General features: G+C 41.0%; 2 protein-coding genes across 2 annotated transcripts; one reads left to right on the forward strand and one right to left on the reverse strand.

Moving 5' to 3' along the window:
- Window positions 1–12,522: 12,522 nt before the first annotated feature.
- CCDC59 (coiled-coil domain containing 59) lies at window positions 12,523–15,597 on the reverse strand. Its single transcript, XM_056847172.1, has 4 exons — window positions 15,462–15,597; window positions 14,288–14,513; window positions 13,221–13,320; window positions 12,523–12,684 (listed from the first exon to the last, which is right to left on the reverse strand). The coding sequence occupies exons 1-4, from the start codon at window positions 15,595–15,597 to the stop codon at window positions 12,523–12,525; spliced, it is 624 nt and encodes a 207-aa protein (XP_056703150.1).
- A 265-nt stretch (window positions 15,598–15,862) lies between these two features.
- On the forward strand, window positions 15,863–73,540 carry METTL25 (methyltransferase like 25). The gene is made up of 12 exons (XM_056846746.1): window positions 15,863–16,154; window positions 20,756–20,920; window positions 23,371–23,477; window positions 29,830–30,468; window positions 32,121–32,265; window positions 48,566–48,660; window positions 51,646–51,675; window positions 56,062–56,135; window positions 61,271–61,364; window positions 67,037–67,111; window positions 71,447–71,518; window positions 73,393–73,540. The coding sequence occupies exons 1-12, from the start codon at window positions 15,863–15,865 to the stop codon at window positions 73,504–73,506; spliced, it is 1,902 nt and encodes a 633-aa protein (XP_056702724.1). The 3' UTR covers window positions 73,507–73,540.
- The last annotated feature ends 70,639 nt before the right edge of the window (window positions 73,541–144,179 follow it).

Genomic DNA, 144,179 nt, shown 5'->3' on the forward strand with positions numbered 1-144,179 from the left:
AACATAAAACGTGAGATACACCAGGGACAAACAAATTCGATTATGGCCATGCATTAATGGCCAGTGTTTGTATACAAAGTATCCCCCTTCCTCACACGTCTTCTAATGTGATACAGCTTGTCATCTGGTGCCAATGTCCTTCAGCCGTTTACATAGGCCAAAGAGATCAGTAACTGCACAAGAGAATCTATGGATACAAACCAAACATTGACATCAGATCCTAGTGGTGGAGTTCAAACTCCCAGAACATTGTGAATTCATGGGGGGAAAGGAGTATTCAACATTTAAATCACAGAAATGAATTCCTCAGCAAACTGAACACCTGAGAAAAGCCCTAGGTTTGCAGAAACTGCAATTCAGACTCAATAAATTCTGGGAGTGACTAGTCCATTATAAATAATGATTAATTGTCCTTCTTTGGGTGTTGATCCCCAGTGGCTGCTAGTCAATTGAATTTTGCATTCATTTGATTGGATTCTATATTCCTTTGTATTTTGCTTATTTCAGTTACATAATTATCTCTAAAATTATTTCTTGTGATGCTTGGCCTTTTGCCTCCACTTTTGTCCCATCTTATCTTGAGCTTGTTTGGAGGTTCTAGCAGGGGAGTGCAGCTGTCATATACCCTTGACCGAAGAACAGTACACTCCTATCTAGGATGGTCATCCTCTTCCACTGAGGGACGCACATGGAGCGGTGAGGGAGGTAAGGGACACCCGTCTAGCCAGCCAGATCAGCCGAATCAACCCTGGCGATCAATGGAGTGACAGATGTCGCAGCCAGATTGCCCTCACATCCTCCATCTTCTTATCTTTATATTAAGTGTATGGCTGCTTAAACTGCATGCTAATCTATAGTCTATCCTAGTTTGATCAAGCCCCAGTCAGTTTTGACATCCAAATGAGAACAGTGCAACAAGGCACAGTATGTTGGTCAGTGTAAAACCACAATGTGTACTAACTGTAGTTTGTTGTGCAAGATGAATCCACTCTTTCACATTGCTGCTTGGCTACAGCAATTGCAGTGTAAGATGGATGTCCTGGGAGGGTGTGTACACATAAATATTGACTTAAGTTTGAGTCCACAATTTTTGCAATGAAGAATGTCACAGGTTCAATCTGTGGCATCTCCAGATGGGGTAGTAGGTGATATGAAAGACCTCTGTATGGGACCCTGGAGAGCCATTGCCATTCAGAGTAGACAATACTGATCTTTATAGAACAAGTTTGATTCAGTATAAGGCAGTTTCATGTGTAGTTTATGCATACACCGAGTGTTGATACCAAGATTATAAAAAGTGGGGGGGGGAGTCTATACCTGGGAACGGTGCGTGGACCTGTTATCAGTGAGATATAAATTGCCCTTTTAGGTGTTACTACTTGATAAACAAATGATGCCCCTGGCAAAAGGACCTTTTTATTAATATATCAAATACAACAGATCCACTGTCACCTAATTATTTGTATCTTCTTTGATTGACTACCATAATGAGTTTTACATGGGGCTGTCTTGAAAATAGTTGAGCAACTAAAGCTGGTACAGAATGCCAAAGTGCAGAAAGGAGAACACAAGAACTGTATTGCACTGGCTATTGATTTATTAAATGATTATCCTGCATTCAGGGTTGTGTACATGGTTCTTCCCTCTTTCATGTTGTCCTCACAACAATCCTGAGAACCTCGCTAGACTGGGGGGAGGAGAGAGAGAATAACTGGTCCAAGGTTACTCAGTGAGCATCATGACAATAAAATAATTTGAACCCAGGTCTCCCCATTTCAATACCAACATGCTAGTAATTTCACCATATTGGATCTTTGTTAGTTTGCAATTCACTGTGGTGGCTTTTAGCTTCCTATATGAGTGCTTTTGCCTATTCAGACCTTCCAGACCTGCTTAAAATCCCAAGAGAGGGTAGAACAGTGTATAGGAACAGGAAGACCTTTTCAGTAGTGGCCTATGGAGGAGGAATGACCTCCTAAAGGAAATGTAGTAATGTCCTTTATCAGGCTTTCAAAGAAAGTACAAAACCTATTTTTGGTAATTGATATGGATAATTATAACTCCTAGATTGTTATGCCTTTTGGTAACTCTTTCTGGAGCTACGATTGTTGATATTTTAGATGCATAGCTTATTTTTGGTACTGGTTATCATGTCAATTGTTCTTTTATGCTTGAAACAGCAGAGCAGTTGGGATAAAATAGAGACAAATAGAGAATGTGAAAGTTTGTAAATATTTGGTTAATAAAGACATATAGAAGCCATTTGTAAATATATGACTGAAGAAATTTGACAAAAACAGATAATCTAGCATAGATCTATCTGGAGTATGAGCCATGGTGCTGAATCAGTATGAATCCTCCATAGATGTTGGAAGTTGGGTAGAAGTGAATTCATATTACATTCAATGTAATTGCCAGCTTCCTTTGGTTTTAATAGAACTAAATTGTACCAAAGCCCCATGTAACTGAGATCCCCACATGTGCACAAGATTACATGCCTGATGGCAACAATATGGAAGCACTGCATGAATTCCATCTCCTGGACCTTTGCCATTAAGTTGCTTTTGTCATTCTCTCTGCAATTTTCTTAGAAGTCTTTCTAAAGTCTCTTACTCAAAATGCATCACTAGCAGCAGAACTTTCAAAAGTTTACAAATTATCTTCCTCCATGGCAACAGAGAACACAACTGCTAGGACTCAATGGCTCCATTAGTTTGCTGTTGTCTCTTGAAAATACATGTGTGTGTGGTTTACTTTCATCTCTGTCACAGGGAATTAATTGCTAGTGATCACAGATTTTTCAGTCATAATTCTCCACTTGTTTCTCAAAGTGTTGTAGATATGTTCCACATATTTTTGTTCTTAGTTGTAGTAGTAGTACATCCCCCCTCCCAGCCATTAATTAAAGTCTTGGAATATGTCTTCCCCAGTATCCTGCGCCACATCTCTCTTCATTTACACTTCTTCTCTTTGCGCTTGTGTTTCCTGCAGTGAAAAACATGAGCCTAGCCTTTTAATGTTTTAATAACCAAGAATCTGTGCAAATATCTTTGCGCATCCCACAGCTGTAAACATCAATAACTTTCAGGTCGTGTGTAAAGAAAAAGACGAGGGCAGACATCTTGAGAGTCTTTAATTATGAAACATCCAGAAAGGTCAGCAACATCTACAGTCATTTCTGAAAGATGTTTTAGTGAACAGTTAGAAATTGATATGTAGCTTGCATTAATCATTATGTATGAGACTGAGTCTCTCATATTTATATTTGTTTTATTCTATACAGTGGAGAGTTGGAAGCTGGCATGATTATTAAGCTTAAAGGTCCAAACCACAAGTTACTTTTATTTCTAAGCTTGAAGCATGATGTGCTCTGGGATATACATTTTGTGTTCAGTGGAATGATTTTCGCATACCCCATAAAAGCACATCATTTAGCAGATGCAATTTTTCATTCAGAAACGTGGCTCCGGGTTTACTTGGAATAGAAGTGATGCCCTTTTCCTCACTCTTCAGAACCAGAGGGAAGGTGACTGCTGAGTGTTCTGATGCTTTTTGTCCACCACTAATTTAAGTCAGCTGTGACTCGATGGCACACACACACACACACACACAATTTATGACATTACTAACAGTGGAAACATGTTTTGCCTGCAGTCATTTGAAGATGGAAAAGTTACAAATCAAATGGCTAAAAGTGAATTTACTGAACTTTACTTGTGTTCTGTTGGACAGAACCCCAAAGAATCTCTATTTTATTCTTTCTAAAGGCTTAAGCTTTGATGACTGACATGAAAGCTGCAGTTATAATCAATATATCTAATTCTCCATGTGGCCAAAACTGTGGATACTTAAATCTGGAGTCTGAAGCTGTGAACAGACAAGACAGATCTTTCTAAAAAAAAACTGAGAAAAGCCCTAGGTTTGCAGAAAAATCTAAATCTTAAAAATAAAAACCCCAACAATGGGGGGGGGGTTAAAACTCCTACAAAATAATAGGAGAAGCGCCTGTACCTTTAAGAAATTAATTCCCTCAATGGCCATTGTTAGATAACCACAGCAGAATTGCTAATCTTCCAGCCTTGGTTATTGTCAGTAAAAGGCAGGTGGAGGGGCAAGGGCCCTTTTCAGGGCTGTTTTGGTCTTTGAGGGAGGACTCATGAGGCAAGGCCCTCCACCTGGTGACTTGATAGAACTTCTAGAACTATTATTCAACAGCATCCACTCCACAAAATACCATGTTCTACAGCGGTTGGTTTTGAACTAGGATCTGGAAGACCAAAGTTCGAATCCCCTCTCTGCCATGGAAACTCATTGGGTGACTGTGAACTAATTACACATTCTCAGTCTAACCTACCTCACAAGGTTATTGTGAGAATAAAAGAGAGCAGAAGAAAATGATGTAAGCTGATTTTGATCCCTATTGTGCAGAAAGGTGGTATATAAATATAGGAAATAAATAATAAAGATACCTGCAAATTAAGACACACATAAAAAGCTGGTGGGTGGATAGGTGAGAAGAAATAGGAAAAGGGAATACATTATGGGGGCTTTCAGGGAAGAGAAGGAAAAAATGAGATTCCCCCTGGGAGTCCTTGTGGGCCCCTGCTTGTTCCTTTCAACGTTTACCCTTTTTTTTGCCATCAGGTCACATCTAACTTATGACGACCCCTGGTGAGCTTTTCAAGGCAAAAGACATTCAGAAGTGGTTTGCCATTGCCTGCCTCTGTGTCACGACCCTGGCATTCCAGGGTCTCCCATCCAAATACTAACCAGGGCTGACCTTGCATAGCTTCCAAGATCTGACGAGATCAGGCTAACCTGGGCTATCCAGGTCTACTTTCTTACATCTAAGTATAACAGTTCTGTAGAATTGCTTAACGTCTCATCCTGCTTGACCAAACAATAAATATAACTAAGAAATGCAGTATTTATGCTGGGTGGTGGATCATTCCAGACTTTAGGAATAGGTTCAAAACCCTTCTGATTTTAATTTAAAAGAAATTAAAATAACATCTTTTCGCTGTTGGCAAGTTGATTCAAGGGGATGGAAGTTTTTTGGGGTTTAAAGACCATCCTTCTAGTGTAACATTAGTTACTGCCAAAATGCTGGCACTATAATTAAATGGACAGAAGCACTTACATAAAGAATGCAACAGAAATTTCCTGAAAGAAAAGGTCATATTGCTTGGTCCTGGCATTCAGACTTTGTTTCTTATTATGCCGATTTCTGACCCTTGGCTTTCCTTGTGATCTCAGCTCCTGACTAATATTTTGGCATAGTCCTGGCTTCCACTTTTCCAAATTAACCTTGGAACTTCCTTGTGGCTCTAGCTTTTGCTTGGTGATTGTGGTCTGTGTCATAAACATACCCTGTGTCTAAGTGTTCTAACATGCGTTTTGCATACTTGTGTGCACGTATAGTGTGTTACCTATTTGTTGTAACAACACTCCAAGTTAAAATCCAGCCTCCCACAATTCCAGGGCTTGGGGAACCCCAGTAAAGGCTGCCCCTGAACAAGGACAAAGGGCAGAGCTTTCCAATTACTTCAGCCCTTCTCATTTGCAAATGTGTGTGCATGTCTCAGCATAAGTGGTCTAAAGGTTACATGAGAAGGAGTTTGAGTCGTGGTCTGCTTTCCTAAACAGGAAAAAGGTTTATTGCCACCAATTAAGCTAGAGCACAGAGAAAATAGCTATTAAGCCTAGTGGTGCAGATCTAATGAAAAGCCCCCAAATGGGTCAAACTGTGGATGTCTTCTCTTCCAGCAGAAGCAGGGGTCAGGAAGAGTAATCCATACTGATTCCAGCAAGCAGCAGCAGGTCAGCTCAGCTCAGGATCTCTCACGATCAGCACAGGAGCAGCAGCAATGGAAGGAATACATACTCACACACAGAGACTCTCTGGCCATTTATGCAAGGGAGGTTTTGCCTTGGATTTGCAGCTCTCTAGATGCACATTTCCCCTGTCCAGATTCTCAAAACTCTGAATGGGGGCTTATTGTTGACTTTTGAGAATTTGGATGGGGGAAATGTGCATCTAGAGAGGGCAAATCCAAAGCAAAACCTCCCATGCATAAATGGCCTCTCTCTCCCCCCCCCCCGGGTCGTGCAGCAAAACCGGGACCATACACATGCACCCCCCCCCACATACACGGGGATCTCTCTCTCACACACATACACTCTCTCTCCCCCCCCCCCAGCCACACAACAACCCGGGACCATACACATGCCCCCCCCGCACGGGGATCTCTCTCTCTCTCACACACAGACATTCTCTCTTTCTCTCCCCGGGCCACGCAGCAGGCCGGGCTCACGCACTCATCCGCGACTGATTGGTCAGAAGACCCAGCTTGGCCACCTATTGGCCGCGGGAGAATGCTGATTTGGTGGCACCGAATTTGTAAGAATTTATCCTGCTTCCGCCCAAACTCAGCGAGTTCGACTTGTCATTTCCCCCCCTTTTTTGACTTAGGTTCTATCCGAACTAGAAACTGCCGAATTGGGGAAATTCGGCCGTTTTTCATGTCGGATGGAAAACTTCTGATATATGCGTTCCCATTGTCACACCATTGTCAAAACTGTATGTGAAGTGGCCTAAATAGTTATTGTGCTCTGAAGGAGACAACCAGAGATGAAATAACTGTTTTATCTACATTGATAGCCAGCGTGGTGCAGTGGAGTCTGATCTGGAGAACCAAGTTTAATTCCCCACTCCTCCAGATAGGCAATGGAGGCTAATTTGGTGAACTGGATTTGTTTCCCCATGTCTACACACAAAGCCAGCTGGGTGACCTTGGGCTAGTCACACCCTCTCAGCCCCACCTACCTCACAGGGTGTCCGTTGTGGGGAAGGGAAGGTGATTGTAAGCAGGTTTGATTCTTCCTTAAGTGGTAGAGGAAGTCGGCATATACAACCAACTATTCTTCTTGATTCAAGTTCTTGCCACAGATGAGGAATAAGTTACTGCCTGATTCAGGCTGCTGTTCTTTTAACTGGAATGGTCCAATCTTCTATGATGACCACTTCAGCCCTGCTGGTGTTTAAAAAGCCCTATAAACCACTTGCTATTACTGCTGGGCCAGCAAGGATGAGGCCGTAGAATAAACGACCTTATTTTATGGTACAGTTGTACCATGTGGGGGCTTAGACTGCGGCAGAATACTACTGGCACCAGGGTGAGACTCTGACCCAGTGCCAAAGCAAACTGCCTTCCTGAGTCAACACTGTGATTCTAGCCCAAGAGCCTATAATCTGCTGTTGCTGTTATACTGCAGACCATACAATTAAGCTATTATTTAATAAACAGGCAAAGAGCAGACAAGAACAAAAGTTAAAATTCTTGATTCATACATATGCAGTGCTTGAAAATGAATGTTTTTGCTAAATTGGCAAGCTCTTTGAACTCTGACATGCTTTAAAATAGCATTGGGTCTCTTGAATTGCTGTTGCATCTGTTCTGTTGCACAACCATGTACACATTTCCCGCTGAAATTTAGCTCCATACCACCACCCAGTGGGGTTCCTTGATAAGAGATAACAAGAAAAACTTAGAAAAGCATGAAATATTTTCCCCTATAAATTAGAAGAGAGTTTTAAAGTTCTATTACAGGCTACCTTCCTTGCAAAGCACTGAGTGAGTGGAAAAAGTGATTGAGCAAATTAGTTAACAGGTTTAAAATTTTTGTTGAGTATGCTTGCTGGCCCCAAGCAAGTACAGATTTATCCAGTAGAAATCCAGTCTGCATTTTCTGATATGTAGAATATGCTTGGAACATGTAGATAATTACATTAATAAGAAATGGCCATTAGTTGAAGAGTCATTAAGACTAAGTGTATCAGCAATTATTTTTGGCCCAGATTAGCATACTTCATTGTTACACATACATGCACCCAGAACAGCATACAACATAAGAACATAAGAAAAGCCATGCTGGATCAGACCAAGTCCCATCAAGTCCAGCATTCTGTTCACACAGTGGCCAACCAGGTGCCTCTAGGAAGCCCACAAACAAGACAACTGCAGCAGCACCATCCTGCCTGTGTTTCACAGCACCTAATATATTCGGCATACTTCTCTGATCCTGGAGAGAATAGGTATGCATCATGACTAGTATCCATTTTAACTAGTAGCCATGAATACCCCTCTCCTCCATGAATATAGTCCACTCCCCTATTAAAGCCATCCAAGTTGGCACCATCATCACCACATCCTGGGGCAGGGAGTTCCACAACTATGCATTGTGTGAACCTTTTATCAGCTTTGAATCTCTCACCCTCCAGCTTCAGCAGATGACCCCGCATTCTAGTGTTATGAGAGGGGGAGAAAAGCTTCTCCATGTCCACTCTCTCCAAACCATGATTAATTTTATAGACCTGACCTCTATTATGTCTCCCCTTAACCGCCTTCTTTCCAAGCTAAACAGCCCTAAGCGTTTTAACCGCTCATCATAGGGCAGTTGCTCTAGACCCCCCGGCCATTTTGGTTGCTCTTTTCTGCACCTTCTCAAAGCTCTGCAATACACTTTTTAAGGTGTGTTGACCAGAAGTGTACACAGTATTCCAAGGGTAGTATGATATCAGCAGTTTTATTCTCTATTCCTTGTCTAATTATGGCCAGAATGGAATTTGTCTTTTTAAAAGCAGCTGCACACTGAGTTGACATCAAGTGATCCACTACCACCCCAAGATCCCTTTCTAGGTCTGTTACTGCCAGCACAAATCCCATCAGTGTATATGTGAATTTGGGATTTTTTGCCCCAATATGCATCACTTTATACTTGCTCTCATTTGCCATTTTACAAGCCACTTTCCCACACGGTTATAGTCCCCCATGGCCATACAGTTCATTGTGTGCAAAATAGGAAATAGCACTTCCAGGAGGTGGCAAAAGTATTGCTTAATGTAGGGATTAGCAAAAACTGAAACATGTATTATCAGTGGCCCTCGACAACAGTGAAATTAGCTAAAATTTCAGGCAAATTGAAGTTATGCTGGAAGCGCAGTAAACAGAAGGGGATCTTTCCACTTATGGTGGTCTTGCATAGTTACATAATTTTTACAATGAGTTCATAGAAAAATAGAAGTTATTCTGATTCGTATCTTTGATTTAATGCTGAGGATTTAACTTTTAGGTGAAATCCCATCTAGAATGGGGGAAAAAAATAGGGAATCCTACTACAGGAATTGGTTATTGCAGCAAGTGCCTCTAGTTCAGAAATGGAAACAGCAGTCTATTCCACTATTGTGTGTGTGTGTGTGTGTGTGTGTGTTAAGTGCTATCAAGTCGCTTCTGACTCATGGCAACCCGATGAATCAATGTCCTCTAAAACACCCTATCATTAACAGCCTTGCTCAGGTCTTACAAACTGAGGGTTGTGGCTTCCTTTATAGTCAATCCATCTCATGTTGGGTCTTCCTCCTTTCCTGCTTCCTTCAGCTTTTCCCAGCAGTATTGTCTTTTCTATCAACTCCTGTCTTCTCATAATATGATCAAAGTACGATAGCCTCAGTTTAGTCATTTTAGCTTCTAGGGACAGTTCAGGCTTGATTTGATCTAAGACCCACTGATCTGTCTTTTTATTTGTCATTTATTTGGAAACAGCGACATAGTTGGCAATAAGTGTAGATGCTCCAGTTCAGCTAATACAACCACAAAGTACTGGCATTAATCTATAAAGTCCAGGATCAGGGCACTTCAAGGATTGTCTTCCATGTAGAGCCACCTGTACAGAGATCATTATTGGAAGTTCTTTTTTGTACACCTCTGCTGTATAATGGTAGCAGCCAAGAGACAGCTTTTGCCTGAGCAGCACCATGATTGTAGAATGCTACCCTACAGGACGTTTGCACAGGAACCTCTCAAATTTGACAGCTTAAAGATGACCTTTAAAGTACAAGAAATGAAATGATTTTTCTGTTTAAGATTGGCCAGTTTTTGCTAGTTCATGTATTTTTATTTGACTAGTAATTTTATTTTGACGGTGTTCAGATTGATTTTATACCAGCACTTCAGTACAGGTTATTGGTTTGTTTTTACTGATGCTGTTACAGTAACATTGTTTTAGCATTTTACATAGATTTTTGTAAGTTAGCCTGGGGCTCCTATACAGGACAGAACAACATATAATAAAAGATCCCTCTTTCACAGCCTTTAGTTTTGAAAATGTTACCTCAGCTTTTCTAATCCTTCCATCCTCTCTGCAATCCCTTAATTCAATCAAATCTTGTTGCACTTTTTATTTACCATAATAAAATGCATTGTGAAGCTTGTTCAACAGTATGCATGCAATGATAGATGAACTATTTACACTTTTGAAGCAGGAATTCCAAAGTTGTTTTGATTACCTCAGCATTATTGAGGACAATGTACTCATGGCTATTAAATAGAACAAACTCGCTTACTGGGTGTGTTTAAAAATACAATAGGACAGCTCTATGCTGCTACCCCAGGTATTTAATTATTCAGAGAACTTAAAGCAGTATTTACTGATATGCACATCATGAAATGAAGGAGTGATTAAATCCAAAGCCTAAGTTACATAATTCTTTTTCACCAAGGAAAAATTACTGGTTTCCTGATGTCCATGACTAAGTGAAGTGATCCAAACTTTCATTCTTATTCCTCACCCACATTCCTGTAAATAGTTTGGTCTCAAATATCTGGTTTATAGACAGAAACGGGGGGGGGGGGGTGTGTGTCTACGAAACCCACCACAGACTGAAGCAGGACCTTGCAGTTTCTAAGCTACACATTTAGGGCAAGCAAACAAGATAAATTACACCTGCAAAATAAGTTCACTATGCAGTTGTTACCTGAACTGGTCTCTGAGGAGGGGAATTAGCTATAGAAGGGGTTCCAGAAAGGGATAACACAAAATCTTATAGTCTGTGTATACCACGGTATATCTCAGTAATGATACCCCAAAATAAAATGTAAGAAAAGAGAAGTAAACAGACACAAATAATTTTATTGTATAGAAAAAAAGTAAAAATGCAGAGAACCTGCACCTGAGAACTGATTCCCCAAGCACCCACACACACAAGAGGGAGAACAGAGGAAATTTGGAAGATTCAGGAAGGGGCATACAACCTTAAATCAGATCCGGGGGTCATCGCAGCAGAAGCCTGAGGAGCAGAGCAAGGAGCCAACAAAGCAAGGAGAAATCTCTGTGGGATGCAGCAGGGGTTCTCATAAGGAAGCCAGAGTTCTGACCAGCAGAAATCTGGACCAGAGATATGAGGAACAGTTTGCTGGGGCTTTGATGGACACAAGGTCCCAGTGGGGGGTTGACTGTCATGACTTTGGATTGGGTCAAGACAAGAAGTCTGAATCATACTGGCAGGATTAAAGTTAACCGCTGTCATACTTTGGTGGAAAAAAGTGGGAAAATTACTTTGATTGGGCTATTATGAGCCCATTTTTGTGCACGGCACAAAAACCCGGGAGAAGAAAAGATGACTCCTCGATTAGGGTTGAGGGAAAATTAGTGATAAGTGTCTTCCTTGATTGAGTCACCAACCTTGGGCTAAGCAGACACTTCGGGGTGTGTGAGGACATAGGGTGATGTCCTCAACCTTGAAAAGTCTTTTGTTCTTGAGAATTATATGCCACAGAGCTGTGGGAAATTGCACTTAATCTGTTTTAATCCCAAACCCTGCCTTGTCCCTAGGACTGTCTGGTTCACAGGTGAACTCTAGTGCCCTTCTGAGACTCCCCAAATTTTAGATCCCCTGGCACTGAGGCTCTAAAAAGGGGTGCCTATATAAAAAAAACTAAGTCCAAAGAAAAGGGGGACCTTCTTTCTGAGAGGTCTTAGCTGGAGGAAGAGGCAAGGTCCTTACACAGCATGTAGATTTTGGCCTGTGTGTTCAATAAACATCCAGGTCTCTATCATTTCAATCCTACACATAAGACTTTGACAGCCACTATGACATTTTTTTTGTAACTTGTAAGAAAATAGATGCTTTGCAAGGCTCTGACCATATAAACATACCCTTCATCCTGAGTTGCCAGAATAATTATATGCATGCCAGTGAAGCAGGCAAACTGCAAATGCAAATTTAGTGGAAAAAACGACAATGCCAGCCAGTACCAGGACATTTCAATGATATTGGTTCTTGTGGGTTATCCAGGCTGTGTAACCATGGTCTTTGTATTTTCTTTCCTGAGGTTTCGCCAGCAGCTGTGGCAGGCATCTTCAGAGGAGTAACACTGAAAGACAGTGTCCTTTGAAGATGCCTGCCACAGCTGCTGGCGAAACGTCAGGAAAGAAAATACCAAGACCATGGTTACACAGCCCGGATAACCCACAAGAACCAATGAACTCTGACCGTGAAAGCCTTCGATTACAATGATAATTTGTCTATTTAGACCACTACAAACACTTTCAGAGCAGGCCACTCATTTCTCCTGAAAACAATCCGTATTAAAAAACAGAGGATTGATTTATCTAAAAAGCAGCGATAGAATAGTTTCAATTACATGGTGTATTTTTATTAGCACCCATCTTAAAAATAAATGTTCATGGTTTTTGCATGATCTTCTTAAGGAGGTACTCTACTTGCACGTTTAGATTTGGCTGTCCTTTTTTAGTCCTTTTACTTAATATTTTATATGCTTCCATTTTCTTTTGTTTGTAAAGCTTCTGAGCTTTCTCTCTCTCTTCCTTCCTTTTTTTGGCAGCCTGAAATAAAAGTGAGCAAATTAAAATCAGTACAAAAACATGACCCTAATCCTTGAGCCAGTAGGTATGCCTGCATTCACTTTCATCTTGCTCCTTCACATTTAGAAGTGAGAAGTACAGCTTTGTGAAGCTTTGTGGAAAGAGCAGCACTTTTTTTTGCCATCAAATCACATCTGATTTATGATGACCCCAGGTGGGACTTTCAAGGTAAGAGACATTCAGAGGTCGTTTGCCATTGGATGCCTCCTCATCACAATCCTGGTATTCCTTGGAGGTCTCCCATCCAAATACTTGCCAGGATCAACCCTGCTTAGCCTTCAACTATATGTGGGAGGAATAACCATGCTTCAGAGAGCTGAGAAGTCATAGTGCACTTCCAGAATTCACCCCAGGAGACCAAAAGGCATCTGTTGGTTGAACAAACAACTGCCACTGATGATTCTCTCCTGTTTCTGAAGCATCATAGAGAGCAAAACAATTAACACATCATTCAGATATAGCCGCTAGGTTAAGGATTCAACATAAGACTTACACACCTCTTTTTTCATATCCCTCTTAGCCTTTATTTGTTCATATTCTTCTTTTGCTTTCTGGTTTGAAGTTTTTGCTTTAAGCTTTCTCTTCATGATGTGGAACCTGGGATAGGCAAGAATTTGCCAAATGAAAGTTAATGACTTGGAAATAATCTTCTATGTTTCTTCACAGATACAGAATAGACTTCGGTCATGCAGGTATTAAGCAAGATGCAAAATGGCATTCTCTCAATCTGGAAAACACATGATAGATTTTGATTAGCAGGACAAATTTAGGATGGAGTCCTGAGCACATTACTTGAAAGTAAATACTACTGAAGTCTATGTAATTCTTTAGGCAAGCATAATTGAATCAGACTTAACCACAATCATTACTATTTTTGAATACTTGCTTCATCCTAAAAATGATGGACTGTTGTTTGACAGATTGCTTGAGATAATATTGGTTCTTCAAAATTCTTTATTTAAACAATTTTTTGCAGCAATAGGGCTTGTGTTATATGGTATAGGTGCTCATCTAGCTCTATTAATTTAAATGTACAGCCATGAAATAAATCAGTAAAGAAATGAAGTAACTGTTGTAAGACAACATTTGAAGAAAAATGAATAAGATCTTTGTGAACTAGCAAGGGCTTTTGATTCTTTATTTGCCACAAAAGATGTAAGCCTACTGCCTCCAAATATGAAACTTTTACTTAGCTAAAAGACTTGATTAACTGTTCCCCATAAATAATCTAACTTTCAGAAGAGCTGCACTCATAACGTATCTGCCTTTGAGAAGAGCTGAGCTCACCTTTCTCCTATTCAAGGGCAGCCTTCAATCAGGATGTGAAAGCAGAGCAACTAACTCCTGAGTGACAGAACAATTTACATTTTCTCTATGTAACTGTACTTTGATCTAAACACCCAATGAAAAATATAAAGCTCAAAAGAATACTTCATTTGCTATATGTTACCTTATCCACTGAACTAAACTTAAAATTCTAAGAACATCACTCTGTGTAGAAAAATTATAACCAAGCAACACCTGCTTTACACACTTACAAAGGAATTACAGTGAAATAACTTACTTGGTTGTACTGATACTGGTTTCTTCCAATAGAACTGGATCATTATCTTTAGGCTTACGTTGTTCTTTAAGCATTTTCTCTTCAGCTAAATAAAGATGCTTCAAGTGTTCTGGATAATTCTCTGTATACCCAACGCTCTTCTGGGAGTTAGTGTATTTTTCCTTTTTCAATAACTTCTTGTAATCTCGTTGAATCTTTTGCTTTCTCCAGAAGGCAAATCCTTGTCCTGAAATCATGAAAAAATAAATTCATGCACCATGGAATAATATCTTTCAGCTTATAAAAAAAAACATGAGGAAAAATGGGGTTAAAATATTAATAAATAAAATAATGAACTATCGTATTAGAGTAGACAACACAACAACGCTGAAATACATTTCCCCGCTAGTGATATGTGTACCTAGTACCTTTTAAATATTGATGGCATTTTTCAATTTTTTATTCTCAAGAGAAAACTTATAATGAAAGCTGACTTTAAGACAATGATGACTGAAAATACAAAAACATTAACTGAATACATCCCAGAAGCACTAGCAGTATCATTGCTACTTTTAATTTCCAGACCAAAACCATTCCCTTAGACATCTAAACTGGGCCTGTTTTTAGAGATAACTAACCCAAAGGCAGAACTATACCAGTGTAGAAGTTGGGGACGTAACCACCCATGGCTACAAATTAAGCTAAACAGGACACTTTAACAGCATCACCACATCCAGCCTTTCACAAACTAACGTTCATCTACACATATAATACAGAACCTATAATTAACCTAGTCTTTTTATATAAAGTTCCCATTATTACATTATACACCAGAATTTCTACACAGTGACCCATGTCACTAGATTATAAAAGTGAAGCACAGCAAATATGCAGACGCAAATCAACGGGGCAGGCTCTAGCAAACACAATCTCAAATCTCAGTACTGTATTTGTAAAATGAGGGCAAAAATTAGCAACGGCAAGTCTCAGCAAGTTTGCTAACGAGCAAGCCCCACTTTCAAATCAGTTGGGACTTGACTTCGACCACGTTTAGGTGCTGGCTGAAAACTTGTAGAGGACGCCGATGGGTGCACAGTAAAGGGGAGGGGCAGAAACAGGTCAAGAAGCCATATTAGCCAGTCCCAGCGGGAACTCAAAGCGATAAGCAAACCTCCCTCGGGGGGCTATTACTTACCCTCCTGGACACTCCCCCTCACCGCACGTGGATCTCGTCTCCATGGCTGTTTCCGATTACGCGGAACGTGCGAACTCTGCGCTCCCGCGTTCCTCTTTTGCCCCGGAGCCTCCCGGCTCCTCGCTACCGGCGCCATCGCGCAGTCACCCTTTGCCTCAGTCGCAGCCCGACTACGTCATCAAGCACGCGCCAGCTTAGCCTTTTTCTGGTGGGAGAGGCGGGAAAGGCTTCAATCGGCGTTTGATTCCTTTTGTCTGCCTAGAAGCGGCTCTTGTAAAAATACTTGGAAGGGTGGGGAGGGGGGAGATGCTCCGTGCGTAGAGACGGACTCACCCTGTAACGATAAGGCCACCTAAATCAAACGCCGAACTAGGGCACGAAGACGAGCCTTCCCACTCGCTATGTCGCGGAGCGCCCACGACGCGTTGACGCCGGCCGTCCCTAAGGCCGACGCGCCGCTTCCTCCGGAGCCGTCCGCGGAGGCGGTCAGGACCCGCGTGCGGGCCGTGGCACGGTTTCTACGGCGCGTGCTGCCGCTATGCCAGGCCCACACAGTGGAGTTTTTCACGCGGGGTCTGTGGGAGGAGGTGGCGGCGCTTCCTCCGGAGGCCGTGTTGCGCGAGCTGAGCGGCGAGAGGCTTCGGCGACTCCTGGGAGAGCCGCCTCCACAGCGCCCTCTGGAGGAGGCCGCCGGTAAGAACCTTTCAAGGGTCTGAAGCCGCTTGGCCCCGGTGCGAGTTTGGGAAAGGGAGGGGGGCGCCCCAGGGATTTCGCTGCAGAACTGAATGGCCATTCAAACTGAATGGCTAGGACACTGGTTCCCAACCAGGGGTCCGCGAGAACTAAATTAAGGTCCACGAAACAAAGTTATAAACCCATAATACATTACTATTTTCAATGAAAAGTTCTCTATTATAAAAATATATATTCAAATTTTATTCTAAGTTTAATGTTTAACTAACAGTTATGATTAAAGTTTATTTTCAAATTCTCTGAATTTTTATTTTGAACCTTGGGGTCCCTGCACCAAACAAAAAAGTCCTAGTGGTCCCTGGTCAAAAAAAGGTTGGGAACCACTGGGCTAGGAAGAGAGGGGACGATTTTAACAATTTAAACATTTGCATCGTCGATGGCGCTCAAGGAGGTTCAAGGCATATTAAAAAAAAAATAAACTGCCCCCACAAAATAACATTGGTTTGAAAGTAGGAAGCAGAATAGTAATGCTAGTCTCATTTTCTATATAGGGATAATTCACAGTGGGTAGCCGTGTTAGTCTGTCTGCAGTAGCAGAAAAGGACAAGAGTCCAGGAGCACCTTAAAGGCTAACAACAATATTTGCTGGCAGGGTGTATGAGCTTTCGTGAGCCACAGCTCCCTTCTTCAGATACAGCTAGAATGTGAATCCATCTGTCTATATAGGGAGTCTCGAACAATGGCTGATGAGTCCCTTCGAATTTAAGTCCGACTTCGTGCTTTTTGAGCTGTACAGAGTTGTGCAGTTACTGTTATGAATGGCATGGTTTTCAACAGTAAATCAAATCGTGAATTTCTGAAACAAGGGAATCGATGCAGGCGTTTTAGAAGGTTCGTTTAGGACTTCATGGTGCTCAAGCAAACAAAGGTCGATTGTTCCGGGTGCTGACAAACCTCTGTTCAGTTCATTGGTTGTGGTGTTTGAAGTAAAAAATAAATAAACAATGAACATTATTTAAAAGGAACTTCACTTGACTTCCTACAGAAACATTCTCAGGAAATTAATACAAAGAGCCCATACAGATAAACCAAAAGCATTTTGGAATAAAGGATTGTTTTCAGAAAACTGAAAGATATGGTGATCTCCTTGGGCAGACCATTGCACAAGGTTGGAGTAGCAACGGAGAGAGCCCAGGTTCAGGCTGAAAAACAGCAAACACTCCTAGTGAGCAGAACCTGGGAAGAATGCAAAGAGGATATGAGTTAACGTGAAGAGAGATGCCACTCAGATAAGGGCCCTTTTTCCTGGTGTAAGCCTTTATTTTTCCTTAGGAATGTACTGTTTGTTATTTAAACTTAGAGCTGGATATCGTTAGCACATGGATGACATTCATTCCCAAAGCTCTGGACAAATGCATTTAATGACCTGAAAAAAATTAAGTCACATGGGGGACAATACGAAACAGCTGGGGAAAAATTCTCTCCACCAAAAATGCGTTTATAATTTTGGAAATAGGAAGTGTCACTTTCTTCTGCCATGATTTCCCTAACTGGGAAGGTGGATCTAATTGGTCCAAATCCCTTGGAGGAGAAGGAGGAAAGGGCAAAAACAACCACAACAACGTGGTTCCCACCAGGATAAGAGCCTTGACTTCAACCCCTCTTTCAGATTAGCAAAGTAAGTGCAATTAGTAGAGTTTATGTTCATAGTGGTGGCCATCCTATATGCTGCAACACGATACAAGTACTTGTTCCAATGACTCCAAGTGGTACATCTGATTATGTCTTCTTCACACATTTAAATCTTGAATTCTCAATTTTTTTTAAACATAGAATAGGTTGACCAGTATGTTTTGTTTTTGTAAGAAATCTTTGTCTCAAATGTATCCCTACTCACTGACACCCCTTTTCATTTTCAATAGCCTTTTTCTTCATGATGGCCTCAGATTTGTGATTCAAAGCTAAAGTGCTTACAAGGCTTACAGACATGGAACTTTGAATCACAAAACTGTGATCGGATGAAATAATATATATCTGAGGAAGCGAGCACCAGTGAAACAAGATATACCGTATATACTCACGTATAAGCCGGGTTTTTCAGCCCAAAAAAAGGGCTGAAAAAGCCAAACTCGGCTTATACCCGGGTCAATACGGGAGGGGGGAACTTACTGACATCATCGCCGCCATCGCCCGCGAACCTTTACCCGGCCGGCAGGGGCCTTCCTGGGCCGGCAGGAGGCCCCTGCCGGTCGCGCCGCGGCTGCCCACGCGCCAGGGCGCCTTCCTTCTGCCGGCAGGGGCCTGGAGGGGCCTCCTGCCGGCCCAGGAAGGCCGCGCCGCCGCAGCCGCTTCGCTGCCGCTTCGCCGCCTCTCCGGGTAAGTAGGGGGTTCAGGGGCTCTTCCCCCTCCCCCCCTTGGATGGCACTGGGGTCGGGGTGGGTTGGGGTGGGTCGGGAGGGCCCGGGAGGCCGGCGGGAGGGCGACCTGGGGCAGGGGCGAGATAATCCCTGCGCTCTAAAATGTCACTGTTGATATTGCATTGAGCTGTTTATATCCACCATGGTGACTTTTGGAAACGAACTGCGGGACGGTTTTTTAAAGAGGAATCCTATAGGTCAGCCAAGAGCAGCTGAATTTCAGAAGATACATTGCAATACGACATGGAGGATCATAGCGTTGGTATGATTCCTGCTTGTGGAACGGACATGTGAGATATTTGTGGACAGTATATCAACTCTGTCTTTATTATTGTAACAGACTTATATTGAGTTATAAGCCTTGTTTAGGATTGGTAGACCGTGTTCATAACAGCACTTGTTGACTGGTACTATTCACAAATGAAGGCATGAGAAAAATATAAAAATAACAAAAGATTTATAAGTGGCTGCGTGTTGAGATATTTATTCCTGAACAGGAGATTAGCCAGCATCTACCTGGCAGTTGGCAACCCTAGCCTTACAGAGTTTGCCATTGATGGGTCTACTTAAGGGTTGGGTTTTTGCTTTTCTGGAACATGTCTTGGAGCTGAAACATTCTCTTTGGTATTATCTTATTCTTGTGAGACATTTTTACTTTTGTTTTAGTGTATGGGCTAAAATAATTTTACAATGATGATTTCTAGTATTTTTAAGGTCTTCTTCTTGTTCCTTTTGCTCAGATCTTAATTGAAATTCAATCCAGATAAATGTTCATTTTATATAAAAGAAACGAGAACAAACATGTGCGCTGCTTAAAAGTCACATAAGCTATTGTACACAAGCAAGTTTATTCTTCCCATAAATGTAAAGTTTTGTGGTAGCCAGTTGCATACTTGCCTTACACGGGTATATAAGTTCTAGCAGTCTCCAGCTGTGACTCTGTCTCCACTTATCAGAACTCACAGCGGGGTATGCCAAAGGTGATGAAGTCTGTTTGTGTGTATCCAGTTTCTTTTAGTTTACCCACAGCTTTGAAGTGAAGGGATCTTTCCTCCCTATCTACACAAATTAACTACTCCCTAGTTAGTCTGCATTTGTTGTTGTTTGAGTACAAAGGAGGCAGCAAAAAAGCTGTTTCTCATTTTTGGATTCACAATGTAGAATTGTGCTGTTGTGCATCTGATTAACAAATATATTATAATTTTGTTCTAAAGCTCTTCCCATGCCTTATTTCAGTATTTAACCTTCCTCTGTGTCTTAAGTTTGCTGCCTTGCATTTTTGTTAAATGAAAGTAAGAAGCGTTTAAGCTATAGGGTAGTAACATATAGGAAAGCAATAATGATGATCATTGCTATTAGCTGATACAGTGTTAAAAGTCTAACCATTAAGGTTGTGGTATGCAAAGTTTGGCAAATAAGGGATAAGCAATTGGCAATTTATATTCCTTCCTCCATACCATAATGGTGCAAGATTTGCTGGGCTGCAAGGATATTCCTGTTCAACTAGTGCTGAACCCCAGCAGTATGCACCATACAAAAATTACCTTGAGGTGCTTACTGCAGAACTTTGGAAACTAACCATCTAGTTCAAACCCTGGGTAGTGCAGTATATGATGCAGAATATTTTTACCTTGCCCTCCCTTTGATGTATGGGAACAAGATGAGCACTTCAATTTTCCTGCATGTGTGGGAAGTTCCCATGAGTGTACAGCAGCCCTTAACATAACTTTTCTATATTTACTGTTGACAGCAAATTTGACAATCATGTGCTTGTTATATATTGAATGGGAAAAGTAGTTTCCACACACCCATGCCAAGTACAGGATCTTATTATGTCTGTTTATATGCTTTTATTCAGTTACTGTATATGTACTTTATTTTAAATGTTTTGAATGTTGATATGTTCACTGCCTTGAAAATCCTGTTTGGGTGGAAAGGCAGCATAGAAATGTAAATAAATAAAGAATGACAACTGTTTCTTCCTGTTTGCCACACATCTTTGGAATAGGAATATTTGACCTAACTTGTGCAGATTCTGTAATTAAGAGTATAATATGCAGCCATGTAAGATCAGTTAATGAAAACAAATATTTTACATGTATATATCCATAAATTGGTGTTTGTTCTTTTGAACTGGGTCACACTCTTGTTACTGTTAATAAATAACTTCCCCTTTTTTCCCAGATGGCTGTGATTTTTCCAACATTTTCTGTGAACATTCTCAGAAGTTGATCAATGTGCGGGCTTTTGCTCTGGCTGCCAAGTATTACTCCATGCCAAATCTTGGAGTGTGTACCTTTTTAGAAGAGATGCTTAAAGCATTCAATAGCCAACAGCAGCCAAGATCTGGTGAGTATTCACACTACAATATAAAGAAGTATGCTAGTATTTTGTGTACTTAATGAGTCATATTCACTGTTCATGCTGGCTTGTACGTCTAAGCATTGTTTCTTCCTCCTGAGGCCATTTATATTCATGGTACAAAAATATTTGGAGATCTTATGAGCCAAGTAGGAGGAAACTGCTCCTAAACTCTGAAGCAAATCTAGTCCAATCACCAGGCTCAGTATGTTCAGTGCTAGTGACTCTATCTTCTTGCCTCTTTAATTTCCGTTATCCATACATCTAGCTCTCTGCAATTTTTCATGTAAGTCCTGTAGAACTTCTGATTTCTTCCTTTGAAAAGCAGCTATTTGTCACTCCACCTTCCTCCCCCCATTCTTCATGAAAAAGGTTACATTCAGCTACCATGACAAATCTGTTTTTCTGTGATATGTGCAAACACAGCTTATTCTTGTGTTCACATGTCTCCTCTATTCTACACTCCCTTCTCCCAGTGTATGCAGAGCATGATTAAAAGTTTTTCTGGGTTTGGATATCCTTGAATCAAGCTGTTGTGTCCCATGCCATTCAAATGTGGGTGCTGGAGCAAATTAGAGCTTGTTTCTTCTTCACAAAACTATAGCTGAGAATTCCAGTTTATGGGAGGAAAGAAACTCTATTTAACCAAGGCTCCTGCATATGTATATATCACAGTTTGAGCGAAGGCCTCCCAGATGTAGACACTTTCAATTGTACTCTGCATACAATAGAGTAAGGGGAGGGAGTTTTTGAACACAGAGGCTGGCTGTTTTCATAGCTCTCAGGAGCAAACAGTCAATTGTCAAGATGTCTGAATGTGGCTAAAATGGTTTTCTGTGTAGCATAGCGAGGGGCTGCTTTTCAAAAAACTAAAGCACAACTTAAACAGCAGAGTTAGTCATGTGATTCAAGATCATGGCCATAATGGTGTCATATTTAAATATTTTTAGAATGTGGGGTCCCCGTTCTGAGTTTCTCACTCAGTTTTAAGCTTTCTGGTGGCATTAGGGATCAAATTGTTGTTTTTATTAACAACTGCCAAGTTTCTTTCTACTGTAGCCTGTAAACTTACATGGTAGAGATTAATAAATATCCATCATAAATAAAACATGTAATTGCAGCATAATCTAAACTGCATGAAATTTTCTGGTTTTATACAGTTTTAGATTATATTGCAATTATATAAGCTATAAACTTTTTATGTAATGCTTACAAAGGTTTGTTTCCTTTCATTACATTAGCAATACAGTCCAAAGCAATTTCACTTCACTGGACTTAGAATTTAGAACTGCGCTATGAAAGAGTGCTTATTAATTACCCTGGAGTTGCTTGGCAGTCATCTGGTCAGGGCAAGGACCAAACTACAGAGCTGTCATGTGGGTCTTTTAGTATGATCACTAGGATCTTTAAATGTTGAGTACTTTCCAGACTTTCCTCAATTTGTTTCTGTATTCTAGAAAACAGGCACATCTGTTAAGTGTTGAGAAATGTTCTTGAACAAATAGCATTTTAAAGGAACTTGCACACAATGAAGAATGTTACAACATTCAAACATATTGTGCTGAGAACTCTTTCATATGTTTTTCATGATTTTCCTTATCATAAAAGAAAAATAGTCCGAAAGGATTACTTTGAAGAGCTATGCAGTTTGTGTTAGAAATAGCCAAAATAACATAAAAGCATGTCATCCACTTCTAAGTTACATTTTCAAAAGTATCCTTTTCCTTTAAAAAAAAGTAAGTTAATGCTGTTTCTGAATTCCCGTATATAAAGCACTAGTCCCATAAAACATAAATAGGGCCAGAGTGCTCAGATATTTGTACTACTTCTACATCTAGGTTATCTGAAATTAAAGTGCATACAGTCAAGATTTCTTTGCAAAACAGAAAGGAACCTCAAAAATAAGCCTTGTAAAGAAAGAAGGGACTGAAGAAAATAGCCAGTACACTGAATGTGACATTTGCTTCTTTTGAAACATATCCTAACACTCAGCAAAGTTTCCCTTGGTAGAAGACCCACTTAAGTTGGAAGGAGGCTGGAGGAAGGCTTCAAACTTTGCAGTGTCAAGTAGTAGGATACAAGTCAACCATCTCATGTGAAGCCTCTGTTGGAATATCCGCTCCACATTTTAGAACTTTCCATGGCCAAATCTTGTAAATGAGACAACATACTTTGTAAAATGCCACTAAACATTATATTTACTTCATTATTACTCTTTTTAGGGATGTAATGTAAATTGATGTGAATGTAATTTGTTTACTGAAAACAAACATCAGAATAAAGCTTTCCTGGAAAAGGATTCTTTATTGTGTGTCGGGGGGGAGGAGTGGAATAAGAAAAATCAGCTTTTGAGAATTGGTAGGTAACCAGGGATGTATTTGTTTTGAAATCCTAAAGTTCACACAATCTGAGTTTAGTTCCATTTCCCCCCTGATCAGACGTAGAAATGAAAACAGATAACTTCATGAATAATAAGAAGTCACATGAAGTACAGTTGATGTCCGCGCTGGTGGATGGCATTGCAAAGTATAATGGCTTAAATCAGGTAAGAATTGGATTGAATAATTAGTATTATATGCTTTTAAAATAGCAATGTTTGTTCAATACTTGTCTGTCTCCCGTGCAAGGCCCATGACTGAACTGCTGCCAGTTGCAAGCAGCTAAGGCTAAGAAAGAGTACCTTTGGTGAAGGATTCAGTTCTAGGAGGCTCAGTTTGTAGAGCATCTGCTTGGCATGCAGAAGGTCCCAGGTTCAATCCCTGGCATCTCCAGTTAAGGGGACTAGACAAGTAGGTGATGTGAAAGACCTCTACCTGAGACCCTGGAGAGCCGCTGCCAGTCTGAATAGACAATACTGGCTTTGATGGACCAAGGATCTGATTCAGTATAAGGCAGCTTCATGTGTTCAGGATCAAATAGTTAAAGAGTCAGAACCATGGACAGAGTACAAGGGAACCAAATTTAGAACGAAGCCTGGCAGCTAGGCTAGCTTTCAGTATTGCTCTAGTTTTAGTCACGAGCCTGCTGAGCTCTGAACTACTGCTGGACAGAGGTCTATGACTGAGGACTTGAGTCCCTGGGAAACTTTATTTAAACCTTAGACCATTGCTGCTGTGTCCTGAATTGTATGTTTGGTCCCTTGAACACTGCACCTCAGGGCATAGCGGTGGTTCAGTTAGGATGCTAGAGGCTGTGATGGCTTTTCAAGTGGGATCAGTGGCCTGAGTATACTGGAAAGGAGACAAGGTAAGGAGACAGTGAGAGGAAATCTATTGGCCTTAATTTTGATTCCTTACTTATGCTTTCTGATGTGGAAGCTTTCCAGATGATAAAACGCAGACTCCTAGACATAGGCCTTCAACTCACAACACTATGTCATGTAATTGTCTTTTAACCATTTTGTAAGGTTATATTAAAAAAATATTTCTGCATGCAACTGTTATCTATAGTGATTTTATGCCAATAATGGACGATATCAATGACAGACAGTGAGAGGGCCTCACCACGAATGCATGCATAGGTGATACCATTGCTGCTTTAGTGGAGGAATCTAAGCATGTTCTCCACTGTAACTCACACAGCAATCTAGAGCTGATGGCCCTGAGACCTCTGGCACCTTCCAGTTTCTCTTCCTGATCTCTGTTCCTTATCTCTGAGAATCTTGAATATATATACTTTTAAAAAAAAATCAGTATTCCTGTAGAGGTCTTCCAGCAAAGCAGTAGAACGATAGGTCTAAATGGTCAAATTTAGGAGGTATGTGTTAAAACATGATGTACAGGTTTTATTTGTTTGTTTCTCAAGTCAACTTCGTAAGAATTTCATGGAAATAACTACTTGTATTCTATATGTGAGCCAGTGTAGCACAGAGATTGGGAGATCCAGGTTCGAATTCCTGCTCTGCCATGGAAGCCTGCTGGGTGACCTTGGGCCAGCCACATGTTCTCAGCCTAACCTACCTCACAGGGTTGTTGTGAGGATAAAATGGAGGAGAGAAAAATCAATGTAAGCCATTTTGGGTCCCTGTTTGGAAGAAAGGTGGGGTATAAATAAGGTAAATCAGAGAGTTTCATGGGGGTTTGTTTAAAGTTCATTTTTGCTTGTTTTTTTCTGGCTAGGAAGTCTCTCAGGAGGTGGGATGGCTGTGCTATCCCTGGCTGTCACCTATCTCCCACCCACACTCAAGATTACTCTGATAGTGTGATTAAACTTTGCTTTAGTGTAATGTAAGACTGTTCAACACGTTGGTGGATGCTAAACTGGGATTCTCTAAACCATGTTTTTACCTGGACATATTTAGTACTAACTGTAGTTTGCTGTGATGTAGAGAGATCCCAGTTTGTTTAGCAGCAGCACCCCTCTCAGCTTCTTGTGATTCAGCTATTGATAATGCTTTCTCCTCCCTTCTACCTGCTTTCCACACCTCTACTAGTGATTTCTCACCAAAAGACAACAGCTCCATCCTCTTCCAGGAGAAAATGTGAAGGAGAGTGGGACAAAAGTTATTTTGCTGAATCATTTCCTTTTATTAATTGCCACATACACAAAAGAAATCATATTTTACAGTCAAAAGCCATTCCCTCCTGTTTATTGCTCTACCTTCCTTTGCAAAAACAGAGCTCCCCCTTCAACCTGTTGCCCCCTCCCCACCATATATATCCCAGAGGAAATCAACCGAGTGACTGACCTGGCAGTGATCATGTGTTTCTTGCTGGGCCTTTACTTTCTTTCTCAGAAACAGGTTAAGGAACGTGGCAAAAATGGCGAAAGAGAACAAGGGAAGGTGTTTGATGGCTAGAAAAGATCTAACTTTGTCGGAGTACAGTTTAGCGACACTATGAAGCAGCTGGATGAGAGGGAGAGAGTGGCTGGCAATCATCAAGAGGGAAAGGGGAGTGAGGGGGATCAAAGGTGAATTTTGCAAGCAGGAGGGATGCTTGGTTGGCCCTGCCTTCCCTTCCGGCTGACCATACTGAATGGGTGTCATGCATAGTAAGACTGTGTCATGGACTTCCGGTGGTGCTGCTGGGGAGAGCACTCCATTTCCCCAGGCTGTCCTGGGAGAAATCCAAGTTTGCGTTATTTCTGGGGTACATAGATACCCCAATCCGACCCTTGCAAGTGGGTTGGAAAGCAGGAACTCCCTGCAGCCCGCAAACGCGGTTTGACCTCCTAGGTACTCTGAGGGGGCTTTTTAAGCTCCTCGGAGTCCTGGACGCCGGTCCTGCGAGGGCACTAGGGAAGGACATCGCCAAAACGCAACTTAGGCATCAAGCTCCACCCTCCACCACCTTAATACCAACATAAGGACTACATAAAGAAAAGAACCTCACCTCTTGACACCCAAGTGAGTACAAAAGAACTCTTCGTCTACTTACTGGAAACTTGAACAGACGGGGGGCTGATAAGAATATTTCTGGGACCCCCATTCCTCCTTAATCCGAACTGAAAAAGTTTGATCTGAGTTAGCCATCGGGATTAGCGACAGGAGCCTTATCAATCCGATCAGCCTAAACCATAATAAAGAGTCGGAAGGATACCTTTTGATTGACAAGAACTATCACCAATGGGTCCAAGGGAAGGGGAGGGTGATTTTTCTTCCTGATTTTCCGGCGAAGAATATCCTGCCACGTTTGCAGTAAGGGAGCGCCTGGAATGGAAGACCCTCTATAACAACCTATCTATCATCGGAATTAAAATAACAGGAAGTAGTTGTAGGACCGATTACGCGTCGCACTCGAGTTACTTGGAAATCATTCCTGAAGGAACAACCATCGAGAAGAGGCGGTAGAAGGTCCACGGCACTAGCAACTTCCTGTATACTTCCTGATCAGCCCGACCTAGAGCGACCGAAAAAAAACTCACTGGTATTTCAAAATTTTAAAACGCAATTCTAGAGCCAATTTCGACTCTTTTCAACCCGAAAAAATTATAAGGCTGATGTTTGAATTATTATTTTTTAATTAGAACTTTAAAGGCCCTGTCTGTGGACATGTATTTTACCAGCTTCTTTTGGCTTAATACATAGCCCTGCTCCTATGAAATCAAAGGGAATTTTACAGAATTCAAACATGGAAAAAAAAATACAGGACATGCTTGCTAAACATTCTGAGGCGACAATTAAACAATTAAAACAGATTTCAACACAGATGGCTCAACTGATTTCAATGATGACGACTCTTGACCAATCATCACAGGTAGGCAATCAGAAGTTGGATCTGGTTATAGAAGACATAAAAGTCTTGAAAATTCAAACGATGACCACAAATACAGACATACAAGCAATGGACTCTTCTGCCCAAAAAGCCATGGAAGAATACAAGGATACAAAGAAGAAGACAGAAGTTCAAGAAAGCAACCAGCCGGCGATAAAGAGATCAGACATACAAGAAATAGACTTTTCATTTAAAAAAGTCATGGAACGACGTGTGGATATAAGGAAGAAGAGAGCAGGACAAGGAATACAGATTGAAGCCACGATGGAGATGAAGCCCAGAAAGAGTTATTTTTGGATACGTATCCTGTCTGAGGAAATGAGAGACAACAAAGAAATCCTGTTCCCTTACCTGACTGGCCTATTTCAGTTACAGAAGGAACTATTAGACCATGGTTAAAGGATTGATTTAAATATGATTGCTGGATCCAAAGGCTTTGATAGTGTGGACGGGTGGCATGGCTATTAATGATGTAGTGGAATTAAGATTAAGACATCATTTTGGGAATAAAGGGCTAGAAATTCTTGAGAAAAAAGACTGGATTGTTAAAATGTTTGAAGTGGCAGAAATGGCAAAACTCACAGCTATTCTAAATGAAGAAAATGACGTTCGGTTTCTGGGGGAATGGGGGGCGTGGATGCATTATTGTGAATATGAGTTAAAATTGGGAAGAATGGAAGAATATTTTCTAATCTGATCCAGAGGATTATTTTTGGTTTTTTTTTTAATAATGAATAAGCATAATTATATTTACTAACAGATTATGGTTTTTTTTTATACAGGATATTGATAGTTTATTAAGATTAGATTAACTACGACGAGATGAACTTTTTATTAAGAGGAAGATAGAGGTGAAGGGGAAGTCAAAATTTTCCATTTCTTTTTTTTCTTTTTTTCTTTATTATATGTTATGGAACTGTAACAACTTTAGGTTAGAATTGAAATTTTATATTGTCATAGATGTTGTTTAATGCAATGGAAAAATTTTAGTATAAAATCCAATAAAATCTATATATATATAAAAAAAAAGACTGTGTCAACAGCCAGGCAGCGCAGGATAGCGTCTCGGGATTCTGCCTGGAGGCAGGAAAGGGTGCAAGCAGGAGACTAGCCAGGATTAATTGAACAACCTTTCAAACGCAAGTGGTATAAACCTTAATTTTAAAAGATGGCTGCCTGCCTAGCCACTTCTATTAGAATGTTAGACGAAAAATTGAAGATTCAGTCCTTGTCTATGAATTGCTAAAAAGTATACCTTGCTGACTAATCCACATAGATTCTCACAGTTTATAATAATATACCATGTGTTGTTGAAAACAAAGCGTTCCTTTTCCAAAATATTTATAAAACGTTCTTTGGTATCAGTTGAACAGGCAGATTTTTTTTTTAGGACTGAAGATTTATTGCCATGAAAGAGCTTTAGCCTTGTTGCATTCATATTTTTTTGTCTTTTGCTTACAAAAAACTGTATTTGGCCATAGTGCTTAACCCAGTAAAGCTTTCACTATGTCTTGGAAATTTCATTTTAAGAGTTTATACTTGGCATTGCTTTTCCAAGTTGAGTCAGTGGTATTTCAACAGGGATTAGCTTTTTCCAGTATGTTTTATTTCAGTGTGCTTCACATAACTTTCGCTTTTCAAAAGGGAACACAAATATTCATTACATATTTATTGTGTGGATGTTTTGTTTGTTTTTACTCCTTGATTAAAAAGTCAATAGAAATGGTTTGCCAAGGTAGCATTGGCAGGTTGACAGCCACTAGATGTCAGTAGAGGAAAACACAGACAATTTGCCTTTGGAGCCTAATCGTAGTTTATTGTACACGAATCTATGAGCAGCATTTTAATGCAATGGTGAAAGGGGTTGAAAGAACAGAGATACTATACACTGCATTAATATATGATGGCAAATTTCCCCTAGTTCTGAACCATTTCAGAAATTCCTTTTATCTTTGTTTGGGACAATGATATTTGGTTAGGGGTAACCAGTAGCTGAAAGGGATGGGAATTTTATTAATGGTATTTATGTGTTCTGTCTTTTCTCATATCAGATGTGTATGTTTTCATACCTGAAACCATTAATTGGTATCCCACTTTTTATGCTGTCCTTGTTTAAAATGTCTGTGTATTTTGAAATTGAGTCTCAGTGAGAAAATCAGTAAATAATTTTTGTTTTTATCAATTGAACCAAAATAGTTCCATCTTTAAAGCCTCTCAGACTGGAGTTGTTCTTTGTACTGAAGTTAGAAATCCTTTAGATTCAAGGATATTTTGATAAAATAATGGGACTTTTAAAATAACATAGAATTTGAGAATGTTTGCATTTTTATATATGACTTTCTGAACAGTCAAAGCACACATTGGATCAAACCCATGCTGCTGCTGGAAAACATCTTTTGTGTTTTGAAACATAATTAATATTATGGTGCCATATGGCCTAGGTGTCACTTTGCTACCTCCATTCTCACAAGATAGCTACCTTTCAACAAATATATTTAAAATTATTGCAATTCTGGGGACAGTTTTAACCTTATTGCTTGTATGGAAAATTGGAAGGAAACATCAACATATTAAGTGCATTATATGATCCATAGTTTTATTATAATTATGATGCTAATAGTTGCTGTTTTCCTGAAAAGAGTACTTGCTAGTTTTTGATTCTTGTTGTTATTCACATTCTAGGTGATTGACCTGGGCTCTGGAAAAGGCTACCTGAGCTCCTTCTTGTCATTGCAGTATAATCTGAAAGTTTATGGAATTGATTCTTCAAATACAAACACCCATGGAGCTAATGAAAGAAACAGGAAATTGAAGAAACACTGGAGAGCCTATCAAAGTCAGGCAAGAGCAAATGTCAGAGGCCAAGTGTTGGAAAAGGAAAAAGAAAGACCAGAGCAAGATAAAGAGAAATGTAAAGCAAATATCAGTGAAAAGCTCTTAAGTACTAATAACAGTCTTCAGAGTCAGGCCCAGGTGGCTCCTCCAGATTCTATTCTTTTTGAAACAGCTAATATTTTCACAGACTCCAATACGTCTGTTACTAGCAAACAATATATACTTCCCTCTGGGGCTCAGGTTCAGCTCAATGAGAACAACATTTCAGAAAATGCATTTCTAAATATTTTGCCTGCTGATGCTGTGGAAACGGACTGTTTGCCCAAAAGTAATTGCCGGGAGCTCTGTGAAGAGGAGAAAGAACGAAGGAAAATGGCGTCTCTTAAAGCCAAAGCAAGCAGATCAAAAGAAGCTAACATATATTCTCCATTAACATCCTATATCACTGCAGAAACAGAGCTAAGTGATCTTGTTACAGATCTGGAGGTTATTGAATTTGTTGTCCTAGTTCATGCTCACTAAAACCTGATGCTTGAAATCTTTATCCTGCTGCTTCTCTCAGCCAAGCCTTCTTCCAGCCTTCCTCTGGTGGACATGACTCTTCCAGGGGCAAAAGGTCCACAGGACCTTCCATCAGAGGAAGGCTCCTTAAGCTAGATGAAAGCTTCAAGCTTTGTTAAGATAAAAGCCACTGTGTGAGTTTTGAATTCGTGAATCAAATAGGTAACATTTGCTTTTCTTAAACAGCGTGGTGCAAATGAAAACATGTAGAATGTTTTAAAGTGACACCATTGTTGTTTAGAAATAGCATGCTAAATGTCATTTCATAAATACAAGTTTACGTAAGTGGGATTATGGTTCATAAAGCATTTCTCTGCTCTCTAGTTTACTTGACGCACTGTTCTCTATTTCTGAAAAGATAGCAAACACTTCAGCCTATATATAAGGTAGGATTCTTTCAGTCTTCAGAAACCTGTTCTAAGTAAAATTGCCCTTTGTTTAAATTTCTGTTGTTTCCAAAATGTTTCTGTATTATTATTTCATTGTGTCTAAAATTACGTTACAATGCACAAGTTTTAATACTAAAAGATATTTCACCTTGATTGTTACTTTGTAGTACCAACAGTGTACAACTTTTTCATGGTAACATAAGCCAAAGAGGCAGAAGCAAGAGGAAAGCCAGTAGGAAGGGAGGTTAAACAATGAGGTCCTTGGTGAGGTTACTAGTGGGAGGGGAGGAAGTAGCTCCAGGCACTCCTTTATTCCTGCATCCAGTTCTAGCTGAGAACTCCCTTCCCTCCAGTTGCCAGTGATGGTGCCATCAGGAAGAGCAGAAAGCAGCCAGGCATCCATTATCTGTGCCTGGATTGAACCACCTGAGGATACTTTCACACCTACCAGCTGACATCATTGAGGCCGCCAGAGGCAATGCCACCCATCATGCCTCAGCTGAGAAGATCTTTCCCAAGAAACATTTTCAAGAGAATGTAGGGTGTCACATATTCAATTTTGAGTCCCATAAGCAGCTTTGCGACCTTAAAAAGTTGGTTAAAATAAACTGGGGGCCCACAAAACTTGTAGGGGAGGAAAATCCTATCCCTCCACAATGGACCCTGCCCCCTCCTCTCTTTTCAGGCTCCTCTCCATTTTCCTCTCTCATTTTTCCAGCCCCACCCCACCCGTTATCCACTTTCTTTGCAGTCTTTTGTCTAAACCTCTCTTTTTATTATGATCCAAAATAAAGTTTAGAATTAGAAGAAGCTGTGACTCTCTGACCCCAAACCTGAATAAAGAAAGAAAACCTTGTGATTTCCCCCCAAATAATGCATTATTGCTGATTAAATGGCATTTATTGATGTAGGTTGCTTAGTCCTACAGCCTTGTCCAGCAACTTGTTTTACTGGAAGATCACTTTAAGAAATCATATGAAGTTAGAGCATTCCCACTCCCTCCCATCATTGTTGCTCATATTCCTTCACTCCTTTCCACTTAATCCAAAGTAACTTTAATTCTTCCCGATTTATGGAGAGGGGTGAGGTGAAGGAAAAATTGGAAATGATGACACATGATTAGTGTTTGATGTATCATGCACCTTGCTTAGTTCTAAATTCTGTTGGGGGGGTTCTTCCTGTTCTTAGGACTGCGTAATGGTGGGTCTGCACACATGTGGTGATCTCGCCCCAAGCACTCTCCAGATTTTTGTTGCCAAACCTGAGATAAAGGCAGTTTGCAGTGTGGGCTGCTGCTACCATCTGCTGTCAGAGGAACATGAAACAGAGAAAGGTACAACAAAATTTCTTCTATTCCAGACAAGTAGCCAGTGTGATTTTTTTAATTGTTGTTTAACAAATAGCTTTTGTTCTTTTCATGGAATTATTTCTTGCTCACTTTAATTACATTTTGTTGAAGGCTTTCTTCTGATGCCCTGTGGCTTTCCTGTTCTGCCACTCCTTTCAATATCTGTACTGATTTTAGACCTATTAATGGAAAATTCTTTAATCTGGTTATTAAAAAAGCTGCTTTTACTTGACTTCGGTTAGAAATATGTGTTTTGTTCATCATTATATTTTCAGCCTAATAAAGTTTATATCAGATTTTGCCCTTGGCAGTGCACATATAGCGACAAAACACTAATTTATGATCCAGTTAAATGCATATGCCTGTATTTGATAACATTTTGGTCACTCCTTTAAAAAGCAGCTGCTTCAGTTTAGAGAGGGACATTTTGAAGCTAGCACTAGAAGATTATGGCAGCAATCTGCATATTTCTTATGCTGGTTTAGCACCATAGTAACCAGGCCAGCGTAAATATATGTACATCAGTTTAAGGAATATAATAGGGGAGCAAACATTAAAGTTTCAGAGAATTTAATTCTTGGAAAATGTTCATATTTTGGTTTGTGAGGAAAAAGTTTACCATTTACTCTTGACAGTCTCTCAGAATCAAGCCTATTCAGTCGGGCTTACTCCCAGTTAAGTGGTCTTACAATTGTAATGTAAGTCACTATACCCCTGGACATACCATGTAGTATCATAAGAATAAATTCCAAAAGGATAGCTTTGTTAATATTTTGCAGCAAAACCAAGAATGAAGTCTATTGCACCTTAAAGGTTACCACATTCATTGCAGCATAAGCTTTCATGGTTTACCACCTACTTTGTTAAATGTGTTCTATGTTTAAGAAGTGGCTCTAGTTTGCAAGAGTTTATGCAGCTGTCTTATTTGTGGGCTTCCTAGAGGCACCTGATTGGCCACTGTGTGAACAGACTGCTGGACTTGATGGACCTTGGTCTGATCCGGCATGGCCTTTCTTAAGTTCTTATGCCACAATAAATGTGCTGGTCTTTGTAAGTTTACATAAATGTAAAGGACACACAAAGACTAAATCAAACATTACCAGCATGTTGTGACTATGTCTGTATGAGCAATCGAGTGATAAAATGTAAGACCGACATCAGTGAAATCAAGGCAGTAAAATCTACAGTAGTTACGTAGTCTTTGTATACTAATTTCACCAAGGTCTTGATGTGCTCTGGTAAGGTTACTGGATCATCATTCCCATTCAGCGATGGTAGCATGTATCCCGGCAAGTGAGCAGTCTCACTAGTTGCTGTTGGTTAGTGGTATATTTGATATACTATTCAAATATGCCCTGGGGTTTCAGTGCAGTGCTCACTTCTGAGATTCCACCCTGCTCGCCTCCTCTTGAAAACCTTCAGTTCTATAAACTTCAATAACTAGGCAAAAACTGTTAAATGAATTAACATGGAATATCGAAAGGCTGTTGAGTTGGGCACACGCAAGTCTGTTCTAATCAATGAATTTAAATGCACGATTATTTTTGAATTGTGGTCCTTGTTTGGAAAAGCAGTTCAGCTGTTCACATGTAAAAGGATTGTTCGTTCCTTTAGAATATGTACTATATAGTACTGAATATATATTGAATCTCAGTTTTGTATGACTGAAAACTTGAGTTTTGCATATCTGCCCTCCCTGAGCAATGAAAGATCCTTCTTCTGTCTCCCATAGTCTTTGTGTAAAAACTAGTCTCTTTGATACCATGGCAACTCATGAATGCTCCAAACAAAAGATCAAAGCAGTTGATTTGATTTCCATACTGTCTTTACTATATGGGACATGTTTGCTGTGTTTGAATCAGTTTGTGAGATACTTGACACATGGCTGTAAAGAAAATAACAGATGTTTTTAACCAACATGTATTCTGCAATATTTAAAAATCATTATCTTTTTAAATTTCACTGACAGTTTTGTGGCTGTCTGACAATATGCCTGCTAAGTGACCAGTTCAAAACACAGAGGGTTTTTGTTGTAGAAACTGTTCAGAAGAAATTCAGAGTTCTGGTTTTAATCTGTAAATGTTTTGCCTGAAACATACAGAACAGAAGTGTTTCTTCACTGAAAAAGGAAAACCATATATTATGTTTTGGCTGCAATCCTATGCACATTTTCCTGGGAGTAAGTCCCATTGAATTCAGTGTAATCTAGAGTAGGCCTGCTTTGGGAGAGCCAGCTTGGTGTAGTGGTTAAGATGTAGGACTAGGACCTGGAAAACCCAGGTTCAAATCACCACTCACTCCATAGAATCTTGCTGGGTGACCTTGGGCCAGTCACACACTCTCAAGCCTGACCCTGGCTGGCATTTGGATGGGAGACCTCCAAGGATTACCAGGGATGTGATGTGGAGACAGGTAATGGCAAACCACCTCTGAACGTCTCTTGCCTTGAAAACCCTATGTGTGTGTGTTAAGTGCCGTCAAGTCACTTCCGATTCATGGCGACCCTATGAATGAAAGTCCTCCAAAATGCCCTATCTTTGACAGCCTTGCTCAGATCTTGCAAATTGAAGGCTGTGGCTTCCTTTATTGAGTCAATCCATCTCTTGTTGGGTCTTCCTCTTTTCCTGCTCCCCTCAACTTTTCCTAGCATGACTGTCTTTTCCAGTGACTCTTGTCGTCTCATGACGGGACCAAAATACGATAGCCTCAGTTTAGTCATTTTATCTTCTAGGGTCAGTTCAGGCTTGATTTGATCTATAACCCACTGATTTGTTTTTTTGGCAGTCCACAGAATCTGTAACACTCTCCTCCAACACCACATTTCGAAGGAATCTATTTTCTTCCTATCAGCTTTCTTCACTGTCCAGCTTTCACACCCATACATAGTAATAGGGAATATGATGGCATGAATTAATCTAGTCTTGGTGGCCAGTGACACATCCTTACACTTCAAAATCTTTTCTAGCTCCTTTATGGCTGCCCTTCCCAGTCTCAATCTCCTTCTGATTTCTTGGCTGCAGTCTCCCTTTTGGTTGATGGTGGAGCCAAGGAATAGAAAGTCTTGAACAATTTCAATTTCCTCATTGTCAACCTTAAAGTTGTGTAATTCTCCTGTAGTCCTATGAACTCCTGAAAACCCTATTGGGTAAAAAAAAAAAAAGACCTGCTTTAGATTTCTCCCTTATTGTAGCTTGTGTCTTGAAGGAATCTATAAACACTACTCTAGAACCTCGTAAGTGTTCCACTTCCAGCGGATAACAAGAAATATCATTGAGTGCTGGCTTCCTGATTCACTGTAATGTCGTTAGGGATTTCTTACCAAAATTTATATATCAAACTGTTACATTCACGTAACTTGTAATTATAGTCAAGTGTCCATGCTGACAGCTTGTGTATATAGACAACATAAGCACACAAGATTATTTTGTCATTAGTTTAATCAATACATGTTCAAGGATGGATGCTGAATTGTATTTTTTTTTAAAATCTTCAGAGACTACAACGGCAGTGGAAAGCAAAGATATGTTTGGAAGACAATGGGATTATTGTGTGAAACCATATAAAAATGGCTACTGAATCATTCAGGATTTAATATCTTACAGGGATACATTTTCCATTTCCTCCTTGAAAGAAGGACCAAATTTAGTGAAGCTATGGATTGGTATCCCAGTTCTTTTCTACCGTTCCATAGTCCCTTCCAAGCTTTCACTGTACATATGTTGGTTCATTTCCTGAAAACTAGGGCTGTCAATTCGGTTCGGTCCGAACTGAAAATCAACCGAATTTCCCCTGATTCGGTGCTTTTCTGTTCGGACGGATCCGAACTCAAAACTGGCGGGCAACCGGGGGGGCCGAATTCAGCGAGTTCGGGAGTTCGCGAATAAATTCGGCCAATTCAGCCGTCAGTAAGCAACATAACCGTCAGTAAGCAGCATTCTCCTCCCCCGGCCAATCGGTGGGCAAGCTGGGTCTTCTTCTGGCCAATCAGTCAGGATTGAGTACTGGAGGAATCAGCTGATGTGCGGCCCGGCCAGGGAGAGAGAGAGAGAGAGAGAAATCCTCGTGTGTGTGTGTGGGGTGCTTGTGCACATTCGCTCCTTTCTGTGGCTGCAGGGGGCGCATTTTTTGGGGTGCACACACAAAACTTTCACTGGAACTTCAGATGAAGCTTTTTAAGGTACCCCCCAAGTTTTGTAAACATTGGGTCAGGGGGTCCTGAGATATGGGCTCGCCCCTTTTTCTTTCCATGGCTGCAGGGGGCGCATTTTTGGGGGTACAAATCCCAAACTTTGAGCGGAGTTTCAGACCAGTGTTCTTAAGATACCCCCCAAGTTTTGTAAACATTGGGTCAGGGGGTCTCGAGATATGGGCTCTCCCCCTTTTCCCTCCCCCCTTTTCCATTTATGTGGCTGCAGGGGGCGCTTTTTGGGGGATATAGCCCCCAAACTTTTAGCATAGCTTCAGTGAATTATTCTTAAGATACTACCCAAGTTTTGTAAAGATGGGTTCAGTGGGGGCAGAAATATTGCCTCCCCCCCTTTTCTCTTTCCATGGCTGCAGGGGGCGCATTTTTGGGGGTGCAGACACAAAACTTTCACTGGAACTTTAGATTAAGCTTCTTAAGGAACCCCCCAAGTTTTGTGAACATTGGGTCAGGGGGTCCCGAGATATGGGCTTTCCCCTTTCCCCTATTGGGATGAATGGGGCAGCCGATCCGATCCTGTGTGCATCTCTCCAGAGCAAAACGTTCCGTGCCTAATTGGAATCATCTTGGATTACAGCCCGTCCTGATGGAACAGAAGACAGCCACAGTAAGACCCCTTTGGGGGCTTTAATCTATAATTTTTCTCCTGTGTATGTGTGTGTGTGTGGGGGAAAGCAGAGTCTGTGTGTGTGTGGGGAGGGAGCAGTTTCTGTGGGTGAGGGGGAAGCCAAAGGGGGCTTTCGTCGGTTCTGCCTGGGGTGTGTGTTCCCCCTCGAGTCTCTCGCTCCCTGGTTTGAGGGGGGAGGTTTCAGTTGTGTGTTGCAAAGGTGTTGTTTAACAAGGTTGTGTTTGCAGTTGTTTTGCTAATTTCTCCGCTGTTGTCGGGCTGGGAGCTTTGTGCGTGGGCGGCAAGCTCTGCTGAGAGATGCACAACATTAAGGGTGGGGGGGACCCCTTTCAGGGCCCATATCTCAGCCCCCCCTGACCCAATCTTTACAAAACTTGGGGAGTCTTTCAATAAACGTCCTTTGAAGCTCTGCCGAAAGTTTGGGACCTCTAAGCCCAAAAATGCCCCCCCCCGAGCCGCGGAAAGGCGCGGTTGTGTTTTTAATGGCTTTATTCGGCCGAATTTGTTTCCGAACTTTGAATTCCCGCCGAATTGAACGGATCCGAAGTGGGGGAGTTCGGACTTCAGCACGTACCGAACCCACAAGGGCCAAATTCGGCCGAATCCGAACTGTACCGAATTTTTTTTTTTGACAGCCCTACTGAAAACACCAGCATCTTTTGTAGCTGAAGTACCTAGGAAAAGCAAACAAAGATCTCTGCTTTATTGTCATGCTTGCATCCAAATTGTTCAGAAGTTCTGCTTCAATAGGTACAATCCATCCTTCTCATTTTTTTTAATGAGAAAAGTGTAGAATACAATGTAAAAGCTAAATAAATATTCCAGTTGGAATCAGTGGAACGCTGTGTCACCTTGCAGTTGTATTAATTGATCAGGAAAAATACCTGTCTGTTTTTTTAGAAAAACAAAAAAAGTCTGAAATATGCAAGTGCACAAGGTATTAATTTTTATGTAGCTTTTAAATAAGCAATTTCTTTTGTACAGAAGCTGGAAGAAGGCATATATATTTGTGTATGCAAGCCTTTGTATAAACAGAACGTATATAGCCCAGGGACTGCCTAGCTCCCAACACCATAATTTAAGATGTTATTCCATTCACTTTTCTGTAGAACTATGCACACAGAAGTTGTAGAATATAGTTAGGAAACTGATTGATTTTTCTAAAAATTCAGAATGATTTTCACTCAAGTGTAACAGCGTTTAGTATTTGTTGGTTGTGATCCTTTTTTGTTATTAGCAAAATCTCTCATATGAATGAAAATAAATTCACAATTCATTTCACACTTTCAGTTCTATCAATACAATGTTCAATATGAGATAAGCCTTTGGTTGAAATGAATTTGAAGCGGTTTCAGCTGCTTTAGAGTTCGTCGTATTTACAACAAGGGCATACTTTGGAAACTAATCGTATGTCAGCCTTAAGTTGTTTAATTAAGGCATTTAAAAAGCATGGGCTGTTAAGCACAGGTATATAAAATGCAACAATTGTCCTTATGTCAGACAAAATGTTCCTATAAAACATTAATAAGAAAATTCAAATGGAAAGCAGTTCACAGTTTCAGAATGTCATATTCAAGCAGGGACCTGAAACAAAACATTATCTTATATCCTCCTGCCCCCTAGGTGAAATGCTCCTGTTCAGGGCTCTTGTCTGCTTGAAACAGGAATATTGGAACATTAGACAACAATCCTTAGCTGAGGGGAGGAGGTTTCAGAAGAGGTAAAGGATTTTGTTGTTGTTCTTTCACATCTCCCAGAACCTGCTCTTGGCCTCTGTTATATGTGGACAGATCATCACTCAAGAGTGACCATCATTCTCCAAGCAATTAAAAGTAGCTGTCTACCCCTTGTCCAGTGCTGCTGTAATTTTTCTTATCCTTCCCTGGAAAGTTACCATAGCAGCTTCTTTCCTCTTTTAAATGTGAAGGAAAAGGAGGCACATACCCATGCAAACCTTGCCTCTGGGTGGGAAAACAGCCCCAGGCCACTTTCCCATCCATTTCTCCTGCTCCTTCATATGTGGATAGAAAAGGAGCAAGCTATTGACTCCCCCACCCCCCGGCATCAAAACTATTATTTGCCTCTTCCGTGGAAAACCTAAGTAACTCTGGTTTGTTCCTTGCAGGGCAAGTTACAACGGGTGTGTGTGTGTATGTGTGCGCGCATTGGGCGAACAACAGAGGAAAGGTTTTTGCACCTGCTCTGAAATGCTGTAATTTTTTTACAAGCTGCCATTTTGTGACTGGCTTCACTTACCAAGGCAGCATTATGTGACGGTCCTTACCCATGGAGCCACCATTTTGTCACTGTTAGCTCCCAGCCTCTTGAAAAAAAAAGTAGCTCAGTGCTAAACTATCGTTTAAGATGTTCTATAAAAATCCAAAATATTAGCCCTTTATCACTAAACAGTGGAGGACAACAGAGGTTTCTTGAAGGTGGAAAGAAAAGTATCTTTTTCCATTTCATGAAACCTTTCCCCTCCAATTTATAGCTTTGAGGAGGGAGGCAAAATGTCTGTGCCTCAGGCTGAATCTCGCTGCTCTCAAATCCAATCAGAGGCTCGGCCTGAGGCAGAGAGATTTCCTTTTCTTTCTTAGGGCTGTCGGAAAAGGTGGAGCAGTGCTGTCTCAGGGCCAAACTAAAGGTGACGGCCATTTTAAAAACTTTTAAAATGGCCGTCACCTTTCGTTTGGCCCTGAGATAGCACTTCTCCGCCATTTTGAAAACTTTTAAAATGCTGCGAGAACTGCAGCATGATACTCTTTTCCTCTCTCCGAAGCCTTTTCAAGTGCCAAAACAGCTGTGAGGGGGAAGAAGCCCACCAGTGGCTGTTTCAGCACTTGAAAAAAAAGCAGGGGAGGGGACAAGAGCATTGGGGCCTCACAGCATTTTAAAATAATAGAAAAGAGCAAGAGTCCAGTAGCACCTTAAAGATTAACAAAATTTCTGGCAGGGTATGAGCTTTTGAGAGTCACAGCTCACTTCTTCAGATTCCATTTTAAGGTGTCTTTGAAATGGCATTGTTACCCTTGTGGTGGCCACGAGGCTGTCATTGTATTTAGTTTTGCCCTCACAGTGACTTGAAACCAAGCGGAGGCTGGCTGCTCAGCCCATCCCTGAAGAGTTGGTCCTCGCCTACAAACGAATGTAATTTGCTTGTTAATTTTTTTCTCATTTCTTTTAAACTAATGCTTGAAATCAGATTTGGTTCAAAGTAAGCATGCTCAGGATCAAATGAAAATCTTTTAATCTTCCTGACTATTTGCCATCTGTCTTTGACACATTTTGCCAAATGTCTTGTTATGTAACAATGGGATCTGTTTTATGTCTTGAGAGTACTGTTTTTGCACAATAATACAGGAAACTGCGCATTTAGCTTTTTATATTCTGTTAAATTTAAGAAGTTTATGCACTATGATATCCACAGTTTGGGTTTCCAAAGTCTTTGTTTTATTTTTATGTAATACTTGATATTTGAGAAATAGGTAGTCACCTTTTCTGTCAAAACAGTTAACTAATATGATTAATGACATGTTTCGTATGTAAGAGCCAATGCCAGGCCTTTCTTATGTTAGGGGTTTGGGGTGGGGAGTTACATAGTAGATCTTTATATCTTACAAATACTTTCAAAATATTTTCATTTTTTAAACCAGATTTACATGCATATATATTTTAAAAGTTGATTTATGTAAGAAAGATTTGTACACTTAGCTTCTATTTTTCTCCTCTTGGGAATTAAATTACTTGAAATGACAGATTATGGTTAAATGTGTCTTGTAAATTATTAACTACATTTCTTGTTGGAGGAAGAGTTCCTCTTTATACCACAGGTGGGATATTTATTTATTTATGTATGCATCTATTTACATTATTTATAATCTGCCTTTCTCACTGGGACTCAAGCCTTATTATCCAGAGTGGATCAATACAATCAACCAGATGAGACATTCGATATAAATGAAATAGGATTTGGGTTGTAGAACTAATCAGAAGTCTAAAAAACAGAACTGAAGGAAAGCATAAGTGTTAACATGACACATTAAATAATACAAAATTACACAATGGGATGCAACCACAGCAATCTATACATAATAGTACATACAACAGCCTCCAATAATTTATCCAAGTAACTCTGTGAATCATTTTGTACAGTGCAACTCTATTGCCCTTGTACAAAAGCCCTGTTGAGTAATTCAGTTTTGCATAGTTTGCGAAAAGCCAGGAGAGCAGGAGCCTTCCTGACCTTCTCAGGCAAGCCATGCCACAAGGTGGGGGGTCACAATGAGAAGGCCCATATATGGGCAGTTGTTGATTTTGATTATTTGCAGGATGGCACTTGCAGAAGGCCTTCCTTGGATGAGAGAAGCTGTCATGGCAGAGCATAGGGGGAGAGATGGTCTCACAGATATGAGGGTCCAAGGCCATGAGGGGCAAATACTTTAAATTGAGCTCAGTAACTGATGGGCAGCCAGTGGAGTGATTGTAGAATGGGAGTGGTATGAATACTCTGTCTAGCTCCTGATAATAGCTGAGTTGTGGCATTCTGCACCAACTGGAGTTTCCAAATTGATTTTGAGGGGAGACCAATGTACAGTGCATTACAGTAGTCTAGTCTTGATGCCACCATGTCATGGTTCCAGGTGGCCAGATCAGCCTTATCAAGGATGTTTTTTGAGCTAGGCTGAGTTGAAAGAAAGCCTTTTTTTTGCAACTCCATTAACTTGCTTCTCCAGCAGTGATGTTGGGTCCAGTATAACCTTGAGGCTTTTAACTGGCAAGTGTCAGCTGAACCCTATAGAATGTAGGTAGTACAATGTTCTTCAAGACCACCACCTTCCCAACTGGCATTACCTCTGTCTTTCCAGGGTTTGGTTTCAATTTGTTCACTCTTAGCCATTTAACCACTGCATCATCAGGAGATTTGGGTAAGGATATATATATATATATCATCAATATGCAGATGGTACGTGTGTGTGTGTGTGTGTGTGTGTGTGTGTGTGTGTGCCATCTGCATATTGATGATAGCCAACCCCAGAACTGAATGATTTCACCTAAGCCGTATGGGCTTTACATAAAGATTGAAGAGCATGGGGAATAAGATTGCACCCTGTGGAATCCCAGAGGATAGGTCACAAACTGATGTTAATTGGTCTCCAATGGCAGTTCTTTGGGTCCAGTCCATGAGGAATGATTTGAACCAGTCCATTGCACAATCCCTGATGCCTACTTCTGCCTCCATGCGTCAAAGGCAGCAGATAAATCCAGTAGGAACAACAGGAAGGTCTGACCTTTGTCTACGTTTAGATGGAGGTCATCAGTTGAATCCAGCAGAGCTGTCTCCATCCCACAGCCCAATCTAAAACCAGACTGAAAAAAAGGGTCTGCCACAGATTAGTTATCCAAGAAGACCTGGAGTTGGTCTGGCACTGCTCTCTCAATCACTTTTCCGGGGAAGGGCAGATTAGAGGCAGAGTGATAAATGCCTACCTCATTTTTCTGCTGTGATGGCTGTTTTAGTACCAGATGGATAATCATCTCTTTGAGCAGTTGAGGAAAGGTGCCCTGAGGTAGTGATTTGTTTATAGTAGTTCCTAAGTATTAGCTGAACTGGTCTTTACATGATTTTAGAAGCCAGGATGGGCAAGGATCCAAGGCACAACACTGAGGCATATTTCAAAGACCTCTAGCTACCACCTTCAGTCTGAAGTGGTGCAGCCCATTGTGTCACCTTAGCTGTAGTTGACTGAGTGGCACCTTGAAGATATAGCTGAAATACAATTGCTGTAGTTAATTTGGGTATAAGTGTTAATTGGTTTCTAATCTGTTTTCCAATGCCCATGATTTTGCTGGAAACAGAGAGTGGGAGATGGCACTCTGCATACATAGACAATAATAACTGCTTATCATTCTTTATTGAATACCAGAAGTTTGGGTTTTGTTTTGATGCTGATCTTTTTCTATTTTTATAAGCAGCTTTGAAAGCATTTTCAGGTCCCCTACCACCCAAAAGAGCTTCAGCAACAGCAAGAATGATCATCTTTTGTTGGCGAGGCATAATCGTACTCCATCTTTCTCCTCAATATGTACCCAAAGCAGCTTATATCATTCTTCTGTCTCCCATTTCTTCCTCACAACAGCTCTGACTGAAAGGGTGTTAGTAGCCCAAAGTCAGCCAGCAACCTTTCATGACAGAGTGGGGATTCCAGTTTGGATCTCTGATCCCAGTTTGACATTCTAACCACTGCACCGCACAGGCTCAGGTAGGTCAGGGAAACTGTTAGACCCCCTATGTTTTATCAGAGAGGGGATATTTTCCACCCTCCCTATCTGTGCCACCTGCCCATGCTGGCTTCTTGTGAGTAAACCTTAGCTTTCATTGCAAATAGCATTGGGAGGCTTCTTCAGATAACCCAGGCCAGGATGTCCCGAGTTCCTTCATTTTTGGCACTAAAACTCCAATCATCATCCTGAACTCAGTGTCCAAATTTCATAAGCCTAGCTTTATTTTCTGGTGAGTTGTGACTTCTACAAACAACAGTGCCAAAAAGCAGGGCAGGGGGTAATCTGACAATTGCATGGGCCAGGATGCTCCAATTCCCTTCTTGTTTGGCAGTGCAACTCCTGTGACCATCCTGAAGCGGGTGGCCAATTTTGAGAATTCTAGCTTCATTTTCTGGTGAGGTACACATGCCACAGACGGAACGACACATCCTTTTATAAAAGAAGATATTTTAGCCTCCCCCTCCCCATATTCCATTGTTTCCTAGGAAAATATTTTCTTGAAATATTACTTCTCTAGGTGACCCTGGATTGCTAAAGTTAGAGAACTATTGATGTAACATCTACATGTAAGAAAGTGTTAAAAACTTAGGTGATAAGAGTTAGTCTCCATACATTATGTATTTTCTTTTTAGGTTTGATCACTAATATAATATAAGCCAGCCAAGCTTGAACACAGTTTTTGGTGGCTACCTCCCAGGTAGTAATCTTTATAATTAAATAGCTGATAAGCTGTCGGTGCCAGCCTTGTGAATTCAGCTGTGAATGAGATATAAGTTTCATATCAAGTTACCCTTCACTGTTTATCTTTGGCCTGAATCCCATAGCAATCCCTGCCAATAAATGTGTGATTAATACAGAGATTTTTCGATGTGCTTGGCAGGCCCTGGGTAATTACCTCACACTGACAGCTGTATCTGATCTTCCGTCAGTTATATGTTTTTGGCAAGCTTGGCACAAGTTCTATTCTGTTCCTTGAGGTAGTCTGCTGCTTCCCAGAAGTGGTTAGGAAAGGAGCCTGGACATATTCATGATTCTTTCTTAATTTTCATTTCACTTGTGTGAGCTAAAAGATTGTAAACATTTGTGCACAGTGGAACTTTAAAGTTACAAAAAAGCAATCAGGATGCAAGCTGAAGGGAAGGCCTGGCTAGCTTTGAAAGTGATGAAAGAAAACACCCATTTTATGAAGGCCCTTTGAGAGTTCCACACACTCCTTATTTTTGCTTGGAATGGTTAGATATTGTATGTAAACTTCAGTAGGCAGCCCTCTTACAAGATTTAGGTCATCTTGGACTTTCAAAGAATGCAAAAATGTTTCAATCTATTTCTGTTTTGTTGGTTGGTTTTTCCTAACAAAAACTTGAACAGTCATTCTCTTTTCCCCCCAAATTGACATATTTCTTAATATTTACTTACATAAAATTGCATGGTGCTTTTAGTCAAAATGACTTATTGTTCTTTTATTTATTTGAATGAAGCCAGGGCTTTACAAAACCTGCCTATATTGCTAAGTAGCATTATAGAAAGATAAAGACTTCTTCAAACCAATTAAGAATACCCCTATTGAATTAAACTATATCATTATAAATTTTGTAGTATGATCTGAATCATTAGCAAAGATTATAAAATATTTGCCTCCAAATATAACATAGAATATGCAGGTCTGAAGGAGTCTACTTGCAATGGTAGGGTAGTTGCTGTTGTGTATGCAAAGAGATAGAATGCTGTAGAGCAGCGGTTCCCAAACATTTTGAGTCATGGAGCACTTTGCAGGAGAGAAATTCATCACAGAGCACTAATTTCCCCCTAGCACCTATATACTAAACCAAATGACAGTAGTATTTTTCTTTCCAATCTCTTCACGGAGCACTAGGAGATGTTTTGCGGAGCACAGTTTGAGAACCACTGCTGTAGAGTATATCAAGAAATCCTTGGAGCCATGACAACTGTTTATTTGCACAAGAGAGGTGGAATAAAATGCACAGGAGGAACAGGAGTTGGGTTTCTGCTCAGAGATAGCCCATTTGGCCTACAGGCAGGAGGTTGTTGGGGCAGAGCCTGAGGAGGGTGGGGTTTAGGGAGGGGAGGGACTTCAATGCCATAAAGTCCAATTGCCAAAACAGCCATTTTTTCCAGGTGAACTGATCTCTACTGGCTGGAGATCAGTTGTATTAGCGGGAGATCTCCAGCCACTGCCTGGAGGTTGGCAACCCTACCTACAGGTCAAAGGGCGGAGATGGATGCTGGTCATAAAACCTTGATGGGGTAGGGAGACATGGGCTACATGCCAGGTAACCTGATTGGAAGAGTTTGGGGAATTTCCTTTGATTCTGGGTTTGCGGAGGTGTTCACCAAAGCAGACAAGAAAGATTTAAAAGTTGTAACCACCTGCTGGGACCCAAACTCCTCTGCAAAGGGGGCAGTAGGGAGTTGGGGATGTTTTTACTCCATCTAAGATAACTGTCTTGCATTGTAACTTAGGTAGACCAGGACTTCTTAAACTTTTTCCACTCACGACCCCTTTTCGCCCGAGAATTTTTTACATGACCCTGGGTATCTAGGTATGTAAAATAGGTATACAAATCAAACATTTACTTATAATAAATCATAATAAAACAATTATTTGGTATACATATAATTTTACCATTTACTGTTGCCAAATTTTTCATGACCCCCACATTCAGTTTAAGAAGCTTTGAGGTAGACCAATAGTTTTGTATTTTTTTCTTTAGATCTGTACCTACTAGTCATGACTGCTATTTTACATGTATGTGTTCTAGTTTAATCTTTGGTAATAAAGTTTCTTTCTTTTTAAGAAAACAGACTGTGATTCAGATCTTCCCCACATGGCTAGACAGCTCATAACATGCTAAGAACATGCAAGCATGGTGATGGGGGCTGAAGTAATTAGAAAGCTCTGCCCTTTTGTACTTGCTCAGAGGCAGCCTTACCAGGGTTCCCCAAGGCACTGGTAATGTGATAGGCTGCATTTTATAACTTGGGGTGGTTGCACGAACAGAAACACACATTGACATGAAGGCAAATACACAACAAGCAGGTGAGAACACATAGATCCAAGGCCGGATTGTGACAAGTGGTACTTGCAACTTAGTTCTAGCTTTGGAGAGAGTGGAGGAGAAGTCCATTCCCCATACTGGGCTGAGCTTTTGCTTTGAACATTGTATCTCTATGGAGGCATGGGGTGAACTTTCCCACCGTTTAAAGCCCAGCTTCTCCATTGAGATACATTGTGAAGATCACACTAAAGCATCTAAACACAGCTACTTTGCCAATGCTTTTCAATGGAGGAGGATGGGTGCGACCCCTTCCAGACCCCATAACTCTGGACCCCCTTACCCAATCTGTACCAAACTTGGGGGTTCATGGCAAGGAGAGTCCCTTCTAGCTACAGTGAAAATTTGGGACCTCTACCTGCAAAAATGCCCCCCAGGAACCACAGAAAGCAGTGAAAAGCCCCCATAGGATTTAAATGGCCGATTTTTTCAGGAAACCCAAATTTAAAGCCGAATTCCTACCTTTACCGGTATAGAAAATTCGGCGTTTGGGTTTTCCCGGTGGAAAAATGGCCAATAAACCCGAACCTGAATTTTACCAATTTTTTTTCTTCAACAGCCCTGCTTGATAGTATAATTTAATATTTGGTAGTGCTAGTCCACCTTTTTTCTTCTCATCTTGTACTTAAACATTTGTTGTATGAAGTACTAGAGGCGATTGTAGCAATTCTTTTCAGTTTGTACCATGTTAAGTACCTTGTTTGCTTCATATGGATTGCAGTTCTGGGAGACAATTGTCTCATTGAACTTGAATGAAATAGATGCTATTAGGTGCTGTGCTTTTATTTTGTTGCTGCTGACTACGCAGATCCTGTTGAATTAGATTTTTGAACAATTTGCCCAGCATTTTCATTTTGTATAAAGTGGTTTGTGCAATTCTGTGCATTGTAATAAGTTTGATGGTATCACTTTGATAAATGTACCTGAATACTTTTTCTTCAGTGAGCTCGAACAGTTTTTTATAATTTTCTCCTAATCATCTATAAAAATCTATTTTTAGAAGGTTTCTTGAATGTTGAATTTGAATACATCAATATATATTGAACTCACACTTAGAAGCAAGCTTCATTTCCCCCAACCTCTTTGTGGCCAGCCTATCGATTCACATTGTAATTAGCTTGTGGTAAAGGGAACAGCACATTTTTTCCTCTTTAAAAGCCAATGCAACTTTTAATCATTTTAGAAGGTCATAAATTTTTCTAGGAGCCTTGTTTTTGGAGCCACAACGAAAGATTTGTGTACACATTGTCCTTCCTCTGTAACATATTTTTTTAGAACATACTTTCATTTGCATGCTTTTCTCCTAACATGAAAGTGTACGGGAGACAGGGGAACATGCATCGTGTCTCCCCCACCACCACCACCATCAACAATCTGTGGTGAGAATGGATATTGGACTTTACTCCTAATTCCTATAGCCTCTGGCAGTCCTTTCATAAATCTTCCTGCACTTCCTTTGTATAATTTTGTCTCTAGCCCATTGCTTCTTCACCAGCCTCACCCATGTTGCCAAAGGGCCTACTTTGTGGCACCAGAGAATTCACTGCTGTGATTAATCAAGAAAATGTTCAAGTTGTACAATGAAATTTTACTTGATGTAATGGTTGGTGACAGTCTGTGGGACTCAATTTTTAATGGCCTCCTCCCAGACATGCTAAAATGTGTAATTACTCCATGTCCCTTGTATCAAATACAATGGAAATGAAGTTTTACAAAAACCTTCCCAGTTTGTATTCAGTGGGTTGGATCCAGACTAAATTTTCAAAGTGGAATTGAACTTTCCTATACCCCCTCACACACAGCAGGTCATTTATCTCACTTGGGGTATCGAAAACCCTGAGGAATGACATGGGGGGTCTGAAGTGGAAAGGGGGATTCAGGGGAAATTGCCAATTTAGTCTGGATCCAACCTAATAATCACTAGTATTTTGAGATATATATATTAAAGAGCTGGATTTTCCACAATGCTTGTGGGCCTTGATGATTGTGAGCCAAGAAAGTTGGCATATAAAAACCAACTCTTCTCCTCCTCCTCCTCCTCCTCCTCCTCTTCCTCCTCTTAAAAAAAGTAATGCACTGTTTCTCTCTTCTCTGCAGGTGACATTCAAGGAACCTGGGGTTTTCCCATGTGCCAGTATTTAAAGGAAGAGACTTGCTTCTGTGGTCGTAATGCCAGAATGGCAGCCTGTTTGGTACAGTGTTTTTATTTTAAGGTTTTAAAATTTCATACTCAGAGTTTTATTCACATGTTATGGGATTAACTGCTTTTGGCTTGCAAAACCAGCACTGTGCAGAATATCATTAATGACATTTTCATGATAAATTATAAGGAAATGTATTTTAATAGAAAGTGTGTTGACCCATTTTATGTAAGCAGAACAGTAGACAAACGAAAATTTAGCTATAACTGTATTGAGTTGAACTTGAAAGAAGGACAGAAGGTCTTGGCAATTGTCTACAGGAAAGAAATATATGATGGCAGTGCTAACACCATTACTGACTTTGCTAGTCTTGTGCAGGACATCTTAACTGTGCTCAGCAAACACAACAGCCTTCTGGCTACAAACCCAGAACAGTCCTTCAGTCTTTTTTCCTCTGGACAGCTTTGGTCGTGTTTCTTCATTTCTAGCTCATGCTGTCAAGGCATAGAGGGATGGCAGAATGTGCACTCAGATTTCCATTGCATTGGATGACCAGTATGTTAACTGTTTATTCTCTTTCCCGCCCCCCTTCCCATTTCCCTGTAGTCTCAGATTTATACACCTTCTCATATTTGCACAGATGCTAGCTATGAATCAAAGGGGGGAAGCCGTGTCTGCCAAGTGTTAAGGAGATCAGAGTATTGGAGCTGCTCCACTGCTTCTGGATGCAGTGCTATCCCAATGCCAGAAAACATATCTTCCCTCTAAACCAAATGCTTCCTTAATCCTTTTCTGATCCTCTTATATACCTGTTTCCCTCAGTCTTTGCCCCTTTGACTTCTTCGTTCTCTGCCTCAGCCTCCATAATCCCTTAAAGCACATTCAGACAGATTCTTGTTTTTCCTGCTCCTTAGCCCTTTTCTTCAGTAGACTATTGGTGGACTACATCTCTTTTTCTTGTCCCATCACAATGTTGTGCATTTTTTCCTGTGTGTGAGAGCTTACTCTGGGGAGCACATTTCTCTATGTTTGCCTATGCACTATGTAAAATTATGGTTGCTGCATGTGAACATCATGCCTGTACTGGTATAGATATTGCTGTGTACTATGTGGTGTGATATTTTTACACCGCATATATATGTTTAGTAAAAATATGGCTGAGGTTAACTGTTGGCCACTGTGTGAACAGACTGCTGGACTTGATGGGCCTTGGTCTGATCCAGCAGGGCCTTTCTTATGTTCTTATGTAGCTATCTAGTGACCACCAGAGACAGGTCTTGGTTCAGGGCATCTGGTTAGAGAGAGAAAAACGGAGTGATGCTGTTTTAACAAACATCTGCCACAATTCAGGTTCCTTCCCAAAAGTGACAAAACTGAAGCAAGGTGGCGAGCCAAGTGGCTTTATAGCGGATGAATTTGAAAAAAAAATGTTGATTGGCTAGACAGTTCAGTCGTGTGTTAAATTCAGCAACATGTTAAAGCATCTCTATTCTAAAGGCATTTCTGGATCTAACCTCCACCCCCATCAAATTGGGATGAAATTTTGTTATTATTGCCCTCACTCAAAGATATGGGTAACAACTTGTTTCTGGACTCTGTTCAGAGTACTGATTTTGTCCTTGGAAGTATTACACAATTTGTGCATAGAGTAACTAAATGGATCATTACACTTGCCCATCGATTTAAGATCTTCCTTGGAGGTCCTTCTCTAGGTACCTCTGTTTCCTGTGAGGAAATTGGTAACATAGACTAAGTCTGCAATCCTGAAAAGGGTGGGGGTGAAGCTCTTTATTTACGGAATAAAGTGGCACCTACACTGGCAAGGGGGCAAACGTGCTGGCACCAGGAAGCCATGTCACTGTGCAGGGCTCCACCACTGGTGCTGCCAGAAGTGGGAGCCCATGCCAGCGTGGGGGGGGGAGCGTTCCTAGGGCAGAGCTGCCTTGAGGCAGCTTCCTAACCCCTTGGGATCCGGGAACACCCCCTAGAGCTGTGGTGTGGCTACACCACATTTTTGGGTGGTGGATCCTCACTGTTTTCAATGGGGGCATTTCCCCTTTTTTATTTTAATTTCCTTTTATTTTATTTTCGGCGGCTGGGAAGCCTCTGTGGAAGGGGCGCGGCTGTGCTGGTCCCAGCCACTGCTGTGCCGCTCCCCCCTGAGGAATGGGCTACACAGCTTTCTCACTTGGTTAAGTCTCAACTGTTGAATTCTCTGCGTCTTGAGGTTCACCGGATACCTTCTCTTTCTATGTTGAGGCAACAGGTTGTTTCATCTAACTTTTGGTTATGTTGTTATTGGTTATGATTTTGGTTATGATTTATGGTTTCCCTCTGAATTGTACCTCCTTCAGTTCTGGCATTTAAAATTGCTGAAATTTGCGGTTGTTTTGGTTTTAATGCCTCTATTGCTTTGTTTTAAGGTTTTTTTTTTTTGTATAATGCTTTAATTGTGAGGAAGTCACTTTGAAGACTGGGGAAAGTAGTGTAGAAACATTTTAAATAAATAAGCCCATATTTGCTTCAGGGATGACAAAATGAAAAAGTTAGGTTGTGGATCAGAGTGCATAGGCTGGAGGAATGAGGGAACCTCCTTTTTACGGAAATTATGTGTTAAAATGTGGCAGTTCATTGTTGTTCTGTAGGATGTTTTTGTTAATTTTCATGTCATACTTTGAAAACATAACTAATAGTCTATTACCATTTTTACAAGTTTAGCTTTTTCTTCATCCTTCATGCTTATCACCCCTTTATTGGAACTAGAAAACTCAATGGAATCTAAACATTTAATATATTGTAGATTTTTTTAAAAAATTACAGCCTTGTATAATCTCAGTTGTTTGCAAAGAATAAAGTATGTAGATGTTTCATTTAAAAAGCAGTGATGAGACCACTTTTCAGCCAGCAGTCTAATTTTTATCACATTATCTGTTAACATGTTATTTTTCTTCTATGTAGCCTGTTTATAAAAAGTTCAGCTACAAGAATAAACACATCAGTGGTTTCTTTCTTTTCTTTTTCTTTTAATCTTTAAAGGCTCTGGAACGAGTTGCAGTGGGCCAAGTGGTGAGTAATGTTGTTTATTTAACCTTTCTAATGACAAAGCCGTTTTCTCTCTCTGAATACTTTGAATGCATGACCTTATGCTGAACTTGTAGTTTGCTGAAATCAAAGAGTTAGCAAATAGTAAAGTGTAAATCCAGGGGAACATTGATATTCTGCATCACCACCATGAAATTGCACCTTTATTGCCTAGTCTTCATGGACCAATGATAAAGCATAATTTTCTTCAGTTAATAAAGAATGATTGAAATAGAAATACATTAAAAGTACCTTAGCTGTTTTGCGGTTCAGTCTTCCATCAGTTTAATTCATTATTTTAGCTTCATTGGAAGTCAAGAGGAATTCTTCAATACTAGTGGATTGCGCATTGTAGTCTTTCTGTAACTTTTTGTGCAGCTTCATGAAAATTTAAAATAAAAAAAAATCCTCCTCCAGCTGCTAAGAAAATATGACAAAACAGTGATCACACCTGGGGATACCATGTATCACCATGTACTCGTTGTGTAGGTCTTTCTAAATAAAGCAGTTTTGAGCACTGACTTCCACTTAGGATTCTTGAATCTGACATGTCTTTGTAAATTATATATGTCAAGGTAAGCATTAAACAGTTTTTTTTGTTTTTTTGCTGTCAAGTCACAGCTGATTTATGGCAACCTCGTAGGGATTTCAAGGCAAGAGGCATTCAGGAGTGGTTTGTCATTTCCTAACTCCATATCACACTCTGGTATTTCTTGGAGGTCTCCCATCCAAATATGGGCCAGGGTTGAGGCTGTGAGTGTGTGACTGGCCCAAGGCCACCCAGCAAGTCTCCATGGCAGAGTGGGGATTTGAACCTGGGTTTCCCAGATCATAGTATGACACCTTAAACACTATACCACTCTGGTTTTTCATAGTCACAGATAGGGCTGTCGAAAAAAAAATTCAGTACAGTTCGGATTCGGCCGAATTTGGCCCTTGTGGGTTCGGTACGTGCCGAAGTCCGAACTCCCCCACTTTGGATCCGTTCAATTCGGCGGGAATTCAAAGTTCGGAAAAAAAATTCGGCCGAATAAAGCCATTAAAAACACAATCGCGCCTTTCCGTGGCTCTGGGGGGGGGCATTTTTGGGGTTAGAGGTCCCAAACTTTCAGCAGAGCTTCAAAGGACGTTTATTGAAAGACTCCCCAAGTTTTGTAAAGATTGGGTCAGGGGGGGGTGAGATATGGGCCCTGAAAGGGGTCCCCCCACCCTTAATGTGCATCTCTCAGCAGAGCTTGCCACCCACGCACAAAGCTCCCAGTCCCGACAACAGTTTGCAAAGCAACTCAACCTTGTAAAACAACACCTTTGCAACAGGGAAAAACCAGAAGACACACAACTGAAACCTCCCCCCTCAAACCAGGGAGCGAGAGACTCGAGGGGGAACACACACCCCAGGCAGAACCGACGACAGCCCCCTTTGGCTTCCCCCCCACCCACAGAAACTGCTCCCTCCCCACACACACACAGACTCTGCTTTCCCCCCCACACACACACATACACAGGAGAAAAGTTATAGATTAAAGCCCCCAAAGGGGTCTTACTGTGGCTGTCTTCTGTTCCATCAGGAGGGGCTGGGGAGGACTTCTAATCCAAGATGATTCCAATTAGGCACGGGACGTTTTGCTCTGGAGAAGATGCACACAGGATCGGCTCGCTGATCCATTCATCCCAATAGGGAAAAGGGGAAAGGGGAAAGCCCATATCTCGGGACCCCCTGACCCAATGTTCACAAAACTTGGGTGGTCTCTTAAGAACACTGGTCTGAAACTCCGCTCAAAGTTTGGGATCTGCACCCCAAAAAATGCGCCCCCTGCAGCCACGGAAAGAGAAAAGGGGGGAGGCGATATTTCTGCCCCCACTGAACCCATCCTTACAAAACTTGGGTGGTATCTTAAGAATAACTGTCTGAAGCTATGCTAAATGTTTGGGGGCTATATCCCCAAAAAAGCGCCCCCTGCAGCCACATAAATGGAAAAACGGGGGGAGGGAAAAGGGGAAGAGCCCATATCTCGAGACCCCCTGACCCAATGTTTACAAAACTTTGGGGGTATCTTAAGAAGCTTCATCTGAAGCTCCACTAAAAGTTTGGGGTCTGTACCCCCAAAAATGCGCCCCCTGCAGCCATGGAAAGAAAAAGGGGGGAGCCCATATCTCGGGACCCCCTGACCCAATGTTTACAAAACTTGGGGGGTATCTTAAGAAGCTTCATCTGAAGCTCCACTAAAAGTTTTGTGTCTGTACCCCCAAAAATACGCCCCCTGCAGCCACAGAAAGGAGCAAATGTGCACAAGCACCCCCCCCCACACACACACACACGAGGATTTCGCTCTCTCTCTCTCTCTCTCTCTCTCTCCCTGGCCGGGCCGCACATCAGCTGATTCCTCCAGTACTCAATCCTGACTGATTGGCCAGAAGAAGACCCAGCTTGGCCACCAATTGGCCGGGGGAGGAGAATGCTGCTTACTGACGGTTATGCTGCTTACTGACGGCCGAATTTGCCAAATTTATTCGCGAACTCCCGAACTCGCTGAATTCGGCCCCCCCGGTTACCCGCCAGTTTTGAGTTCGGTTCCTCCCGAACTAAAAACCACCGAATCAGGGGAAATTCGGCTGATTTTCAGTTCGGGCCAAACCGAATTGACAGCCCTAGTCACAGATATATGGAAGAGGAATTTATATCGTCATGAAAATCTTCATTTAGTCAGTGACTCACATATGATTAATCTGATTAATTAATTATGCTATTTAATCATATACATAGTACATATTTAATCATATACATATGGGGAAAGGTGCAAGTTTAAGATTACACATGAAGCTACCTTATACTGAATCAGACCACTGATTTTTCAAGGTCTACTATTGTGTACTCTGACTGACAATGGCTCTCCAAAGGGTCTCCAAGGAATCTTATACATCACCACCACTAGATCCTTTTACCTGGAGATACCCAGTTGTACTTGGCTTCTCTTGCATGTCAAGCAGATGCTCTACCACTGAGGTGTGGTCCCATCCTAAACTACTAATGCACTTTGATAGCAGCTGCTTCAAGAAGTGCAGATTGTGGAATTGACTGGCAGCTCCCCGCATGTGTAGTGTTTCTCTTCATAGCCAAGTGTGAGAGTATGCAATCATGTTCATGAATGTGGAGGTATAAACTGATTTTTTGTGACCTGCTGTTGTGTGTAAGTTTAATGAAATTTTCCCTTTAATAGGGTATCTTGCAAAGTTGGTGTGTTATTGCTATTGAGAATTTGGCAGACCTTTCCAAGTAACATAAATTATTTTTAATTAATACTTTTCTTTCCCTCAAGTTTTTTTTACAATTGTGTAGCTGCCTGTATTTTCTCATAATGTATTGCTGCACATTCAGAACTTTCCATAAGAATTATTTGTTACTGAAATGTTATTTCTGTTCAGAGCAAATACTGAAAGGACTTAAAGCCAGAATGTACATCATACAATTTAACTTCCACTCATTTAACCAGAACACACTGGTAAGATCCAGACAGCTTCCTAACCTAGGCCAATGAATGATCAGTGACATTTCCCCTTCTCAATGTGAGTTATACATAGCTAACAATATTAAAATGTGAACGAATTGTAAAGATTTGCTTTGATTTATTGTAAATAGTTGTTTCTGGCAGGACACTCAGAATTCTTTATTCTCAAATCCCTGTCTGAGTTCTTTATATGGGCACTTTAAATCATCCCTTCATCATTTATCATCTCTTTTGGAGTGTGTATGCAAGTTGTATGGATGTTTGGCACACCAGATTTACAGACTTGTGTATCCCTGCTGTAAACCCACTGGCCTCAGTGGAGTTTACACAGGGGATGAATTTGGCCCTACATTTTAAAGAAGCAAACATTATTTTTTCTTATGTAAACATAATTTATTCTTAAAGGTATGAAGTTCTTCAACACATGCACTGTTTTTAGAAACCTAGTGCTTTCTGTATACATTGGGGAAGGAAAATGAAGTTGTTGGAGGAAAAGGAGTACATTTAATACTTGCGAAATGTTTTCTCTCTGACTTTAAAGAAACAGATCAAACTCTATTGGGTGCATTTCTACAATAAAGCCAGCATAACAAATAACATAATTTAGCCTATGGGGCCTTTCGTTTTCCTCTTCTCACGTCCATTCAGTGTTTGCAGTTTCCTGTGTTTATTTTTTCCAACAATTATGGTTACATCGTTGTATGTCTAAAGAACATCTCTTTAACTTGGGAACAAGAGAATTGTTAGTAACACGGAATTGAATACAAACCAGTAATTAGTAGAAAGCTGCCAACTATTTTTCATTGTTTTAGTTGTAGTGTCTCGTTCCAACTTTAACTTCCTGCTGTTCTTTGATTCTTTGCAGCTGCCTACAGAATCACTGTTTTATCGAGCTGTCCTACAAGTTATTATTGAAGAATTTTATGGAGTCAACAGAAGGTAGGAGGCTGTGATTTCACATATCATTATTGAAAAGCTACTTCTTTTTCTGCTAGGGAGCAATCTTAAGCAGATCTATTCAGAATTACTGTATATACCCGTGTATAAGCCGACCCGCGTATAATCCGAGGTGCCTAATTTCTCCCCAAAAATGGTGAAAAATTAGGCACCCGCGTATAAGCTGAGGGTCGGCAGCTGCAGGAGGCCGCCCCAGGCTGCTCTCGGCAGCAGGAAGCGGTGCGGGCCCAGCAGCGGCGGCGGCAGTAAGTTCCCCCCTCCCTCCTCCCCCCTCCCCTCCCCTACCGTATTGACCCGTGTATAAGCCGAGTTTGGCTTTTTCAGCCCTTTTTTGGGGCTGAAAAACTCGGCTTATACGCGAGTATATACGGTAAGTCTCATCTTATTTAATTGGGCTTATTCCCCAGAAAGTGTACTTAGGATTTGCTACCTTAGTCTTGTTATGTTGTGAGGTCGCCTTACTAGAGCCAACACATGGGAAGAGGAGCTCTAGGATCCTAGATAGTTGAAATTTGACTCGACTTCAGGTCTGTACATCTAAATTGGAGCTTAAGGAATTGAGTTTTAAGGAAGTTTACTCTGTGTGTTCTCGCTGTTTTACTTAAGTTGACCAGGGAAAAGGTACCAGTGAATTATAGGATGTCTTTTCTGTACAAAGCTTAGCAAACAGAGTACTTCATTCTTGAAAATGCTGTATACAACAGTGCTTGAAATGCAGCTAAAGTCAAGCAAAGCAATGAATGAATGATACCTATTGTGAATATTAATCAATCACATAGTGCTTTAACTGTGATAAATGCTTAATAGCAATTAATGTATGTCTTCACAACAGTGAGATAGGTCATTATCGTTCATACACTGTAAACAAAGAGTTAAGTTGGAGAGAAAGAGACTTAGACAAGGTAACCTAGCTACTTCACGCCTAAGATAGACTTGGCACAAACCTCTGCTACATCTATCAATCCCTAGCTCTTTCTACTTGTTTTACTTCACATTTAAATGCACCCAGGTATATACAACTTGTGTGTCATCTAAACTATTTAGTTGATGTGCATCCTGCATAATGTAACAGTTTATGGATGCATCATGTGGTAGAGGTGTCTGTAGCACCGTTTGGTCTTAATTTTATTTATTATTTTATTTATTTACAAAATTTGTACCCCACCTTTCTGCCCCATCAGAACTGCTAAGGGAGTTAACAGTTAAACTGGGAATTTAAAAACACATCATGAAAACAATTAAAACTAAAACTAAACTACATATTTAAAAGAACAGTAAAAAAAATAGTTAAATTATAAGGCAGGAAGAGGGATCATTGATGGAATGTTAGATGAAACATAAAATCTTCACCTGCTTGTGGAAGATAAAAAACGGAACAGATTAATATCTCTAGAGAGAGAGTTCCATAATTTTGGGGCCACAACCAAGAAGGCCCTCAACTCAATCATCTCAACATCTTCTCTCTGAATGATATTGATAGGGTTTATGAATAGTGAAGGCCACTACTTGTAGTTTAGACCCTTGCTCCTTATAATTATTGAAACTGTGCAAATACTTAGTATGTATTCCACACTGAAGGACTGTGCATGCCACTTTTAATTAAGGGAGTTTCCCCAAAATTAGTGAAGCAGGATGTAATCAGACAGTTATTGAAAAAGCCTTCTTTGGCTGGTCAGAGTTTGGCTAGCTATAAACCTGTCTCTAATTTACCATTCCTAGGTAAGATTATTGAAGAGGTTATGGCTGAGCAACTCCAATTCCTGGATGATATATCTCCCTTGACCCTTTTCAATATGGCTTTTAGTCCTGGTTTCGGGATAGAGATAGCCTTGGGAGCTGTAGTGTACAGTCTCCATTTGCTACTTTACAAGGGGAGCACCTCATCTTTACCTGTATTCTGCCTTTGATACAGTTGATCACTAGCTGCTGTTCAGGTCTTTAGTATGTGAGGCAGTTTTCATCTTTTTTTTTTGTCCAAGTATACACAGAAAGTGGTATCAGGACATGAGGAATAAATACTTGCTATGGGAGTGGCAGAGGGTTCAGTACTTTCCTGCATCTTTTAAAATGTCTGTATGAGGGCCCTTGGGAGGGAAGGCAGCACGATATAGCCCAGTCTCATCTGATCTCGCAAGCTAAGCAGGGTCAGTACTTGGAAGGGAGACCTCCAAGGAATACTTTGCCGAGGAAGGCAATGGCAAACCACCTCTGCTTCTCACTCGCCTTGAAAGTCCCTTGTTGGGGTCGCCAGAAGTTGGTTGCGACATGTTGGCACTATACACACACACATGAGGCCCCTTGATGAGATCATCCACAGCTTTTGAGTCAGATGTCACCAGTATGCAGATAACATCTAGCTATATATCTCTGCTGCTGTCTCCAAACTGAGTCGGTGCCTGACCGCCATGGCCAGACTGCTGAGAGACAGAAAACTGAAGCTAAATTCTGATGAGACAGAGGTAATGCTTGTCAGTAAGGTAGTCTGTTCTTGAAGAGGTCACACTGTCCACTTTAGCTCTCTTTGAGAGATACTGTAAATAGCTTAGGGGGTCCTGTTAGACTCTCTTTGTTATTACCAGAACAAATTACTGTGGTGGCTAATAGTGAACTTTTCCAGCTGAATTTAACTCAAAAGGTTTCCCTTTCAATATTACAGTAATACTGAGGCTCAGTAGTTAACAGTGCACTCTTTGCAGGGCTGCCCTTGAAGACTATCTGGAAACTGCAGTTGGTACAGAATGTGGCAGTCCATTTGCTGTCAAAGGCCAACCATTGGGAGCATTTCACTCTCATTTTTCTATCTCTTCACTGGTTGCCAGAGTGTTTCCAAATCTAATTCAGGGGTGCTCAGTCATTCAGCTCTGTGCTGCAGGCACTCCGCTAAAACAGGATATCTGCCTGGCAAGATTGGGAGCTGGGTGCACTCCTACTGGACAGATTCATTCTAGAAAATAATGCTGGGATTCTGCACTGTGATATCTGTTCTTCACTGGCTTCTAGTTTGTGGAAACAATGTAAAGTTTTTATCTTTTGAAGCCCTGAATATTATGTGACCCTGGTATCTGAAGGACTGTTTTCTATGTGAGCTTGCTCCACAGTTAAGATATTCATCAGAGTCCCTTTTCCAAGTGGCTTTTTCAGTTAGACGGCATCTACTAAAAACAGGGCCTTTTCTGTGGCTATGACATTTTTTAGGCTCTTTTTTCTGAAGTCAAAAGCCTTTATTGGCATTAGAATGTAGCATACAAAAGCAATTACAATAAGACCATAACATAATGAGTACATCAAACCTCCATTGGTTTACAGTAAAATCAATTCAAAGGGCTAAGTAGGTTACTTAATTTCACAGTTCTAAGCCAGCCTTATTTGTTACACAAGTGCTCAAGTTCTTTGATTGCAAGCTGTAGAAACCTTGCCACCAATTCAATTTTTATTGGGTCCTGTGCAGTCATAAGAAGGGACACCTTAATTTTGGTAGGTAACCTTTCCTTGTCCACAAATTAGGGGTGTATAAATTGAGATCCACTCCTAGCATAAAGCAAACAGTAAAGTAGGACATGAGGGACTGATTCTATTTCGCCCTTCCCACATGGACAAGCCCTGTCCACATATGAAACATTATTTAATCTTCCATAGAGCAGATGAAAGACCATTAAATCTAGCGAGCATATAAGCTCTTCTCTGTTGGGGATCAGTTAGACACATGAAGTAATATGCCAGGGACTGATTATATGGCCAGGGCTGCCAACATAGAGGGGAGCATCTACTGCTTTTTGGCCGACTTGTATACAGTAGTTGACAAGACTGGCTATACCCCAGATGCATGGACAAATGCTATACTTGTCCTAGTATACAAAAAGGGCAACCAATATAAAAATTAGGCTCTTTTTATATCCCCAAACTTTGGTTCCTAATCTTCCTTCTGGCCTGACCTGGATGGCCCAGACTAGCCTGATCTCGTCGGATCTCAGAAGCTAAGCATGGTCGGCCCTGGTTAGTATTTGGATGGGAGACCACCAAGGAATACCAGGGTTGCTGTACAGAGGAAGGCACTGGCAACCACCTCTGTTAGTCTCTTGCCATGCAAACCCCAAAAGGGGTCGCCAAAAGTCGGCTGTGACTTGACGGCACTTTACACACACAATCTTCCTTCCATGTTTACCCAGTGCTGTAGTTCTTCCAAGTTTTAGTTTGATTACTGTTTCAGTTGCTGCAGCTTTTCATTAGTGTTTTGTGTTTGATATTGTTTTATATTGGGCTTCCCCACCCCCACCCCCGTAAGCTGTCTTGAATGTCACATACCAGAAACATGATATATCAACTTAATAAATAAAATAGTAAATGAAAAGAGTATTTACAAATGTCATTATATCTGAAACACATCAGCATATTATTTGATCATATATTCTGAAAATGCAAATATAATATTTCAAGAAAACATTGTCTACTATGTTTTCAACTTTTGGTATTTATTGTGTATGTCTCATTTGATTTTATGCTTAAGCATTTTCTGATACTTTGTTGTTTTAATTTTATTTACAATTTGCCCAATTTAATTAAATACAATCAAACAATACCACACTGGAAGTGGCAGCAATAAAATTTGGAGAATGCCATACAAAACATTTTCTGATATTTTAGTGTGCCATCTAGCATACTTTATAATAGTGCATAATTCATAATCTTATGCTGGCTTGCTTTTCATCCAAATCAGTTTACTGTGGACTCAGCTGATGGCTCTGTAAAGATCAGCTTTTAGTAGTGTTGCTTTTTCTTCTGTTTAGCAACAAATGCATTGAAAATAGCCACAGGATACAGGGAGCTATGAAAAGCCAGTTTATTGGAAAGCAGGAAACAATCCTTTCACCTAGGTGAAAGAACATATGGATATTCAATAGCAGCTCTATTGTATTGCAACTCCATTAAAAACTAAACTTATTTAGTAGCAAATAATTCATAGTTAAGTAATGAAATAATTTGTAAATTTAAGTAAAAGTTATTATATGACTTTAACTTTTCACTAATGATTTTTGGTAGTTATGTGTTCTGTGGGCTGTTAATATTTATAGTCTTTGAACAGAACAAGGACAAATTATAAACCTTATTTATTGTTTCAGTGACCGAAACATTGGAAAAGTATTTTCTAAATCATCTTCCTTCCTTGATTATGTTCGAAAATCCTTAAAAAAGCTTGAACTTGATGAGTCAAAGGTATGTAGCTGATTGCTCAATATATATATATGTAGCTCATATTTGTAAACTACAGATACATTTTAGTGGATTGTTTGCTAGTGGAGCTGTGATAGTGAAATGAGAAAGTATAAGCGGTTTTATGATTATTGAAAATTTAGATCTACTCACACATTTCTATAGAAGTTACATAGAGTTGAACAATTTTATTTTTTTACCTTATTCTCCTCTCCTCCATTTTATCCTCATAACAACCCTGTGAGGTAAGGTAGGCTGAGAGAGTATGACTGACACAAGGTCACCCAGCAAGTTTCCGAGGCATGAGTGGGGATTCGAACCCAGATCTCCCAGATACTAGTCCTACACTCTTAACCTGTACACCACACTCACTGTCATACTGAATCATTCTGTTGTGTGAAATGTATCTTCATAGCTTTTCCACTTTTTTGACATAAAATAGAGTATCTTGCTACTTGTATTGGCAATATGTGTGTGTGCGTGCTTGTAGGTACTGGCATATTCTTTTAACAAGCTTCCATTTCTAAAGATAATCTATAAAGAGTTATTGTTTTAATCAAGTTTATTTTTACATAGACAGAAGCCCAATGGCTGTGATCTAAAGACCACTTCAGACTGAATGAGCTTGGACGTAAGCCAGTTTAATTTCTGTGGAGAAGCTACTTAAAAATGAGAGCACTAGTTACAAGAAAGCTAAAAGGAACACCTAAGTGGCTAGATAAAACAAAGACTTGCATAGAGTATGTATCAGAAGTAGGAGTGTGCATTAGGAAAAGCTGAGTTGGAAAAAAAATGGCATTTTAAACTGTAGCCAGCAATCCTGATCCCCAAAAATCTGGGATCATCAGCTACAGTAGTAGAAAGGGAAGAAAAACCCTGTTAAAAGGGGGAGAAATGTTTCAGCACATTTGCACCAGGTTCCACAGGGCTTTTAAGTTTAAACCCCTGCCCAAGGCTCCATTATAGCTTAAGGAGAATCCTTCCAGAGCTCTGGGAGGGACTTTTTTTTTTTTTAAGTTAGAGGCACCAAATTTGCAGCATAGCTGCTGATTACTCTCCTTAGAAGAAGCCCCAAGTTTGGGAAAGATTGGGTCAGGGGGTCCAAAGAGGGTGCCCCTATCCATCCTCCATTGCTTTAAATGGGTGAAAAACTGTCTTTTTTTCCTTCAAGGGAAAAGCAAAGAGGCAGTGCCAGTGAGCAATCATAGGCCAATGTCTCCCACCCCAAGAACCAACAAAACCAAGGAATCCAGCAGAAGCCAATATGGCAAAGCCTAACAACCAATGTCAAACCAGAGAATCACAGCACAAAAAAATCAAGCTGGTGGCACTTTTGCTAGCCTGGAAGAACCAAATGCAACATGCAGGTGCCCACCAGAACCCAGATCAACTCTAGCAGTAAAAGCCCAACATAACTATTGTCAAACTACAGAATGCCAGCATTTTTAACTTTTTGAGGTGTTTTTTTTCTTTTTTCACAGTTTGTACTTTCTTCTGCATACATTCTCCGGTTTCTCCATCATGGGCCTGGGTTCTGGTGGATGTTGCATTTGGTTCATTTGGGCTAGCCAAAGTGCCTCCCTACCTTCGGTCTCCACTCCAGAGATTCTCTGGTTTGCCACAGGTTCTGGTGGTCTTGCACTACCTGAGTGGGCCTTGGTTCTAATGGACTTCTACACACTGCAATGGTTTTTTTCTGGGCTTGCAAAAGTTTCCCCCGTGCGCTCAAGATTGCTGTGCATGGCTTCTTGCCCTTGATTGTAAAAAAAGAGAAAAAAAACAAAAAAAATTAAAAATCTTTAAAATGTTATGGACCCCTCTGTTGGAAACTATGGAGGATGGATAGGGGCACCCTCTTTGGGCACCCATAAAATTGGACTCCCTGACCCAATGTCTACCAAACTTGTGGGTTCTTCTAAGAAGAGTCACCAAAAGCTATGTTGAATATTTGGTACTTCTACCTTAAAACAGCCCCTCCCTGAGCCCCAGAAAAATTCCCCATTGGCTATAATGGAGCCAATTTTTTTAAGACTCCTGAAAAAAATAACCATACCAGTATGGCAATTCCAGAATATTTGGGAATCCTGAACATTTTCAGCTCCAGTATACCCGAACCTGAATTTTTCCTGATTTTTTTTTTGCAATACTATAATCAGAAGTAGAGGGGTGGATCCTACCCCTATCCTACCACTCCATTGTAAAGCCTTCTTTTTAGTTATTTTTATTATTTATTTAAACATTTATACCTTGCTTTTCCTCTTGGTTTTATAGCCTCAGGAGCCTCCTTCCAACCTAAGTGGCTCTTCTATTGGAGTAATAGCCACAAGTTGGAGGGAAGATCTTCAGAAAATGGTCAGATCCACTCAGAAGATGCCAGCAAACTTTAGTAAAGTAATTGAGAATATAAAGGGCAAGTTGACATTTAAAAAAATGAGAAAGTGAAGAAGGCTACCAAGTTTACTCAAATGGAGTAAATAGAACTGTCCCAGATAAACAAAGTTTAAGGTAGGCTGTTAAAGAATTAGAGGGGGGAAAAATAAGATACAGTAAATAAATGAATAAAGTAAGGCTTCACATGGATGCTTGGGGACAATTTGATTTCCAAGCTACAAAAGGAGCACACAAGGAAAGCAGACAATTTAGAAGAAAGTGACCTTTTTGGCATGTGTTCTTTTGAGGAAGTGACAGTTGCCTTTAGGTGGGTACCTGATTAACAAACTGCATCTGCTACTGTCCCTGCAGCTGGGATAGAGTTATACATGGAGCCACCAATTACTTTGATCAAATAGTTCTGTGTATGCAGAGTCTGCCTCATTTATTTCAATGTCAGGGAACACCCAATCATCTGGGAACATTTGCACAATTAATGAACCAGAAAAAGGTTTGTGGATTGTAATTATGCCATTTGTATTGATGAAAGCTCTTAAACATGCAGTCCAATCTGTGCCTGTTTACTCATATGTAAGTTTTGCCTTGTTCAGTGGGGCCTATTCCAAAGTAACTGTGCGCTTTAGTCTGGAGTTTTTTGGGGTTTTTTGTTTGTTCAAGGTAAAGTTTGCCCATTTTTTTATTAACTGGAAAATGGGTTACCTCCATTTTAAGCAGAAACAAGCAGTAAGAACATTTACCAGCCAACTGCAAAAAGGCAGATACAGTTCAGCTGTCAAAATAGGATTATACAAAGTTAATGATGATAGCTGTATAAAACATGTATATTAATGCTGTGTTTAAAGGATAACTGTACTTTAAATATAAACCAACGTACACTTTGCATGATGACAGTGCCAAATTCCAATTTAATCTGACAAGGAGTTTTAACAGCTGTAAAGTCTACAAGAATCACCTGACAAACTACAGACTGCTTTTTAGAATAAGCAAATAGAAAATCCCCTGCATCGTCAAGGTGTTGGAGGAGAAGGAAAACGTCTCTGGCAGATAAAGCATACAGAGTCAAATATGGGATTTTGTTTCAGGCATTTCATTACTGTCACAGCAAGTCAATTTTTCTCCAAGCTCTTTTCTGTGAGCATTGCACTGCCAGACTGTGATCAAGATATTCAGAAATATTGGTGTTCCAAAGATGTCAGAATTTAGGAAGAAAAGAGTCTCCTTAAGTGGTTGCAGGACTACTAGAAGCCTTCCTTTCCTTGGATTACCAGCATGTATTCTGCTTTTTTTTTTTTTAGTTTCTTTAAGAAGATCTTCATTGGGGAAGGGCTGTGGCTCAGTGGTAGAGCCTCTGCTTGGTATGCAGAAGGTCCCAGATTCAATCCCCGGCATCTCCAGTTAAAGGAACTAGGCAAGTAGGTGATGTGAAAGACATCTACCTGAGACCCTGGAGAGCCACTGCTGGTCTGAGTAGACAATACTGACTTTGATGGACCAAGGGTCTAATTCAGTATAAAGCAGCTTCATGTGTTCAAAATACAATGTCATCAGTATAAAGGAGTTTCGATATCTGGCTGTACAAACATCTATACATACATTTTCACAACCCTTACTCTTCTCTCTAAGACCTTCATCCTCTTTTTAGGACCAGCTCTGTATTCATTCAAGGGGGCAATGTCCCACCAGCTGCCCTTTTTTGTCTGTTGTTTGTGGATTAACCTGAATGTGTGTCTGCTGCTTATCTGTTGCTGGTTGGTGACAGCTGCCTCTCCTTCATATTTCACAGCATTTAGCACTGGAAATGCTAGTGTGCATCCACTAAGCGTGCTGGCTGTGTAAAGTGTAAATCTGCCCTTAGCCATCAGAATCCTTTTATAGAGAGAACAAAAATTAAAACTCAGGGCTCTGAAGCTCATTACTGCCTCATCAAACCATTTTCTTGATAGAAGTTTATAATATTCCTTATATGCAGTGAAATAGTTCTGCAGAAATGTAATTCCAAAGGAACTTGACTTGTTACAAGATGTCTGACACAGTCAACCAATTTGAAGGCTAAACTATTTTGTCTGTTGCTTGTGGATGTGTGTCTGCTGCTTATCTGTTGCTGGTTGGACCTACCTTTTTAACATGCCAAGATTTTTTTTGAAAGCTAATTTCTTTGGTTAGAACATTGCCAGAAGATATAAGACCCTTACAGTACATTCCTGTGCAGAATTGCCCCAAACTGAGTCTTCTGAAGTTAATGGATCAGACTCAAGTATCTCTATATAAAGTTGCACTATCATCAGAATGGAATCCCCCACCCTCTTTTTGACTAGCCAGACCAATCATGTGCTTGTTTACTTGGAAGTAACTAAACCCAGAAAGTTTTGTTCTCAAGTAAGCATGCATAAAGTTGCAGCCTGGAGCTTTTTATTAGCAAAAATTATTAATATTATGAGTAGAAGAGAAATTAAGTACAAAACTGAGGGAGAAAACTAACTGGCTGGAAGTTGGAGGAAGTTCTGAAAGTGAACAACTCACAGACCTCATCATTTCCAGAATCAACTTTCACCACCCAGTACAGGGTGGGTTCTAGTGATGTTAGGGGGAGGGGTATGGTGAAGTCTTAGGCAGGAAAAAAATTAATCTAGTTCCTCAATTCTTGGGCTGGCTCCTAGATCCAAAGAAGATTTGTCAAGACATGGATTGGCCCAAGATCACTTACTGAGTTTCATGGCTAAGTAAAAATTTAAGCTCTGGTATCCCAAGGCATTGCCTGAGTCTCTAACCATTGAGCCACATGTGCTTGGAGCCTAACATTGAGAATAACACATCATGCAGACTTTATGATGGTTTTGGAACATAAGTAGGATTCTGTGTCTCAATCCCAGCAGCCTAAATATTAGCCACACTTTTAGAGTTCTACCTTAAATGGGAAGTGGCTTCAGCGTAATTCCTTAGTGGATATGAAAAGTTCTGTAATCTAGGAAAATTGCTTAGATTCTCCATTTTATCTTCTGTACATTTTTATAGTGTGATTCCAAACACGTTTACTGAGTAGTATGTCTCACTGCCATGCTTTTAGTATCCTTCTGTATCTAGAGAAACCATAGGTTAGCTAAGGAATGAACAATTTTTGAAGTAAACACATTTGCACTGGAAAGTCATTACCATAACTTAGAAAAATATTGATTGTAAAATGAAATGTGTTAGTTTTGAAGTATTTTTTGAATTAGAGAAAAATAATTTCAGCATTTGCCTCAGGTAGGTTTTAATTGCTGTCATCAATTTTCTTGCTGTTGCAGATTTCAGACTGCCTCATAATGGAGTACTTTGAAAAATACAAGCACAGAATGAATGAGCTGGAAGCTTTTAATATGGTAAAAATTACAGTAACAAGAAGAGTTTGTGTTAGGCCACAGTTGGACCAAGTTAAACTTCTATGAAGGGGTGGATCAGTTTGTGTTGAGATATATTCTCAACAGAAAGAAAAGAAAGCTGAATTCAGAGCACACACACTTCCAGAATTATATGAGGTGTCAGGAAAATAATAAAGTGAACATATGGCGTTCAAGCATAATAAATGTTGGAGGAAATTTCAGGTTCCTTTTGAACCCATATAGATCTCTGTACATTTATTTTGCCAGTGTTCTTTTTAATACCTTATGTTGTTAGTTCCCTTTTAACAAGATTTCTGCCACTTGCAATGTGTATTACATGCTGAGTTGTACCTCAAAGCTGCCGAGTAATAGACTCCTATTATAGAATGCCTATTGCATTCCCCAGGCTTTGATCTTTATTGCCCTGATTTTCTGAAGATTTCCAATAGAGTAGAACTGGCAAGGACTGGTTCATCGTCATGTCTTCAGTACAGTCCCACATGGGGACTGCGTTGGTGCAGGCCATCCGCGGAGAACAGACTTCTGAGTTTCCAAAAACTTTAGTGTCTTTGAAGAGTCCCCCTCCCTACCATCTTGAGCTGAGAGCTGGACTCCTTTCCCACCCAAATGGTCACATGATGGAGGCAGGGAGAACGCTCCTCCCTCAGTTCTCTCTTTGCCACCATGGAGAGAGGAGATCTTCTTTGAGAACTTCATTCACAGCATCTAGAATTTTTCACAAACTCTTCCAGAACTTGGTGATTTTAGTATGTTATTGTCTAAGAAGTACCAGCAATGTGGGTCGAAGATGACACAGAATGATGAGCAAAGTGAGTGTTTACTCTGTCTGGTGGAAGGCTACATTATGGATACTTGTCAAGTGTAACATTTGTCCATGCCCAAAGCCAGGCACGAGAAGGAGACCTTAAGGAGACTCTGAGAGAATCTCTCAAGGCAATCGAAAAACCTTTTGAAAAGTCCCACAATAGATCATGCACACCATCTGTGGTGTCGGTGCCGGCTGCACTCTCTAAGCCCCCCCCACCTTGGATCTGATGCCAGTGGCACAAAGGGCAGCCTCAGAGCCACCCACTAAAAGGCCAAAAGGAAGGCTAAACACACTTTGACAGACTCTCCTCATTGAAGTCATCTTGCCGACAAAAGCCTTCTTCACTGTGGCATCCGTTGCCAATCTCTCCTTGATGGCAGCTATCTGTCTGTGCTCAACATCGATCATCAACTTCACCTTAGTGCTGAGTCTCCCCAACATTGAATGTCACAGTCTCCTCAGTGTCAAACACTGATGCCTCCACGACATCGAAGCCCAATTGATTCATGTTGTCGGAGCTCACCTCCAACTTGGCATCAAGGCTCAGTTTCATCTTAGTGTCACAGCCTGGCATCACCTCAACATCAGCAGTCTTCTAGTCATCAGAATCCAGAAAGACAGAGGAGTCACTTAGAGTGCCCTAGAATGCCATTGCTATTGATAGAGAGGTACGCTTCTCCCCAGTGCACAGAAAGCGATGTCTACAAGGTTTCCCTTCCATCAATGATACCGCAGAGGCAAGAGGAAGCAGGCTTACCAAGTGCTTTCCCTCCTAGGGTACCCCACAATGGCCACCCTCTCAGGCTCCTTGGGGATATTACTGATTCAGTTCTGGATAGAATAAGAAAAAAAAAACAAGGTAATGGCTAAGTCCCTAGGGACTACATCCCATAGCCCATTCTTTTAAACAAAGTTATTTCCCTAGACATTCACAACAATTTCAATATGGTAGATGCTATAGATATCACCAGCCCCAGCAACAATTTCAGCACTGCTTCTGCCAGCTTTAGGCCCCTCAAAAACAGGGGAAATGTTTGCACCACAGACAAAAGGCAGACAGGGTGCACAATTCCCCAGATATCAACCAGCAAGGGGTAAATTGGTGGTATGACTAGTTTACAGTTATTAGGAAACAGTTTACAGTTCCCTAATAAGTTGGCTTATTTCAGTTACCCATGACCATTGGTAAAGTTTGGTTAGTAAAGTTCAGCTATCACTTACAGTTCAAATCAAAGCCTAAATGTTTCTTTCCTCCCTCTCCAACACATTCTCCTCGGCTTTGCTATCTGTGGCGATTTCTGCATTAATCTTCTGGCGACAAGGGTGGGGGAGTTAAGTGCCCTACTCTGTGATACCCCCTTTACCAAGTTCCATCCTGACAAGGTAGTTCTTTGCCCAAGAATGGGGTTTAGACCAAAAGTGGTTTCCCATTTCCATATGACCTGCGACATTGCCTTACCAACCTTTTCCCTCAAATCCTAAAACAACAGCAGAGCAAACACTATACACACTGGACATTGGAAGGGCATTATTGTTTTATTTGCAGTGCACAAGTGCCTTCAGACAAGACAATAACCTTCAGAGGTCTCAAGAAAGGCAAAGCAGCATTGTCACAGACCATCTCTAGGTGGGTGGTCTTCGCAATAAGATTGTCTTATGTCAACACTAAGGAGTGTCTCCTCCCAGTCAAAGCTCATTCCACCATTGGTCAAGCCTCATCAGTTGTGTTCCTTGCTAGGATCAATCTGTGGGGCAAATCATGGCCAACTTCTTCCACATTACTGAGGCATTGCTCTGTCAACATGGACTCCAGGAGTGAAGCAACTGTTGGGAGAGCAGTTTTATGATCACTTTTCCATTGAGCAGCTCACACCCCACCTCCTTGGTAAGCGAGCTTGCTACTCTCCCATGTGGGACTGCAGTGAAGACACAACAATGAAAACAGAGTTGTATTTACCTGTAACCATTGTTAACTGAGTGTCTTCTGTGCCGTCATTCATCCTCCCTCCTTTCCCTGCTGTGGGTTTATAACTTTTTTTCAGACCAATGCTCCATGGTGGCAATTGGAGAACTGAGGGAGAAGCACTCTCCCCCACCTCCATCATGTGACTGTTTGGGTGGGGAAGAAAGCCAGCCCAGCTCTAGAGGGATGGGAGGGGGAATGCTCCGAAGATAGTGAAGCTTCTGTAAACTAAGAAGTCTGTCCTCTGCAGCTGGCCTGCACCTGTGCAGTCTCCATTTGAGACTGCACAGAAGACACTTGATGAACAACAGTTACAGGTAAGTGCAACTCTGTTTTTTTCTCAAGAATCTGACCCACTTCCTTAATTATTATTTTTTTGAGAAAAACAACTGAAGAGTGTCTGCTCAGTAATACAGGATCAGTGCCAAGAGCTGCTCTGGAAACCTATCTTGAGACAAATGATATAGCTAATAGATACTTGGTAACTTGATTTGCCTCACAAATTCACTCTTACCAAATGATTCTAAAAGAATATTAGGCTTACCCTGTCGCGAGGGGACTTCTCCCCGGGCTATGGGAGGGTCTCTGCCCTGGAGGATGTTGGGGCTGAGACAGTCTCTTCCGCCTCAGACCAGTCCGAGGGGGAGTCAGAGCTCGACTCTCCCTCAGACGTCGCCAGGGTGCCGCAGGACACACCTTGCAGGCAGCCTCTGGCTTCTCTCCTCCCCGGCAGTCAGACTTCTCTGGCCTTATATACTCTCCAGGCCAGAGAAGTTCCTCCCCCAACTCCGCCCCTAGCCCTCCCCCCCGGAAGTCCATATAAGGGCCGGAAGAGGCCCCCTCCCAGCCCCGAGATGCCGGGCGTGGTCTGCGTCTGTTCCCGGCCCTGGCTTGCCCACACATCAGCTGGGGCGTGGGGAAGGACGCTACAGCCGACGCCCCGCCGGCAGCGGGGCCGGGCCACGCCCGCGGCAACTCTTGCGGGTCGGTGGTGTGCTGCTCCCACAGCGGCGGCAGTCGGGTTTTCTCCTTCCCGTCCGGCTCTCCGGGCCGCTGGAGAGAGAGACAGACCCGTCGGATCGGCCCTGGAGGGAATGGGGGTGAGTGAGGGGGCCAAGCCCAGGCCCAGGAGATGGGGGTGGGAGCCTCTCCCAGGACATACCCATTAAAAATCGAAGCTTGGATCCTGACAACCCTTCTGCCAGTGTAAAATAAAGATTGTAGTTCTTTGTGACCCTCAAAAAAGCATGGGACACATGTAGACAAAAACACAGACTGAGTCTGTAGTAAAGAGGGGAATTGGACAATATTGCCCATGTACCCACTTGTGCCAGCAGGAAGTCCACTGCAAGTAATGAGATATTTAAAATAAAATAAATTTGCATTTCCTATCATTTGTCTTTTCAAGTAAACTTTGCTTTTTTCAGCTAAATTAAACATTTTTAAAAAAGGATTTGGGATAGTGGGCTGCTTTTTATCATTTTCCAATGGCAAAGTACATTTCTTTAATTAGACCTAATAGGTGTTTAAACCTTTCTTTTAGTTGAAAGTTGTTCTGGGACCTTGTATAGAGACGTTGATACTGCTAGATCGTCTGTGCTATCTCAAAGAACAGGTAATTCTTGGATATGTGATACTATAGAGTGGGGTGATGTGGGTGGATAAATCATGAGTGTATACTGTAAATTGTTCACTCAGTAACAGATAAAAAAATTTTTTTAGTTTAGTTTAGGTTTTTTTAAAAAAAAAAAAGATTATACATATTTGCCAAAGTTTTAACATGTTCAATCTATCACTCCAAACATTGCTCAGCAGATGTTTTTACTTTGGGCAAATCTGCTGCAGTAAAGTTTTTATGTTCTTTTAATTGCCTGGTAAATTACTAGTAATAAAGAAAGTGCATAGCCCCAACTGATATTTTAATTGTTAATACTTGAAGTGCTAGACAATCTTTACTTTGTGCTGACTACTGTTTTCACACTTACAACTCATTTCATATGCTGTCAGTTCTGAATTGTGTTTAAAGGTGTTATTGGTAATCTTGATACCATAATATGCCTGTTTTGTTCAATGCAAAAAATCATTTTGTCTGAGCAATGGACTTAGCCAGTTAACACAATTGTTTGTTTGTTTTGGTACACTTGAGCTGACTGTGCCTTTCTCAGGTATATATTCCTGAAGACAAATATTGCCCAGGATGAATCATCAAGTAAGATTTTGGAGTGAGTTTTCATCCCCTTTTCCGGGCTGAAATTGACATTTGTTTTGCAGCCTTTTTCATAATAAACACATTGAAGTGAATTGCTTTTTTGAACTATTAACATTTTTGCCTGAAGAGTTCACATTTTTTTTCCTGAAAGGAAAGAAAAATCCTTTACTCTGTGTAAAGTCAAATTAGAACAAATGATGTATTACAAAGTATGTTTTTTTTGTTTTTTCTAGATAATCTATTCAAATAGTATTTTTTTTTCAAATGCCAACTATCTTTAAATTGAGAATCTTAAACTGAATGAGCCCCTTTCCGCAAGTGCAAGGTCTTGCTCACTGACAAAGCAGGACTTGTGATTGTTTTATCTCCCCCCCCCCCCAAGATTTCAAGGGTGGAGTATTAAGCGGAGCAGGAGAGAAAGGATAAGTCAAAAGTCTCATTGCACATGGAGAGCTTACTTTACAATTGTCTGAATTGTGCCCAGGAATTTTCAGGATTTCCAAGAGGGAAAGAACAAGTTCATCTGCATTTGTCTTTGTTATCTGAACTACTGAAAATGTATCCCCTAGAATTCTTGCCTTTATAATAGGTTTTATAGCATTTCTGATGCTGGTGTATCCCAACACATTTTAGGCCCCAGAACACAAATGACCCTTTCCACGGTGTTAACACTATATAAGCAGAACTAAAGAATATCCCGTTTTTGTTGCCTTTTCCCAAAAGGCAGGTGTTACCTCACCTACCTAATGATAGAGTCAGCCCTGCCAGCATCACAAGATTGAAGATGAGATATTTTTTAAAAAATATCTGGAAAGGTAATGGAAGGTAATGGCTACCTAACATACATTAGACGTTCTACTAATTTGTTACTGGGGCAGCATATGCAGCATACACTACTAACAAAGAGTAACTGCTCATGTCAGTCCAAAACCACAAAGAAGAATAGGTGAGGCAGGGTAGGGAAAAGGGGTTCTTCCCTCCTTTTGATAGCTGGTGGGTTGCTGGGGTAGTGCTTAGAAACTGGTGAAACAAGAGTTCTCCATATGGAATAAGCAACAGGGATCATGAGCATTTTTACAGGTTTTTTTAAAGCCTTTATATTTCAAATACAATCGTTGGCCAGTAGAGTGAGACTGAAAAATAGTTGTTTTTCATTTTTATATATATATAAGTGCAGAATGTTGGGGCATTTTTAAATTACAAAATATGAACATGCTGCAGTTTCAGAGATTTTGGGTCAAATGCTTTTTGATGTATTCTGTTTGTGTATCATTTTATAGGACAACCTTGCCTGGTCTGGACTGGTGAAGTTATTTGATCCCATAAAATCCCCCAGATGCTATGCAGTTGTGGCTATGAAGAAACAGACATTTCACACACAACCAAATTGCTAGCAAAACTCTGAACTGATGCTGCTGCTCTTTTTTTTTTTTTTACATTCTGTTCAGTTTTACGAGTATTAAGCTTTCCATTGATACCTTAAGTTAAAAACTGTTCAGTGTGTTTTATGAGTCACAGTAAATGAATCAGAAAAATAAAACACAAACTGTCACACCTGACATTTTACCTTCTTCTTAGGTGGATAACTTGACTGGGTTTCATGACTTCCTCATCCAAAGCAGGCAAACTTACAAGGCAGTCCGAATAAAAATTACACCCATTGAATCCTGGCTGTGACTAGCCCAGTCTGATCAGATCTTGGCTACTAAGCAGGGTTGACCATAGTTAGTGCTTGGATATTAAAGCATTGCGGAAATCCAGGCTTGCTACGCAGAGGCAGGGAATAGCAAACCACCCCTGTCTCTTGCCTTGAAAACCGCACAGGGCTGTTGTAAGTCACACTTTTCCACTGCCAAGTCAACTGAAATCAGTGGGCTTAGGAAGGTGTAACTGCATAGGATGGTGCCATCTTTTAACCTCTTGGGCGGCTAATCACAGCCATCTCATCTGTCTTGTCAACACTAAACAGATTGGAGCCAGCGTCTAATTTAGCCTGCTGCAGAAGGATTTTATTTTTCAATCGGCAATGCTGATTTGTGAAGAGAAATCAGGAGTGAGCTGTGACTTTTATTCTCCTCAGCATAGGAGCCTGTGCTGGGCCGCAAGGGACCAGAGGCGCACAGTAGTGGATACTTGAGAAAGGGATGGTAGGCTGGCAAAGCTTCAGTCACACATTATGTTACTCCCTCTTTGTTTTTTGTCTCTGTACAGCTGCTCAGTACTGTCTTGGGTCAGTGGCATAGTAAGTGCACAGTTGTTGTTTGTATCCAGCCTTTGTCAACCTCTCCTGCCTCATAGGGTTGTTGTGAGGATACTATGAGTGTCGCGCTGAGTTTCTCGGAAGAAGGATGTTCCAAAAGTGATTAACAGAAAATGTGCTACACCAAGTGTATATCCATTGCAGGGAACAGTGGCCAAGCTCAACTCTGGTGGGAAGGCATCAGTTTATAGCAGAAATGTAAACCTCTCCTTTTATACTTTTTGTGTACATATAAAATGTTTTTTTTCCTTTGCACATTAACCTAATGCATTGAAGCACATCTCCTGCATTGTCTTCTCTTCATTGAGGAAAATCATATTGAATGGTCTACCCTTAAAGTAAGGTTCCTTGATGTCGTAATTTAAGAAATGATGGCACAGTATTCTTTTCTCATTTCATTTATTTCACTTTGCTTTTATGTATTTCAAAGCAGCTTGCTTTCAATGGCTTATATGGATTAATTTCTCCTGTGTTTATATGACAATTTGAAATAAAATATTTTTAAACTATTGACTTCAATGTTATTTTATAAAATGCCGAGATACAAGTGTACTAAATTGGCAGGTTGGTTTGTAATTACATTTAGGCTTGAATTATGCTGAGATTATTTTTGGGGCAGTGACTGTCGTTGGGGACTCTTAGATTTTGTTTTGACAGTTATTACCAGTATAAAATTGGCTGACATTCTTCAAGAACCATGTAACTGCCCATCATGAAAAAGGTTTGGAACATTAATATTTCTTGAAGTATCCTGACACTTCAATAAAGTATTGAAGGAAACACTTGTGATTGCTGTAGTGCTATAGAAATGAGAAAAAAAGATCTGATTTGAAGAAATGTATGTCTACTTACACAAGAAACTGGGTTCTTTCCGCTAGCAATGTTTCCTGCACAACTCCTACTGAAACAAATGGGATTTTTCAAGGGCCTCTTTGTAACAAGTGCTTCATTCTGGGGATGGGGGGGGGGTCTGGTTAATACAGTAAAAAACCCTTTACGTAGCATGGTCATGTGGAGAAAGAACCACATGAATCTGTGTGACTATGTTAATCCCTAGCATAAATTTTTGTAAATGGAGCTAACAAATGTGCTGTTGCATTAATTCAAACCACCCCAAGGAATGAACACCTGTCAATCTGCCTCCTTGCAACCCTTTTTGGTTATATCTGTGGGATTTTAAAAAATGTGGTTAGGTCATCTCAAGTGTTTCTTCTTCTGCAGGTGACTATGAGCAGAGGAGTTTAGACTTTATGAATCATTGCTGTCTAGCTTGGCATCCTGCATGGAAACAGATTGGGGCTTATAACAATATTGCAAGTCCTAATTTCATTCAAAATTGGTGGGGTATAAGCTTTATGTCTGGTTTAAAATGTCCCCAGAATCTGTAGGTGGCAATAGTTGTTGCTACTGGCTACATGGTTGAGAACTTTTGTTAATATATTTATTTTTATGAGTTGCCTCATTACATCTGCAGATGTTCTGTCAATGGGAAATGAATGAGAGCTTGCTATTTTAGGTTTCACTCTGCTTTATTAGAATTTTCAAGGACATGATGTGGATCAAGAATGTTATGCTCCCATAAATTAAATTTATGATAATAACACGCATAATGGAATTATTAGTATTTAACGTGAATAATTAGAAAGTAATGTAAATGACCACTTGCTAAAAATCAGTAGTGTTTGTATGATAGTCTCCAATTCATTATAGTGGCTTTCTGTGGAACACATTGCTATCTAATTCCATTCATCCTCATTCTTGCATAATAACAGTTACTAAATTGCAACAATGCTAAGAATTATACCTATACAGAACAATTAGACTGGCTTTTTAATAGTGTGCTGAATTTTTTAATTAAAAATGTATTTCCACTGGATTGAAACTATGATAAAAGAAGGTACAGTCAATTATCCCTGATGGAAAATTAACTGTACCAGGACCTGAGGGGTCTAAGAGCCAAAGCCAATTCCCACTCTATATCTCTGTTTGTTATAGCAGGAAGAAAATCAAGGCAGAAGCATTCATAGGCAGGAACCAGTTAAATGACCTGCAAAGGGCTTGCCAGGGAAAAGGGGTCAGCTTCTCTTTTCCCCTGAAGCACTACTGTACTTTACTGCCAGCCTTAAAAGTGATCCACTGAAGTACTGTTGGGAAAGGAAGTTTGCATAAGGTGTGCAGCTTGAGCAGTACAGTCTCTCCTCCCATCTTGCTTTCTGTGAGGCTTCATCATACCCTTCTGTTGCCTTTGCTGAACAGGACCAGTCCCTTCCTCCACATTTGTCACTATCAAGCCTCTTATGTTATTTTCATATGGGATAATATTGCACAGAGAAGACCCCAGGGGGTGGGAGATATGTAGTAATATTTTAATGTATACCTGTGAATCCAATCAGTATACAGAAACCTCTGCCGTACCTGTGTGTGATCCTGTTTTATGGGCCCTACTGGTTGGCACAGGAACCAGATTTGCTTTAGAGGGAATGAAGAGGAGAGAACAGATGTTGCCATTTGATAAGATGTTAGAAATGGAATCTGTTCTTCTTACCTACTTTGTCACTTCAGCCAAAGCAAGAAATGGCTAAATTCAGATCCTGTGAGAGAGTATAGGAAATAATGAAGTTTACAGGAGCAAGCATTCTTTCTCTGTTTGATGGTTGTGTGAGGTATAGTTTAGGCCAATTAAAATGGATTATTCTGGGCTTCTCTGCTCCTTCACTTCAAGAGACAATGGTCCATGGGAATAGCCAAGATAGAAGGAAGTGTGAGTGTTGCATAACACAAAATGTTTTTTTTGGGGGGGTCCAGGTCAAACACTAGTTCAAGTATATAAAATATGGTCAATGCATCTACTTCTGCCTTATCATTTTTTGACAGTTTAAAGAAAAACAGGGAATGTTTAAATCCCTCCTTCTGGTTTCTCTTTTAACAATTCTTTGTTCCAAATCCCCAAACTGCTATCTAAACTCAAGGGATTTTAATGTGAAGGTTTGTGATTCTGTGATGGCAGCAGTTGAGAGAAAATATTTTCAGAAATCCAGAGTGTGTGTATGTGGAATATATGCCATTCTAGATTACAGCCAAAATTTTGTGTTCCCAAAAGCTGCTCTGCTTTCCCAGATATGGAAGAAGTGAACAGAGAATGAATGAATCCTTTCTTAAAGAATGGTCAGCATCCACACAAGGTCAGTCTTTATTGCTTTTAAGCTTTTCATGGGATTTCTCAGCAAAAAAAGATGTGGTACAACTCGGGATTTCTCAAGAAAAAAACAAGATGTGGTACAACTAGTCAGCTATAGACAGTGGTGGTCAAATTGCTTTAATTCCAACTGTCAACTCTTTCATGAGTTTAAGAACAGGCATGAGTTTCCTAGTTCATAAATAACTTGGTAGTATTGGGCACTCACTGTTGATGAATAGCTCACACTGACCCTACCATGTCTGAGCTTGGGAAGCTAAGCAGGGTGGGCCGTGATTAGTATTTGGATGGGAGACCGCCAAGGAAGACCAGGGTTGCTATGCAGAGGAAGGCAATGGCAAACAACCTCTACTCCTCTCTTGCCCCATGATCTGTTGCCATAAGTCAGTTGCAACTTGATGGCACCTATATTATTAGGCATCCAGAGAGGAAATTCCAAATCATAAGATGCAGTTGTTGATGTCTTGAAGCCTTCTAGAACAGTAATATAAACATATATATTAAACCTATATTGTTCTGGATTTTCTTGGTATCATGAATGAAAGCTAACAGCAGCATGTTTCCTGACCATAAAACATTAACTCACTTGTTCAAAGAAGAGAATCTGAAGTCCTGAAGACTGTTAAAAGTGCATGCAACATGTGGACTTGAATTTCCTTCCGTTCAAGTGAATTTTGCAAAGATACCATTCTTAACAGTACAGTCCTAACGTGAGATACACCCGTCTACGTCCACTGACTTTGATGGTATCACAGGGGTGTTACTCTGTGTAGACTTATCTCAGAACTTTAAAATTTTTGTCAACTGTCCTGGACAAAGGCCATGATTAAAAAGTAAGGGCAAGATTTAAAAGATTTAAATGCAGTAGATAACATCTACACAGTTACTGATGCTATTCAGAAGATTCTCTGCTGAGACCTGCTCAAGTCCATGGGACTGGAGTACATTAATTGCAACATTTGTTTTGCCTTCACTGAAAATGTCCTTGAAGATTATACAAAGCACACACCTCCTACTTTAGTTTGTAAAGGCAACTTTTTCTAAGCCACATAGTAAATCTTTTTGTCAGGCTTCTTTTCATACTGTTTATACTGAGTGCAGTAGGCATATTGTCAAACATAATAAAATTGAATTGAATTCCAGTTTATATCAATGTTGTGTTTTCTACCGCAAGTAACCAACTCTGTCAGCTGTTAGAATACAATATATTTTGTATTATCTTTATGTTACGTTATTGTTATAAAGGAAAATACATTAAATAATACCTACTTTATGCACTGCACAGAAATTCAGACCAAGAGTCATAAATACAGAATATGACCCATAAATTTTGATTAATTTTAAAATTCCATTTTAGATAGCATAGCTCAGAAGAGATTGCCATGGAAAACATTTTTGAAAGATTGGCTCATTGAAAATTGTTTCCATTGGTACTCGAATGTTACAGACTAGAGGGCAAGTTTTCAGGGAAATGTTTGAACAATGAAAACAATATTTCAGATTGGCAGAATGAAGAAAATTGTTTTTTTTATTATTATATTGGTGTATTTTAGTTCGCAGTAATCAAAATCAATTATCTACAACAGCTGTACACAAAGGTAGCTTTCATCTAATATTTTTCCCACGGTTGATCAGGGCTTTTTAATATCCTTGGCAAAACACAGCCTGAGATCCAAGAACTTTTTTATTCCCTTTCAATCTGGCTGAGGTGCTTTTGTAATGTGGTGTTTGCTGTGTTCATAGCTTAAAGATATGAAATCAAAAGAATCTGCCAGAAAATATGAAGGACTTGCAAGTGCACAGCAGCTGTTCGGTTTCTGCCATCCTAACTCTGGAACATGGGACCCCTCTATGTAGACAATGAATAACAGATAATAATTTCTGAATTGGTGATCTTCAAGCCAAGGAAGGCCGATCAAGTTTACTTAAAAGTGCTGGGATGTGCCATCAAATAACTTTAGTGGAAACTATTGCTTACATTTGGTTAGTCTGCTTGCACTGAAAGTTTGATGACTAAATAATGGTGTGGAAGGTAGCTTTAAGATGCTATGTTTTATCGCAAAGGATAAATTCATTACCCTCTTGTATTCAGCAAGGGTAATGATTCGTGCCATGTGTAACATAGGTGATTTGAGAGATGAATTGTGAACCAGGAAGGCCAATGTTCTCCCCACTGCCATTAAATGACTGAGTTGCCTTAGTTAAGCCTCCTCTCTTAACCTCAGTCTTCCCACCACACTTGTATTACAATACTGATAAGAGAGCCCTGTGGCACAGTGGTAAGCTGCAGTACTGCAGTCAAAGCTCTGCTCACAACCTGAGTTCGATCCCGACGGAAGTTGGTTTCAGGTAGCCGGCTCAAGGTTGACTCAGCCTTCCATCCTTCTGAGGTCGGTAAAATGAGTACCCAGCTTGCTGAGGGTAAAGTGTATACAACTTGGGAAGGCAATGGCAAACCACCCCGTAAACACAGTCTGCCTAGTAAATGTCATGATGTAACGTCACCCCATGGGTCAGTAATGATCCCGTGCTTGCACAGGGGACTACCTTTACCTTAATGATAATACTGACCTACCTTATGAGAATTATTGAGCTGATGCATGTGAAACATTTTGAACAGTGTAAAGCCCTATATAGAGCTAAACAGCATTAGATGTTATTTTCATTGGCTGGGAATTGGCAAATACTTTCATGATATTGGTATTAAAGATTTTTGGGGACTGGAAATAGCAAACGACCAGCCCAAGCTAAATCCTAAGGCCCTTCCCCCTTTAAACTTTGGAGTCTGTTCCTGGTGTATAACTGTATTTTGCAATTGCATGTGCATGGCAGTTGGAAGTAGCTGTATCAATTTTGTGTATTTGGTATTTCTAGAGCACCTTTCACCCTCAGTAAAATAGAACTGCCCACAACTTTTGGCATCTAGAAGGAGATGGGACAGTCTGCAGTTTTTTACACAGCTTCTTCAGACCTTCTTAACTGGGTTGAGCCCCTGTGTTTTGTTCCTTAAGCCATGAGAAAAGGCAAGCTATGTTTTAATTAATAATAAAATAAATAAATGAACACAGAAAGTTCTTGTAGGTTATCCGGGCTGTGTAACCGTGGTCTTGGAATTTTCTTTCCTGACGTTTCGCCAGCAACTGTGGCAGGCATCTTCAGAGTAGTAACACTGAAGGACAGTGTCTCTCAGTGTCAAGGGTGTAGGAAGAGTAATATATAGTCAGAAAGGGGTTGGGTTTGAGCTGAGTATTGTCCTGCAAAAGTATTGTCCTGTAAGTATCAAGATAATGTGCTAATGAGGGTATGGTATGTTAATATGGAACCATTGTATCCTGAAGTGATCTGTTAATGTGTGTAATCCAAAACTAATCTGTATGGCTATTGTTGAATGTTGTCTTTGTCTGGAGGTTTTTCAGGGCAGGAAGCCAAGCCTTATTCATTCTTAAACTCTCCTCTTTTCTGTTAAAGTTGTGCTGATGTTTATGAATTTCAATGGCTTCTCTGTGCAATCTGACAAAATAGTTGGTAGAATTGTCCAGTCTTTCAGTGTCTTGGAATAAGACCCTGTGTCCTGTTTGTGTCAGTCCATGTTCAGCCACTGCTGATTTCTCAGGTTGGCCAAGTCTGCAGTATCTTTCATGTTCTTTTATCCTTGTTTGTATGCTGCGTTTTGTGGTCCCGATGTAAACTTCTCCACAGCTGCAAGGTATACGATATACTCCTGCAGAGGTGAGGGGGTCTCTTTTGTCTTTTGCTGATCGTAGCATTTGTTGTATTTTCTTGGTGGGTTTAAACACTGTTTGTAGGTTATGTTTTTTCAAAAGTTTCTCCATCCTATCAGTGACTCCTTTAATAAATGGCAAGAAAACCTTTCCTATGGGAGACTGTTTTTCTTGAGTTTTCTGATTTTTGTTTGGTTCAATGGCCCTTCTGATTTCATTCTTGGAGTAGCCGTTTGCTAGCAGTGCGTGATTTAGATGGTTAGTTTCTTCCTTGAGAAACTGTGGTTCACAGATCCGTCTTGCACGGTCCATTAATGTTTTGATTATTCCTCTTTTCTGTCGGGGGTGGTGGTTGGAGTTTTTGTGTAAGTAGCGATCTGTGTGAGTTGGTTTCCGGTAGACCTTGTGACCTAACTGAAGGTTTGATTTACGGATGACAAGGGTATCAAGAAATGGGAGTTTACCCTCAATTTCCTTTTCCATGGTAAACAATGTTTGGATGGATATTATTAAGGTGGTTTAGAAAGTCCATTAATTTTTCTTCACCATGGCTCCAAATGGTAAATGTATCATCTACGAACCTGAACCAGACTGTAGGTTTGTAAGGTGCTGATTCTAATGCTGTCTTTTCAAAATATTCCATGTAAAAGTTTGCTATTACTGGACTGAGTGGACTTCCCATAGCTACTCCATCAATCTGTTCATAAAATTCTTGATCCCATAGGAAATAACTTGTTGTCAAACAATGGTGAAATAAGGCTGTTATATCTTCTGGAAAAATCTGGTTAATCAATGAGATTGTGTCTTTAACTGGAACCTTGGTAAAGAGGGATACAACATCAAAACTGATTAATATATCCTTTGGATTGAGTCTTAACGGACTGATTTTGTTGATGAAGTGAGTTGAATCTTTGATGTAAGAAGTGGTTTTTCCAATGTGGTCCTGTAGGAGGGTGGTCAAATATTTAGCTAATTCATATGTTGGGGAACCAATGGCACTCACGATGGGTCGGAGTGGAACGGAATCCTTATGAATTTTAGGTAGTCCATATAATCGTGGTGGTTGTGCTTCAGTCTTGCATAGTTTTCTGTGTGTGTCGGGATGAAGAGTGGAATTCTTGATCAGAATGCTAGTTTTCCTGGTAATTTTGCAAGTTGGATCTCGTTTTAGTTTTTTGTATGTGGCAGGGTCCAGAAGTTCCTCAATCTTCTTTTTGTATTCTTCTGTTTTCATGATCACTGTGGCATTGCCTTTGTCAGCTGGTAGAATAATGATTTCTGGATCTGCATTGAGGGTCTTGATGGCGTTTCTCTCCTTGCGTGTTATATTGCTAGCAGGGGGCTTTGCTTTTCGTAGAATTCTTGCTGTCTCTCCTCTTATTTCCTCAGCATCTTCTTCAGGTAGATTACGAATGGCAGATTCTACATTTGCAATGATGTCTTCCACTGGAATTTGGGTGGGAGTGACTGCAAAGTTTCCTCCCTTAGCTAAGATGGAAGTTTCTTCAGGTGAGAGTTGTCGGTCTGTCAGATTGAAGATAATCCGTTTGTTGTCAAGTTTTGGACTGTTCTGTCTTCTTTCCTGTAATTTGTTAAACTTTTGCTTCTGTCTGGAAGTATGGCTGGTTAACCCCTGTTCCATTTTTCTGTAGGTGAGATTATCAATCTTGTCCCAATCATGGCTTCTCATTTTGTGGCTAGTATTGATATGTAAGGAAAACAACTCCTTGTCTGTGGCAGCAAGTTCTCTGCGGGTAGTGTGAATTCTCTCTCGTAACAGAGCCCGTTCTAGATGGTCATAAATGCGGTTAGCTCGTGAAGTTTTAAAGACTCTTTTACTTGTGAGAAAAGATGGAATGGTTCCAGTGTCTCTGCATCGCAGTAGAAAAGTTAAAGAACAAAGTAGATGTGCTTTCTTGTTCCGAAGTGTTTCCAATCTCCGGGTCTTACATCAAAGATTCAACTCACTTCATCAACAAAATCAGTCCGTTAAGACTCAATCCAAAGGATATATTAATCAGTTTTGATGTTGTATCCCTCTTTACCAAGGTTCCAGTTAAAGACACAATCTCATTGATTAACCAGATTTTTCCAGAAGATATAACAGCCTTATTTCACCATTGTTTGACAACAAGTTATTTCCTATGGGATCAAGAATTTTATGAACAGATTGATGGAGTAGCTATGGGAAGTCCACTCAGTCCAGTAATAGCAAACTTTTACATGGAATATTTTGAAAAGACAGCATTAGAATCAGCACCTTACAAACCTACAGTCTGGTTCAGGTTCGTAGATGATACATTTACCATTTGGAGCCATGGTGAAGAAAAATTAATGGACTTTCTAAACCACCTTAATAATATCCATCCAAACATTCAGTTTACCATGGAAAAGGAAATTGAGGGTAAACTCCCATTTCTTGATACCCTTGTCATCCGTAAATCAAACCTTCAGTTAGGTCACAAGGTCTACCGGAAACCAACTCACACAGATCGCTACTTACACAAAAACTCCAACCACCACCCCCGACAGAAAAGAGGAATAATCAAAACATTAATGGACCGTGCAAGACGGATCTGTGAACCACAGTTTCTCAAGGAAGAAACTAACCATCTAAATCACGCACTGCTAGCAAACGGCTACTCCAAGAATGAAATCAGAAGGGCCATTGAACCAAACAAAAATCAGAAAACTCAAGAAAAACAGTCTCCCATAGGAAAGGTTTTCTTGCCATTTATTAAAGGAGTCACTGATAGGATGGAGAAACTTTTGAAAAAACATAACCTACAAACAGTGTTTAAACCCACCAAGAAAATACAACAAATGCTACGATCAGCAAAAGACAAAAGAGACCCCCTCACCTCTGCAGGAGTATATCGTATACCTTGCAGCTGTGGAGAAGTTTACATCGGGACCACAAAACGCAGCATACAAACAAGGATAAAAGAACATGAAAGATACTGCAGACTTGGCCAACCTGAGAAATCAGCAGTGGCTGAACATGGACTGACACAAACAGGACACAGGGTCTTATTCCAAGACACTGAAAGACTGGACAATTCTACCAACTATTTTGTCAGATTGCACAGAGAAGCCATTGAAATTCATAAACATCAGCACAACTTTAACAGAAAAGAGGAGAGTTTAAGAATGAATAAGGCTTGGCTTCCTGCCCTGAAAAACCTCCAGACAAAGACAACATTCAACAATAGCCATACAGATTAGTTTTGGATTACACACATTAACAGATCACTTCAGGATACAATGGTTCCATATTAACATACCATACCCTCATTAGCACATTATCTTGATACTTACAGGACAATACTTTTGCAGGACAATACTCAGCTCAAACCCAACCCCTTTCTGACTATATATTACTCTTCCTACACCCTTGATACTGAGAGACACTGTCCTTCAGTGTTACTACTCTGAAGATGCCTGCCACAGTTGCTGGCGAAACGTCAGGAAAGAAAATTCCAAGACCACGGTTACACAGCCCGGATAACCTACAAGAACCAATGAACTCTGACCGTGAAAGCCTTCGACAATATTTTGAACACAGAAAGATTAGCACATTATGGCAGCATTTCTTAAAAGAGATCAAAACCAACCTGAATGTGTGTACCTAACTGAAGAAGATTCACAAAGAATGAGTTTTCATCTGTATTGTAACATGCCATGTCAGAACCTTAAATGGTCCCTTAAAAGGGCTTATGGGTTGTAAATCACAATGATTTCCTTCCAGTGGCCCCCCTATTTAAAAAATTAACTATTATCCTTCATGCTTAATTTACTTCAATAAACTATATTTTTGAAGTCGCTTGATAATCCATCTAAAGGGAGGTACAGCACAGCTTTAATATACAGTTTTAGAACTTATACAAGGATTTGCTGCTTAACTTAGATCTTTGGGAAAACTACACAAGAATGATGCTGAAATGTTAATACATGTAGAATGCGAGCGAGTGATTATTGTACCACATATATTTTCTGTTATTTCTGCTTTGCATTGGCTATAGTGACAACACAAAATAATGCTGCAATGTGAATCTAAGTGGTCAGCCACAAAATCCCAGAGTTTAAAATAAATGGCTCAGCCACAATTACAATCTATTAAAATAAAGAGCACACTGATGCTTAAAATTACTAAGAATTTATTCCCCCCACCAATCCCTAAGTGGCAACTTTTGCATGCCTGGCATATATGGCCTCTTTTACTCAAGTCAACCCATTCCATTGTTCAGCCTCCTCCTACATGATCAGCCTCACTTGACAAATACTTGAAAACCTTTTCACTTTAATGAAAAGAGAACAATTAAAATCATCCTCCAAGCTAAGTTTCATTGTTTTGATTTCAGACTGATATGCCTTTATACATTGGGTGCACACGAGGATATCCTGAGTGTTGCAGAGTTCCCATTCCTTTTATTGCAGGGGCGTGGTCTGCATAGGCAAAGGAATGCATATCTGAATCAGCTCTTTATTTTATTTATTTTTTTCAGTTTATACCCCGTCCTTTCCCATCCTAAGAAGGGCTCAGGGAGGCTTCCAACGACACATATACAATATGTTAAAACATAAATTAAAACCAATGTATCACCCATACAGTACAGATTAAAATGGCCATCTAATTTGCACCTATTGAAAATGTATAGGGGACCTGTTTCAAGCGGTGTAGGGTTGCCCCATTACAGTTCATGTACCCAAGCATTAAAACTACAACAAAACCCTATTAGGGTTTCCTAGATGGAAAGTTTGACCCACATGCCCATTTTCCAATGTATGGTTCCCAACACATACATTGATGCTGCCAATGGATACCTGCAAGAAGGCCATGCGCCTTCCTATATATTGTTCTAATAACTAAGGCAAACTTTGATATTATACTAAAGAAAGAGTGTGACGCAAATGCAGCAAATAGTTGCAGTGATGCATAAGTACTCCCACATATATGAAAAATAGCCAAAACCATAGTGGATTTGATGTACTTAGAGATGTTTTGGAAACACTGCAATAATGTTAAACTTAACAAGAGTGGAGAACAATAGCAGGGTCAATATAATTAATTAACGCAAACCAGATGGCAGCCGTAGGAAAAAATGCCAACAGTGACCATAATAACTGGTTTGGGGGGAAAGGAAAGAGGATAAAAATGATAATCACTACCAGTTAATGAAGCTGCTCGCTAGAAATTGTACACATGCACTGTGTTTTCTATGCTGTTCTCGTCCAATGGAAAAACCTCATGCCCCCTACATTGGCATTAGAGGTTTCAAATTCTTGTTAGCGAAGACTATTCCTTATATAGAATTTTCACAGCCCTTATATACCCTTTGCCTTTAATTGCTGAACAGAAACTCTCTCTTCTAGGAGTAGAAATGCTTTCAGATGAGAAGTACACTGTACAGTGTTTTTAATATAATGACCCAGAGTATACTTACTATACATTATCCGGTCATCACTCTATATTCTAATAGCCAAGTCGGCCAAATCTGAGGATACTTAAATCCAGAGATGGGACCCATGAACGGACAAGACAGATTTTTCTACAAACCTGAAAAGTGTCCCAGGTTTGGCGAAAGGGGGGTCATAAAACTCCAAAATGATAAAAGAAGTGCCTATGGTGTTAAGAAATGGATTCCCTCAGTGGCTGTTACTAGGCAACCACAACAATTTGGTTTCTGTCAGTAAAAAGCAGGAGGAGGACAGAGGTCACATTCCAGGGCTGTTTTGGCCAGCAGCAATCAGCAGCAGCTTGCTACCACACATTGCACGACTTACTCAAGACATTGTGGTATAGTGGTTAGAGTTTCAGACAGGACCTTGAATCCTCATTCTGCATTGGAAACTCACTGACCTTGGGAAAGTTATGCATTCTCTGCCTAATTTACCTCACAGGCAGGGACAGTTTGGCCATTAAGAGCACCAGGATGCCTCCAAGTGGGCTGATAGCCCCCCGCCTGGGCTGTGGCAGCCCTGTGACAGAAGGGCTGAGCCCGACCTATCCAAGCCCTGTGTAAGGCAGAGGTAGCGGTGCCCAGCATGCCTGAGGGGAGATAGATCCTAGCCTGCTGGAGCCCTGTATGAGGGGAGATAGGTAGGCAGGGGTGCCTGCCTAAGCCCGCAGGCAGTGGCAACCAGCTTGGCTAAGTCCCACATGAGGTGAATCAAATAGTGGTGCCTGGCTCAGACCCTGCATAAAGTGAGGTAGAGGCAGCACCCACAAGGTAAGTCAGATGGCAGTGCCTGGCTTAGCCTGGCTGGTCCCTGTACAAGGCAAGGAAATACAGTGGCAGTGACCAGGCAAATATTGTGTGAGGTGCTGAGCTGATCCCACACAGCCCCACCCCATATTAGGCAAGGGAGGTGTCCATGTGACCTTGCCAAGCCATGTGTGAGGTATGAAAGCAGCCCAGCTGGCCTGGCTGAGCTGAAGAAGCCAGGGCCCAGTCTTCACAAAACAAGTGAAACCCAGTCCACTGAAGGCCTGGCCTAGTGAGAAAAGTAGCCCTGGACAATTCATTAGATAGGCTGCCTCTTCCTCTCTCCTCTGGGGGACATGGGCAGGGTGGGCTGGGGGAGGGTCCCTTTTCCAGGGTTTTTTACTTCCTCTCTGCTCACAGGGTCATTCCAAAGATAGGAACATCATGTAAAGCTTCGGGTCCCCACTGTGGAGAAAAGTGAGTTATGAAGTAAATAAATAATAAAATACAGCTGGACATGGAAGAGCAGGTAAAAGTTGGGTGGGAGCGTTGGAAGGAGAGAAGGAAGCAGAGAAGTATGAGGATATATGGATTCCCAGATGGAGAGAAAGAGGAAATAGTGTTGGGAAAGTAAGACGGCAAAATGGGGTGCCCCTTGCAAGTCCCTGCAGGCTCCCCACTGTGCAAGTGGGCCTGCCCTGGCAACTGGCACTGGGCAACTGTGCCATCGTTTCCCCAGGTAGAGGGTGCCAGGGGTAGGGAAGTGCAGAAAACTGAAGATGCAGAGGAAATAAAGTAGGTTGGCTTGTGGATGGAAAGGAGAGAAGGAGGCAGGAAAGGGGGGAGAGGCTATGGGGGTTTTCAAGGTTGGGAAAGAAAATAGTGCCGGAGGGGAAAATGTGATACTGCCTGCAAGTGTTTGTGGGTTCCCCACTTGTAAAGTATATTCACAATAAGGTATTGTCTCATGCAGCTGCAATTGGCTTAAATTACTCCCAAGACATGGGGACCACTAAAAGCAACTTCTCTGTCCTGTTGCTTAGTAGCACAGATCAAGAAAGGATGTATACTATGACCTCCATAAAGAACATATCAACTTGGGGAAGATTGCTAACTGGAGGTCAGCAGTAGCAGAGTCATTTTGTTGGTAAGATGTAAGCAATGCTTTAGGTTTGGGTGGCAAGGTATAGTGGTGCTGTAGGTTTTCCAGTGAACGTTCTGTCTTTGACAGCCTCGGACACTCATGAACTGAGCATCAGTTCTCTTCACCTTGCTGTCTTTGAGCAGCTGCCAACAACTTTGAAGTTGTGCAGAAGCTGCGGTGGTGGAATTTCATTTTCTTCTGCCTTGTGGCCACTTTTACATGTGTGCAGTAGTGAAATCAATGCTCCTCCAGAGTCAAGCATGGTTGAGAGAAAAATAAATGGGTGGGGAGAAGCTGTAACTACCATAAAGCTGTGCAAAACCTTGGGTGGTGTAGTAATGTTAATGTTAGATGAGCACCAAATGGTAAGACTCTTAAAGACAGTGCTTATTTATAATAACTGACTGACTTATTTGCTCACTTTTAAACAACTGGCTGCATACTTATTTCCCTATAGTAGCGAATCCATATGTTCCTCTGCTTTGCCCAAGTGTATCGATCTTGGGATGCAGTGAGAATGCTAAATGGAGGTCTTTCCAAAGATGTCTCTAAATTACTAGTAGCATTTTATTCTGTTACTTTTTAAATAATGCAGAACTCCTCAGAATTATTGCCAGTAATTATGGAATTTTCCTTTAAACTACAGAGAGCTGAGCACTGAGAATTTTTTCCCATAATTCTTAATCACTGCTTTTTTTACTCTCTTTCTCTCTAATGGTATTGCTCCTAGCCAATAGGCTGTGAGCTAACCACACTGAACTGCTAAGCAGAATTTTTCCCTTTAAATTATTGTATTTTATATAATTTATTTGATCATTTATGTTCTTTAAATTCTTTTCATGCCTCTTAAATTCAAACAAATCCAAAATAAATTTCATTACTGGAACTGTGATAGCTGGATCACAACCACCGAGCAAACTTTGAAGCTTACTAGCTACAGGCATGTCTATATCAGGATCAGACAGCTGTATTCTTAATTGCTTATATCTTCTACAAGAAAATAAGAAATGCTACATAGTTTCAGTAGAGTTAGTTATTCATCCACATAGATGCTCGGAGTAGGGCTTTTCATAATAACACCCACTCAAAACAGTGGTGAGTAGTACACTGAATCTAGTTAAAAAGAAGGCTCTTCTATAAACTGAGATGGTTAGGAAATCCACGTATAGACAACATGAATTTAAATATGTGAATCTGAAAAAATCAGGACAGCACACACAACAGGCATGAAAACCAGTACTATTTCGGTCCCACTGGAACCATTTTTTTTTTTCATCAGAGAGCAAGCTGTAGAAAAGGACACAGATGACAAAAAACTATTTTCTAATCCCGGTCTCTGAAGTTTGGCATCTACATACCCAAACAGGGGATTAACATACGAGTCCTTTGATAAATTTAAAAGGCTACTCCTTAGGAAGAGCAAAGAGAAATTTTAATTGAGAACTAAATATTACAGCCCACGCTTTTGCCTCCAGGGAGCGAATTCCCAACTGAGCTCTAATAGCAATCCCTGCCCCACAATAAGGAGCACCCAGTAACTTTCTTAGAACGTAATCACTGCATTTATATCAACATTAGTCTAGATTCAATTTAAAAAAAACGAGTGACAAAACCTCCTCTTATTTTGAGTTCTGTGTTCGTCTCTGTATACCGGTACCTGATTTGTGAGCACAAACTACGTGGACCATTAGTCCTTTTCATAAGTATCTACTGCACGGAATACAAATGCAAATCACTTCTTAATGGTCAAGCGGTTTTGTTAAGAGTAGGGCTTGCAGTTAATTAAGCCAATTAGCATTTGGTGTAAGCACCTTTTCCAGGCTAAGGCCTGGGACTAGCTTATCAGGGAGTGCTGAGACACTTTTACATAGACAGAAATGTTACAGTAACAAATGCCAGCAGGAAGTGGAGCAATTGTGTCCAATGTTTCTCTGTGTGCCCCCACCATGGTACCTTTCCCCATAAAAATAACATGATCCTTGCCCTCTACAAAATATCTTTGTCGGGACTCTATGTTCCCACCCCAAAAACTAGACTGTATAAATTATGCTGATTTCTCCGCACCCATCTCTCCCCTGGACATCACAGACTCTTCTGCAGACCACACCTAATCCCATCACGCCTGCTATTCACATTTACATACTGGTAACATTTCCATACTAATGCTTGTCTGAATCCACTCTCCTCTACTTAAAGACAGATGGATTCACATTCTAGCTGTATCGGAAGAAGTGAGCTGTGGCTCACGAAAGCTCACACCCTACCAGAAAACATTTTTGTTAGTCTTTAAGGTGCTACTGGACTCTTGCCCTTTTCTACTACTGTATAAATTATGGTGGAGATCCTACTGACTTTGTGGAACTATATGAATTATTAAGTGTAATTTGGATTGCTTTCTTCCTGGCTACAAATCAGTTCAGAAATCATCTCAGTTCTAGTAAGCCTTTTCCTTGTTTTTGTTTTCTTGGGCTAGAAACTGTGCTTACTTAGAAGAGTAAAACAATGAGGAAAATGAAAATGCACCCAATCCGTTCAGCTTCTGAGGTAAAACTCAGGATTCCCGCACCCCAGTCGAGACTTGTACAATAAACTGTGCCAGGGTGTAATTTGTTCCAGTGTTCCACACATTCAACTAAATTTACTTCTTTCAATATCTGAACTATTTAATGATACATGATGTACCTGTTAGAACACTTAAATTTCCTTTAGTACAGAGGATATACAGCTTTTTTTTTTTTTTTTGGGTAGGGAGCATTCAGAATGTTTTTTACAGGTGAAACAATAAATCCTCTTTCAGTCAGTCTTAATGCATTTGAACTTTAGCACTTATTTGCTATATATATTATTCTGACATTTTATATTAAAAAATATATGATGTGGAAAATTGTTCTGTCCAGCCCAAATAAGGCAGGATTAAAATTACTATTTTGAAGACTATTTTGAAAGCTCATACCCTACCAGAAAATATATTTTTGTTAGTCTTTAAGGTGCTACTGGACTCTTGCCCTTTTTGACTACTGCAAACAGACTAACACGGCTACCCACTGTGAATTATTTTGAAGACAGCCCCTCTGTCTCAGTAATGAATCATTCTCTTTTCTTTTCCTGGAAAAAAAACTATATAAAGAGATAAAAGTGAAAAAGGAAATAGCAATATTTTCCCAAGAATTTTGTGTTACAGTATTCTTGAATTTACATTTTTTCCCTCTATGGTCTTCATACTTGTGATTTTATATTGTTTATATTGTTCAAAGCATTCCACATTATCACAGTAATTCTTGCAATAAACCATCCTGTAAACCAGGCCAGTTTTAGTATCCCCATAGTGGTGTCCTTTGTGAACCAACCCCACTGAGTACAACTAGCATTGATGATGGAGATCCCTAGATTAATGGTGCTGGGGAACTTTAACATCCATGCCAAGACTGAGACGGTACAGTCAGAAAATGTTTGGGAATAGGGGTGTGCAAAAAAAAAAAAAAAAAGCTAAAATTCAGATTCGAGTCTAATGGACCTGATTTTTTTTTTTTGCAAACCTGGATATTCCCAAACCTCCTTATCGGTAATATCCAGATTCCCCCCAAAATTCATAACCATTAGACCCGAATCCGAATTTTACCACTTCCCTCCATTTCCCCTTTTTCCAGGGCTTCCGCTGGGGGGGGGGCACAGAGCTGCCTCCCAGCCCCGTGGAGCCTGGTGGCTGCGACGACGACCCACAGGTCTGTGCAGGCCACATGGATCCCTGGGGTAGCGGCAATGACCCAGGCAGAGCTGCAAGCTGGGAGGCAGCGCAATCTTCACTTCCTCCCCACCCCAGCGAGGCAAAACGTTTAGTGGAAATGGCACTGCTTTTATTACACAGTTAAGCATCGTAGACTAGAGAAAATTGTATGCTGAACAATGTAATTATACATTTTGGAGACATCACTAGTTAAATCCTTTTACCTGAAATGATGTTCTGTGTGCGTGCATGCGTTTGTTTTCTCTGCTGTAAGAGGTTACCCAAACGCATACAAATAGTGCCTTATGGTGACATTTTTAAAGGGGATTATCATGTCTGTATATTAGCATCATGCTAAAACAGATCATTTCTGACTAGAATTAAGCTGAAAAAAATGTCTTGCTCAAGCAGGTATGACTACATACGTTAAAAAGTCCTACTTTTCAGAATCAAACATTGCTGGGGGGAAACTACCAGTAGAGGTCACTATTTACTATGCTCAACAAATTGGAAACGTGCCCAACCATAAGATTATTGTAAGGAAGAGAGAGAGGGGAAAAAATTCTACTCTAAGAAAACTAACCCGCTATTTAAGAAAGATGAAGTTTTCTAGATCAGAATTTTCTCTCCTGGGAGTTCTTTTCTTCTTTCCTTTTGCAACCCTTTAGCTGCTTGTAGCTGCAGGTGAGCATTTGAATGAAGCAAATACAGGTCATTAGAGATGGTCAGTGGCCCATTTTAACAAGCAAGGTGTTAGCAGGGCGAGGGTACACCTTGAACCTCAAAGTCCTGAACTACTGGGGGCAGGGTTCAGCATGGGGAGTGCTGTCTAACAGACAAATGTCCAAAGCTCTGTGAGAGTGCTGAACTAGTTTGCAGAGTTTTTCAACAGGCAAAGGATAGGGAAGTGCTGTATCTGGGAAGTGCTACACCTCCCTTAATGTTTTTTTTTGTCATAGCTTTCATGGCTGCCTCCTCAATGATGTTAATAGGACCAGGCTGCCCAGTGAAGTGCTGAATAATCAAAGTGCAAATCTCACCTCTTCCAACCCCGATAAGCACTACAATTTTAAATGGTTGCAGTTTATAACTTCACATGTAATTTTAAACATTATTTTTTCCTCCCTAACTGTAAGAAGTAGTAATCTCACCATCCAAATTCTCCAGTATGTTTCCCATTCTCTCCTGCTCAACTCTATACGCATCAGAAATATACTGACACATGAATGACTGGGCTAGAAACATGATCAAATCAGCCATGGGAAAAAAATCACGTGCCATCTCTCCTCCTAGCCATTCAGGTTTTTGCACTCTGGATTCTATCTCAGACACCAATTTTGTGCTGCACTCCTGACAAAGTGTACAGTTCATATATGCATGCTGTTTATACCTGCACTGGGTCTTTCATACGATCTACTGCACTCATGTGGTTCAAGGGGGACCCTGACACTACAATCCCATACCCCAACAACTCCAACACACATTAAGTGGATCACTTATCAGAAAAGGATTATAATCTTTATCCTGGCAAAAGGGAGATGGTAACTGACCTTATAAACCTCAACAAAAAAAGGATATGGTTTGAGTGCTGGCCTCTTCGCTGAATATTCAAGACTGCTGTAATTCTAGAACAATCTCATTAATCTTCTAAACATATGATTATATTCATTTGCAGGAATACTTAGTGTTCATTTTATATTGGCCTAGTGTTGAACACAAACGACAGGATTCATATTTTAACAATAATGAGCCCAGCTCATTTTTTAGCCATATAAATCCCCCCATTTCTTTATTCATTTGCTGTGCTACTGAGAGAGTAATTCTACTCATGATTGTGAATTAAAAGAAACTATCACCCAAATTTAAACTAGTTCTGCCAATTCCATTAAATTTTGATGAAGGCAACAGGTAATCTGCAAAGCTTTTAATTACAGCATACCCTACAACAGTATCACACGTATCCACATTTTCCCTTTATTGTATGTTATTTTGTACATATAAAAATGACAGCCAGCTATAAGACAGTCACAAATTAATCAGCAAAAGCAATGTACCTTCATAGGTGAGTCACATAATTTCATTTCCAAAAGGCTGAATATTAGCTATGCTCTGTGACTAACTGTGTAGTCGTAAGCACATCTAGCTCATTTTAGGATTTGACTGTAAATGTATTCTGGGGAACAGAACGATTTCGGAAACAAAAATCTACCCACTCCTCAGTCATCCATCTAATTTTTGATGTGTGGAAAGATCTGCCTCTAAAATGCCCTTTCCAATCTCCATAAATTCAACCTGGTAGCTGCCATTTGTCTTTCATTGTACCAGCAGCTGCATCCCATTACAGAATTCATAATATTTTGTCCAGCACTGCCAGGAACATTCTGGTAGCCCTTCATGGATATATTTTTCAAGAACTCTGTCACTGGCTTCATTTGGTGTGCCAAAACAACAACCCCTTTGCTCATTGGCAACAGTTCCTGCCTTGCTTGATAATCATAAGTCCGCCCATTCACATGTAAAGCAGGAGGGGTCTGTTTTAAAAAAGAAGACTGGAGTGTATGGGCGAAGGAAACAAATGCAGCTTAATTTTGTTGTGCTCCATCATTTGACACGATCTGTTTCTCCTGTTCAGGCTCCAATATCAGAAGTAAAAAAAAAAAAAAAAAAAAACACACTCAAAAGATAAGATGTGGGGAGTGCAAGGTTTAGTTGCCCCAAATACTCTATCATTGTTTAAAAACAGATTCCTCCCTCCTGCCATGTGAACCTTCCAGGAAAAGAGAAATTACTTGCTCACTCTCATGCCGATATTGTTATAGTGATGTACAGGGCAGAATTTTAATGGCTTGCACAATAGGGACCTTTTATTTTCTCCGATCCGACTGCAGCTTGGCAGGATGGCTTCCTAGGGTGAGGGGTAGATTCCCTGAGAATGTCATCCCAAATGGAGTGGGTAATTACACCCAGAAATATATTTTCTATTGACCATTTGGAAACAACTATCAGAGTGTTTTCCTAATATAATGAATAGCTTTGATTTTGATGTTAAAGAACACAAATTAAGTTTTTAAAATAATAAAAGAACTGAATCAATGTTTTGTATAACCTTATTTTTCATACTGCTTTAAAGCATTTCTTATTCTAAGCTTGAAAGTGTTCAAGGGAGATTTCCCAGCCTTGCTACACTGCATGCTTCTCATTTTTCTGTAACTTGTGTTTTCTGGATGAAATGTGGAGTTCATAGCAAAAATCTCCCCCTAAGAATAGTCTCAGAAGCTTACACAAATGTTTGGAATTGATTGTGTATCTGTGATGGTATACGAAATGCATTTAGATACTTACAGAAATTGTCCTTTTCTTTTTTTTTCTTTCTGTTATCCTTTACCATTTTTATGCCATGTTAGCACACACATTGTGAGCCAAATTGTCATATTATCCTGTCTTCCTAGGCTAAATGTTGCTCAGTGTTCTTTCTCTGCTATTACTACTTGAAATACTGATCACCCCCCTCTGGTCTGGTAGACAGCTGAAAACCAGTTTTACCTGATCTGTTTGTGAGAAATACCAGAATGTCAAAGCAGTCATGTTTGAAGTATTTCTGTTTTATTTGGGTTTGGGGCTGGGCTGGACTGATACTGCTTTGATTCTAACTCCATGTGTTGGGGGGGGGGGAACGACTTTGGGTACAAAATTCCAGGAGCTCTTGTTGCCCTTTAAGTTGGGAGCTGTGCAAAGTGACTCAGGTAATATTAGCAGCATACCTGTTCTGATCAAACATATTTATTTATTTAAAACATTTATTAGCCGTCTTTCTCCCATGCCGGACTCAAGGCAGCATGCAACATAAATAAAACGATAAACACACACAAAAAAACAATATACATAAAACAATTATAAAACCCCATACAAATTCACAATTAAAAAATTCTAATTAGGACTGCCAATAAATAAAATCTAAGTCAAACACAGCCCTCTCCAACTGCCTCCTGAAGATCAACAGTGAGGGGCCCAGGTGCACCTCCCTGGGAAGGTTGTTCCATAATTGTGAGTTTTCTTCTGAAAATTTGGGTGCCAAATCTTGTGAGTCCAAAACTTATCTTTATTTGGGGGGGCCTTGATGGATCTTGACAGCCTGGCTCAGGTGCTTGTTTCTGGGGCACAGTGCCCAGCTATCATGTTTATACTTGACAATGTTATCACGAAAGCACACATCATCTCAAATTTTCTCCCTTCAAACGTTCTCTCCTCAAAAAGCGTCTGATGTTGCAAAGGTTGCCTTGAATGTCTCACTTCTTGGGGAAGGGGAAGTGTTAAACACCATATACGGCAATGGCAAACATGCCAGTAAAGTAGTGCCAACCCAATCTTTTGCAATGCCTTGATCCATGACATTGAACTTAAGTGGTCACTGGACTTCATCCTGACCGCTTCTATGTTGGCACCATGTTGAATGGATCTGGCCCTCAGGCTTACCCTGTAACATTGATGTTAATTTGAATTTTTACAGAACTTTACATGCATTTGGATCAGTTCTCCACAAATTCTTCATGCTCATTCAATTGTAGATGTACACATGGTTTATATAAGAGATAGAGGCATGTATGCAGCCCATGTCTACCTTATACCCTGTAAAAGCTACAGGCAGAAAAAATCAAAGGTTTTCTTTTCATGAGTAACCAAGATTAAAAGAGAAAGAAACGAAGATTATAGAAGTTACCCTACAATAAAGTGTACAACTTTACACCTCCCAGCTGTTGTCTGTAATCCAGAAGGAGCCAGACTTCTTAACCATTTACTACAGGAACATAGTTTAGACCTTTTGTTGTTTAGAACTTATCCCTGCACATTTTTTTAAAGAACTACTCCTTCACATTTCAGGTGGAAAAATCATGTTGGTGAAGGATACGATGTCATTCTTGCCTATCAAAGTCTTATGTAAACTTCTTAGACAATTTAAATAGAAGGCCTGAAACACATAACAGATAAATCACATGAAAATTGACTAGATTTGATGCTACTGAATTTACACAAAGTAAACCATTAAACAGGCCTGCTATTAATGACGATTAATAGAATTTTCAAGTAAAACATGACTCATCATGGTAAACAGTTAAATATATCAGCTAATTACATGACTGGTGATTTTGTTTTCAGTTGCACTTACAACAGAAAGCAATTCAGTTGAACATTGAATGACAGCATACCTAAGGATTTCCAAAATTAATACAATATCAGGAACATGTTTGTATTTAATTGAGAATGTTATGGTTGCCCAAAGGCACCAAAAAGTCAAAAGGGGTGTTGTTTCCTGTGAGTGGATGCTAGGTTCAAACTCCCCTTTTCTATCTGTATATTCATCTAAATTAAAGTCTTGATGTTTTCCAGACGTTTCATAAATGTATTATGAAAATGTATCTTAGGACTTTTTTTAGTGAATTGGGATAAATATAGGAACACTTTAGTTCCATGTATATGTTATTCTTAATTGGTTTCTCGTATTTTAAAATGGCTCTGATGTGCCCATATGACTAGATACCATTATTTTAAAGTATAATAAACCATGGACCATCCTTCATGCTTGTTAAAAAGAAGGCAGATTTATCCAGGTGGCAGCATAGAAACCAGATTGGCTGATACTTCCAAAAAGTACTACACATCACAGTCACCTGCTAAGACATACCAACCACACTTTCCTTAGCTTCTACCTAGTGTAGCAACTAGGCTTGCCAACCTCCAGGTGGCACCTAGAGATCTCCTGCTATTATTACTGATCTCCAGGTGACCAAGATTAGTTCTGCAGAGCAAATGGCTACTTTAGAGGATGGATGTTATGGCATTATACCCTGCTGAGGTCCCTCCCCTCCCCAAATCCAGGTGTCCACAGGCTCCTCCCCCAAATCTCCAGGTATTTCCCAACCCTGAGCTTCCAACCCTAATGACAATTGCCAAAGCACAGAGGCTGTGGCTCAGTGGTAGAGCATCTGCTTGGCATGCAGAAGGTCCCAGGTTCAATTCCCGTTAAAGGGATTAGGCAGGTAGGTGATGTGAAAGACCCCTGCCTGAGACCATGGAGAACCGCTGCCAGTCTGAGTAGACAATACTGACTTTGATGGACTAAGGTCTGATAAGGCAGCTTCACGTGTTTATGTGTTCATTTTTCTGCCCACTGTTGTTGTACTAGGTTTTTTTTAGTGTAATCCCTCCTTGACTGAAGCAGCAGTGGCCTGGTAGGATGTCTGTTTCCCTGCCCTGCAGTGTCTGTTTCCCACTAAAGGAATGGTTTGGGACCCGAACTTTGGGTCCAGCCCTGGCTGTCTCAGAGACCAGAGGTGAGTGAAAGAGCAGCATCAGCGAGGGTCAGTGGAGTAACCAAGTAACTGGAAACACAAGCTTACATTCAGGACCTAGACCCAGGTTACATACTGGCTGTAGGAAGGACATAACTGCCTACCAGATGTGTAAGTATTGTATGGTATGTAGTGTGGATAAATTTAGTTATATTAATACAGTAAATCCTCGCCATCCATGGATTTGTGACGTGTGATTTCACTTACTTGCAATCAGCAATCTGATAGCATGATGCCTGGTTTTACTCTCTCCATGCCATCAACTTAATCATTTCATCATTTGCATGATATATGGTTGCTTTGCTACTAGGAGTCAGCAGACCCCTGCCCCTCAGTATTTGCAGATTGCACCATTTGTGGGAATCTTGGGAATGGATCCCCACAAATGGCGAGGGTCTACTGTATTACCTATGCATGCATGGGTTTTATCAGGAAGAGAACTTGCAAAACAAATCAATTTAAAACAATCTCTTTAACCATACAGAATTCTACAACAGAGATCTGTATAGCTAAACACACTGGTGGAAGAAGGAACAGAAACTTGCAACAGATAGCCCCGGTAAGTTCAATTATGCAACTGTTTTGGGGTTGCAAAAACTTGTGGTGAACAAAGTCCAGTTTCTCCAATACATCAAAGTACTGTTTCCCCCCCCAATGTGCTCATCTTACAAAACAATATTGAGATCTAACAAACTCAAGAGTACTGTCTGCTTCATGGGAAATGTAGCCCTGAAATAATAATATAATTACAATAATGATACTAATTACACTAGTTAGCCTCCATTTACTAATTATCTTTTTACACACATCATTATCTAATTACCTTATACAAGTTGATGAGCCCAGTTCCCCAGTGGATAGCAGAGCCCAGTTCTCTGCTAACTTCCATTCACCAATTCAGCCCCTGTTTGGCAAAACCCTCTAGTTCTTGAGGGTTGCATTAGTACATTATTTTGGAATAATGTACTGGTTTTGTATGCATTCAGCTGAAGGACAGGGTAATAATGTGCCTTGCTCCAGTGCCCCAAAATTCTAGGTGTGCCACTGCACAGCAGTGGGGACTGAGCCCCAACCACTCCTTTGATTCCAAACTTATTCTGCAACATTCATTTTATAGTATGGGAACCAGTGAGGCTGGGTGACTAGCCCAAGAGGGGGAGGGGCTGTGGCTCAGTGGTAGAGCATCTGCTTGGCATGCAGAAGGTCCCAGGTTCAATCCCTGGCATCTCCAGTTAAAGGGACTAGGCAAGTAGGTGATGTGAAAGACCTCTGCCTGAGACCCCGGAGAGCTGCTGCTGGTCTGAGTAGACAATACTGACTTTGATAGACCAAGGGTCTGATTCAATATAAGGCAGCTTCATGTGTTCATGTGGTCAAGATACAAGGCAGAAACTGTCTGAGCCCCAAACATCAAACCCTCTCAAGGGTATCAGGTAGTCGGATTCAGGTAGTCTGATTCAGATTACATTTCAGCTAATTAATTTATGAATTCAGTTCCTAACTAGATTCCTCCCAAGTTAATCTTCCATCAATTAATTTATCTCCTAATCACTAATTTCCCTTCTGCCCACCCCAATAAAGAAATATCTAGCTTTTCATAGAATCATAGAGTTGGAAGGGACCACCAGGGTCATCTAGTCCAACTCCCTGCACAATGCAGGAAACTCACAACTGCCTCCCCCCACACACCCCCAATGACCACTACTCCATGCCTAGAAGATGGCCAAGATGCCCTCCCTCCCATAAACTGCCCAAGGTCATAGAATCAGCTCGTTCACCCATTATTCTTTCACCCAGATAGGGTTGCCAACTAGTCAGGAAAAAAAGTACAGCCCTTTTAACAGAGGTTTAGTATGCAGAAAAGGGCACCTGAACCTTTTGATACCATCACCTGATAATAACATTATGTGGTAACTGCTGCAGAGCAGACTGATACTAAGAGTTCTCCTTCACTGCAGCCCAATGCTCTTTGCTTCTGTCTCTGGCATGGAAAGGCAGGACTCAGAATGTGAAATGTAAAATGGCATCCACAGTCAACAACTACTTGATATTCTAGCTTGCCCAGCTTGCCCTCGATATATATTGTCTTGCTCCTGCAGGTAACAACTGTTCAGGCAACAATATGGTGCTTTGGTTTCCATAGTATGGGCAGGCATAAACTCTTGCTCCAGCACTGGGGACAGGACATCAAACTTTTTTTTTAATCTTAGCGAAAAAGAAAGAGAGAAGTCAGTTTTCTATCCAGATGGCACTTCAGCAGTGTTTTCTGTCTAATGAATCTCAGTTGCCTGACAACCTCAATGAAGACTACCTTTTCATGTGTTTCTCAGGAACCAGGAGCACTACAAATGTTTTATCTTTTTTCCCTCAAAGATGTGAGGTTACAACCATGAACATCAAAGTTCTGTCCATCTGTCCCTCCCCCACTCTTTCTCTCTCTGTGTATATGTGAAATGTTTAAGCATATTTTGTCATACAGTGTAGATTCCATGGCATGTTCTGTATATGTAGATAGGTAGGCTACATCTTATTCTTCATGTGCATTGGCTCTCCGAAAGGAATAAGAGGTACAGTAAAAATACCTCTTACATCTTTGTTGCATTACAGCCTTAATAATAAGGAAGGCAGATGAAGGGTAGGAGTGAAATGATATTATGTACAAATGGTGTGGTGGGTGGCTCACATCCATCTCATCCTGTATGGGAAAAATACAGCCTTTTGGAACAAATCTGGATTGGAAGCCTTTCTTTGGTTTCTTTCTTTTTAGACATACTACTCCATCAATATTATAAATTTGCAAGAACTTTTTTAAAATGGTGTTGTTTCTTAATCTAAACACTGTGATTAACAGATCACCTTGGGTATTTATTTACTTCATTTATATTTTGCCTTTCTCCCGAATGAAGACCCAAAGCCACAAATATCATTCTCCTCTCCTCCATTTTATCCTCATAACAACTCTGTGAGGCAGGTTAGACCAAGAGGCTGTGATTGGCCCAACATTACACAAAAACGTCTATGGCAGAGTGAGGATTTGAACCTGGGCTCCTAGATCCTAGTCTGACACTCTAACCACTACACCACACCGGCTGTTTGGTAGATATAAGGGTATATAAAGCTGCATTATATAAAGTCAGACCATTCACCTATATATAGGGCTACCAACCTCCAGGCGGTGGCTGGAGATTGCCCACAATTACAACTGATCTCCAGGGGACAGAGAAAATGGCTGCTTTGGAAGGTGGACTCTGTGGCATTATACCCAAGTGAAGCTCCTCCCCTCCCTAAACTCCACCTTCCTCAGGCTCCACCCCCTAAAATCTTCAGGTATTTCCCAATCTGGAGCAGGCAACCCTACCTACATAGCTCACTGTTGTGCCTTCTGATTGGCAATGACTTTCTAGAGTCCCATGCAGTCCCAGCTCCTGTTGCTTCAGACCATTTGAGTCCTATTCAGTTGTTATGATTTTGGCACTCTGACCTCATGTAACTGGAACGCACTACTTCCTGATATGAACAGTCACCATTTTTTTGTGAATAGGATAATGTGCACACTTTTGCAGCTTCAGTATGTGCAATCAGAAACCTATAATTTTTAAAGTACATATCTGCATGTACTATCCACACAAAATGGTGGCTGTGCATATCAGGAAGACCGCAGTAGTGTGCTCTCCAGTTGCTTGAGGTTGTAGTGCCAAAATGACTTGCTAGGGCTTCAACTAGAGATGCCAGAGATTGAACCACTGAGCCAGAGGCCCTTCTGTTTGGTGCCTTTGGTTCATAATGTACAAGATTTATTTGATGTTTCCGTCTTTATCAAAAGAAAAGGACAATAACCTTTTAAAAGACAAGTATACATTTCCCCAAAGTTAGAAAATGATTTTGTCAAAGATACCTTAGCAACTGCAAGCCTCGTCATCTGCTCGGTTTAACTGTCTCACTTAACCAATTTAACATTTAAAAAACAACAGCAACACTGAAATTAAAGTATGCATTAGTTCTATATTTGAAAGGGTGCTGCACTCCCATTTCTAAAATGGTGCTGGAATTCAAACAACACCATATGGCAAGGAGGACCTCAGATCTGTGGGGGCTGTTTCTGAAGTGATGAAGGAAAACAATCTGCACACACTCTTCTCCAACATATTTGTGGGGGCAGAGGAAAACATGCTCAGTATAGAAGAATAGTATTTCAGGATCTGACAACTTTTCAGAAACAGATTTTGGGGCTCAACATTAGTTAGCCACCCATCACAGAAACTAATGCTAATGCTTCCATTATCCCACATGTGATGGTGATCTTGTTGCATAAAACCACCTGGTGGATGTTATGTCCTGGCTTGGAACCAACTGGTAAATCCTACAGATTCTGTTAAATATTTCAGGGCATCCTGTAGAAAGGATCTGGAGCTTTTGAAAAGGTTATGGCAGCAACTGGGAGAGTGCCCTCTTTTAGAAGGAGAAGCCATGCAGATGCATTACCTCAGAAAGGTTTGCTTGGCTCAAGCTCACATCCCCTTCTTTGTTGAGGAATGCACTGTAATCACTGGGACAGTCTGCTTCCCTTTCTTTCTGGAGAGATCCTACGAGGGGAAAACTGCTTGCACTGGATCAGTGAGGTGATTTTAGCCTCAACATAATGATCTTATGGGAAGTGCAGGATCTAATCACTGACTAAAGTAGCAAAGCCTGCAAACCTATACAAAATTACTTATGAGTGAGATACTTGAAGTCATGGAAGCTTACTTATGAGTAACGTGTAAAGGATAGGACAGAGTCTGGAAATTGTGAACATCAGAAGACTGAAGACTGAGCAAAACTGAGAAAAATAGATATTTGCTGCTTGGAAATGAAAGTAACAGGTGGTTTTTAGATAATAGGCAAAGTATATAGTATAAAGTGTATGGTATCAAGTATATAGTATATAGTATAAAATGATGGTATCGCTTTACTCTGCTCTGGTTAGACCTCACCTAGAGTATTGTGTTCAATTTTTGGTACCACAATTTAAGAAAGATGTAGACAAGCTGGAACGTGTCCAGAGGAGGGCAACAAAGATGGTGAGGGGTCTGGAGACCAAGTCCTATGAGGAAAGGTTGAAGGAGCTGGGTATGTTTTGCCTGAAGAAGAGAAGACTGAGAGGGGATATGATAACCATGTTCAAGTACTTGAAGGGCTGTCATATAGAGGATGGTGCCAATTTGTTTTCTGTTGCCCCAGAAGGTCGGACCAGAAACAATGGGTTGAAATTAAATCAAAAGAGTTTCCGTTTAGACATTAGGAAGAATTTTCTAACAGTTAGTGCAGTTCAAAATATTGTCGAAGGCTTTCAAGGTCAGAGTTCATCGGTTCTTGTAGGTTGACCAGGCTGTGTGACTGTGGTCTTGGTATTTTCTTTCCTGATGTTTCGCCAGCAGCTGTGGCAGGCATCTTCAAAGGAGTAACCCTGAAGGACAGTGTCTCTCAGTGTCAAGTGTGTTGGAAGAGTAATATATATGGTCAGAAGGGGGTTGGGTTTGAGCTGAGTCATAGTCCTGCAAAAGTATCAAAGGTAATGTGCTAATCATTGTCCTGTAAGTATCAAGATAATGTGCTAATGAGGGTGTGGTATGTTAATGTGGAACCATTGTATCCTGAAGTGATCTGTTAACATGTGGAATCCAAAGCTAATCTGCATGGCTATTGTGGACTGTAGTCTTTGTTAGTCTGGAGGTTTTCAGGACAGGAAGCCTTATTCATTCTTAAACTCTCTTCTTTTCTGTTAAAGTTGTGCTGATGTTTATGAATTTCAATGGCTTCTCTGTGCAATCTGACAAGATAGTTGGTTGAATTCTCCAGTATTTCAGTGTCTTGGAATAAGACCCTGTGTCCTGTTTGGGTCAGTCCATGTTCAGCCACTGCTGATTTCTCAGGTTGGCCAAGTCTGCAGTATCTTTCATGTTCTTTTATTCTTGTTTGTATGCTGTGTTGTGTGGTCCCGATGTAAAACAATGATTACAACATTACCTTTGATACTTTTGCAGGACAATGACTCAGCTCAAACCCAACCCCCTTCTGACTATATATATTACTCTTCCAACACACTTGACACTGAGAGACACTGTCCGTCAGTGTTACTCCCCTGAAGATGCCTGCCACAACTGCTGGCGAAACGTCAGGAAAGAAAATACCAAGACCACGGTCACACAGCCCGGATAACCTACAAGAACCGGAGTTAGTGCTGTTCCTCAGTGGAACAGGCTTCCCCAGGAGGTGGTAAGCTGTCCTTCCCTGGATGTTTTTAAGAAGAGGTTAGATGGCCATCTGTCAGCAATGCTGATTCTATAACCTTAGGCAGATGATGAGAGGGAAGGCATCTTGGCCATCTTCTGGGCATGTAGTAGGGGTCACTGGGGGTGTGGGGGGGAGGTAGTTGTGAATTTCCTGCATTGTACAGGGGGTTGGACTAGATGACCCTGGTGGTCCCTTCCAACTCTATGATTCTATATCCACCCTTTACAACACGTATGTATTGTCTGGGTTCTAAAACGTTGCTTGGCCTAGTAAGAAGTCTGTGTGAATGGTACATGCTGGGCTTCTCCATTTCTCTATCAGTTGCGGTACTTGATGGTTTCTCAAGGAAGAGTAGGAGCTAGTTAGTCACTTCCTAGTACCCTATAAAACCACTCAAGGGCTGGACCGGGAAGCATTTTTTATCAGAATAGAAGATGGTAGAATGTGATTCTGAATAAGAATTTCAGGACACATTTTTAACTTTATAGTGATTTTAAGTGGCTTTAAGCAATTCATAGCGCTTTATGCATTTTGATATAGTGAACCTGTCTGGAACATACCAATGTGTGACACATACCAAATCTGTGTGCTAAATGATGGCCTTATCTTTATCTCAACTGCTTCATCTGTTCCTGATATCTTTAGAAATGCAGGGAAACATTCCAGTCATTTGAGCTAGTGAAATTGCCTAAAGGAAAAAAGTTGCTGCCAGTCAAATAATCTCTCTTCCACAAACAACTTCAACAACCTTAAAGCAGCAGATTGGCAGGGTTCATTTGACAAGGAGGTTAGTGATTCTTTACCCTTTTCTTCCACTGCTAAATTGACTGGTTTTAGATTTTTTAAAAAATCTAGCTAGGTACTTAATCCTTGCCACCAGTGTTTGAATGCTCCATAAAATGTTCTTAGGAAGAAAGATGTGATCTTTTTGTGGTCCTTTACTTTATTTGTAGGCAATCTCTTAGGCTATCCAAAATCCTAGATTTGGCTTTTCTGAGTTTAAGAGTATGTGAGCTGAGAAGATTTGCATGTAATTCTTCAGTGTATCTATTTTAGTTGCTGTCTGCTTTCATGTGGATAAGGAATTGCATAGGCATTTAACGGTACACATTTTTTTTGTAGAAGTCAAAGAGTGAGGAGCACTTAAAAGTCACTTTACTTAACCAGTGTCCCCATGCAGAGAGCAAGTACACTGCTGAAAGATACCTGTGGAGCAAGGGTGGATTGATCCTTTAACATGCTGAAAAACCTCCCAGTGGGATACTGCCCTGGAGGGCTGCTGGCAGCCAGGAGCAAGGCCAACCCCAGTAGCAACAACGACAGGAGTAGGCTTACATATCAGTTGCTCCTGTGCTGGTCACCTCTGTGTATGTTTGTGAAAAGTGCAGTCAGGTCGCAGCTGACCTTTGGAGACTCTGTAGGGTTTCCAAGGTAAGAGACTAACAATGGTTTGCCATTGCCTGTCTCTGCATATCAACCCTGGAATTCTTTGGTGGTCTCCTATCCAAATACTAATCAGCAAGGGTGAAAACTACTTGGGGGGGGCAGTGGAGCTCAAGCCTCCCTGGGATTTCCCAGTGGGCGATGCCTCCCCTGGGCTTCCAGGTAGCATCATGAAGCTGCTCAAGCTGTCGGGTTCCTAGAAGGCACAGGACTTGTCTTGTTTGTTTTTGTAAAGATAAGATGAGATGAGATAAGATAAGAGATTCCTTTGAAATGTGGTGTTGGAGGAGAGTTTTACGGATTCCGTGGACTGCCAAAAAAACAAATCAGTGGGTTATAGATCAAATCAGGCCTGAACTGACCCTAGAAGCTAAAATGACTAAACTGAGGCTATCGTATTTTGGTCACGTCATGAGACGACAAGAGTCACTGGAAAAGACAGTCATGCTAGGAAAAGTTGAGGGCAGCAGGAAAAGAGGAAGACCCAACAAGAGATGGATTGACTCAATAAAGGAAGCCACAGCCTTCAATTTGCAAGATCTGAGCAAGGCTGTCAAAGATAGGACATTTTGGAGGACTTTCATTCATAGGGTTGCCATGAGTCAGAAGCTACTTGATGGCACTTAACACACACACAAGAGGGGGAGGGGACCTTCAGTGTCTGTGAAGAAACAATAGAGAGACAGCAAGAGCATGGAAGAGAAAGATCAATCCATCTAGCAATCAGGACGCCTCAATGGTCAGGCTGAAGAATGTATTTCCTGTAGCCTGCAACACAAACTCTGGTGTAAGCAGAGCTCCCTTCGTTGGTATCTAATGGAGGGAGCATTGACTCTCAAAATCTTATACCCCCAAAAAATCTTGTTGGTCTTTAAGGTCCTACTGGACTCTAATCCAGCTGTTCTACTGCAGGGCAACACGGCTACCCTCTGAAACTCTCTGATGTAAGTAATGGATCAAGAGAATTGCGGTTTGTCTTTACAGACAGGATACAAATAATTGCATCATTACTGTGTCCTGGTGGCCCTACCTTAGGGACAAAAATGGTCCATCTCCATTTCATCTTTAGGTATGCATGTGGGGAGTGTTACACCCTTCCTACCTGGGTGTGTGCTGTCTGACCTGATTTCATCCTGGCTAAATTTACCTTGGCAACCATGTTAGGAGCTAGCAGTGCCTTGCTTTGGAGAAGGTGAGATCAAGGCAATCCTCAGGCTATGCTAATGAGTGGCCAAAACAGTGACAAGAGTAGGCTTACATATGAGAGACAGTCACTGATTGGACATCTGCATGCCTACCCATCACCATAGGGGCTTACAAAGCCATGTACCAATGTAATTTCATCAGAAAACACACGTCTTCCTGAGTGCAAACTCTAATTACTATCAAGCAGCCAGGTGAGCTGATTACTTTTTGCTGACCTTGCTTGAATGTCTCCTAGCTTACCAGTGTGCCTGAGGAACAGAGGAAACCTACACCATGCCACCCCTTTTATCACCCTGCCTGGGTGCAATCTGCTTTTGTCATCTTTCTGTGAAGCCTCTCCTTAACTCAGTCGAGCCAGGCAATCCATGGAGTCTCATCCTGGACTCGCCCTGAATTTCTAGACCTTATTCTTTTGTGCTGGCTCCTATAACTATCACTGCTCTGGCAGCCAAAACTGTCTCATCCTCTCCACTTGCACAGAGGCTGCCAACTTCACTTGTCTTTCTCTGGGACTTTGGGATATTTACCTGCGACACTGGAGCAACCTCCCCCCACCGCCTTACCTTGTTGTTTTTTTACTTAGGATCTTTGGAAGTTCTGCCTAAAGGCCTTACTCTCAACCTGTGGATGATCAAAACAGAAATGTACTGGAGGTTAAGGGGATTTTGATACCTTGGATACTGGAACTTTAGAGAAAAAGAAATGGAAGAGATGGGAATATTTTTGTTTTTAGCCATGGTGTGTGTGTGCGCAGAAATCTGTGGCTCAAATGCTGAAAGTTAAGTTGATTTTGGTATCCTGGGACTTACAGCTTTAGAGAAAAATAAATAGAAGAGATTGGCATATTTCTCTTTCAAACCTTTTTTTTTTTGTCTCTGTGCATTATTGGGGGGGGGGAGATCAAGCTGGAAAGTGAGGTGATTCCGTCCAGGATCCAAGGCCACTCTGAGCCCAGCTTGGTTGGGGAGGGCAGGGTAGAAAAGTAATAAAATAAATAAATAGTTCAACTGAACGAATGCTCCCATATTTTCAAGTCAGGGTATCTGAGAACCCAGCATATTCTGTGGATTCTGAGATGCATTTGGAGATTCATACTGCGTATCCAATGTGTGAGGGATATAGTTGTTAGGGTGTTGTTCTAAGATTGGGGAAATCAGAGTTCAAATCCCCACTTAGCTATAAAGCACACTATGTGACTCTTGGCCAGTCACACACACTGCCTAAATTGTGAGGAAAAGAGAGAGGAGAAGGAAGTATTTCCTATCATACATGAATGAAATATTTACTCAAAAAATTGTCTCAGGGATGGGGGTAAAGGGAAGATGACTGGGGAAGGCACTGGCAAACTACCCCGTAAACACCACCACCTTCTCCTCTTACAGAGTCCTCTTTCTTTGAGCTTCAGATTATTATGAGTGAGAAAAATTACATTTTTAAAACCATATGATTGTTGATGGCATATGGTTGTTGGAAATATACATACTTTCATATTGAAATGATTTAATATAGATTACTAAGTGTGGGTCTGGACCATGTTCAGCCCCATGCCCCCTCTGGGAAATTGAGAAGTCTATGCCCCTGCCAACCAGGGACGACCCTGCTTAGCTTCTGAGATCTGACCTGTGGCTGGGTCCAAGCCAAACATCCTCTGAAGTGTTGCCTTACAGCAGCTGCTTGACCCAGATTTGCCCAATAGTGTCAATGATGGACATAGCTTGCCAGTCATATACTCCTGTTCCACTGCTTCCTGGCTCTGAGCCAAACAATCCCTGTGCAGGGAAAAGGCAGGAAATAAGCCTGCATCCATGGTCATCATCATGACTGGCCAGGACTCAGCCAAATGGCTCAGCCTGGTTTGTTTCAAAGCCATTCTAATGTCCCAATTCATCCTTGCTGCAGAGCGAATGTGCCAGATGGGTAGACGTGAAAAGCTCACATTTTGAGCATGAACAAAGTCCGTCTCTATGATCAAGACTGAAATAAATTATTACTAGACTCATCTCCTAAACTTTCCTTCCATCTCTGTAACAGTATGTGATGCTCCCAGAGTCAGGGAATAGAAATGAAAACAAACATTCAGGTCCTCCTATTTTTTCAGTTGGTGACTCCTGTTCAGTTACTATAGGACACTACAACCTTTCTAATATGGAGTTTTCTGTATGTAGGTCAATATATGGGTGTAAAGGTAAAGGTCCCCTGTGCAAGCACCAGGTCATTCCTGACCCATGGGGTGATGTCACATCCCGACATTTACTAGGCAGACTTTGTTTATGGGGTGGTTTGTCAGTGCCTTCCCCAGTCATCTTCCCTTTACCCCCAGCAAGCTGGGTACTCATTTCACCTACCTCGGAAGGATGGAAGGCTGAGTCAATCTTGAGCTGGCTATCTGAAACCAACTTCCATTGGGATCAAACTCAGGTCGTGAGCAGAGCTTGGACTGCAGTACTGCAGCTTACCGCTCTGCGCCACGGGGCTCCTGAATATATGGATGTAGGATGGGATTAATGCACAAATGATTCTTTAGGCATGGGATTTAATTCCTCTGATTTCATGAGAAGGTCAGAATTCCTTATTTTTACTAACAGGTTTATAAAGGAAAGGGACAGATTTTCATGCAAGGGGGGGCAGAACCTTCCTGGAGCACTGAAAATTTTGAGGGCAAAGCAGGTTTCAAATGAATCAAAAGATTTAGAATTTACTACTACAGGAGGAGAAATTTCTGTTTTTTAATAGAAAGAAAATCCAAGTCACTAATGCCCCCTTTTCCCACCCCGTCTCCATAGTAGTTCTTCAAATTCCATTCCTCTGGGCTTACCCAAGATTCTCCTGGCTCAGGCATTTCAAGATCCCTATTGCCCTCATCATACTTAAATGGGGGGGGGGAAACCTCTGCCTTTAACTGCTATGACTATAAGCAGGGTAATTAAAGAGAGGAATAGTAGCAATGAGGAAATGATTAAGTGTAAGTAGGTCACAGTTTCTGAACTTTAAAATGTCTATTTTTATTTAACTTATACACTTATGACAAAAGAATTCATAGACAATTGGGTTCTGCTGTCAGGAAATCATTGCTTCGCCATTCATTTTGGGGAACCCCACCCAGAAATGTGGCAGCCTATTCTAGCAAAGAAGACTTGTGACAGAGCTAGTTCATGACCAGAATATGTAATAGTTGGGGAGTCTTCCATTTCCCAACTGATCTGCTCGTCCTCCTATAAGAAGCTTGATTACTGTATCCTATAATGTTAGGAAATGCTGACACTTCCCTGGCTTGATTAAATCTCAGTGTGCTTCAATTCATTCCTCGGAATGTGGCATGGAAAAGAATGATAGTTGCATCAGACAAGAGGTTTTGGCAATAGATGGATAGGAATGAAGGATGGTGATGGCTAAGGAATATTCTGAAAGCCTTCTGGGTTTTGAGCTGGGTTTGAAATGACACAAACAATTCTCAATATCTTTCCTTGGAATGTGAACCTATATACTTTTAAAAAGCTGTATTTGGGTCAGTCGCGCGCTCTCAGCCTAACCTACCTCACAGGGTTGTTGTGAGGATAAAATAGAGGAGAGGAGAGTGATGTAAGGCGCTTTGGGACCCCATCGGGTAGAAAGGCTGGGGTATAAATAAAGTAAAATAAATTAAAATTATTAAATTATCTCAATGTACATGAGTTTAAGTAACAGTGGAGCCTAAAATAATGTTAAATGGTTTGGTTTCTAAGTACCATCACAGAATTTTTTAAAGACCTCTTACATGTTTTGGGAAGAGAAATGATGAAAAAGATAACAATACTTGTAGCTTAATCAAAATTACACAAAAAATACATAATCACTAAATATTAAAACACCAGTCTTGGAAAGTGCTAACTTGCTTTCAGGTATGATCAGCGTTTAGTGGAATTAACCAATCTAGTTGTTCCTTTTCAATGTTTACCATTTATTGCCAAGCATCTATATAATAATTGCATTACTAAAAGTTATTTCGGACAGTTTAGTTGCAGGAATTCTTGTACTCACGTCTCACATGAATTAACAACATTGCTTTACCTTATTATTTTGCAACCCTGGGTGACTGCTAAAAGTGAAAAAAAAGATGTTTAAAGGTGGATAGAGAGGTCTGCTTCCTTTGGCTTCTGAGTGGCTTCCTTTGATTCTGCTATCAAATGCCTGTGTTTTTAACTTTTATCAGCTTCTGCATAACAAAGTATTACTAATGCATTGGTTCTCATAAATTTGAAAAGAAATGATTAAAATTTAGTCCTTAATTTCATTTAATAGGTTGCAACCTACATACTTATTTGAAAATCAATGCACTTAAATCCTGTGTATATTGCAAATAGATATATCAAGTGGGGACCCACAATATTTGTGGGGGATCCTTTCTCCCTCTTGTCATTTCCCCCCACCCTGTTGCAGCCACTGCTGCTCCCAGGCCAGGCAAGGCTCCCAGTCCCTGTAACCTGGCCCACTGTGGCTGCCCCCCATTACCGCCGATGCTGGGCCTGGCGAGTCTCCCAGCCACTTCTGTTGAAGAGGAGATAAGTTTTTATGTTGTTTACATCCCCAAATTTATTTTTTTAAGGATTTCAGATTTTTCTGCAACCCTAGGGGTCACCCAGGTTTGCAGAAATATGTTTTATTTCTGCATGGCTCTGATCTGTGGATTTAGATATCTGCAGATGGGGGCCACACATGGCTATTACATATGGAGATGTGATCAGCCCAGACCTCTGACTTCTGGGGAACTTAATATTTACAGTACTCACTTTCCTATCAAACTTACATTTATTATACTACCTTAACTTCATAAAATGCATAATTTAGTTTGCATATAAAATGGGACTTGGGGTTTTTGTGGAAATTAAAAGGAAAAATTCCTTTGTTTTCTATAAGCAAAACTGCAAATGTAATGCCTGGAATTATTATTATTATTTGATAATATGCTTTTGTGTTCAGTCTGCATACTTGCTTTTATGGAAAGGCTAGGCCTAAAGTATAAGAGCTGGTTTGAAACACTATGCGTTCATGTGTACACACACATGAGGGCTTTGGAAATGCGGCACCCAGGAGCCATGAGTCAGTAAATCAGGCTCTCTGTGTCTGGTACAGCCTTCCACCAAGACACGGCCCAAAATTACCTACGGCCTAAAGAATGTTAAGTTTCGGTTCCCTGTCCCAGATCATGTAACCAACTAAGTGCCTGCCTCAACCCCCACTGATAGGCCTATGCTAATCCAAAGGTGTCCATTATTGGGTCTTTGTATGTCTATGCTCTGTATTGCGTGTATTGTACCACCCCTGACCAGAGGTTATAAATGTCGTGGCAATCCTTTGTTTGAGTGTGAAAGACTGTCCTGCGCATTTGGGCAGTTTTATCCGGTATGTATATTAGGCCTAATAAACAACTGCTTTGAACTATCAACCTCTTCCTGTTTTATGGTAATTGGGATTTAACACCATAATTCAGGCACAACACAAATATCCCTGGCACTTGAGATAGAGCTGCAAATGGCTACACCCTATGCCTTCTCAGCGCTGCAAATGGCTACACCCTATGCCTTCTTAGCACATGTATCTTAATTTTTACTGTCTGAGAAGTGTGTGTGTGTAAGTGCCGTCAAGTCGCTTCCGACTCATGGCGACCCTGAGAAGTAGGAACAACTAAAAGCTGATACTAGAAAATACATTTTTCAGTAAACAGGTAAGTATATTTGGACAGAAATAGTCACAAGCAGACACAATAGGAGCCTATTTGGATATCAACTTAAACTTAATAACATTAACAACACTATTTAATTATGTATATCTTGAACACATTATAGCATACCAATTGTTGGCCAGATTATTCACATTGAATGAATAAACGTGTCCTTGAAAATATGGACTACAGAATGCACAGGAATCATCATTAGATTGTCTTACATATAATTTTTTTTGCATGTGTAAATACTTGTATTTAGAAGCATTTCAATCATTGCAAAAGATGAACATGTCTTATATGTGTCTTTTTCAGCACTCCCAAAATATACCCAAGTTTAAAAAAATGGGGGGGGGGAATCCCACACTTTCCCTCCTGATTTCTCTCTTCCCCCTCTCCTGCCCCTCAGCATCTCTACATACTATTGTTTAGTTCACAGGACAGAACAGGTTGGAGAATGCAAGCATAATGGATGGATTCTGCCCACAATAATATCTTCTGCCCACAAGACAAATAGAACATGTGTAATATGCAACAGATATGTAATAGAATACTAGTTTTTACAATTACTTAAGTAGATAAAAAGAAATAATGTTTGGAGAGTTTAATTTTCACTTTACTATACAATCAGCTAAAACTAAGTATTTGGATTTTAAATGATTGGTTGTCTTTAAAACAGTGCAACCACATTAGCTGAAATCCAATTATTTTGGTTTAAGCATGTTACAGAATGGATCTTTTGTTAAATTTGTTCATAGCACTATGCCAATGAATCAGGTTGAAGCATGGAGGATATGCTGTTCTGTTCACTGACAACAGGATTGCATCAGAAACAAACACAACATGTGCACACATGTACAAAATCCAGTCTTTAACATAGCAAGAAACCACATACAGCAATACTTTGCAATTAATAATGTTTTAGGTCACTATCCATTCCAACCTTCATTAATCCACCCACCCCAACAATTCCAGCTGACAACAGAAAGTGATATATGAGTGCTAAATAAGATATTCACACCAGGTGGAACTGACAGATATCTCGTGCATGATGACAGAGAGAAAGCTCTTGCAAATCTCTGCAGGAGGGTCAATTTATTAAGGCCTTCAGCACTTCCAGCTGTTATAGTTCAGCTGAAGTTCCTGTGCTGCATTGCCACAAGCACAGAATGAAATATTTTCAGGCACAGTGGTGATATTACTTGATATTTATTCTAAATGTTTACATTTTTATAAGATGAGCCCTGCCAAACCAGTACAGCATTCTGTTTCTGATACAGGACAGTCAGGTGCTTTGGTAAAACTAACATGCATGGCATAAAGGCAATGCCCTGCCCTGTTGTGGGTTCCCAGAGTCTGCTGTCTAAAGATATACTGCCTCTGAACATGGTGATTCCATTTGGCAATAATAACTAACACCTATTATTCACAAATTTGCCTAATACTATAATTCATAGGGTCGTCATAAATTGGAAATGACTTGAAGGCACTGAACACACACACACACACACATTTAAAAGCTGTCTCAGCAGATGACTATCTCAGCATCCTGTGAGAGTAAATCCCATTTGAATAATGCTGAATATCTTTGCTAGAAGATAAGCCAGTGTGGTGCAGCAGTAAGCGTTGGTCTAGGATTTGGAAAACCGTGCTTCGAATCCCCACTCCGCCATGGAAACTTGATTGATCACCTTGGCTCAGTCACACAGGCCCAAGCTAACCTACCTCAAAGGGTTGTTGTGAGGATAAAATGGAGGAGAGGAGAACAATGTAAGCTCTTTAGGTCCCCATTTGGGGGAAAGTTGAGATATAAATGAAGTGTGTTTTTAAGGACTGACAGTGAAAGTCACCTAGACCTGCTTATATGTCACAGAGGCTTCCTTCCTGCCCCCACAGTGGGCCTGAAGAGCAGCATGGCAGCACCCAGCATTGCCCTTTGCAACTAGGGTTGCCGGGTGGTATTGGCGGGGCTGCAGCTGTGTGTGCGTGCGGGCATGCAGATGCTGTGATGGCACTTCTGGTTTTACTTCCAGAAGCGCCGCTTTGCCACAACTGCTTTTGCACTCAAAACCCCTGGGTTTTGAGTGTTAAATCAGCTGCGGCGATCAGCCTGCGCACGTGGCTGCTTTAGCCCCGCCCCTAAAACCTCCCGCCAATCAGGAGGTGGGACCTAGGCATGGTGGGGCCAGTAAGGAGGAGTATGGTGGTGCTTCAATTCCCTCCATCTGGCACTCAGGAAAGTGAGTGTGGCATGGGAAGGCCCTTTTCCAGGGTTTTCTTGGCCTCCCAGGTTGCTTATCGCAGTCTTGGCAATATTCGGTTCTCAAAGCATAGCACACATGAGGCAAACTGGGTCCTCAAGGTCTGTCCTAGTAGGTCAGTGGTCACAAACATTCCCTGTCCATTGGTTCTTGTAGGTTATCCGGGCTGTGTAACCGTGGTCTTGAAATTTTCTTTCCTGACGTTTTGCCAGCAGCTGTGGCAGGCATCTTCAGAGGAGTAACACTGAAGGACAGTGTCTCTCAGTGTCAAGTGTGTAGGAAGAATCAGAGAGGGGTTGGGTTTGAGCTGAGTACTGTCCTGCAGAAGTAATGTGCTAATCATTGTCCTGTAAGTATCAAGATAATGTACTAATGAGGGTGTGGTATGTTAATATGGAACCATTGTATCCTGAAGTGATCTGTTAATGTGTGAAATCCAAAGCTAATCTGCATGGCTATTGTTGACTGCAGCCTTTGTTAGTCTGGAGGTTTTTTAGGGCAGGAAGCCAAGCCTTATTCATTCTTAAACTCTCTTCTTTTCTGTTAAAGTTGTGCTGATGTTTATGAATTTCATCCTGTGGTGCAGATACAATGGAAAGGTGTGTGTGTGTGTGTGTGTGTGTGTGTGTGTGTGAACATTATGTCCAAAATTCCTATGTGAGTGATAAAAATAAGGAATCAACCATAGGTTATGTTTACAGATTTCTCACTTAGCAGAAGACAAATTACATGTGCGCACATAACTAGCAAGGCTAGGTCTCCCTCTTCAGCAAGAGCTCCCCACGGGCGCTTAAGTGGACAGTAGGGGGGAAATTCTGGGGAAAATGGAAGAGGCATTGGCATTGTTACTGACACCATGATTTCATTGCATCAGGTGATGCTCTAGCAGTTATCCAAAACTCAATGCTTACAATGACATCATTTCCAGGTCATGCTAGAAGTGACATCATTGATTCAATGGCTAGCCACCCCCACCCCCCGGTGAGTCTCCCGCTGGTTGCAAGCTTTGGGCTGGCAACCCTACACATAAAAACTGGGTTTGGATCAGAGTCATACAAGAAGGGGAAACGCTAACATAATTTGTCTTTTACAGATGAAGATACATTATCTGTACATATGTAACATCTGTTTGTGCTGTATTTGCAGAGACTTAAATTCCTCCTTAAATGAGGAAGTATTGTCATAGATTTAGTAGTTGGAGCCCTCCCACCTCCATGTTTCTGGTACTATTTAGGAACAGCAGAAGCCCTCCACTTCTTCCCATGTTTTGTGTAATTTTTCCTTAATACACCTATATTTCTGGTCAACATGTATATATGGATACCAAAGGAACAACCTCTGTGCTTAAAACAGAGTGACTGTCACACTACATTGCTGTAATGAAATGTGTTGATTGTATGTGTGTGTAAAGGCTCTTACAGCCTTAATTGTTCCTTCACATTTTAATGTGGGGTATATCACAATTTAATCTAGACTATATTTGTCAGGGGTTGGAGATATGCCTGACTCCCACTAGGGGCAAAGTTAAGCCACAGGGGGCCAGCCAGTTGCCCTGGCAGGGGTAGTGTCTGGCCATGGTGGAAACCAGTTGGCCACTCAGCCAGGACCAACAACACAGACAGAGCCCAGCAGAGGGACAGAGATGAGGAGGACAATTATGGGGTCAAAACAGAGAAGGCACAGGTTAAAACAGGGAAGTATGAGACTGGATCTACCAACCAATGATATCCAAATGCAGGCCTTTAAATCTTGCTCAGAATCTTGGCCCTTTTCAGTGAAATCTCTGTGCCTACAAATTGAATCTTTAATGGCATCACAGATGCCATTTTGTTGTCCATCTTGGTGTTTGCTAGGACAAAAGGTGGACTGCGGTCTACAACTGATTCTCTTTCCCTCTCCAGGAACACTGTGGGTGGCAACAGTCTGCAAATTACTAGATGGCCCATCAAGATCTGTGGCATGCTGCAGAACCATGAAAAAGCTAAGGGATTTTTCACAGGATAGGGCAGGAAAAATGTGAGAAAATTACACAATGAAAGAATAAAAAAGCAATCTGGAGAACCAGGTTTGATTCCCCACTCCTCCACATGAGCAGCGGATGCTAATCTGGTGAACTGGATTTGTTTCCCCACTCCTACACACAAAGCCAGCTGGGTGACCTTGGGCAAGTCACATTCTCTCAGCTTCACCTACCTCACAGGGGGCGAAAACGCATGGTCGCTTTATCCTCCTTTAATCCCTGTTTCAGCCTGGATCGAACGCATGCATTTCGCCTAATGTGCGTTCGATCCTGGCTAAAACAGGGATTAAAGGAGGATAAAGCGACCATGCGTTTTCACCCAGGGTGTCTGTTGTGGGGAAGGGAAGGTGATTGTAAACCGGTTTGAGTCTCCCTTAAATGGTAGAGAAAGTCGGCATATAAAAACCTTCTTCTTCTTCTTCTTCTTCTTCTTCTTCTTCTTTCAGATGCAAGTGTTCAGAGTTGCAAACGAAACAAAGTATTGTGGTGCTCAAGGATAATCCTATGAAATCTGTTCTAAGGGCAAGAATTCAATTGTCCTTTGGGCTCCATTTAGGAAGGCCTGCAAGCCAGTTTTATCTCACAGGGCATTTGTAGAGATGAAATTTGACAGCACTTTCTGCCACCAAACTGTTTAGGCAGATTTGGCTGGAGGTATAATCTGTGTGCTGGTTTTTAATCTCTCTGCATTTTTAATCCTTGTTTTTAATTTGTATTGGTTTTTAATTTTTACTTTTACCCTGCTTGCGTGTTTTTATTGATGATTAACTTATGTGTTGTTGTTCATGCAAATAGTTGCTATATTGTTACTCACCTTGAATCTGAAAGAAGGTGGGATTAGGGCTGCCAGGTCTCCCTCTATAGTTCTAGTGGGAGACCTCCCTCTGGCAGTACCCTAACCTGCGCCACTGCATGGTAGGACGAAAGGGGGAAAATGTGGGGGAATTTGCCATAGCTCATTGATTGTATTTGCCTATGGACATTTTTGGTGGTGTCCAGATGTCCTTACTTACCTTGGAATACTGAATCCTAGAGATATTATACATATCATTATGCTAAATTTTAACAAACTAATTACTGATCTTAGTTCTTATCATCAGGCATACTTGTTAACTTGTACTAATGCAGTTGTTGTATTTTGAGATTTTTTTCTCTTTTTGGGGGGCGGGGTCTTTATTTTTGAAAGAAAGAAAAGAACACCTTAGCCCAGAGCCAAGATGAAGCATGTTTCTGCATGCCTTCCCTTTCTAGATTTCTGCAAACATGTAAAATATATGGAGTCCTTGTGACATGTGACAGATTGACACTCCAGGCCTCTGATTGTCTCTGTGTACACAACAAGCACAGCAGCACTAAAACTGTCTTCACACTGCCCTGGCAATGTACCTCAACAATGACTTAGAGGGGTTTACTTCTTGTGCTGAGTGAGAGCTGGGAGGTCATTTAGTCTGCGAGAGATTTGTACGGTCTCCTGACCAACATCATGGCATATGAGTGATTGAGAGTGCCATTGATCAATATTTTATACTGCAATGTGATGAAGTGTAAAAATGTGATTAATGGAGCAATCACATTCTTTTGCTTCTCATGGGCATGTGAAGCTGCTGTTTTGCTATATTAACCTTTTATGCAATGAAAAGTTATGTTAACTTTGTGCACTGTTATTCCTGTGATTTACGTACCTGGCAATGCTGCTAGATTATAAGCTTGTATTAACCTTGTGACCATCCTCCATTCTTACAGCAAGAATCTTGAGGCAGATTTGCTCCACATCTGTGGAGTTCTAGCAGGAGGCCCCATCTGCTACAGCCCTTAGTGGTAAGGAGGTAGCACTTAATATCTTTCTCACTGCAAAGAGAGTATAAACACACACAGAAGGGAGGCTGAAGTTAAGAATCTTAAACCCGTTTCTCCAACAGAACCAGCTTGACAATGTAACAGTGGAAAAATCCCTTAAATATAGTTTGAACAAATATAGTCTGGACAAACATCTATAAAAATTGCAGCTTTTAAGCCTATCCTTTTCTTGGGTTTCTGCTTGAGGAGCTTTCTCTTACCTCATTTACCCTCTCTTCTCTGTAGGGAGTGGAATAAGTATTAGAAACACGGACTTTTGAGAAGTCAGCTCTGCACCTCTATCTAGCTGGGGATAAATCTCTCCCAAATTTATCTATCTTTTACCAGTTGATCCAGTATAATGCTTCATTTGCCTAGCCTTGTAACAAACATTTTGCTCTTTGTATTAAAAACCTAAAGCCTGCCAGAGCAATCCTATCCACAAGCGATATCTGCTGGATAGGATATAATTGCTGCTAAATCCCCTTTGCACTACAGGAACATAAGATACGTCAGTATAATGGCTCTATCTATAATGTGCTGCAGTGTGACTGAAACAGCATAGCTACTGCTAGGGCAAAGGGAATGGGTGGAATTGGAGGCATGGCAGAAGAGGAGTATATTCAGAATCCTATGAATTCTCAGAATCTGCTTTTGCCCTGACCCAGTGTATAATATTACCTCTACTAAAGTGGAAGAGTAATCTTATGTGCTCCCAAGTTTATACAAAGTCCCACGTAGCATGTCCTCCAAAACGTCCTATCTTTAGCAGCCTTGCTCAGATCTTGCAAATTGAGGGCTGTGGCTTCCTTTATTGAGTCAATCCATCTCTTGTTGGGTCTTCCTCTTTTCCTGCTGCCCTCAACCTTTCCTAGCATGACTGTCTTTTCCAGTGACTCTTGTCTTCTCATAATGAGCCCAAAGTATTATAGCCTCAGTTTAGTCATTTTAGCTTTATCTTCCTACAGCACAATAAAGGATAGGATTCTGATGGCAGGCTAACAGTACTACATATATCATTTCATCATTTCATGGCATTGTTTTGCTTTCTTCTTTGCTGTCAATAACGCATAAGAATGCAACTATGTAATGCCAGCATTAGCCCTTGTGTGGTGGCCGCCTCTAATTAGGCAAACACAAGGTAGGCTTATAAAGAGCCAAGCATTGCCTTCCCATTACTTGTCTAACAGCGCATTCCTGACTTCTGAGGATGAAAGTCCTCAGGAGGACAAGAATGCCGGCGTTGGGACCCCCCATGCCAGCATCTGGGCTACTTATGCTTCCCTAAGTAGCCCCAACACTGGTGGGGAGGCCCGGACGCCAGTCTCCCGGTGTTGCCAAGGCAGCACCACCCAGGGACGCCGATGGGGCCTTCTGCCAGCATCCCACCAATGTAAAGTCCTGCACCGGCATTCCAGGGCGTGTTTCGGGATCCCTGGGGGCGTTCCTGGGGCATGCCGGGGGAGGAGCTGCCATTAGGCAGCTCCCTGTCCACTTTCAGCCAGGCACGCTGGCGGCAAGAATGGCGGTACTGTGCCTGCTTTTTAGCAGGTGCAGCCTCATTGTCCTCTATGGGGCGAAAAGCCCCATTTAAAATTTAAAAAGCCTTTAAAAGGCTTTTTTCAAGCTGTCAGTGCCCAGGAAACGGGTTCGGAGGCGCCGCAGTGGCTCCTCCTCCTTGCCGTCCCCAGCCGCCAACAGCTCAGGAATGGGTTGTAAGCCTTTTCTTCTCTCATCTTCCTTCCCACTTGCAATGTAGGATTAGCTGGTCACTGGTGGGTTGAGTAGTAATTTCTTCCCTGAGACTCAAATTGGCCAGATCTTACTTTTGTGGTGGCCGTCCCTTGTCACAGATGGGTTCCTCTTAGTTTCAGATACAGACAGTAACTGAACATATGGTTCTATCCATCTGACCCATTATCACTATACTTGAGTCATGTTTATGAATCAAACAAGTACAGAAGATGGAGCTGTGACCTTGTGAAAATAGTTTTTGGGATGACATCACAACATGATTTTCACATCAAATGCAGTCAACAGGTGAATATGCTATGTGACAATCAAATTGAGCCAGTTACTCAGTCTGCTCAGTACCGAACAACTTGAAACTTGCTAAATAGGTTTGCATTCAGTTTCCTCCACCCCAAAACTGCATGTACAAAAGTGTTGCCAAAACAAACAGATCAGCATCCATTAATGTCAATAAGGACTACTTAGATGAACACCAAAACTCTAATCGCTATACCACACTGGGTATCCTAAATACATATGCAAATTTCACAAGATCCAGAAAGAACAGCAAGATGTAGTCTATATCTCTAACTCTGTGGATATCTTTCCAAAGTCTCCTACATCTTTGCATTAGGGGAATTTAATCCCATACTTAAATGCCATGGGAGATTTAAAAGACAGAGATAGGGAGTGATGATTCTGCATCATTGCCCAGCAATTTTGTTGATAAACATAAGTTAACTTCAAAATGTGCAACATTTATTTACCTTCAACAATGTGCTAAGTGCTGAGCACCAGGCAGAAGCAACGTGATCCCTAGGGTTGCCAACCTCCAGGTGGTTAGGAAAATAGTATAGGAGCGAAGAACATTTACAAACAAGGTGCAATTTATATAAGCTATTGAGATACCTATATACATACAATGTACAAACACAAGTAACCACAATATAACCAACACACAGTATGTACAAAATATACAATCAAAGGGCAAAAAGTCTTTCAAAGGTCTCAGCCGAGTACCAAGTAAGTAATATGAGTTCAAGTTCAATATTCAAGATGAATGAGAAGCCACAATCTTCAATAGGATACGGCCGTTTCAAATTCACAATAATGTAGAATCCTTCTTCAGTCCTTCAGATAATTGCTTCTAGAGTGAATAGTCATACACAATCATTTTCATATCCCACACAGGGTACGTATAAATCAGGTTACTATAAGATGTCCAAAAGGTACTTCACATCATGCTGCATTTCTCTGAAGGACTGAAGAAGGATTCTACATTATTGTGAATTTGAAACGGCCGTATCCTATTGAAGATTGTGGCTTCTCATTCATCTTGAATATTGAACTTGAACTCATATTACTTACTTGGTACTCGGCTAAGACCTTTGAAAGACTTTTTGCCCTTTGATTGTATATTTTGTACATACTGTGTGTTGGTTATAGTGTGGTTACTTGTGTTTGTACATTGTATGTATATAGGTATCTCAGTAGCTTATATAAATTGCACCTTGTTTGTAAATGTTCTTCGCTCCTATACTATTTTCCTAACCTTTGGTATTAGTATAGAGGTGCCTGTTTCTCCCCCCCCCCCAACCTCCAGGTGGTGGCTGGAGATCTCCTGCTATTACAACTGATCTCCAGGTGACAGAGATCAGTTCCCCCAGAGAAAATGGCCGCTTTGGAATTGGACTCTATGGCATTGAAGTCTCCCCCCTCTCCAAACCCCGCCTTCCTCAGGCTCCATCCCCAAAATCTCCTGCTGGTGATGAAGAGGGATCTGGCATCCCTAGTGATCCTTGATGGAATACATTTTACATTAGTGATCTTATAATTTCTTCTCCTTCTCAGAATATCTTCTCGATCCCTCTTGGAAAACACTGCTTGAATTATTCACAATGGATGCATCAGAAGAAGGATTCTGAGGCATGGTGACTCTATTGGTTCAGTAAACTTTGTCTGTGAAGTGAAAGCAAAATTGCAATGTGTAGTAGCCAATCCCATCAGGAAGTGAACCTTGGCAATAAACAGATGCTTACTTTGTTGATGTCACATTGATATGATTCTTCTGTGATTTCCAGGTTCTCAATTTAATGGCTTATATTAACTTCAGATATCTTTTACATTTTTCCTCAGTTTACCCATTGATTACAAAATTCCTAGATCAAAAGTCACTTCAGATAATTCTTTAAGCTTCTGCAACAACTTGTAATTAAACAACGACGACAATGAAATTTCAATAGAAACAATTGCTGTGGAATAAATGTAAGACATGCAAGCATGTCTTTTTGATTAGTAGTATGGTTTATTTTTTTGTCTGAGAAGCATTTTTTGCATCTTCTTTGCCCTTGAATGTTTGCATTTGGACTGCTCTTCATTAAAAATATGAGAATGTTCCCCTAGATTCTAGTTTAGGGAGAATGTGCCAGCAAACAGCATTGGGGGGGGGGGGAAATCTGCATTCCTCTCTTGTAATAATAATTAAAAAGCAATGTTGCCTGCAAAAGCTGGGCAAATACTGAAAGACCATGTTGGCAAAAAATATGAATTTGCTGATATGATGGGCCTGTTGGTGTGCTGGCAGGAAACTCAGCATTGTTCATTTAAATCAAATCAGTGATTGCCGTTTACTTTAGTTGTCACTTTGGTATCATCATCCTTGTTACCAAAAATCAAATATTTGTGTGCCTGGGTCTTGTTTGCTTGAATGTTTGAGAAGCAGTTGTTATTCATAGAAAACTAGGCATTCATGCACAATTGAGCACATTCATGTCAGAAGTGCTCACCTGGACAGCTCATATATAATGGCTTTTATACTCTGGACTGGCACTGCTTAGAAGCACACAAAGAATAGTGCGGCATTTTTTAAAAAGTGGTTGCTGACTTTGTTAGAGAAAATGACTGTAAGAGCCTCATGCACAGCCATAAGAGGAGAAGGGCGGGGGGGACGGACAAGATTCATAGTGAGGAAAACCTACTCACTGAACCAAACTGGAACATAGCATAATGCTTTCAATGTAATTCTGAACCAGGAAGTACAGAGAACCAATGTACTGCAAATCTGGACACCAGGCAATGAGTTGGAGCCCAATGAACTGTTTCACTAAAAGCAATACTTTCCCCCCATGCAAATAATCTTTGCCTGAGCAAGAGGCATGTCAGCTGAAAGCTCCCTGGGCTGGGGGGAAACACTGAAGTCAGTGGGACAGATATGCAAGATCCAAACGACAGGTTTTGTCGCTATGTGCATATTCATAATTCTATCACTTACCATGCCGTATGTACTCTACTCTTCTAACATGATAATAAAATCCAGCCATAAAAAACATAACATTACAGGAAATACACCAATATAAATAATATTTCTATCGGCCCAGAAAAAATTACGAATGAGATCAAATTAGTCCAAAGATCCAAAATGGAAGCCACTGCGAAAACATTATTACAAGCTAACCTGGAAAGGCTCACTGGTACTGTATTGCTTTGCATAATTTATGGACTGTCACTTCTGGTAAACTACTCAGGAGAATGGAGCTGACAACAAAGAAGGCCATTGATTTTATAGAGTCTAAATGGACTTCCCAAAAGAAGGCACCTGTAGAGAGAGCTGCTGGGTAGGAAAGCAACCAGGAACAAGTAGCTCTCCAGCTACGTAGGTCTAACTCATGAAGGGATTTAAAGCTTAGAAACATCATCTTGAATTGTATCTGGAAACATATAGGCAGCCAATGCGGTTGTAAAATTGGTGTTATGTGTGAACATTACCTAACACCAGTCAAAAGGTAGGTCACTACATTCTGCACAGTTTGAATGTTTCAATTACCTTCAAGAACAGGACACCAATAGTTCGAGACAGTGAGTGCTGCATCTGTAGGTTTTGACATATCTGGCTGTTATCAGCGTACTTTGTGAAAGTTCCAATGGTGCTGAAACAGACTCTTTGAATGACACTTGCTGCTGACAATCTCTTTTAAAAGATCAGAGAGGATAGTGGAAGTCACCGCCAAATATTGTTCATCTAACCAGTTTAACAAGATGTCAGCTGTATTAAACCTAATATAATCAACAGGGGAAAACTTCTTTTATCAGTTTGAAGTCAGAGAGTATCTTGTGCCATAGCCAGGATGGAACCCAAATTAAAAATTGTCCAGAGAAGACTCTTCATTGAAATCTCACTGAATTATTTCTGCTACTACTTGCCCTATCTTCAAAAAGGCAGTCTGTAATTCATCCAATCTGGGTTTTTTTAATCTAAAGAGGCCATACTACCAACTCTTCCACCTTCTTTGGAAAATGACCCAGCACCAGAAATAAATTTTATTCACTGGTTTTTAGTATACTTCTCTTGGCAGGTTTCAAGTTCGACCAGTCATGATAAACAGTTATCAAGTTTGTAGGGAGTGGTTTTCACAACCCCAAATACCTTGTCCATATCAGTCAGCAAAGAATCTGAAATGATCCCTAGAAATCTGAGAAGCAGATGCTAACATCATCAGCCCAGGATCTGCTCTTAAACTGGCACTCTAAGTCAGAATGGATCTGAGAAGCTTTAATAATGAAGAACTTTGCAATAGGGCTGTCGAATTTTAAAAAATTCGGTATAGTTCGGATTCGGCTGAATTCGGCCCGTTTAGATTCGGGATGTGCCGAAGTCCGAACTCCCCCACTTTGGATCCGTTCAATTCAGCGGGAATTCAAAGTTCGGAAAAAAAATTCGGCCGAATAAAGCCATTAAAAACACAATCGCGCCTTTCCGCGGCTCTGGGGGGGCATTTTTGGGGTTAGAGGTCCCAAACTTTCAGCAGAGCTTCAAAGGACGTTTATTGAAAGACTCCCCAAGTTTTGTAAAGATTGGGTCAGGGGGGGCTGAGATATGGGCCCTGAAAGGGGTCCCCCCACCCTTAATGTGCATCTCTCAGCAGAGCTAGCCGCCCACGCACAAAGCTCCCAGCCCCGACAACAGCGGAGAAATTAGCAAAACAACTGCAAACACAACCTTGTTAAACAACACCTTTGCAACACACAACTGAAACCTCCCCCCTCAAACCAGGGAGCGAGAGACTCGAGGGGGAACACACACCCCAGGCAGAACCGACGAAAGCCCCCTTTGGCTTCCCCCCCACCCACAGAAACTGCTCACTCCCCACACACACACAGACTCTGCTTCCCCCACACACACACACACATACACAGGAGAAAAATTATAGATTAAAGCCCCCAAAGGGGTCTTACTGTGGCTGTCTTCTGTTCCATCAAGAGGGGCTGAAGAGAGGACTTGTAATCCAAGATGATTCCAATTAGGCACGGGATGTTTTGCTCTGGAGAAGATGCACACAGGATCGGCTCGCTGATCCATTCATCCCAATAGGGAAAAGGGGAAAGGGGAAAGGGAAAAGGGGAAAGCCCATATCTCGGGACCCCCTGACCCAATGTTCACAAAACTTGGGTGGTCTCTTAAGAACACTGGTCTGAAACTCCACTCAAAGTTTGGGATCTGCACCCCAAAAAATGCGCCCCCTGCAGCCACGGAAAGAGAAAAGGGGGGAGGTGATATTTCTGCCCCCACTGAACCCATCTTTACAAAACTTGGGTGGTATCTTAAGAATAACTGTCTGAAGCTATGCTAAAAGTTTGGGGGCTATATCCCCAAAAAAGCGCCCCCTGCAGCCACATAAATGGAAAAAGGGGGGGGGAGGGAAAAGGGGAAGAGCCCATATCTCAAGACCCCCTGACCCAATGTTTACAAAACTTGGGGGGTATCTTAACAAGCTTCATCTGAAGCTCCACTAAACGTTTGGGGTCTGTACCCCCAAAAACGCACCCCCTGCAGCCATGGAAAGAAAAAGGGGGGAGCCCATATCTCGGGACCCCCTGACCCAATGTTTACAAAACTTGGGGGGGTATCTTAAGAAGCTTCATCTGAAGCTCCACTGAAAGTTTTGTGTCTGTACCCCCAAAAATATGCCCCCTGCAGCCACAGAAAGGAGCAAATGTGCACAAGCACCCCCACACACACACACACGAGGATTTCGCTCTCTCTCTCTCTCTCCCTGGCCGGGCTGCACATCAGCTGATTCCTCCAGTACTCAATCCTGACTGATTAGCCAGAAGAAGACCCAGCTTGCCCACCGATTGGCCGGGGGAGGAGAATGCTGCTTATTGACGGTTATGCTGCTTACTGATGGCCGAATTTGCCGAATTTATTCACGAACTCCCGAACTCGCTGAATTCGGCCCCCCCGGTTGCCCGCCAGTTTTGAGTTCGGTTCCTCCTGAACTAAAAACCACCGAATCAGGGGAAATTCGGCTGATTTTCAGTTCGGGCTGAACCGAATTGACAGCCCTACTTTGCAAAATCATAACAGCAGGCTACAGATGCCTCCTCATCCTTCAGATATATTTTACTTGTTAGCAAGTCCTGAACAATCTTAAAAATCTCCAATGGTTGATATTAACTGATGTACTGGTGGCAAAGAAGAAAACTCTTCATTGCTCTCATTGTCTCCCCAGAGTGTTTTGTTCCTTCTAATTTGTTCCTTCTAACATTTCTCTAGCCTTCCACAAACATTGCTGTTCCCCAACTCACTTTAAATCTGATAGCTGCCTGGTATACCAAACAGCTGATGTTCTTCAGTGGGAAGGGGGAGGGTACTGGAGAACACCCCTGTCTGTAACTTCCAGAAGTTCCACAGTTCATGTTTCCATAAGGTAGCTGATAGAGTAACAGTGCATTCCTGACTTGGGCCCCCCTCGCCAGTGTCTGGGCTACTTACACCACTGTAAGTAGCCCCAACGCCGGCAGGGAGGCCCGGATACTGGTCTCCTGGTGCTGTCATGGCAGTGCCACCCTGGGATGCCAGCAGGGCCTTTCGCTGTTATCCCACCAGCATAAAGGCCCACTCTGGCATTCCGGGGGCGTTCCCGGGGCATTCCGAGGGGCGGGGTTGCCTGTAGGCAGACTCCTGTCCCCTTTCGCCCCAGGTATGCCAGCGGGGAGAAGAGCGAGGCTGCACAGCCTCGCTCTTCTCAAGGGGCAAAAAGCCCCATTTAAAAGCTTTCGGCAGGCAGGGAATGGCTTAGGAGGTGCTGCAGTGACACTTCCTCCCCACCATCCCTGCACGGTGATAGCTCAGGAATGGGCTGTAAGTGTTGTTGCTCTCAAATCCCCCAGAGCACTCTAGAAATCAATTGGAACCACAAATTTCTGATAGTGGAACATCTCAATGGGCTCATTACCTTGGCAGAAAGCAGAAAAGGATCCATATCTATCCTTTTACATTCTCCTAAGCCAAAATGACATGCAAAGTCTTGGAGGAACAGGAGTGGCTGTGTCAGTGAGGCTGTGGCACATTCTTCACTTATAGCAGCTACTACCACCTTCCTTGGATAGGCAATCAACCCTGCCTGCCTCCAGCTCTACACTTACAAATTTTAGGAACACAGTATGGGAGTTGTTGTTTGTAGATGCATCTCCTTGTAGGAAAGGAAAGTATAACAAGACATTCCTGGCAACTATTCCCACCTGCCTTTGACCTTTGAATATCAGCCTCCAAGCAAATGTCAGTGGGAATCTCTGCCTGTGCAGTAGAAAAAACCGTCATCTGACACAGGGGCAATCTTTGGCATCTCTTGTAAGATTCATACGTGTGAAGAATGATCTGTAAATAACATTTCACAAAAAGAGGTGTGGTTTCAACACACCACTCAAATGGCAGATAAGATATATACCACTGGAAAGCACTCAGGAAAATATAGCTGCTATTATCCTATAAGCAGGACATCTCTGTAACAATTCTCTGAACAGTCTGCATATTTCTCTTTCACAACTGAGAATCAGTTTATTATTCCATCAACTTGAACCTAAAGTCTCTTCTACAAAGTTTGTTCTTCTACTTCTCTACCCTTATCTGGAGCATGGTGATATGGCCATACAAATAACTATAAACATGCTTTATGTCTTTATTACTCTTAAGTACATTTGCTTTGCACTCACACATGCATGTATACCACTTGATGTCTTATCATTCAAAAATGCTTCATACATGATATTTTTAATGTCAACCACACAGTTATGAAGTGTCCTGATGACCAACAAGACTGCCCATACCTTTATGTAGCTGTTGTGTATGCTCCTGTATTTCACCCAGCAAATGTCCGTGCCTATTTAAACATCTGTGTCCATACAACTGGGAAATTTTGCACCCAATAGAAACTGTATGTAAAAATAAGCCCATATTGTAATGTTAGACCACTCCCTTCAGATTCAATACCTTCTTGAATACATTAGTCTCATTATAGTTTCAGACCAGGACTGGATATATAATTTGAGTAGTTCTATATAATAGACTGTGCACCAAGAGAGAAATAATGAGACAAGATGCAGGTGGTATGGTATAAAAATTGAACCACAACTTGATTCAATGTAAATAATGAGCAATGGGGGGAACACTTTTTGATTAACTGGATTAAGCCAAATGTAAGTATAATTTACCTGGATTTAGATGGCTGAGAAATAGGGTTGGATCCAACCAGCCTTTCCACTGATGAACAAGGGAGAAAATGGTCCCCTTTGACCATCTAGAAGGCTATGATTGGAATGATGGGACATCTGGACAAAAGTAGGATGGGGGCTATGCAGCCCATAGAGAAAAGAGGGGAATTTAGTTGAGCTTGAGTCAAAAAGCTGGCTGACACCAGTTCATAATATTTCTGCCTAAAAGGCCTGAATGGATTATTCACACTTCATTGAGTGAAAGAGTGGTTCCAAAACTGTTCCTGGCTTATCACAGTCACAACTTTATTCTTCTGAGGAAGGTCTTTTGAAGTTACATCCCATCAAGCTCTATAGTTTTGCTGGGTGAGTCATTCACAGCCTAAGGTGGTGTCTGCTCCAGCTCTTATTGGAGCCAATAAGCTTGAGAGTGAGGAAGAATCCATCTTCTAAAGGATTCCTCAGGGTACTCACCAAAGTAAATGATCCTTTACCCCCTCCCTTCATCTAGACCAGGGGTCGGCAAACTCATTAGTCAAAAGAGCCAAGTATCAACAGTACAACGATTGAGATTTCTTTAGAGAGCCAAATTTCTTAAACTTAAACTATATAGGTAGGTACACTGTTTATTAACTTAATAAACTTTAATTAAAGTTTTAAGTCTTAATTAAACTGTAGGTACACTGAATAAAACTTGATATCATACTTAATAGTGATCTTATTTATTGATAACAATTAAATTGTAAGTCCCTGCCATTTTCCCCTCCCCGTCCGGAGTCCTCGTCTGGAGGCCTGGTCTACCGCCATAAAAGCCTATTGGTAGACCTGGCCTCCGGCTGAGTCCCATTGGGAGGCCAGGTCTACCCATTGGCTTTCTTGGCAGTAGACCTGGCCTCCGGAGGCCCATAGAAGCCAATTGGTAGACCTGGCCTCTGAAGGGGGACTTTTTCCCCTCCTCGGAGTCCAGGTCTACCGCCAAGAAAGCCAGTGGGTAGACATGGCCTCCCAATGGGACTCAGCCGGAGGCCAGGTCTACCAAAGGAAGCCCGCCCCACCCAACAGCTGATAGGTGGGCGGGGGGGGGGGCAGGAACCGCCAAACCGCCCGCCCAGCAATCGTGTGGCTAGAGGGAAGGCTTTAGCCTCCCAACCATTGAGGGCAAGGGAAAGGGGGACCTGGCCATTCTCCACGGCGGGGGGGGGGAGGGAGAGACAGGGCGCCCGCTCACCTGCTCTCTCTCTCTCTCTCTCTCTCTCTCTCTCTCTCTCTCTCTCTCTCTCTCTCTCTCTCTCTCTCTCTCTCTCTCTAAGGCGCGCTGGCTCCGCAGCCTGGCTGCCGGCGTGAGCGGGCGCGAGAGCAGGGGCTCTGAACCAAGTTCGGAGAGCCGCACTCAACGGGCCAAAGAGCCGTATGCAGCTCGGGAGCCACAGTTTGCAGACCCCTGATCTAGACTGTCCATGCCAGTTGTAACCTATTGAAGTATAATTAACAAAATATCTGAACTTCCCAAATCCTCCTGTGCAAAGTAGATTATTCTCTTCCCCCACAATCCAAATAAAAAACAAAAGTAAGATCTGGCCAATCTGTATCTCAAGGAAGAAATTTCTACTCAGTCCATCTGTGACCAGCTAATCCTACACTGCAAGTGGGAAGGAAGATGAGAGAAGAAAAGACTTAGACAAGTGATAGGGAGGCAATGTTCACCTCTTTAAAAGCCTACTTTGTGCTTGCCTAATGTTTCAATATTAATTTTAGTTAATTACAATTAATTTTATTTTAACACACAACTCATCTGTGTTAGGCTCAGGTGGGAATTTTGTAATATAAAAGATTTCAAACAAAAAGTAGCAATTTGACCTACTGAGGGCTTTATAAAAAATTATAAGCATCGTCCAGCCAATGTTATGCATACTTAAGTCCAACTGATTTCAATGAGAGAGTTAATAATATGATTCACAATGCCATCCTAAGCAGACTTACATCCATTCAGTGGGTAGATCATGTCCTACAAATGTAAAAATTACAGACCGTGAGAATTTTGAGCCTTGCATTACATAGGTAGGCTCAAATAGTCTTGAAACATAAGCAATAGGCTTTCCTCATGCTTTCATAAGCTCTTAAGCAGCCCTGATTCTGTGCAGAAAGCTGAGTGCCAACTTGAGTCAGATTTGTTTTGCTTTGGTGGCAATTTTGGTTTCTGTAGTCAACCACTGAAACAACAGAATTGATGGACACTTCTGACATTGGTGCACCTGGTCACAAGATAGGGAAAAACAGTAAAATAATATTTTTGTGAATACCAAAATTTTAGTTTAAATTCAACCTTAATATGTATGCAGGATTTCATTTTCCACATGACACAAAGAACAATGGTATACCATTTGAAGCTCACTCATTAAGAGGATGTGAAAGAAATTCCACAAGGAGAAAATAATTCTAAATACAATCATTCTCCATGATGTATTCTCTTTGATGAGAATTAACTGAAGATTTCCATTGGATTATGGCCACCTTATCCAAAGTGATGAAGAAGAATGGAGATTGCGAGTCTGAAAATTAACTATTGTATTACGGTTTCCCACAATCCCTTTCGGGCTAACATAAAGGAGACAGAAATATCAAAATGTACAGACCTGGTTACAAATCTACCAAAGAATGAAGTCATTTTTAACAGCTGCCTCACAAGGGAAATTTTGCCAGTCCAACACCAGCGAAAAATATATGACTGATGGACAATATGATAACTCGCTGCTTTCATAGGGAATTGAGATGACAAGAAACAGATTTCAGTTGTTGCTGAAGCTTTTTCATTTACCGGACAATGCATCTGCCAAGAAATGATGAAAGACAGGATATGATACACACACCAGGCATACTGCCTCTTTCTTTCTTTCCACCTGCACAAAAATCCAGGTCATTGGCTACAGATTCGTTTATACCTCTGTAGAAATTTATCATGTTGAACTTCATTTCAAATGAACATATTTAATTCCAACCCCAGGCAAATGTACTATATTTTGAATAAGGGCCAAAGTAGACATCATAGCATGCAGTCTCAAGAGGCTGTGCTCTTTGCTGAAGAGTGGCAGGCCTAGAGGGGCTAGTTGAACCTTTCCCTGTTTGTGGTTTTTCAGATCAAATTTACCCCCTAACTGCATATCCCCATGGGAACAAAAAATCATCAGCAGGGGAAGAAATATGTTTTCTTCCGTTGCTGCTCAGGATTTTAGCTTCCCAAGTTCATTTTTTAAAAGTTAGAAGAAAATTATATCCATAGTCAGAAATTTGGGCTGGGCTGCAGGCTGAGAGAAAAATAGAAGTGGGGCAAGCTGAACATGAGATGGTAACTTGACTGAAGTGTCTGTTCTGAAAGAGGGGCATGCATCTCCTCCAGCCAAGCAGAACCAAAGCTCAGTAGAACTCAGATGCAAGATAATATCAAAAGCAGCCAGCTGGCTCTTGGGAGTACAGCAATGCATACTGCACCACCTCAACATCACAGTCCAGTCCAGGAGACAGTTGACAAGAATGCCAGGTATTCCCAACATACAACACAACAGCTTTTGTCAGATGCCAAGGGTGTCAGGAAGCAGTAAGATGTTCATTGGGGTGGCAAGAACAATGGATGGAGGGGAGGTCAGGTCCCCTGGGCCACTGCAAAGCTGTACACGATCTGAGATAAGTCAGCTGTGACAGCTGCATTTGAAGGAGTTGTCCCGGTTGTAGTACCCCATAATTGACAGGGAGTTTGTCAGAATTCTGAGAGTGGCAGTTAGAACTCTGACAGTTAAGAACTGACAGTCGATTGAAAGAGAAGTTAACAGACAGAGCTTGGAAAGAGCTGTGAGCTGTCTGGTGGAGGAATTCTCCTCCTTTTGGGTTTTTGGATCAGGACAGGATCCACAACCAGTTATATAAGGAAAACAGCTCTAAAGTTTCTAGAGTGATTCCTAAGAGTTTAATGGGAGATAGCTCTTGTGAAATCAGTGGTCCCATGTGAGTAGCCAGACCCCTCCTCCATTTATGGGGTGCCATTACAGGCACGGGGGTGGGAGACTGACATATGAGCAAGGCACTGCTCCACACAAAATGGATGCCTCTTAGAGAGGTTGGAATTCATATTGTGTTTGTCAGAGGCAGGAAGGAGTTGGCAGCTGTCCATTTTCCCATGGCCCAGGGAGTGCCTGCCTGGACGATGGGGCTGACTAATCTCCATTGTCTCACCTTAAGGTGATTCAATCAGCGCCCCGAGCAGACCATTACTTACACTATCTACACCCATCCTGGCAATCACTCAGTATTCAGGAGTATGCACCAAGCATTCTCTTGCTCTGAAATCTCATCAGATATTCAACCCAACAATCAAGCAATATCCTAGAGAGTCATTCAGGAATTCTTGTGTTTCCTGGTGACCCATCAAGCACCCCCTTCCCTTTTGTCTGGACCCAGAAAAAGCAACAATTTCTTTGTCCCTGGCTTACCTGCCAGTTACCTTATACCACTTCAGGACACTTTTTAGGTATAAATAGAAGTCCTGGGCTAGAGTGTGTATGTGCCTTGGATCCTATCATACACCCCCTACTTGTGTGTAGGGTTGCTGCCTTCTTTACCTCCAGAAATGTGGGTCATTTCTCCCTCTATTTTTCCAGTTCTCTTATTCATGTCCTATTGAAATGAATGGTATTTGTACTGTAGAGCTTGAAGCTAGTTTGTGCTCTTAGCTTATGTTCCAGAACTTGGGAAGAATAACCTGTACTTGCTTCTCAGCCGAGCTGTTTAATATGGCTTTATGTTTGTATTTCAGATTCTATTTCTTTCTGTGTGAGACAGTTCTCTCTGGGGACTTATGATGGGCATCATCTAATTAATTCTTAGTACTGTTAATGCACAGTGAACAATTTGCATTTTCTCCTTGATTTTTTTTTAAAAACACATTTTTACCTTAGAATTCAAAGTGTTAGGAACACTGGAACATCCAAGTGAGTCAAAGATTATTAAAGAAATTATTAAGGAATCTGTATGACAGAAGGTGTTGTCCTAGAAACAAAATTGTGTGTTGGGATTTGTACTAGAGATAAGATTTGAAAGGGACATGATTTGGGACATAATGTGAAAATTATTTGAGCCAGAAGCAAATAAGTATGTCCACTAGCCAGTTTTAGTTTTGCCACACCCATTATTCCCTGGCTGTCAATCTATATGGTACATAGAAAAATACCAGATACATTCTCTGTTTCCTCTCTTCTCTCTCTGCAGCTGTGATCAAAGAGTGCCTTTGCGACCACACAAACCATGCTATGATCTGGACATACGTAATTTAAAACCTCCCCGGAACTTTTCTTTCATGCAGAGATTCCTCCTTGATGCTTAGACCACTTGAATATAATGAGCTAGTCTAGTGAAAACTGGTACTTAAACTGAATCTTATGGTAGGTTCCAGATTATGATCTTTATCAATTGGTTACACTCAAGACTTCCTGCTTTCATATTATGTTTTCTATTACGATCAAGAATCATATGCTGTGTTTGTTGTAAGAAAGTATAAAAAATTTGTTGTAAAACAAGGTTGTAGGATTGAGCAGATTCAATTTAGAAGCTAAAAGGTAGGGAATAAGTATATTTTTGCAAGACAAAAATAATTAGCAAATAATTGGAGAAAGCTAACCATTACATTTGTGGGATGTCACAAACAGTTCCTTTGGTATTGAATTTGTAGGGATGTCACTGTGGGATTTCCTATCAAAGAACGAAATGTTTAGGATTTGTATACCTGAAGCATATTTGTACAAATCTGCATGTCTTTCACTATATAGCTATGTACAAATAGCCTACATATATTAGGATTTACAGATTGCAGGAATGTAAGGGAGATAGTCCCAGCAACTGTTGTTTTGACATATAAAGCCATTGTGTTGTTGATAATCCCTTATGAAAGAGCCTGGTGAATTATGCATACTGTAGGGCTTTTACAAAAAAATACTTTCCCACTGTTGATTTTTGGCTGTTGTACTTCATTAGAAGTAAACTGTATTGCAATGAAGAAATACCAGTTAGCAGTGGTTTTATGTAACAGTTGGCTCTTATTCTAAGTAACAATGCTACTCTTTCTCAGTTTGTAATTTGAACCAACAAGAACTCATGTAGTCATTTGAACATATGAAACTTATACTGAGTCAGGTCATTGGTCAATCCAGTATTGTCTATTCTGACAGGATGTGGCTTTCCAGCGTTTCTGGCAGAGGTCTCTCCTAGTCCTTCTCAATACTTAGCATTCATGTAGTGCTTTAGAGTATTAAAAGTACTTCACATGCACTGTAGCACTCCTGTAAACTTAATAAGTAATCCCACTATTGTAAATATAGGGCTTAGACAATTTAAGACAACCTGGCGAGTACACGGCAGATTCAAGATTAAAATCCTCATTCACAGCTCAGTCTTCCAGCCAGTTCCTTTAACACAGAGATTGAACAAGAGACCTTAGCAGGAGTAAAATTCTAATTCAAGAAGGCCTCCTAAGATTATATGAGGACAGCCCATCACAATGTGCCAAGAGCACAAAACAAAAACTAGAAATATGTGCAGAGCCAATAACTCAGTAGTCTATTTAATGAGATTAATATGCATACTATATTTTTATTAAAATAAAAGGAAAGTTACTTTTCTAAATATGTCTATAGTTTTTTGTTAAGAGGTCAGAGTATCAAAGCAGGATCTGGGAGACCCAGGTTTAAATCCCCAGTCTGCCATGGAAGCTTGCTGGGTGACCTTGGGCCAGTCACATACTCTCAGCCTAACCTACCTCACAGGGTTGTTGTGAGGATAAAATGGAGGAGACCAAAGCTGTTTTGTATCCTCCCCTGGGTAGAAAGGTGGGGTACAGATAAAGTGAATAAGCTAAGTAAATAAACAGATAAAAGGCTGAGAGAACAAAACCTAAGAAAAGGTTTTGAGATCCCCAGACAATAAGAACTAAATGAGATCCCCAGACAATAAGAACTAAGTGGACTGGGTGTTCCCTACTGAGAACAAAACCCAAGAAAAGGTTTTGCAATCCCCAGACAATAAGAACGAAGTGGGCTGGGTGTTCCCTAACTTGGTAGGATGGATCTACCTGGGCTAGGGTTGCCTGGTCCCTCTTCACCACTAATGGGAGATTTTTGGGGCAGAGCCTGAGGAGGGTGGGGTTTGGGAAGGGAGGGTGGGGTTTGGGAAGGGACTCATTGCCATAGAGTCCAATTACCAAAGTGGTTATTTTCCCCAGGTGAACTGATCTCTATCGGCTGGAGATCAGCTGTAATAGCAGGAGATCTCCAGCTAGTACCTGGAGATTGGCAACCCTAACCTGGGCCCACTCTGAATTCCATACATGCGAAGTATGTGCTGAGCTGGTTCCTCCCACATGGTTTGTACAGGCAGGACAATAGAAAAAATCCTAGATCCTTTTGACAAACCATTACATTCCTTTCCTCATTAAGTGTGTCAATTCTGCAGTTTAGTTCTACTAGCTGATCAAAATGAGGAACTTGTACTTCCTAGCAACAAGATTTTAAATTATTTGTAATAAGGTGACTCTTTTTGAACTTCTTTCTTTGTAAACATTTTTCTTTGTTGAAACATCAGCTTACACAATCCGTTTTTGGTCTGGGGTACTTTGGAAACAAGAAAGTCAAACAGCACACCATAGATTTTATTATCGTGGAATGGATTTGTCTGGATACAATGGTTTCCTATTACAGAGTAAATCATGCAGGAATGAAGAAATGCTGTGATGGGGATCCCCCTTGAGAATGAATGGGTTTTTACATATATGACATTGTGGCTGGAAGCCAGCTGCTAAACCTCCTAAGATGTCCACAAATGATTGCTTTTTAGCAACCTTCCTGCTATGAATCCCTTTGTGATTTAATGAGAGGCGCTAGGAATGAAACATGGATTTTTCCATCTTCATTTTTTTTTACTTAAAATAAATTGGCAGCTTGTAGATCTATAACTCTTCATTGGGAGCAGTTAGTCTCACATGGCTTTTGAATTTCAGAAAAGGAAAATTTTAAAATTATTGCTTTAAAACCCAAATACAGCTCATAAATATTTGTTTTAATTCAAACCATATAAATGAATGGTCCACAGGAGAAACACAATTTCAAATATTGGTTTCTTTACCTGTGGGTGAAATGAACCAAAGCATGCATACTTCTCATTAGAATATGTCAGTTGCTGCACAAGTGTAGTGAAACTTAGTTTGGTGGCTGTTAAGACTTGCACACATACTGGGTTGGATGCAGCAGAGGATTTCTGTGAATGGGAGGGTAGCGATTTTCACTGACAGCCCATTTTTAAAAGGGGGGGTAGATCTGCAGCAGACGGGAGCAGTGGAGCCGCGCTGTGTCCTCTGAGGCTTCCCAGCTGCCGTGGAGAAAAAAATCCCTATTTAAAAATAAAATCAGAGAAAAAAGAGGGAAATTTCCCAATGAAAAAAGCAAGGCTGAACCACTAAAAAAAGGTGGTGCAGCCCTGCTGCTGCTCAAGGGGGTGTTCCCAGGCCAAGAGGGCTGTGGAAGCTGCCTATAGGCAGCTCCACTCCCGGTAACGCCCTGGGAACACTTCCCCCATGCCAGCGTGGCTCTTCTCTTCTGGGAATTAGTTTCCTGACTGGCTGTGGTGGCGATGGGGGCCAGCAGAGCTCAATTACTCCTGGATTCTGGAGTGTATGCCTCCATGCTGGCATGTTTGCCACTTTATCCCGTGATAAAGTGGCACCTACACTGGTGTGGGATCACATCAGCTCCTAGGGAGATCCAGCCCCCCCACTCAGGATTGCAGCCTGATTCCTCCTACTGTGGCCAATATCCTATTCCCCCATGCTGGGTGTCCCCTATCCCCTAGTATCAGCATTGGGGGGGATTTGGGGCTGCAGCAAGAGGGGGGAGCCAAGACAGTCATACTCTGGTGACAGAAATGCTTTCTGTTGGTAGAAATATCTGGTGGATCCAGACCATTATTTTCATTGGCACTAGTAATTATACTGAGGATTACAGTGTTGGTTACATTTTATTGTTTTAAAACTCATTGCTTCATTTTTACTTGCACTTTACATTGGAGAACATATTGAATTCTATTACATTATGTAAGTCTAACGATTATGTATTTTATGCAGTGACATAATTTATTATAACTATCATTTAGATTTAAATGTGAACACTCAAATCCTATGCAGAATTACTCTGGTCTAAGCTCACTGAAAGCAATGGGTTTAGACTTAAGTAACTGCACAGGATTTCCCTTTAAGTGCATTAGAACCTTTTCAACCACAAATGTCTTATTCTTAGGAGTATGTGGTGTAGTGGTTAAGAGCAGCAGACTCTAATCTCGTGAACTGGGTTTGTTTTACCACGCCTCTATGTGAAGCTTGCTGGGTGACTTTGGACTAGTCACAGTTCTCTCAGAACTCTCTCAGCCCCACCTAACTTACAAAGTGTCTGTTGCGGGGGGGGGGGGGGGAAGAAAGGGTGATTGTCAGATTCTTTGAGACTCCTTAAAGGTTGAGAAAAGCAGAGTATAAAAACCCTTCTTCTTCTTCTTATGGAACTGGGACAAAAATTCTAGAACACTGTAGCCCAGGATACAGTATGTTCTGTAGAGTTGCCAGGTTCTCAGACCTATGCGGAGTACTTTGAGCTGGAACCACAAGAAAGGCAGGCAAGTGAAAGTAGGACATACTGAAAGCCATGAATTTGTATGCCTAGAGGAAAAACTGGAGGCTCTGGAAACAGGAAGTTGTTCAGGCTGATGGAAGGCAATATTTATGTATTTATTTACTTCATTTATACCTCACTTTTATCACCCATGCTTGCTAGATTGATCCTCTGTTGCCACCTTACTTCCTGTGCCAGGAGGATTATGCTTTCCTTAGAGTCTGTAATTCCCTTTTTTGAGCAGTATCCCAGGAGGCATAAGAAGCCAATGTCTGGTCCATCGAGCTCCCAACTGAAGCTCAGTAGCACCTCATAAAAAATGCTTAATCCATAAATATGTTCATACCATATTAAGCAGGCATTGACTAACCAAACTGCCTTACACCAGGAAAAAGGTGTAGTACAAATGTTTTGATTCTCTCACATTGTTAGGGCTGACAGGTCTCCCGCCCCCTTCTACTAAAATCCTTCTTTGCCTGCTGCCACTTGGAGTAGGACAAAAGTAAAAATCAAAACAGCAACATTGGTGGCATCACTATGTTGCTTCTGAGAAAAATGTGGAAGTAACGTGGGGCAGCTCTAGGAATCACTGGAAACTCTATGAAGTCTATGGGCTGACATCGCATCCCCCCCACGTCCCCACCTTCAGCTGTCCACAATGTCCAGTCCACCAGTTAAGTTTTCCCTCACAAGCCCTGCTCTTGGTCCCTCTATCTTCAGAGGTGAGGCAGGCAGCAACCAGAGACAGGACTTTTTCAGTAGTGGCACCTTGTTTATGGAATGCCCTTCCCCTTGAGGCTTGCCTGACACTTACATTGCTCTCTTTCAGGTGCCAGGACAAAACGTTTCTGTTCAACCAGGCTTTTAATTAAGGGTTTTATTAACACCATTTTAATGTGTCCTTAGTATGGAAACTCTTATTTTAAGCCGCTCAGTGGTCTTTTTTAAGGCTGTGAGTTTTTAAAGCTGGATTTTAATAAATATTTTAAATTGTTTTATTGTGTTTTATTGTGCTTTAAGCCACCTCAGGCAGATTTCTTGGGGTAGTGGCATTAAAAAAATTCTAAATAAATAAATAACCACCTCACCATTATAAGGACGCTCTCATACAATGCAGCCATAAGCAGAGTTATACCCTTCAAAGTCTACTGCAAGGATTGAACTGATCTGGCAAGGTTACCAAGTCTGGTAGATTTTATAGTTGTTGTGTCACAGCTTTATTTTTCACAACTTCTTGATGGAAAATTTCTCAACATCCTTTTCTGTTTTATTTAGGGAATTGACATTCTGCATCTATGCTTTATTTCTTTGTCCATCGTGTATCAGGATTTTTACAACCTCATATGCAGTTGTGCCTTTATAAACAAATTAAACACAATTGCAGCAGCTTCTGAATAGCTTTGAGGTTATGCAACTCCGTTCATCTTCACAATTACTGTTATTAGTATTTGTTGTTACACCCCTCCTACTCTTTCCTTTCTCTGATAAGAGTATTCTGTGACAATGTGCCTTTGCTAGAATGAAATTTATTTTGAAAATGACTGCTTGGTAACAAATGTGAACTCCTAAATTACCTCTTTTTATACCTTGTAATTATCACGTGTCAAGCACCAAACCTACTGAGTAACTCGACACCTATGATGATCAGCTAAAATTTATCAGTCTAGTTCATACAATGACAGCTTGAGAAATTGTAACTTCTTGGTTGTTTAGCTGTTTAAAACAGACGAATGGTAATTCATCTTTTTTAAACAGTTAAACAGTAAAAAGTTACAATTTACTGAACCTTTCTTCTTTTGTACGTACTGTTCCTTCTGTCACACAGAGTTATTTCCTCTGTTGGTCATAAAGGATGTATGCTATTCCTATGTCACCTGCTATTTCATAGACCTCAAAACAAAACAGTAATTCAACTTATGTGCTGGATCTTGTTTTATAAGGGCCGTACAGTAAATACATTCAAATGTCACAATAAAGCACAGTTTATAAACAGTAATTTGATTAAATTCCAATTTAGTATATTTGGATGCACATTACCCAACAAACTAGGGCATATTAGCGAGTGCTAAACTGAAATTCTAGATCACAGTTTGTACCTGGCTTATTAATTATGCTTTGTACTAACTGAGGCATATAATGAATGCAGAAATCTCAGTTTGGTCAGCAGTACTTTCCTATTCAGGGTCAAACTTCATGTTACCATTTTCCATGGGCTGTGTCTCGGTCCCCTCACCTGACTTTCAGTCAGTAAGTCAGACTTCAGTTGCCAGCCTAGGGCCAAATAAGGTATGAAGGAAGGCTAGACAACCCCAGCACATTAATACACATACAATAACTGAAATCAAACAATCTTTGAATGAAATGGCCAAGTTTATTGGCAACAGTTGAAGATGAAGTGACATAGCATGGTAACTGGTTCAGGAACATCGACAGGCCCCACTGCAGTCGATGGCACCACACCACTCCCAGCAAGCCCGCTGGGAGACACCTGGGATGGCGATCCTGGGATTTACCTGGGTGTGTGCCACTAGGTTGTTCCCCCACCACTTGGAAGGAGGCAACCGGACCGCCCCCAAGCTGGGCGTGTCCTACCCAAGCCTCCCCCAAAATCCCTTATTGGGATCCCTTTTTAAAAAATTTTTTAATTTTTATAACATAAACATATTAAACAAAACAAACAAATACAGTAATAAAAAGAAAATACAAAAGAATATCAGTTATATAATCTACTTAATACATTCAAAATTGAAAAATTACAAAATTCAAAATATCCTTTTGACCCACCACCCACCAAAAAAGGGACCCATCACCGGACTTCCGGAGAAGTGTCTGAACAGTTTAAAAATTACACTATTGATCATAGAATACAGAAAAATTAAACTTATTTCTATAACTCATTAACTAAAATAGTAAAATCCATTTTTGCCAGTTTATCCCAATATGTGACGGCCTTCGCCCATGTTTATTTAAATTCTTCCATATCTTTTCCATGTATGACTTCTGTTAAGTTGGCCATCCTCATATACATCCATAGTTTCTCTCTACAGTCTCTAATTAAAGGTTTATTTACTTGTTTCCAAATTTTGGCTATTGTAATTCTTGCATCAGCAAAACTATATTGGCAAATGACCCTATCTTTTTTATCAATTTTTCCTTGGGGAATCCCCATTAAACAAAATGCAGGATTTCTTTTTTACTCTCGTATTAATCAAATTATTTGTTTCTTTTAATACTTTTTCCCAAAACTGTTTAATTTTTTTACATATCCACCATGCATGCATAAAAGTTCCTCTTTCCTTTCCACATTTCCAACATAAATCCGTATCTCCTTTTTTCATTTTACTTACCATCACGGGAGTTATATACCATCTATAAAACATTTTATATAGGTTCTCTCTAATTTCATTAGATATCGTGAAATTGAATTCTTTCTTCCATAAATTTTCCCATGTTTCCAAATCAATATTATATCCTAACTCCTTCATCCATTTCACCATTACTGGCTTGATTCTTTCTTGTTCTAAATTTACCTCAATTAATAACCTGTATATCCTTGCTATCAATCCTTTATTTCCCTCCTTATTGGGATCCCTGATATGAAGAAAGGGGGCACGCAAGCCGCCTTTCTCAAAACTGAACCAGTCCCATGCTAACACCGCTTAACAACATAAAAATTCAATTAACAATAACCAACCAACACAGGGGAGGGAGGGCGGGAAAACTCTGAAGACAAGATGACGGAGATGGAGGTATGCAAGGGAAGTGGAGTGAAGCCTCCCTCCCATCCACTTCCCAGCAAAGGCACTTCCAACTGGGCCAGCCAACAGGCGATTTAAACCTAACAGCTGGTCTGTTAGGTGGGAGGCACATGGCCTGCCCAACAGCTGATCGTCAAGCCCAGCTGGGCCCACGCACCACTGCCAAAATGGGTGTCTGCCCGCTCTGCGAAGCCTCACCTCCCTCCCCAGCCCAGGCAGCCAAAACAGTCTTCAGGGTAATTCCTGGAACCCAAGCTTATGAATTCCCATCAGTGCAAATAGTATTCCTTGGGACCATTTCATCTAGGGGAAATGGCACAAGAGAGAAAAGGCTGAACCTCCTTCTTCCCGCATGCCATAGTCCCAATCCAAATTGGGCCCTGAGTACAGAGATGTCATAGCTGATGTCTGACTGAAGGACTGAAAGTCAGGTCAGAGAACCCAGACCCGCCCTGTGCAAAACCATAGCATACAGTTTGGCCTTCAGCCTCCTGATTCAGGACCTCTACTGCATCTCCAGGAAATTTATATAAGGATATTTAGAGCTGAGTATCGTCAACATATTGATCACAACCAACCCCCAAACTATTAATGATTAGTCCCAAAACTATGAATGGTTTGTCCAATACTACGAATGATTTAAACCATGGGGGATAGAATTGCACTCTGTGGAATGCCACAAAATAGGACCTACACTGATGACAACTGATTTCCAAAAGCAACTCTCTTGAGTCCAATCCATGTACAATGATTTGAATCAGTTCAACACATGTCCTCTTACACCTACTTCTGCCTCCAGGCACCTTAACAAGATCTACTGTATCAAAGGCTGCAGATAAATCCAGTAAAAGCAGCAATTAAGCTTGGCCTTTGTCTACACTCAGATGGAGATCATCAACTAAAGCTAGCAGAGCCATCTCTATCCCATAGCCTGGCCTGAAGTCAGACTGAAAGGGGTCTAGAGCAGATGAGTTATCCAAGAAGACTTGGAGTTGGTCAGCTACCACTCTTTCAATCAGTTTGCCTAGAAAGGGTAGATTAGAGACTGGTGATAACTGAC

Source organism: Euleptes europaea, chromosome 3 (genome assembly GCF_029931775.1).
Source record: "Euleptes europaea isolate rEulEur1 chromosome 3, rEulEur1.hap1, whole genome shotgun sequence".
Classification (NCBI taxonomy): Eukaryota; Metazoa; Chordata; class Lepidosauria; order Squamata; family Sphaerodactylidae; genus Euleptes; species Euleptes europaea.

Excerpts from the sequence above, each read along its gene's own strand:
- CCDC59 (XM_056847172.1), bottom strand. The coding sequence starts at position 15,597 with ATGGCGCCGGTAGCGAGGAGCCGGGAGGCTCCGGGGCAAAAGAGGAAC. Across the intron at positions 14,514-15,461 it reads GAGGGGGAGTGTCCAGGAGG|GACAAGGATTTGCCTTCTGG; the intron begins GTAAGTAATAGC and ends TCATGATTTCAG. Across the intron at positions 13,321-14,287 it reads ACCAGTATCAGTACAACCAA|GTTCCACATCATGAAGAGAA; the intron begins GTAAGTTATTTC and ends TGCCTATCCCAG.
- METTL25 (XM_056846746.1), top strand. The coding sequence starts at position 15,863 with ATGTCGCGGAGCGCCCACGACGCGTTGACGCCGGCCGTCCCTAAGGCC. Across the intron at positions 16,155-20,755 it reads CCCTCTGGAGGAGGCCGCCG|ATGGCTGTGATTTTTCCAAC; the intron begins GTAAGAACCTTT and ends CTTTTTTCCCAG. Across the intron at positions 61,365-67,036 it reads TTGAACTTGATGAGTCAAAG|ATTTCAGACTGCCTCATAAT; the intron begins GTATGTAGCTGA and ends TTGCTGTTGCAG.